General features: G+C 40.9%; 2 protein-coding genes, 1 long non-coding RNA gene and 2 pseudogenes across 3 annotated transcripts; 3 read left to right on the top strand and 2 right to left on the bottom strand.

Annotated features, from left to right (window-relative positions):
• Positions 1 to 5,931: 5,931 nt before the first annotated feature.
• On the bottom strand, positions 5,932 to 6,690 carry LOC131520072 (AN1-type zinc finger protein 6-like; annotated as a pseudogene).
• A 23,074-nt stretch (positions 6,691 to 29,764) lies between these two features.
• LOC131520066 (antigen WC1.1-like) lies at positions 29,765 to 48,159 on the top strand. The gene is made up of 12 exons (XM_058743802.1): positions 29,765 to 30,537; positions 30,631 to 30,948; positions 36,858 to 36,950; positions 37,028 to 37,342; positions 38,714 to 39,028; positions 43,882 to 43,923; positions 44,010 to 44,324; positions 44,554 to 44,586; positions 45,158 to 45,295; positions 45,685 to 45,777; positions 46,664 to 46,801; positions 47,882 to 48,159. Exons 1-12 carry the CDS (start codon positions 30,189 to 30,191, stop codon positions 47,998 to 48,000), a joined length of 2,268 nt encoding a protein of 755 aa, XP_058599785.1. The 5' UTR covers positions 29,765 to 30,188; the 3' UTR covers positions 48,001 to 48,159.
• Positions 48,160 to 49,611: 1,452 nt separating this feature from the next.
• On the bottom strand, positions 49,612 to 118,029 carry LOC131483895 (scavenger receptor cysteine-rich type 1 protein M160-like). Its single transcript, XM_058682257.1, is given in 9 exon segments — positions 49,612 to 49,983; positions 104,461 to 104,489; positions 112,042 to 112,211; positions 112,213 to 112,347; positions 113,107 to 113,185; positions 113,188 to 113,352; positions 113,355 to 113,428; positions 113,505 to 113,601; positions 118,011 to 118,029. Coding segments are annotated over 9 exon segments (1,062 nt in total). The 3' UTR covers positions 49,612 to 49,689.
• Positions 61,273 to 65,632, top strand: LOC131520073 (uncharacterized). The gene is made up of 2 exons (XR_009265921.1): positions 61,273 to 61,480; positions 65,365 to 65,632. It is a non-coding gene; the product is annotated as an uncharacterized LOC131520073 (long non-coding RNA).
• Positions 118,030 to 119,321: 1,292 nt separating the features above from the next.
• LOC131483894 (farnesyl pyrophosphate synthase-like) lies at positions 119,322 to 124,668 on the top strand (annotated as a pseudogene).
• Positions 124,669 to 144,179: the final 19,511 nt, after the last annotated feature.

Here is a 144,179-nt window from a genome sequence, read left to right as displayed (position 1 = left end):
CCATCTGGCCCTGGACTCTTGTTTTTTGGGAGATTTTTAGTTACTAATTCGATTTCTTTACTTGTTATGGGTCTGTTCAAATTTTCTATTTCTTCCTGTTTCAGTTTTGGTAGTTTATATGTTTCTAGGAATTTGTCCATTTCTTCCAGATTGCCCATTTTATTGGCATATAATTGCTCATAATATTCTCTTATTATTGTTTGTATTTCTGCTGTGTTGGTTGTTGTGATCTCTCCTCTGTCATTCTTGATTTTATTTATTTGGGTCCTTTCCTTTTTCTTTTTTATCACACTGGCTAGGGGTTTATAAATTTTGTTAATTCTTTCAAAGAACCAGTTTCTGGTATCATTGATCTATTCTACTGTTTTTGTTTTTGTTTTTGTTTTTGTTTTTGGTTTTGATAGCATTGATTTCTGCTTTAATCTTTATTATTCCCTGTCTTCTGCTGGTTTTGGGTTTTATTTGCTGTTCTTCTTCCACCTCTTTAAGGTGTAAGTTTAGGTTGTGTATCTGAGACCTTTCCTCCTTCTTTAGGAAGGGCTGGATTGCTATATATTTCCCTCTTATGACCATCTTTGCTGTGTCTCAGATGTTTTGGGTTGTGGCGTTATCATTTTCATTGGCTTCCATGTACTTTTTAACTTCCTCTCTAACTTCTTGGTTAGCCCATTCATTCTTTAGTAGGATGTTCTTTAGTCTCCAAGTATTTGTTATTGTTCCAAATTTTTCTTGTGGTTGATTTCGAGTTCATAGCATTGTGGTCTGAAAATATGCATGGGATGATCTTGATCTTTTTGTACTTGTTGAGGGCTGGTTTGTGTCCCAGTATGTGATCTATTCTGGAGAATGTTCCATGTGCACTGGAGAAGAATGTGTATTCTGGTGCTTTAGGAATGAAATGTTCTGAATATATGTTAAGTCTATCTGGTCCAGTGTGTTATTCAAAGCCATTGTTTCCTTGTTGATATTCTGTTTAGATGGTCTGTCCATTGTTGTAAGCGGGGTGTTGAAGTTCCCAACTATTATGGTATTATTATCAATGAGTTTCTTTATGTTTGTGATTAATTGATTTATATATTTGGGTGCTTTACATGTGAAGCATAAATGTTTACAATTGTTAGGTCTTCTTGGTGGATAGACCCCTTGATTATGATATAATTCCCTTCTTCATCTCTTGTTACAGTCTTTACATAAAGTCTAGATTGTCTGATATAAGTATGGCTACTCTGGCTTTCTTTTGTTGACCATTAGCATGATAGATGGCTCTCCATCCTCTTACTTTCAATCTGAAGGTGTCTTTAGGTCTAAAGTGGGTCTCTTGTAAACAGCATATAGATGGATCCTGTTTTCTTATCTGTTATGTTACCTTATGTCTTTTGATTGGAGCATTGAGTCCATTAACGTTTAGAGTGAGTACTGAAAGATATGAATTCATTGCCATTATGTAGCCTTAGAGTTGGAGTTTCTGGTAGTGTTCTCTGGTCTTTTCTAGTCTTTGCTGCTTTTTTTTTTTTTCACCTTTTCTCCCCTCAGAGAGTCCCCCTTAAAATTTCTTGCAGGGCTGTTTAGTGGTCACAAACTCCTTTAATTTTTATTTGTCTGGCAACATTTTTATCTCACCTTCTATTTTGAATGACAGCCTTGCTGGATAAAGAATTCTTGGTTGCATATTTTTCTGATTCAACACTTTGAATAGATCCTGCCACTCCTTTCTGGCCTGCCAAGTTTCTGTGGATAGGTCTGCTGCAAACCTGATCTGTCTTCCCTTGTAGGTTAAGGACTTTTTTCTCCCTTGATGCTTTCATAATTCTTTCCGTGCCTGAGTATTTTGTGAATTTGACTATGATGTGCCTTGTTTATGGTCAGTTTTTGTTCAATCTATTGGGAGTCCTCTGTGCTTCCTGGATTTGATGTCTGTGTCTCTTGCCAGGTTAGGAAAGTTTTCTGCTATGATTTGCTTACATAACCCTTCTACCCCTTTTTCTCTTTCTTCATCTTCTGGGACCCCTATGATTCTGATGTTGTTCCTTTTTAATGAGACACTGATTTCTCTGATTCTTAAATCATGCTCTTTTGCCTTAGTCTCCCTCTTTTTTCTGCTTCATTATTCTCCATAAGTTTGTCCTCTATATTGCTGATTTGCAGCTCTGCCTCATCCATTCTTGCCGCCATGGCATCCATTCGAGATTGCAGCTGAGTTATAGCGTTTTTTTTTTTTTTCCAATTTCATCCTGACTAGCTTTTACTTCTTTTATCTCCACAGAAAGGGATTCTAATCTATTTTCAATCCCAGCTTCCCAGCCAGTATTCTTATTATCATGATTCTAAATTCTGGTTCAGATATCTTGCTTGTATCTGTGTTAAGTTTCTGGCTGTCATTTCTTCTTGCTGTTTCTTTGGGGTGAATTCCTTTGTTTCATCATTTTGAAGGAAGGAATGGAATTAATAAGGTAAAAAAAATTAAAATTAAAAAATTAAAAACAACACAAAAAAATCAAATTTATTTGACAGATTAGAGAAAAAAAGGAAAGATAAGAAAAAAAGGGAAAATGTTTGAAAATTTGAAAAAATGAATAGAGTGAAATAGAATAAAATGAAATGATGGAAGTAAAATAGAATTTGAAAAATTTACAAAAAAGTAAAAAATATAGTAGAAAAAAGTTAAAGAAAAATATTTTTAATAAAAATTGAAAATAAAAATAAATTTTTCTTTCTGTATTCAAGAAGAAGAAAAGAAATGAAAACGAAATAAAATGGAATAGGTTCACAAGCAAAAAGACTGAAATACAATTGAAATTACATCATTTTCCCCTAGAAGTCAAACTATGAAGCACTTTATAGTCTGTAAACTAGCAAGCAGAGAGACTTGTGGTGTTTCTGAAGAGCGAGGTTGGCCCAGTTGGGCGGGGCTCAGTGTAATGGCTCTGTTCTCCACTAGATGGTGCTGCTTAGCTTACTGGGATGGATAGCTGTGGGACTTGTAGGTGTGTATGCGCATGCATGGGAGGGGTGAAATGGAGTCACCCAGCTACCCAGTCTCTAGTATCAGAACTCGGTTCTCCTTGATCAGCAATTGTACACCCATCTTTTGTCTCTGCCTTCTGTCCACTCCCTGCTTTTACACTGTCCGTGACCAAGCTGTCAGGTTGCCAGGCGGCACCTCCCTCCTGAGTTTTATCTCAGATGTGGCTGTGTTTCCCAATCCCTCACTTCTGAGGGACTGTGGCTTTCACTTGCTCAGACCTTCTGGGGGAAGGGTCTCACCAAGCAATGGCTGGGTGCCGGCCAGCCCTCAGGAACATTTGTGGGACCATGCTGCTTTTGAAGCCCAGAAACTGTGGCTGGGTGCTAGCCTGCCCCAGAAGCACTTCACACGATCATGTCGCAGAAGTGTTTCAGGGATTATGGAAAATCACAATACATATCGGCACCAGGCTTCCCCCCTTAACATCCTTGTTCCAGCATCAACGAATGTGGTTGTTCTCTGGGGTCTGCTGGGAACTTTGGCTGTCAGGTGACCATACAGCCTCTACCAAATGTCCTCCCAGTAGGGGAACAGCCTCTCCCCATGTGGCCCAAGGACACCTGGACCTCACTCTCTGCTCCTGGGGACTTGTCCTGCCCATCAGAGCACTGCTAGGTATTGAGCTGTGGAGTTGACTCTGTACTCCCCCTGCTTATAGAGTCTTAATGGAATTTAAACCCTTTTCTTTCTCCTTTCTCCCTTTTTTTGTTCAGTCCCTGCAGCTGTTTCTACTTTTCCACTTTCTCTCCAGCTGCTTTTGGGGAGGGGTGCTTTTCCCGTCCTCCCCCCATCTCTGTCCTCTCTTCGCAAGCAAAAAGAGCTCCCTGCCCTCCTCGGCTTCTCTCTTCCCCAGTTCACCTCTCCGCACTGCATACCTGCTGAGTTCTGTGGTTCAGGTTGTGCAGATTGTTGTGTTAATCCTCAAATCAGTTTTCTAGGTGTGTAGGATGGTTTAATGTTCATCTGGCTGTATTTTATGGACGCAAGACTCAAAAAAACTTTCCATGCTGTTCCACCATCTTGGCCCCTCTTTTTTTTCAGTGTTTCGGCCATTATGAAAAATGTTGTTCTGAACTTCCTTATATTTAAATGTAAATCACTTCATGATTGTGTTTCTCAATAACATTCTAGGAGTGGAATTACTGTTTTATAGTCTATAAATACCTTCAAAGCTTTTGATACACAAAAATCATTTGCCTGCCAGAAATGTTTGCACTAAATTTTATTCTCACTAACATTGTATACAAGTTTTAATTTCCATATCCCCTCACCAACATTGGCTATTTATCAAATTTTAAAAACGTGGCCAGTTTTGGAGTACCTGGGTGGCTCAGTTGGTTGAGCGTCAGGCTCTTGATTTTGGCTCAGGTCATGGTCTCACGTTCATGAGTTCGAGCCCTGCATCAGGTCTGAGCTGATGGCGCAGAGCCTGCCTGGGATTCTCTCTCTCTCCCTCTCTCTCCTTCTATCTCTGCCCCTCTTCTGCTCATGCTCTCTCTCTCTCTTTCTCAAAATAAAATCAGGGACTTAAAAAAAAACTGGCCAGTTTTGTAAGGAAAAACGGGTACATATTAGCTAATTTAATCCTTCATTTGTGAATTACTTGCTAATGATGTCTGCCCTTTTAAACTTGGGATGTTTGTGATTTTTGTCATGATTTATATTGGAACTCTTTATCTTGTTACTACCACTGTGACTGTGACAATGATAACTACTACCAGCACCAGATACTTACATTGCATTCACTTTTATTTTTTTAAATTTGTTTAATCTTTATATTCTTGAGAGAGAGAGAGAGAGAGAGAGAGAGAGAGAGAGATACAGAGTGCAAGTAGGGGAGGAATAGTGAAAGAGAGGGAGACACAGAATCTGAAGCAGGCTCCAGGCTCTGAGCTGTCAGCACAGAGCCCGACGCAAGGGTTGAAATCACAAACTGTGAGATCATGACCTGAGCCAAAGTTGGACACAACTGACTGAGCCACCCAGGTGCCCCTCTGCCAATTTTTATTGGATTATTTGTTTTTTGGGTATTGAGTTCTATCAGTTCTTTGTATGTTTTGGATACTAACCTTTTATTGGATATGTCATTTGCAAATTTCTTCTCCCATCCAGTAAGTTGCCTTTTAGTTTTGTTGATTGTTTCCTTTGCTGTGCAGACATTTTTTATTTTTGTGTAGTCCCAGTAGTTTGCTTGCTTGTTTGTTTATTTATTTATTTATTTATTTATTTATTTATGGTTTTCCTTTTTATTTAATCACAGATGGGTGGGGTAAACATAAGCACAGCACAATTACTCCGGATCATTCTTCATATTGTATACACACCCAGACCGGTGAGCGCAATCTGAAAGAAACCTGCAGTCAGGAATGAAATGCATACAGCTGTTCCTTCCCTTGCTCAAAATAATTCAAAAACACACAAACTTAGAATCTCGTCAGCACACACTCTCCTGTGACAGATGATTCAGACAGAAATAGCAGGTGCAAAGAAACCATATGCTGACACCTGTATAACCTTTGTTAATGAAATAACAGAAGCGGCCATAATGATTAAAATACGCTCAGTTACTGGTAGTGAGTTGTGCCCTAATGGGCATCATCAAAAGAGAAATATGCTGCAGAGAAAAGTTGTATATACACACACAGGAAGAAAAATAAACTGCAAGATCAATGCATGCATGCTTAATAATGGGAAAACCACAGCTCTCTGCAAGTTCTCCACCTTTGTTATAAAAGCCCTCTGCACTCAACTAAAATTAAAGTGCTCTTAAAAGGTAATACTTGTAAAGTTTACTTAAGTCTTTTCAGCCACAGGAACTGCAGTGGAAATAAATGTTCAGTCATTTCCAAAACAAAACCAAAAATCTATTCTTCTGATGACATGCATGATTAAAAGGTCTATGCAACGTACACCGCTCTACATTCCCAAGGACTAGGAAAAAAAGACGTCAAGTCAACTTTTAGTGTGCAGATGGTCAAAGGAGTTTGTATTCCGGCAGGGGTTCAAATCTCCTGGATCTTTTCGCCAACAGCTACCGGGTTTTCTTTTCTGAGTTTCTCCGTGGCATCAGCTTTGTAATTGTGTGAGCAATTGTGCACGTCTGAGTAACGGTGTACATCACAATAAACATGTCCACACTGGCATTCAAACCCAGTAAGCCCTACTTTCTTCCTGCACATGAAACAGCGTTCTTTTTCTGTTTTGGTTTTTCAAGAGACTTGCTTTGCTCTTCAGATGGCTGCTGTGCCATATCTGATACTGAAGCTTGCAGGTCTTCCCTTTCAGGCATTGCTTTGTCCACAGGTATACTGTTCACTTGGGAAGATGTTACAGATTCTGATATGAGTGGCTGATTTGATACAGGTCTTGGCTACACGGATGCAGATATGGAGTCCAGTGGTGACTGCACATCGGGGATGGAGCCGTCTGCGTCCTGGACTGAAGAAGACTCAGACATACTACTGACAGAAGCTGCAGGTGGGCTGGTTCTACCATTACTGCTATTCTGCCTTTGAAGATATTCTTTATATCATACTGAACACATGCCATTTGTAGAGAGTTTCCATAAAATCCGCAGCCAGTAGAACAAAGCATAGGCACTTGGCTGTGATTGGTTTCTTGAGCCATGTTTCTCTGGTGCACACCCACAAAACCTGCACAATTTTCTGTTTCCCCAACAGTTTATTTTTGCTTTTATTTCCCTTGCCCCAGGAGACATATCTAGAAAAATGTTGCCATGGCAATAGAGATTACTGCCTGTGCTCTTTTTTAGGTTTCATGTCTCACATTTAGGTCTCTAATCCATTTTGAGTTTTTTGGTGTGTATGATGAAAGAAAGCAGTCCAGTTTCATTCTTTTGCATGTGGCTGTCCAGTTTTCCAGAAACCATTTGTTGAAGAGACTGTCTTTTTCCCATTGGATATTCATTCCTCCTTTGTCAGAGATCAATGACCATATAATTGTGGGTTTATTTCTGGGTTTTCTGTTCTATTCTATTGATCTATGTGTCTATTTTTATCCCAGTACCATACTGTTTTAATTACTACTGCTCTGTAATATAACTTGACATCTGGAATTGTAATATCTACAGTTTTGTTTTTCTTTTTCAAGATTGCTTTGGCTATTTGGGATCTTTTGTGGTTTCATACAAATTTTAGGATTGTTTGTTCTTGTTCTGTGACAAATGCTGTTGGTATTTTGATAGGGATGGCATTAAATCTGTAGATTGCTTTGTGTAATGTACACATTTTTAACAGTAACTGTTTTTCCAACCCATGAGCATGGACCGTTTTTCCATTTCTTTGTGTCATCTTGAATTTCTTTCCTCAGTGTTTTAGACTTTTCAGAGTACAGGTCCTTTACCCCTTTGGTTAAGTTTATTCACAGATATTTTATTATTTTTGGTGCAGTTGTAAATGGGATTATTTTCTTAATTTCTCTTTCTGTTGCTTCATTATTAAAGTATAGGAATGCAACACATTTCTGTGCATTGATTTTGTATCCTGAGACTTTACTGAATTCATTGATGAGTTCTAGTAGTTTTTTGATGGAATCTTCAGGGTTTTCTATATATAGTGCCATGTTATCTGCAAATAGTGAGAGTTATACTTCTTCCTTACCAGTCTGGATAACTTTTATTTCTTTATGTTGTGTAATTGCTGTCTAGGACTTCCAGTACTATGTTGAATAGAAGTGGTGAGAATGGACATCCTTATCTTGTTCCTGACTTTAGGGGAAAAACTCTCAGTTTTTTACCATTGAGTATGATATTGGCAGTGAGTTTTTCATATAAGGCCTTTACTATCTTGAAGAATGTTCCCTCTAGACCCACCTTACAGAGGGTTTTTTATCATGAATGGATGTCATATTTTGTCAAAGGCTTTTCATGCATCTACTGAAATGATCACATGAGTTTTATCCTTTGTCTTATTGATGTGATGTATCATGTTAATGGTTTTACAAATATTGAACCATGCTTGAATCCTGGGAATAAATCCCACTTGATCGTGGTGTATGATTTTTTAAATGTATTGTTGGATTCGGTTTGCTAATATTTTGTTGAGGAATTTTGTACCTATATTCATGAGAGATATTGACCTGTAGTTCTTTTTTTGTGTGTGTGTGTGCTATCTTTATCTGATTTTGATATCGGGGTGATACGAGCCTCATAGAATGAATTTGGAAGTTTTCCTTCCTTTTGTATTTTTTGGAATAGTTTGAGAAGAATAAGTATTAACTGTTCTTTAAATGTTTGGCAAAATTCACCTGTGAAGCCCTCTGGTTCTAGACTTGTTTTTTGGGAGTTTTTGATTACTGATTCAATTTCATTGTTGGTGATTGGTCTGTTTAAACTTTCTACTTCTTCCTGCTTTAGTGTTGGTAGGTTATATGTTTCTAGGAAGTGACTTTAATTTTCTTTAGGTGTTTTTTGATGAACAAATCGCTTAATTTTAATTTAACCAAATTTATCTATCTTTTCTTTCTTTTTGTACTCAAACTAAGAAATCTTTCCCTACCCCCATGTTTAATAGCTATTCAGCAACTGTTTCTACTAAGCATTTTAAAGTTTAATTTTGAGAGGTGGTTTACTAAATCCATATGGAGATGGTAGCTGTTTATTATGTGAGGTAGGAATCTAATATAATTTTTTTCCATTTGGGTCATAAGTTTCCACCTCCATTTATGTAATTGATCTTGCTTCTTTGACATGTCTTCCTTTGACATGCTTCCTTGCTTTTTTTTTTTTTTTTTTTTTTAATTTTTTTTTCAACGTTTTTTATTTATTTTTGGGACAGAGAGAGACAGAGCGTGAACGGGGGAGGGGCAGAGAGAGAGGGAGACACAGAATCGGAAACAGGCTCCAGGCTCCGAGCCATCAGCCCAGAGCCTGACGCGGGGCTCGAACTCACGGACCGCGAGATCGTGACCTGGCTGAAGTCGGACGCTTAACCGACTGCGCCACCCAGGCGCCCCAACTTCCTTGCTTTTTTTGACATGCCTTCTTTGTCATACCCTAACTCCACTTATGCCTTTGTCTGCTTTATTTATTTGAAGTTTTTTTAATGTTTATTTTTGAAAGAGAGACAGAGTGTGAGTGGGGGAGGGGCAGAGAGAGAGAGAGAGAAAGAGAGAGAGACAGAGAGAGAGACAGAGAGAGGAGAGAATCTGAAGCAGGCTCCAGGCTCTGAGCTGTCAGCACAGAGCCTGAGGCGGGGCTCAAGCTCACAAACTGCAAGATCATGACCCGAGCCGAAGTCGGACACTCAACGACTGAGCCACCCAGGCACTCCTACCTTTGTCTGTTTTTAAATTTTTTATTTACTTTATTAAAATTTTTATTATTGTCTTTGTTCCAGCTGCTATAATAAAATACCATAGACTGGGTGGCTTAAACAACACACATTTATTTCTCACAGTTCTGGAGGCTGGAAGTCCAAGATCAAGGTTCTGGCAGATTTGGTGTCTGGTGGCATTTTCTTCCTGGTTTGCAGATGGCTACCTTATTGCTATATCTTTATGTGGCAGAGAGAGAGAGAGAGAGAGCGAGAGAGAGCGAGAGAGAGCAAGCTCTCTAGTTTCATTTTAATGTCACTAATCCCATCACAGGACTTTACCTTCATGACCTAATCTAAATGTGATTATTTTCCAAAGGCCCCACTTCCAAATACCATCATACTGGGCAATAGGACTTCAATGTATGAATTTGGAGTGGGGGACACAAACGTTCTATTGGTCAAACTATCCTATTGCTAGAACCATGCTGTTTTATTAATATTAAAGTTCACAATAAGGCTTGATATTTAATAGAGCAAGCTCCCCTGTCCCTGATCCTGTTTCTTTTCTTTTTTAAAAAATAATTTAAAAAAATCTTTATTTTTGAGAGAGAGAGAGAATGAGAGCAAGTATGAGCAAGGGAGAGAGGGGCAAAGAGAGAGGGGGACAGAGGATCCAAAGTGGGTTCTGTGCTGACAGCAGAGAGACCAACATGGGACTCAAACTCACATACCATGACATCATGACCTGAGCCAAAGTTGGATGCTCAACCAACTGAGCCACCCAGGCGCCCCTGTTTTATTGTTTTCTTGTTCCTTTCTTCCTCTTGCTGCCTTCCTTTGTAAATTGATTTTCCATAGTGGTGTGCTTTGACTCTTTTATCTTTATCTTTTGTGAATCTACTGTAGGTTTTTTCTTTGTGGTTACAATGAAGCTTACATAAAACACCTTATAAATAAAACAGTCTATTTTATACTAACAGTTTAACTTCTATCTCATACAAAAACTATTGTTTCACATTTCCCCCTTTATGTTTCTGATGCCACAACTTACATTATTTCATATTGAGTATCCATTAATAAATTATTTTAGCTATGGTTATTTTTAATACTTGTATCATTTAACCTTTACACTAGAGTTAAGTAATTAATACATCACCGTTTATGGTGTTAGAGTATTCTAAATCTGACTATATGCTTTACTAGTGTGTTCTATATTTTCATATGTTCTCATGTTACTAATTACAGTCTTTTCATTTCAGCTTTAAGAACTCATTTCAGAATTTTCTGTAATGCAGGTCTAGTGGTAATGAATTTTCTTAGCTTTTATTTGTTAGCAAAGTCTTTATCTTTCCATCGTTTCTGAAAGGCAACATGCTGGGTAAGGTTTTCTTAATTGGAAGTATTTTATTTTTAGCACTTTGAATCTCTCCTGGCTTGCAAGGTCTCTGCTGAGGAATCCAGTGATTGTCTTATGTGGGTTTCCTTGTATTGAAAAAATTTTTTTTCTCTTGCTGCTTTTAAAATTCTCTTCTTATGTTTGATTTTAGGCAGTTTTATAATAGTTTGTCTTGGATGAGCTAATTTTGGATTGAAATTTTGCAATGATCTAATAGATTTATGAACTTGGATATCTATATTTCTTTGCCACTTTGGGAAATTCTCAGGCATTATTTCTTTAAATAAGCTTTCTGCCCCGTTCTCTCTCCCTTCTCCTTCTGTGGCTCTGTTGATTAGTTCATAGTTTTTTTTTTTTAATTTTTTCAATTTATTTAAATCCAAGTTAATTAACATATTGTGTAATAATGATTTCAGGAATAGAATTTAGTGATTCATCACTTACACATAACATCCAATGCTCATCCCAACAAGTGCCCTCCTTAATGCCCATTGTCCATTTAGCCCTTCCCCCCACCAAACACCCCGCCAGCAACCCTCAGTTTGTTTTCCGTATTAAGAGTCTCTTATGGTTTGTCTCCCTCTCTGCTTTTATCTTATTTTGCTTCCCCTCCCTATGTTCATCTGTTTTGTTTCTTAAATTCCATATATGAGTGAAATCATATGATATTTGTCTTTCTCTGACTTATTTCGCTCAGCATTATTTCCATACACATTCTCTATTTCCATACACATTGTTGCAAATGGTAAGATTTCATTCTTTTTGATTGTTGACTAATATTCCATTATGTGTGTGGGATATTACTCAATGTATGTATATATATATGCACACACATATACACATAATGGAATATTACTCAATGTATGTATACACACACACACACACACACACACCACATCTTCTTTATCCATTCATCAGTTGAAGGACATTTGGGCTCTTTCCAATCTTTGGCTGTTGTCGCAGGTGCTGTTATAAACATTGGGGTGCATGTGCCCTTTGAATCAGCATTTTTGTACCCTTGGATAAATACCTAGTGGTGCAGTTCCTGGGTCATAGGGTAGTTCTATGTTTAATTTTTTGAGGAACCTCCATACTGTTTTCCAGAGTGGCTGCACCAGTTTGCATTCCCATCAGCAGTGTAAAAGGATTCCTCTTCCTCTGCATCCTCCCCAACATCTGTTGTTGCCTGAGTTGTTCATTTTAGTCATTCTGACCAGTGTAAGGTGGTATCTCATCGTGGTTTTGATTTGTATTTCCCTGATGATGAGTGATGTTGGGCATCTTTTCATGTGTCTTTTAGCCATCTGGATGTCTTTTTTTGGAAAAGAGTCTATTCATGTCTTTTGCCCATTTCTTCACTGGGTTATTTGTTTTTTGGGTGTTGAGTTTGATAAGTTCTTTATAGATTTTGGATACTAACCCTTTATCTGATATGTCATTTGCAAATATCTTCCATTCCATCAGTTGCCTTTTAGTTTTGCTGATTGTTTCCTTTGCTGTGCAGAAGCTTTTTATTTTGATGAGGTCCCAATAATTCGTGTTTGCTTTTGTTTCCCTTGTCTCTGGAGACCTGTCAAGTAAGAAGTTGCTGCAGCCGAGGTCAAAGAGGTTGTTTTCTGTTTTCTCCTCTGCATTTTGATGGCTTCCTGTCTTACATTTAGATCTTTCATCCATTTTGAGTTTATTTTTAAATTTTTCTTTTAATATTTATTTATTTTTTAGAGAGAGAAAGATTGTGAGTGCAGGAGAGGCAGTGTGAGAGAGAGACACAGAATCTGAAGCAGGTTCTAGGTTCTGAGCTGTCAGCACAGACCCCGACATGGGGCTTGAACCCATGAACTGTGAGATCATAACCTAAGCCAAAGTCAGACACTTAACCTACTGAGCCACCCAGGAGCCCTATTTTGAGTTTATTTTTTGTGTGTGGTGTAAGGAAGTGGTCCAGGTTCATTCTTCTGCATGTCACCATCCAGTTTTTCCAGCACCATTTGCTGAAGAGACTTTTTTCCATTAGATATTCTTTCCTGCTTTGTCAAAGTTTAGTTGGCCATATGTTTGTGGGCCCATTTCTGGGTTCTCTATTCCGTTCCATTGATCTGAGCGTATGTTTTTGTGTTAGTACCATACTGTCTTGATGATTACAGCTTTGTAATACAGCTTGAAGCCCAGAATTGTGATGTCTCCAGCTTTGGTTTTATTTTTCTGGATTGCTTTACCTATTCGGGGTCTTTTCTGGTTCCATACAAATTTCAGGATTGTTTGTTCTAGCTCTGTGAAGAATGCTGGTGTTATTTTAAATAGGGATTGCATTGAATATGTATATTGCTTTGGGTATTATTGACATTTTAACAATATTTGTTCTTCCAATCCGTGAGCATGGAATGTTTTCCCATTTTTTTGTGTCTTCTCGATTTCTTTCATAAGCTTTCTATAGTTTTCAGTGTATAGATTTTTCTCCTCTTTGGTTATGTTTATTCCTAGGTATTTTATGGTTTTTGATGCAATTGTAAATGGGATTGATTCCTTGATTTCTGTTTCTGCTGCTTCATTATTGGTGTATAGAAATGCAACCTATTTCTGTACATTGATGTTGTATCCTGCAACTTTACTGCATTCATGGACCAGTTCTATCAGTTTTGTGGTGGAAACTTTTGGGTTTTCCACATAGAGTAACATGTCATTTGCAAAGAGTGAAAGTTTGACTTCCTCCTTATTGATTTGGACGAATTTCATTTCATTTTGTTGTCTGATTGCTGAGGCTAGGACTTCCAACACTATGTTGAATAACAGTGGTGAGTGTGGACATCCTTGTCATGTTCCTGATCTTAGGGGGAAAGCTCTCAGTTTTTCCCCATTGAGGATGATATTAGCAGTTGGTCTTTCGTGTATGGCCTTTATGATCTTGAGGTATGTTCCTTCTGTCCCCACTTTCTTGAGTGTTTTTATCAAGAAATGATGCCATATTTTGCCAATTGCTTTTTCTGCCTCTATTGAGAGGATCATGTGGTTCTTATCCTCTCTTTTATTAATGTGATGCATCACATTGATTGATTCTGTGGATACTGAACCAGCCCTGCATCCCAGGAATAAATCCCACTTGGTTGTGGTGAATAATTCTTTTAATGTATTGTTGGATCCAGTTGGCTAGTATCTTGTTGAGGATTTTTGCATCCATGTTCATCAGCACAATTGGTCTGTAGTTCTCCTTTTTAGTGGGGTTTTTGGTTTTGGAATCAAGGTAATGCTGGCCTCGTAGAATGAGTTTGGGAGTTTTCCTTCCATTTCTATTTTTTGGAACAGCTTCAAAAGAATATGTGTTAACTCTTCATTAAATGTTTTGTAGAATTACCCTGGAAAGCCATCTGGCTCTGGACTCTTGGGAGGTTTTAGATTACTGATTCAATTTCTTTATTGGTTATGGGTCCATTCAAATGTTCTATTTCTTTGTGTTTTAATTTCAATGGTTTATTTTTCTAGGAAATTGTCCATTTTTTCCAGATTGCCCAATTTGTTGGCATGTTATTGCTCATAATATTATCTTACTATTGTTTGTATTTCTATGGTATTGGTTGTGATCTCTCCTCTTTTATTCGTGATTTTATTTATTTGGGCCATTTACTTTTTCTTTTTGATCACACTGGCTAGGGGTTTATCAATTTTGTCAATTCTTTCAAAGAACCAGCTTTTTGGTTTCATTGATCTGTTCTACTGTTTGTTTTTTGTTGTTGTTGTTTTTTTTGATAGCATTGATTTCTGCTCTAATCTTTATTATTTCCTGTCTTCTGCTGGTGTTGGGTTTTATTTGCTATTCTTTTTCTAGCTCTTTTAGGTGTTAGGTTAGGTTGTGTAATTGAGACCTTTCTTCCTTTGTTAGGAAGGCCTGGATTGCTATATACTGTTGTCTTATGACCACCTTTGTGGCATCCGAAAGGTTTTGGATGGTTTTGTTTTCATTTTCATTGGCTTCCATGTACTTTTAAATTTCCTCTTTAATTCCTTGGTTAACCCATTTACTCTTTAGTAGAATTTTCTTTAATCTCCAAGTATTTCTGTTCTTTCTAATTTTTTTCTTGTGGTTGATTTGGGGTTTCATAGCGTTGTGGTCTGAAAATATGCAAGGTATGATCTTGATTTTTTTGTACTAGTTGAGGGCTGATTTGTGATCCAGTTTGTGATCTATTCTGAAGAATGCTTCATGTACACTCGAGAAACATGTGTATTCTGCTTCTTTAAGATGAAATGTTCTGAATATATGTTCTGTTAAGTTCATCCAAGCCAGTGTATCATTCAAAGCCATTGTTTCCCTGTTGATTTTCTATTTACATGATCTGTCCATTTCTATAAGTGGGGTGTTGAAGTCCTCTACTATTACAGTATTATTATCAATGGGTTTCTTTATGTTTGTGGTTAATTGATTTATATATTTGGGTGCATGTTGGGGGCATAAATATTTACATTTGTTAGATCTTCTCAGTTGATAGGCCTCTTAATTATGATATAATGCCCTTCTTTATCTCTTGTTACAGTCTTTATTTTAGTATAAGAATGGCTACTCCAGTTTTCTTTTGATGGTCATTACCGTGAAAGATGGTTCTGTTTCCTTACTTTCAATCTGCAGGTGTCTTTAGGTCTAAAATGAGTCTCTTGTAAGCAGTATATAGATGGGTCTTGTTTTCTTATCCATTCTTATACCCAATGTCTTTTGATTGCAGCATTTAGTCCATTTACATTTAGGGTGAGTACTGAAGGTATGAATTTGTGCCATTGTATTGGTGTTTCTGGTGATGTTCTCTGGTCCTTTCTAGTCTTTGTTGCTTTTGCTCTTTTTTGGTTTATCTTTTCTCCACCCAAAGAGTCCCCCTTAAAATTTCTTGCAGGTCTGGTTTAGTGGTCATGAACTCCTTTAGTTTTTGTTTGTCTGGGAAACTCTTTATCTCTCCTTCTATTTTGAATGACAGCCTTGTTGGGTAAAGAATTCTTGGCTGTATAGTTTACCAATTCAGAACATTGAATACATCCTGCCACTCCTTTCTGGCCTGCCACGTTTCTGTGGATAAGTCTGCCATGAATCTGGTATGTCTTCCCTTATAGGTTAAGGACTTTTTTTCCCTTGCTGCTTTCATAATTCTTTCCTTGTCTTTCCTTTGTGAATTTGACTATGATATGCCTTGGTGATGGTCGTTTTTTATTATTTTTTTTAAATATAATGGGAGTTCTCTGTGCTTCTTGGATTTTGATGTCTGTGTCCTTCCCCAGATTAGGAAAGTTTTCTGCTATAATTTGCTTACATAAACCTTCTGCCCCTTTTTCATCTTCTGGGACTCTTATTATTTGGATGTTATTCCTTTTAATAAGTAACTGAAATTCTCTAAGTCTTGTATTGTGATATTTTGCCTTTGTTTTCCTCTTTTTTTTTGCTTCATTTTTTCTCCACAATTTTATCTTCTGTAGTGCTCATTTGCTGCTCTGCTTCATCCATCCTTGCCAACGTGGCATCCATTCGAGATTGCATCTTGGTTATAGCATTTTTAACTTCAGCCTGACTAGATTTTATTTATTTTATCTCTGAAGGAAGGGATTATCTTGTCTTCTATGCTTTTTTCAACCCTAGCTAGTATTCTTGTTGTTATGGTTTTAAATTCTTGTTCCAACATGTTACTTATATCTGTGTTGATTAAATCCCAGCTGTCATTTTTTCCTGTTCTTTCCTTTGGGGTGAATTCCTTCATTTTGTCATTTTGGAGGAAGAAAAAAATTAATATAAAAATGAAAAATAAAACAAAGAATCAAATAAAGGAAGCTATATCCTGAGTATGTTTTCCCCTGCTTGTTGAAAGACACTTGATAGGATAGAGAAAAAAGGGAAATGAAAGAAAAAAAAGGTAAGAGAAAATTTAAAAATAAAAAGAAATTATATAATAGAATAGAATAAAATAAAATAAAATACAAAATTTAAAAAAATATAAAAATAAAGTAAAAAAAAAAAATTTTTCTATATCCAAGAAAGAGAAAGAAAAGAAAGAAAAAAAAAAACCAAAACAATTTAAATAAAAAAGAGAAGCAAAGAAAATGACTAAATAAATGAGCCAGGAAACAGAATGAAACCTGAATGAAGTTATATCCAGTTTCCCCTAGAATTGAAACTGTGAAGCACTCTTTAGTCCATACACTAAGTAGGTGGAGTGACTTGTGCTGGTCTTCTGGGGGATGTGCTTGCAGGGCCTAGTTTGGTGGGGTTTGGTGTAACAGCTCCATTCTCCATTAGATAGCACTGATTAGCTTACTGTGGTGGATCAGTGTGCGCACATGCATGTGTGTGCATGGGAGTGGTGGAAATGGCTTCACCCAGCTCCCTAGTCTCTGGCGCTGGAACTTCGTGCTGTCACTGACCCATGATCAAGCACCTCTTCTTTGTTTCAGGCCTCTTATACTCCTTGCCTCTACCCTGTCCATGTCTAAGTTGTCCCCTTGCCAGACGGCACCTCCCTCCAGAGTTTTTTTCTCAGCTGGGGTTGTGTTTCAAAACCCTACAATTAAGAGACCCCTGCAGCTTGGATCTGCACCAACTCCCTGGGGGAGGGTCTCGCCGAGCAATGGCTGGGTGTTGGCTTGCCCCAGAAAATGTTCATGTTATTGTGCAGTGGCAGAGTTTCAGAGATTATGGCAAATCACAACACACATCCGGCGCCAGGTTTTGCCACACCGTGGCATGTTTGTACGGGGACAAATACCAGCAATCATGGCTGCTCTCCAGGATCCAATGTGACTATTGCTTGTGGGGAGGCCACATGGTCTCTTCCAAATGCACTCCAAGGGAACCAATTCTCCCTGTGTGGCACGTGGACCCCTCAGACTGCGTTGCCTGCTTCTGGGGATTCACTGTACTTCCTCACCAGAGCACCACCAGGCACTGAGCTCCAAAACTTCAGACTCTGTGATCCACCATTTATAGAATCCTGGTGGTATTGAAACCCTCTCTTTTCTCCCTGTCAATGGTTTTGGGTAACAGATTTCTTGTTCAGTCCCTTGTGAGTACTTTCACTCTTTCTCTCTCTCTCTAGCTACTTTCAGGGAGAGTGCTTTTCTTGCATGATCCCAATGTGCAACACTCTCCCCCTTTCTCTTTCTCTCTCTGACCTCTCTCTGCAAAAACAGCTCCCTACTCTCTGCGTCTTTTCTCTTCTCCAATTCACCTCTTTGCACCATGTACCTGCTGAGTTCTGTAGCTCAAGTTATGCAGATTGTTGCATTAATCCTCAGATCAATTTCCTAGGTGTTCAAAATGGTTTGGTGCTGATCTACCTGTGTTTCAGGGGTGAGACAGGCTCAGGGTCTCCATGCTGCTCCACCATGTTAACTCTTCTCTAGTTTCTTTTGATGGTGTCCTGTAAGTCTGATAGGCTTTTCTTCACTCCTTTTTATTCCTTTTTCTTTTACTCATCTCGATTAGATAATTTCAATTGATCTGTCTTTTAGCTCACTGAATCTTTCTTCTGTTTTGTTAAGACTGCTATTCAAGCTCTTTATTGATTTCTTCATTTCAGTCATTGTATTCTTCAGCTCCAAAGTTTCTGTTTGGTTCTTTTTAATGTTTTCTATCTCTTTGTTGAAATTCTCATTTTGTTTGTGTATTATTTTCCTGATATGGTTATGTTGTTTATATGTGTTTTCTTGTAGTTCTCTGAGCATCTTTAGAACATTTATTTTGAATTTTTTTTGTTGGATAATTCCTGTGTATCCATTTCTTTGGGACCATGTACTGGATGGACGTTTACTGTATTCCTTTGGTAAAATCATTTCCCCCTGTTTTTTCTTAATTCCTGTAGCCTTGCACATATGTCTGTGTGTTTTTAAGAGCAGTAACCTCTTCCAGATATTACAGACTGACTTTGGTAGGAGAAGACCTTTACCTGTGAGTGGCGGCATACTATAGCATGCTATAACCTAGGTCTAGTGATGCAGGGGTGTGTGGCAGCAGTAGGTCTGGGGAGCATGATGTCTCCAGCTCAGGCTCCTGAGGGCCATAGTTTTGACAACTGCATGGATCTTAGCAAGCACTGCAGAGGGTCTGCAGTGGCTGCAAGGGCTGCTGGAGCCTCAGCAGTGCTTCTAGGGCTAATGGCTAGGGACCAGGCTAGGTGGAGGTAGGGCTGGAGGGGAACCTTTTCTAGCTAGGAAGTTCCCTCTATGTGCTAAGCAATGCTGGCTTGAGGGATGGGATGATACTGCCAAAATATGCAGTCTTAATGTTTCTAAAATTTCTTAAGTGGACTTCTGAGCTTTGTGAGAGTGCCATTGTTCATGGAAAGCTATCCAATTGTTGATCAGTTTGTGGGGTGGTGGGAATAGAGTCTCCTACTTTGCCATTTTGGTGATGTCACTTCTGAGACCATTGTTTTTAAGTAGAGTGTTCTTGAGTACAGCAATTTAGATTGGCAATTTGTGTTTCTTTTGGATCATCTAAAGCTTCATTCTACTCTGTACTTGTATCTCTCTGTTTTTGAGGACTTAAATGTTAGTATAGATGTTGCTCAGTTGGAGGTAATGTGTACCAATTCTCTTAAACATTTTTTCTTTGTCAGGTTTCTACTATTTCTCATCATCTTAACAGTAATAATTAGGTTATGTTGTAGTAACATATAATCCAAATTTCAGAAGAATTAAATAAACAAAATTTATTTATTCTTACACTACACATTCTGTCCAGTTTGGCTGGGCCTCTGCTTATAATCGTTCAACTTCTCAAGTTGTTGAATGCCTCAATCTCTTATGCCACCACTTAAAAAAATTTTTTTAACGTTTATTTATTTGAGAGAGAGAGAGAGAGAGAGAGAGAGAGACAGAGTGTGAATGGGGGAGGGGCAGAGAGAGAGGGAGACACAGAATCCAAAGCAGGCTCCAGGCTCTGAGCTGTCAGCACAGAGCCTGATATGGGGCTCGAACTCATGAACTGCTAGATCATGACCTGAGCTAAAGTTGGACGGTTAACTGACAGAACCACCCAGGTGCCCCAAGCTTTTATATATTTCTTTCTGGAAGTGCCACACATCATTCTTTTCACACTTCATTCAAAAGGCAGATCACAAAGTCATGCTTAACTTCAAACAGGCAAGGAAGTATTGATATTTACATGTGTCCAGAGAAAACCAGAAATATTGCTGAACACTAGTCATGTCTACCACATCTATGATATGTCTACAGATAAACTCATTTTGATGTCTTATTTGAGTTTTGTTGGGTTTATTCACTTTAAGCATTAGTGTGTTTCATAAGTTCTGGAAACTTTATAGCAATATGTTTCAAATTTTGCTTCTGCTCATTTCTCTCTCTTTCTGTGTGTGTGTCTTTCTCTGTCTTCCTGTCTTCCTTCCCAATTTCACTTTAACTTAGTGTAAACCTTCTTGCTCCATTTATATCTCTGAACCTCTCTTCTGTATTTTTTGTTCTTTTGTTTCTCTGTGCAGTATTCTAGATAATTTCTTCTGACTTATTATTCACATCAATAATTCTCTGTACCTGAATTTAATCTGATGAAAAAATTTTAATTACAACAAACATATTTTTCACCTATAGAAGTTCTTTTGGGTTTAAAATTTTTTTCTATACTTTTTTTTTAGTTCCTTGAAGATTCTTTAAGAGTGTATTTTTATTTCTTTAAATATAGTATGTATGGTTTTTATATAGCCTATATCTGATATATATAATATTAAAAGTATTTATCCATTTCAGTAGTTTTTCTTGGTTATTGCTTAAAAAATGTTTTTTAAATGTTTATTTTTGAGAAAGAGTGTGGGTGGGGGAGGGGCAGAGAGAGAGGGAGACACAGAATCCGAAGCAGACTTCAGGCTCTGAGCTGTCAGCACAGAGCCTGACATGGGGCCCGAACCCACAAACTGCAAGATCATGACCTTAGCTGAAGTTGAATACTCAACCGACTGAGCTAACCAGGCACCCCTCTCTTGGTTATTGTTAATGGACTTTTGTTTCTTTGTGTGTCTGTTTATTCTTGACAATGTACTGGCCATTTTATTTATGATATTTATAGAAATGATTTGAGGCCTAGTATGAAGGGAATTTCTTCTGCGAGGATTTTATTTTTCCCATGATTTTATAGCATTATTAGTGGTGGGCCACCTTAATACAAGTACAAAACTGATATTATCTAGACAATCTAGAGATTCAAATACTAAATATACCTTTATACAAGGGCATGTCTATTTCAGTTGGTACCCCAGCTTATTGTGGAGACTGTTAGATGTCTCATCTGGGTATAGGTTTGGATTTGATTTATGCCTCCTCACCATCAAAGGCCATGAGAAAGCCACATTTTCTTGTATAGGGTAATTCTATCCAGGCAAAAACATTGCATACTCCTGTGTTGCAATGAATTCCCATTTTCCCTTCAGATTTGGCCTGATTTTTCCTTCCTATCTTATCAGGTCTTTAATCTTTTAAGATCACTTTTAGTATGCTTTATTCCACTTTTTTTTTTTTTTAATTTTCAGCAGAAGAGATAGCCTCAAATAACCAAGCTTACTATTACTGAGAAAGTCTTCTGGAATTTTTTACAGTCATGAAATCATCCGCTTGCTTGTGTCACCAACTAGATATAAGCTACCTGAAGGCAAAAACATTACCTTATTATTTTCTACATTTACAGCATTTAGCACAGGACCTGCCTCTCAATCAATGGTATCATCATCATCATCATCATCATCATTATTTTTATGATGTTACTATTAATAATAGTTTCTTGTATACTTTTAGAATCCTATTTCAATGTATTACCTCATGTCAGACTTTTTAAAAAACTGAGTAAGCTTCATAGGATGTCTCCCTTCTTCTACTCTTTTACCTTCTTCCCATTTACCTCCATTTCCTTCCTAGAATGGACCTCCACAGGTGCTGTGGATTGAATTGTGCCCCTCCAAAATTCAGATGTTGCAACCCTAGTTCCCAATGTGACTGTCTTTGGAGATATGGTCTGTAGGAGGTAATTAAGGTTAAATTCAGTCATAAGAGTGGGGCCCTAATCCACCCTCATAACAAGAGAAGAGAGAGAGAGAATTATCTAGCTCCATCTTTCCCTGTGTACACATACTGAGAAAAAGTCATGTGAACACACAGTGAGATGCAGTGGCTTACAAACTAAGAGAAGAGGTCTCAGAATGAAAACTACCTTGCTAACACCTTGATCTTGGACTTTCCAAACTATAGAACTGTGACAAAATAAATTTCTGCTTAAGGCACTTAGTCTATGGTGTTTTGTTATGGCAGCCTGCCTGAGAAGACTAATAGCACACTAGGAGTCTTTCCAAGTTCAGCATCTTCCCAGATGTTTCCCTTTTTGATACACCACTTCTAACTTCCAGAGTGGAAGCATATGGAGCCAGGTATAGACCTGAGCAGTGCGAATGGGTACCCCAGGGACAAGCCTTGATTATAAGAAAAATTCTCATTTTGATAACCCCAATTCAAAGCTAATGGAGATGATTCTAGGGCCTCAGGAAACCCACTTCTCTGTTCCTGACAGGAGAACAGGAACTTAGTCTACTAGATGACAAGCTGATATGACAAGAAAGAGGTGGTTTGGGTCCCAGTTCCAATTAGGACCAAGATCACAGATTTGGTCACTTAGGAAGAAGTCTTATTTGGATGAAATGATTAAGCCACTCATATAAATCTCCATCTTGTCCACCCTGCTATTTTCTGACCCTGGAGGGAAGCCCTAAATTAGTAATATATTGCTGTACAACAAATTACTGCCAAACTTGGAAGCTTAAAACAACAACTATCCAGGATCTCATAGTTTCTATGGGCCAGGAATCTGGGCATGGCTTTTCTGTTTCCTCTGATCTCCGATCTCTGATCTGGTTCCTCATGATCTCTCACAAGGTTGCAATTACTTTAAGGTTCAAATGAGACTGAATGCCACCCAAACTTATTTACTTGGTTATTGGCAGCATTCAGCCACTGGTGGAGTGTCTAACTTATAGCCTCAGTCCCTTGCTGACTCTTGACTAGACACCTCCCTCAGTTTCTTGTCATGTGGATCTCTCCACATGCAGCTCAAAATGTGGCAGTTGGCTTTATCAGAGCAAACAAATGAGAGAGCAAGATGGGTCAATGAGAGAAACCAGCGTCCTCTTGGAACATCTCATCACTTTTGCCAAATTCCATTGTTAGATGAATGTTACTGGGTTCAGGCCGCATTCAAGTGTGAGGGGGATTACATAAGAGTGTGAATATCAGGAAGCAGGAATAATCAGGACAGTTTAGAAGCTGCTTACCATGGTCCTCTCTTCTAAAGCTAGATGAGAGTCTTCTGCATGAGACAGAGAAGGAAAGGGAAGATTCTTCCACTGACCTCGGGGGCTGTGAACTGTAACTGAGATGGAGGAATTTGGGCCCCTACCAGCCTTATGCAAATCTACTGGGAGGGCAGTAGCACCTAGAGTCATCTGAAGGTCTGTCCTCATTGGTATGCATGGAGCTGAGTCTTACTGGCTTACGAGAAATAATTGTGTATCTCTTCCAACTCCATGTTAAGTGATGCCACATTGGTAGCTTCAAATTGATCACAGTGTTTATAATACAGAAATTGACAAATGTTATACATGAAAGGTCCCCCTCACCCCTCCACCCTACCCAGAGAGCTCATTTTTTCATACTTCCCAGAATACCACTGCATGGTCTCCTAAAATCTCCTGTGTCCTGTGTTCTGTGTATGTGTCTCTCTTGCAGCGGTGGAGCTGAGTCTGAAGAATGGGAGACACCACTGTGAGGGGAGAGTGGAAGTGAAATACCAAGGAAAATGGGGCACAGTGGATGATTACTGGTGGAGCTTGAAGGATGCAAATGTGGTGTGCAGACAGCTGAAATGTGGACATGCTCTTGATGCTCCCAGAGGGGCTCGTTTTGGATCAGGGGTTGGGCCTATTTTGTTTGTAGACATTGATTGTGAAGGGACGGAATCAACTCTCAATGAGTGTTTTTTTCATATTGAAGACTACAGAGAGGAAGACAATTTCCACAGTAACGGTGTTGGAGTAGTCTGCTCAGGTAAGGCCTGTGTGGTCTGGTGGGGGATCCCCAGTAGGAGTAGCCTTGGTTTCATTCCCAGAATAACTAACAATGCAGGATCACATATTTGGGTGAAGACTCCAGTCATGCAGTGACTTCTAGAGTATTAGGTGTCCAAGGAAGCATAAAGACTTGCTTGGCCTTGGACGGTGAAGGCTCCAGACCTGTCACAGGGCCATTCAGAGCTCTATGACCTGTCATAAAAAGTAGGAAGGTGGAGTCAAATGTTTCATACAGGTACAACCCAGCAATTGATGAAATAAGTTTCATCATGGTAGCTCTTTTGTTTTCTTTCATGAGATGGTCAGTCAGGTACAGACAAAAGAGGGGACATGGGAGAGGTGCAGGGAAACAAAGTTTATTATACTTAAAGGTCCTAGAGAGGTGGAGTCACTTAATGTTGCAACAGAGCCACGGGAGAAGTGCCAGGGGAACAGGCTCATCCAAGCAGATGGGGAGCCCAGGAACAGAATAAAGACCTGTGGACAAATGACCCTATTGGGGCTCCAGGTGGAGTACATGAGCAAAAGGCATAAGGGGATTTCATTGGTGCATTTGAATCTTACTAGGTCACACTCAGGGGAAGGATGGAAAGGGGAGTGGTGGCAGGTGTCAGCCTTATCTCACTGGTACACCTGGTCACCTGGGTGGTGGGCTCACAGCCTGTTTGTGAAGACATTGAAGCAGCAGGAAAATACAAATTAAAAAATTTATAATATAGTAGCTGGAGCAAAGGAAATACTAAGGGCAGTGAGGCCAAGAGAACCTGAGGTGGCACATAATAAGTGCTCAGTAACGTCTAAGCGTATTTGACGTGTGCCAAGGTGGAGGCAGTAAAGACAGCAATGAAACTAGCATGTGAATGGGTGGTGTCATTATTTGCCAGAGATGTTTTCAGTTATCACAGTGGTTGATGAGATATCCGTCACCAATGCCATCAGAACAGCTTGACTTGAAGAAGATATTATCAGATATCACAGTGAATTCCCTAAGGTAGATTGTTGGGTCTTGAAAAAGGGTCATCCCATCTGATGGAGTGATGGGACAGGTAGAGACATGAATATGTTCGACTAGACATATAGCAGCCCAATAGCCCATAGCCAGTCGGCAGTTTTGTGATCTGCATGAGGAAGATCACTGGAAAAGTGATCTTTTCAAATTGTAACTTTGGCAGATCTTTTTCAGGTCCCTAAAAAACACAGTTATTTTCTTTTTTGAGAACTACTTTATTGAAGTATGATTGACATTCAAAAAACTGTATATACTTAATGCATACAATTTGATGAGTTTGGAGGTGAGTATACATCTGTGAAAACATTATCACAGTCTGTGCCATAAAAGCTATCTATCATCTCAAAAGTTTCCTCCCACCCTCTTTATTATTATTAAAAAAATAATTATTTTCAAGGGGCATTTGAGTTTACTACCTTCAGTTAGGGTTTTTGAAGAAAGCTTGTTTTCTGGCATTTCAGGTAACGTTCCTTATTGTCGTGAGGTCCTAATCATGGTATCAACTGAAGATCAACTTGTGTAAACACTACAGGAGGACCTGACTTATTTTGTTTGATAAATAAGTATCTGAGGAAAAATGGAGTCTGTGATGTCAGAACTTCTATTACTACCTTAAGAAAATTGATGCTTTTGATATTAATTCCAGTTAAGATACGCTTAAAGACAAAAAGAGTTTGAGAGTGATATGGCATCTAAACATTGATTTTGTTTTTTACTCCCTGACCACCATTACCATCGCTTTAATTTTAACTTTTCATATTTTTATGAACTGTTTCGATTTTCTTCTAATCTCTTTGTCAGAAGTTTATTTCCTCTGGTCTGTTTCTATATTTTCCAGAACATGTTTTAGTGTGTAAAGGGAAGTCAAAGTGGTAATGATGCAGTCTAGATAAGAACAGGCAACCATGCCCTTTATAAATTTTCAAATTTAAATTGAATTCTTGAATTTCCTTTCTCTCAATTTTAGGAAAGGGGTATGAAAAAGACATTTCAGCCTCTAGTAGATTGTTAGAAATATTGTGTTTAAGAGAAATTCAGAGGTAGAAAGAATGATCTCTGAAGAATATAGAGCTTGTTTGAAATAAAGAGGGAATGTCAGAGGGTTCGGGGAGAAAGATTGGGGAGGGGCTTCACAGATTGGGAAGGGCTACAGCACTGAGGTACAGAATGGTAAGGGGACGAAGAGACAATTGAAGGAGGGGAGGTTGGGGACTGAAGATCCATGCTAATTCACATATTCACTACAGCTTCTGTTTTTAGCCTTCTTGTTCTCATTTCTTCCTTCCCTCTCTTCCTCTATGTTACAGATGTAGGAGTAGTTTTTGAGCTCTGTAGAAGTGCTGGTATTTGAAACTTGCAATTTTCTTTGTGTGAAGTTTTTATAATATGAATTCTATTTCTTTAACAAATATAGGACTAGTTATATTTTCCATTTCTTTTGGTATCCGTTTTGGATAAATTGTGTTTTCAAGTAATTAGTCTTCAAGGATTCATCCTATTATAAGTAAAATTTTCAAATTAAGACAAAGTTTGTTCATATCTCATTATCGTTTGCATATTGATAAGATCCATAATGATAACCCCCTTTCCATCCCTGATATTGCTAATCTGTGTATTTTATTTTTTCTTGATCAGATCTACTAGAAGATTATCAGTTTTATTTTTAAGGGATTCACCAATGAACTTTGTTGATTTTATTTATTGTGTATTTGTTTTCTATTTCATTAAGTTTTGATTCTTAGTTTACATTTTTTTGTTATGATTTGCTGTTATTTACAGATTCTTGAGCTGGAATTGTAGATAATTTATATTTAGTTTTTCTTTTCTATTCTAATGTATGCATCAAGGAAGTGTCAAGGCTCTAGATTTCCTTCTGAGCACTGCTTTAGCTGTATCCCACTAATTTTGATATTGCATGATTTCTTTTGTATTTTATCATCATGAAATGTTTCTTATTTCTGAATATATTTCTTGTCTTATAGTCTTACTTTGTTTGATATTAACATAGATACAATAGCTTTCTTTGATTAGTGCTTGCATGGTTTATCTTTTCTGATACTTTTCATATGTTTCTATGTTTATATTTAATGTACATATGTTTTGTGGATAGCATATAGTGTGTCTTACTTTTTTCCCCCTAGTTTTATTGAGATATAATTGAAGTTGTGCCTTACTTTATTCAGCATGATTATCTTGCTTTTATTTGGAGTATTTAAATTATTTCAACTTAATGTAATCATTGATATGCTGGAGTTTAAGTCTACTAGCTTGCTATTTGTCTTATGTATTCTTTGTTCCTGTGTCTTTGTGTATTTTTTAGTATTCTCTTTTATTTACCCTATTGGTTTATTAGATATATTGCTTTTCTTAGAGTTTACCATAATGCTGATATTATTACTCTTTAATTATGTTTTACCTTCAAAGGATATTATCTCACTTAATAGATAATGTAAGACCTGAACACAGTATACTTCCGTTTCCCTGTTCTTGTCATTTGTGCAATTGTTGTCATACATTTGACTTATAAATATATTATAAATCTTATAACACATTGCTGTGATTTTTGCCTTAGCCATTTTATTATTTTAAAAATGAGACAAAGTTTTTTTATATTTACCCACAGATCTATCATTTACAGTAGTGTTTATGGCTTTGGGTAGATTCCCATTTTCATCTGTTATTATTTTCCTTTAGCTTGAAGAACTTTCTGTAACATTTTTGTGTAGTGCAATTCTGGTGGCCTCAAATTCTATCATTTTTTATTTATCTGAAAACGTTTTTATTTTCATTCAATTTTGAACTGCATTTTCACAGGCAATTGAATTCTAGGTTGATGGTGTCCTCCCAGTACTTTAAAAATGTTTCTACATTGTTATATGGCTTGCATTGCTTCTAACAAGAAGTTTTGTTTTTATGCCCCCCTGTATAATGTACCAATTTCCTTTGGATGCTTTTAAAACTTTTTTAAAAGACTTTTTTGTAATGATTGGATTTCAAAAATTACATTATCAAGTGCCCTGAGGTAGTTTTCTTTATGTTTATCTTGTTTGGAATTTGTTTAGCTTCCTGGATCAGTGAGTTTGTAGTTTTCATTAAATTTGGAAAAATTACATCCATTATTTCTTCAAATATTTTTTTCTACTCATTCCTTATTCTGAATCTCCAAATACATATTTTAAAATATGGGTTAATATTAACCCATATGTGATTGCATTTCCATTACTATTTTTCTTTCTTTCTTTCTTTCTTTCTTTCTTTCTTTCTTTCTTTCTTTCTTTCTTTCTTTCTTCTTTCTTTTTTTATAGGACTCATACCCAGTGTAGGGCTTGAACTCACAATCCTGAGATCAAGAGTTGGCCACTTAACTGATTGAACCACCCAGACACCCACCACTTTTCCATCTTTTCTCTCTCTGTGCTTCAAAGAGAAAGCTTCTATTGTCCTGCATTTAACTTTACAGTTCTTTTATTCTGCAGCATCTAATCTCTTATTAAGTTATCTATATAATTTTTCATTCCAGATATTGGATTTTTCAGTTTTAGAAGTTCCATTTGGTTATTTTTTTCTAGTTTGTAAAAATCTGTTTTATGTTTCACTGAGTATATTTATATAAGTCATTTAAATATTTTGTCAGCTAATTCAATCATCTCTCTAATTTCTGTATCTGGTCTTAATGCTTACTCTTTTAAAAATTAAAACATTTTTTGGGGCGCCTGGGTGGCTCAGTTGGTTAAGCATCTGACTTTGGCTCAGGTCATGATCTCGCAGTTTGTGAGTTCGAGCCCCGCATCGGACTCTGTGCTGACAGCTCAGAGCCTGGAGCTTGCTTTGGATTCTGCGTCTGCCCCTCCTATGCTTATGCTCTCTCTCTCTCAATAATAAATAAACATTAAAAAAATTAAAACATTTTTAAAACGTTGATGAAGGAAATGAAAGGATATACAGATAAATGGAAAAGACATCTTGGGTTCATGGATTGCAAGGTGGCTATTCTTTAAAAAAATTTTTTTTAATGTTTATTTATTTTTGAGACAGAGAGAGACAGAGCATGAACGGGGGAGGGTCAGAGAGAAAGGGAGACACAGAATCTGAAGCAGGCTCCAGGCTCTGAGCTGTCAGCACGGAGCCCGACACAGGGCTCGAACTCATGGACCGTGAGATCATGACCTGAGCTGAAGTCGGACGCTTTTTTTTTTTTTTCCCCAATATATGAAGTTTATTGTCAAATTGGCTTCCATACAACACCCAGTGCTCATCCCAAAAGGTGCCCTCCTCAATACCCATCACCCACCCTCCCCTCCCTCCCACTCCCCATCAACCCTCAGTTCTCAGTTTTTAAGAGTCTCTTATGCTTTGGCTCTCTTCCACTCTAACTTCTTTTTTTTTTTCCTTCCCCTCCCCCATGGGTTTCTGTTAAGTTTCTCAGGATCCACATAAGAGTGAAACCATATGGTGTCTGTCTTTCTCTGTATGGCTTATTTCACTTAGCATAACACTCTCCAGTTCCATCCATGTTGCTACAAAGGGCTGTATTTCATTCTTTCTCATTGCCACGTAGTACTCCACTGTGTATATAAACCACAATTTTTTTATCCATTCATCAGTTGATGGACATTTAGGTTCTTTCCATAATTTGGCTATTGTCGAAGTCGAATGCTTAACCGACTGAGCCACCCAGGCGCCCCACAAGGTGGCTATTCTTATGTCCTAGGGTTTCAAGAGAGTTGGCTAGAACCACACCCTTCCTCTCCTGACTCTCTGAGCTCTCTTAACATCCATACTCATCTTCTTTCCCATGTAGGTCACCTAAGAAGTTCATGGAATATTTTGCATCCAAAATTATCAGAAAGATAAAATTTGAAATCATAACTGTGGACTGGTTATAATGTCTATATTTCTAATCTTGAGCCATCAGTCTGTCAACAGGTTGTCATGCATTCATGGATACAGCCCTCATGATTTTCCCTATCCTCAGCCACTTGAGGATTGACTCCCAGGAGAGAAAGCTGACCAGAATTTGAGCCCCGCAAGTCTCAAGGATGACTTTCTAACCTTGTCTGGCTGATACATCTCTACTGTCTCATAGCCCATGTCCCTCTGGGTTGGTTCTGTTCTTCATACCTTTGTACTTAAGTCTGAATGCCTATGTATTATGCAGTTTCCTTGGGCCAAGACTTGTAGATGAGGAATTCACTTCTCTAACCAACCCCAAAATGTATTCACCTACTCTAAATAGTCTGTCTTCAGAAACTCACTCATGGAGGTCCCATTCTGCCACCAACTGTTAAATCCTTTCTTCTGTGCCAATGCCTGGGAAAAGAAAAACATTTTCCTTTGACATGTCACTGTCATATACCATTGTCCATGACATGTCACTTCTAATTGCCAAGCCAGAATCATGAATATTTACCTGTGTTTGTTGTTGTTGTTTTTTCTCCTAGGATTTGTGCGTCTAGCTGGTGGGGATGGACCCTGCTCAGGGCAGGTAGAAGTGCATTCTGGAAAAGACTGGACTCTAGTATCTGATGGGAACTTTACATTCCTCACTGCCCAGATCATCTGTGCAGAGCTGGAGTGTGGCAAAGCTGTGTCTTTCCTGGGAGATGTGTCCTTCAGGGAGTCAGATAGACAAGTGTGGCCTGAAGAATTCCGGTGTAAGGGGGATGAACCTGAGCTCCGCTTCTGCCCTAGAGTGTGCTGTCCAGGAGGTGCTTGCCACCGTAGGGCTGTTCAAGTTTCCTGTTCAGGTGAGATGCAGAGCAGGACTTCAACCTCGCTGCATACTCTGCTGGGGTAAGAAAAATATGAGATCTGACCGAAACCCTGTCTTCTCTTACTAGCGTACACGGAAGTCCGGCTCATGAAAAATGGCACCTCTCAGTGTGAGGGACAAGTGGAGATGAATATTTCTGGACATTGGAAAGCCCTCTGTGCCTCACACTGGAATATGGCAAATGCCAATGTTGTTTGTCAACAGCTTGGCTGTGGAGTTGCTATCTCTGCTCCAAAAGGAGCATACTTTGTGGAAGGAGGTGATCAGATTTGGAAAGCTCGATTTCACTGCTCGGGGGCTGAGTCTTTCTTGTGGAATTGTCCTATGACTGCCCTGGGCATTCCTGATTGTGCTCATGGAAACACAGCCTCTGTGATCTGCTCAGGTAAGAGACAGGGAAAGGCTAACTGCTACTCAGGATGCTCTTTGAGTGAAATGTACCTATGAGCAAAGAGTGTGGAAAAATTATTTTAAAAGTGAGAAAACCCATGATAAAATATGGTTCTTTTCATTGCTATTTGCCTTTAGGTCAAGGCAAGGAATTTAAGAGGGATATCTGTTAAAATTAACACACTGTTGGGACGCCTGGGTGGCTCAGTCGATTGAGCGTTTGGCTTTCGCTCAGGTCATGATCTCGAAGTTCGCTGGTTCGAGCCTCATTGGTCTCTGTGCTAAAAGTGTGGATCCTGCTTCAGATTCTCTCTTCCCCTCTCTCTCTGCTTTCCCTGCTAGTGCGCTGTCTCTCTCTCTCTCAAAAAATAAACATTAAAAAAAATTAAATTAACACTATTATTTAAATACATCTGAGTATTTACAGAGAAAGTATGTAAGTAGTAAGTGTGTAGCTCGATGAGTCATAATAACATGAACGCCATGTAACCCCAACCCAGATCAACAAAGAGATCATTAGCACCCCAAAAGCCACATTCATACCCTACCAATCACTATCCCTGCCCTCCTACCTGAAGAAAACCAGTCCCCTAACTTCTATGCTATAGGATAGTTTTTTCTATTTTGAGCCTCATATAAAATCATATAGTATGTTTCATTTTGTGTCTAACTTCTTTGATTCCATACTATGTTTGTGATTCATGCATGAGTTATTTATAGCAGTGCTTCCTTCATTTTTTATTGTAAAGCGTTCCATTGATTGACCATGTGACCAGGTATTGATCCGTCAACTGATGGTGGAGTTTTGATTTATTTCCAGTTCTTAATTATTGCAAATAGTGATGTTACAGATAATTGTGACAGTGACTTGTGGTGCAAATATGTATGTATTTATTTTGGGTGTTTAACTCTTGCCTTTTTATTTTTGCTCTTTTAATGGTGTTTATTGATAAGCCAAGTTCTTAACTTTAACAAGGTTTAGTGTGTCAACTTTCTTTTTTTGGCACACGATGCTTCTTATATCCTTTTATTAAAAAAAATTTTAAATGTTCATTTATTTTGAGAGAGACAGAGTGCGAGTGGTAGAGAGGCAGAGAGAGAGGGAGACACAGGATCCGAAGCAGGCGCCAGGCTCTGAAGCTCTCAGCACAGCGCCTGATGTGGGGCTCGAATTCATGAACCATGAGATCATGACCTGAGCTGAAGTCGGATGCTTAACCCGCCTGAGCTACCCAGGTGCCCCTTCTTATGTCCTTTTAAAGAGAACTTTAAAGATCCTGAAGATATTCCTCTATGGTATTTATAGAACTTTAGTTACCTTTATTTCACATATAATTGTATGGTCCTAGAATTGATTTTCATGTGTGATAAGGGTCAAATTTCATATTTTTATCAGGATACCCAACAGACTCAGACTCTTTCCCTGAAAAGACACTTTTCCCCACTGCAGGGCCTCCTTTGTCATAATGAGTCTACGCATGTCTGAGTCTTTTTCTGGACTCCATTCTCTTCTATTGTATCCTTATTTATTCTGGCATTAATACCCCCATTCCATAATTATTGTAGCTTTGTAGTATGTCTTGATACGTGGTAAAGTTACTCCTTTAACTTCATTGTTTTTCTTCTCAAGTGTGTGGATCATTTGTGGTCTTTTCCATATATATTTTATTTTTAAAAATGTTTATTTTTGAGAGAGAGAGAGGGCATGCATAAGTAGGGGAGGGGCAGAGAGAGAGAGAGAGACAGAGAGAGTGAGCAGGGGGTGGGAGAGAGAATCCCAAGCAGGCTCCACGCTCAGCATGGAGCCCAATGGGTGGCTTGATCTCATGAACCGTGAGATCATGACCTGAGCCAAAATCAACAGTTAGACACTCAACCAACTGAGCCATCCAGGAGTCCCTTCCATATAAACTTTTAAAATTAGCTTGTCATTTTCCACCAAAAAATAGCTTGATGATCGAGTCCAACATGGTGACATGTGAAGTTGCTAAACTCACCACCTCCCACGTATACATTTTTCTAATTCTCATAAATGAGGTAGGAGTTATCCTCTCTCTCTTTTTAATTATTTGGAAGATTGAGTGTTAATTCTCTTTTTTTCTGATGTATTAAACTTTTTAGTTTTAACTGAACACAAACTTACAGAAAAGTTGCAAGAACCATAAATGTAAAAATCTGGGACATTGGAAGAAAGGTGAATTGCAGACCATTTCTCTATAGGGATGCAGAATTCATGAAGAAAATGTTAGCAAGTTGAATCCAGAGATGTACAAAAATGAATGCACCACAACCAAACAGAGTTTTCCCAGAAATGCAAAGTTAGTGTAAAATATACCAACTAACAAAACTAAACAAAAAAGGAACCATGTAATCTTTTCATCAGATGTGGAAAAGGCATTTGAAAAGATTTGAGAACAATGCATGAGAACATCTCCTAGCATATTGAAAATAGAAGGAACTTTCTTCAGTCTACAAAGGCCTCATAAAAAAAATCTGGTGCAAATGTCACACTTAATGGTGAAATATTGAAATATTTTTCCCTCAGATGAGAGAGATGATATTAATATCTATCACCATTGTTACCCAACAGTTTACTAGAGCACAAAAAATTTTTAAGTATAAGAATTAGAAAGGAAGAAACAAAACAATTATTTATAGACTGCATGATTGCAAGAAAACCCAAGAGAATCTACAGTTAGATTATTTGAAGTTATAGTCTAACTATAACATTGCTAAGTACAAGCCCATGCACAAAATATATGCAAAAAATAATTTTCTTAATAAATAGTATCAATAAGTAGAAAATAGATAAAAAGCTGTACTACTCACAAAAAGATCAAAACATAAAATACTGGGGAGAAAGGCTAATCAAAGACATAAAAGATCTTTAAGAGAAATTAAAGAAGATGTAAACAATGGACAGACACACCATATAAATGAGTTGAAAATATTAAATATTGTCAAAGTTGGTTACCTCAAAATTCATCTGTAGATTAAATCCCACCTCAATCAAAATGTAATCCTGTTTTTTTTTTTTAAGCAAAAATATTTTAAAATTTCGGCTTTCCTGAGGTGTCACTGACAAAATTGTAAGACATTTGAAAGGTACAATACGGTGACTGGATATGCATATACATTGTGAGACGATTCCCCCATTCTAGTTAATTAATACAGCTTCAGCCTCACACATTTATCTTTGTGTGTGTGTGTGAGAACATTTAAGTTCAACTCTTATAGCAAATTTCAATTATACAATATGGTGTTATCAGCTGTCGTCACCGTGTTATGCATTAGACTCTCAGAACTTATTCATCTTATAACTGGAAGTCTGTACGTTTTTATAAAACTCTCCCTATTTCCTTCACCCCACGCCCCCTGGCAACAGCTTTTCTATTCAATATTTCTATGATTTTGATTTTTTTTAGATTACACATAAAAATGATATCATGCACTACCCATCTTTCTCTTTCCGACTTATTCCATTTAGTATAACGCCCTCACTATCCATCCCCGGTGTCTCAAATGACAGAATTTCCTTCTTTCTCATGGTTCAATAATATTACATTATATATATGACGCATCTTCTTTATCCATTCATCTCTTGATCAATTAGCATTGTTATAATTCTATTATCTAGTTCACAAGCCTTATTCAGAACTTCACAACTGTCCCAAATACATACTTCGCGGCAAAAAAAGAGGTGAGGTAATATGCTACATTCAGTTGTCATACCCCTTAGTCTTCTCTAATAAAGGACACTTCCTGAATCTCACTTTGTATTTCATGACATTGACTTATTTTTTAGAGAGACAGAGCATGAGCAGGGTGGAGGGGCAGAAGGAAAGCGAGAGTCTTTTAAGCAGGTTCCATGCTCAGCATGGAGCGCAAAACGAGGCTCGATCCCATGTACTGTGAGATCGTGACCCGAGTCGAAATCAAGGGTCAGACGCTCAACCGACTGAGTCACCCAGGCGCCCCATGACATTGACATTTTTTTTTTTAAATTTTTTTTTTTCAACGTTTTTTAAAATTTATTTTTGGACAGAGAGAGACAGAGCATGAACGGGGGAGGGGCAGAGAGAGAGGGAGACACAGAATCGGAAACAGGCTCCAGGCTCCGAGCCATCAGCCCAGAGCCTGACGCGGGGCTCGAACTCACGGACCGCGAGATCGTGACCTGGCTGAAGTCGGACGCTTAACCGACTGCGCCACCCAGGCGCCCCAACATTGACATTTTTTTAAAGAATACAAGCCAGTTATTAGGTAGAATCTCCTTCCAATTTGAGTTGTGGCCATAGTCAGGAGAATGAAATCTTGTACAAGCATGGTAAATTGATATTAGATTCCATCCTGCATGAGTGCAAATTGGATTTGTCTTTTTTCAAAGTAGAGATTATTTTACCATGTTGACAGTGATTTAAAAATATTAAGATATTTGATGTTAGTGGTAGGTATGGGGTAGTAGAAAAATACAGTTTAGTAGAAGAGCAAAAGACTACAAAATTCCTGGCAGATAATCTGGCAATATATATCTTAGTATATCCTATACATCTTTTAGATGCATTTTTTTAAAATAAAATTTTTAAAAAGTTTATTTATTTTTGATGGGGGATGGCAGGGACAGAGAGAGGAAGAGAGAGAATCCCAAGCAGGATCCATGCTGTCAGTGCAGACCCCGATGCGGGTCTTGATCTCATGAAGTAAGATCATGACCTGAGCTGAAATCAAGAGTCAGACGCGTAACCAACTGAACCACCCAGGCGCCCCCACAAACATTTCATTCGTGGTAATTTAAACTCCTTGTCAGGTAACTCCAACAACTGGATACCCTGTACATTTCTTTCCAATGCCTCTTTTATCCTCCTGGATTTTTGTCAAATCTCTTCTCTTTTATTCCCCGTTATTATTATTTTTAGATTTTAATTTTTCTAATGTAATCTCTACCCCAGCGTGGGGCTCCAACTCATGACCCCAAGACCAAGAGTCTCATGCTCTACGGGCAGAACCAGCCAGGTGCCCCTCTGCCTGGGCATTTTTGATTGGCAGACATCGTAGATGAAACATTATAGAAATCCTTCAGAAAGGATTTTACTTTGCTTCCTCCTGGCACCTGTTTATGGCCAGATCATCTTATTTAAAGGAATTGCATAATTAGATGCTGTGCAGCTATCCCAGTGAGGAGTAGTCTACTTTTAGTTCAGTTTTCTTTCTATGGTTCAAGGGCTCTGGTTAATAGGGTGCCTCCTCCTTGGCTGACCCTCAATTATTCTTTTATTCCCAGAGCCCTGTGAGTCTGGCAAAACCTGTGCTGAACCTTTTGGCATCTTCGCTAGAGTCTTGGAATTGACAAAGGCCTCGAGGGGAAGTGGCTCACCTCTGGCCGTCTTTTCTCTTAGAGCTTGGCTCCCCAAATTCTCACTGCCTTGGTAGATCTTCAACGCTTTCAAGCAGTACTGATATATTGCCACTTATTTATTTTAAGTTTATTTATTTATTAGGAGAGAGAGAGAGAGAGACAGCGTGAGTGGGGGAGGGGCCGAGAGAGAGGAGAGAGAATCCCAAGGAGGCTCAGTGCCGCCAGCGCAGAGCCCAATGAGGGGCTTGAACCCATCAACAGTGAGATCATGACCTCAGCCAAAACCTAAGGGTAGGACATTTAACCGACTGAGCCACGCAGGTGCCCCGATACATTCCCACATTTTACAATTCATGCTTAGTGCCTCACTTGGCTTGAAAGACAAATCTTGGCCTTGTCAGAAGCAGGAAGTGAATTCTACAATTATGATAACATTACTCTCACGTAACAGCTTTCATCTCAGACCCCGGCCCCCGGTTCCATATTTAGTTTAAGTCAGCTTCCTGTTCTCCAACCCTAGTAACCCTCTGACCTTGCTGTTTCTGCAGGAAACCAGACCCAGGTACTGCCCCAGTGTGACAACTCTGTGTCTGAGCCGGCGGCCTCTGCGGGCTCACGGGAGAGTGCTCCCAACTGCTCAGGTAAGGGGGGTCCCACCGGACCAGAAAGCCCTTCCCGTTTCCTGTTCGATGCCCCAGTGGCCTGATTCTCCCCTCAGATCACAGACAGCTCCGCCTGGTGGACGGAGGCGGTCCCTGCGCTGGCAGAGTGGAGATCCGCTACCAGGACTCCTGGGGCACCGTCTGTGATGACAGCTGGGACCTGAACGACGCCCACGTGGTGTGCAGACAGCTGGGCTGCGGCGAGGCCCTCAATGCCACGGTCTCCGCTCACTTCGGGGCGGGATCAGACTCTATCTGGCTGGACGACGTGAACTGCACAGGAAAGGAGTCTCACATTTGGAAGTGCCCCGCCCGGGGGTGGGGGCAGCACGACTGCAGGCACAAGGAAGACGCCGGGGTCATCTGCTCAGGTCCGCCCGCACCCCGTCTGCAGGTTGGGCGAGGAGGTGGGGGGCTCTGCAGGAGGGGAGGCTGAGCCCTGAGGGGGTGTTGCTGAAAGGGCCAGAGGAGAAGAAAGCTTCCTGCCCCAGTGCCGGGCTTTCTAGCAGATGTGAAGATTAGATGCTTTCTTTTCCTCCTGTGGCAGCTGGGGTTGAGGTCCTTCCTTCTCAGCAAGACCTCCTGACAGCCATTTCCTACAGTTTCCATTCGAAAGCAGGGCCCGCTCTTCAGTTTTCCGTGGCGGCAAAGTCTTGAGGTCCCATTGCTGTTGAAATGCATGACCACACCGTTAGTGGTAGAAACCACACAAATTTATTAAATTAAAAAACAATTTTTTTTAACATTTATTCATTTTTGAGAGTGAGACAGAGCGCGAGTGGGGAGGGGCAAAGACACACACACACACACACACACACACACACACACACAGAATCCAAGCAGGCTCCAGGCTCCGACCTGTCAGCACAGAGCCCGACGCGGGGCTCGAACTCACGGACCGCGAGATCATGACCTGAGCCGAAGTCGGACGCTCAACCGAGTGAGCCACCCAGGCGCCCCACAAATTTATGAATTTAGAGTTTTGTTAGAAGTCTACCAAGGGTCTCGCTGGGCTCCAACCAACGTGTCAGCAGGGCAGCATTCTTTCTGGAGGCTCTAGGGGAGATTCCTTTTCTCCATCTTTGCTAGTTTCTTAAGGCCCTGTGCATTTCCTGGCTGGTAGTTAGCTCCCTCTCTTTTTCTTCAGGCTGACCACGTTGCTCCCTCTGAGCATTCTTCCCATTCTTCCATAGTCACGTTTCCCTCTGACTGAAGCTGGAAAAGTCTTCCCGGTTTTAAGGATGTGATTGGATTTGGGCTCACCTGCTTAACCCACACTATTCCACTATGGTTATATTCCACATATTCCATTATGGTTAATGTCAACATCCCAAGGTCCTTAACTTGATCACATCTGTGAAGTCTCTTTTGCCATGTAAGGTAACATATTTACACAACATCTTTGAGGGGGCATTATTCTGCCAGCATCCCACTTTCCACACTCTCTTTCCCAGACTCTGTTAGAAGTTTTGTCAGGAAGCAGGATTCAGCTTGCCCTCCGTGGAGAGTGCCCTCTCTGTTCATAGTCCATTGCGTCATTGTGGTGGAAATAGAAAGACACAAACAGACAAAAGCAGGTAGAAGGCAGACAGATTTCAGCCTTGTCATCCCGTGGGTGCTTCCTCAGCAGAGTCAGCCATGAATGTTCACCATCCCTGGCATGGAGAGAAAAAAAAAATCAAGAGCATTTGAGTGGAATGTTTACTGTGGACTGTTTCCCCCTCTCTCTCCTTTCAATGTAGACTTCCTGAACCTCAGGATGGTGAGCGAGGACCAGGAGTGTGCCGGGTGGCTGGAAGTTTTCTACAAGGGGACCTGGGGCAGTGTCTGCCACAGCCCCATGACACCCATGACCTTGTCCATCATCTGTAGACAGCTTGGCTGTGGAGACAATGGGACCCTCGACTCTTCTGTAGTTCCCAGGGAGGGTTCTAGACTTCGGTGGGTGGATCACATCCAGTGTCGGAAAACCGATTTCTCTCTCTGGCAATGTCCTTCTGGCCCGTGGAAACACAGATCATGCTCTGCAAAAGAGGAAGCTTATATCTCGTGTGCAGGTAACTTAATGTTTCTATGTGTCCATCCCAGTCCTGCAGGATGTTGTTAGTGAGATTTTATGTCTTGGAATCTAAGGGATGGGTTCAGTATGAGACTACAAAATGAAGTTTGGATGATTATTTGATTCACATGTTCCAATGTTGTTTTGAAGGAAAAAATAAGGAAACCTGTGCCAATAGGAGTTTACATGAAAGGTACCAGAAAGAATAAGTAATACCCTGATAAACTTTCTAAGCAATTGCTAATTAATTAGTAACAGTTAATTAGGAATAGCCCAACAGGTTAAAGTAAAATCAATCCTGATTGTTTTTCTTTTTTTTTAAGAGAGAGAGAGAGAGAGAGAGAGAGAGAGAATGGGTGTGTGTGCCTGTGTGAGTGGGAGAAGGGCAGAGGCAGAGGGAAGAGAATCTTAAGCAAGCTCCATGCTAAGCCCCGACTTGGGGCTCTATCCCACAACTGTGAGATCATGATCTGAGCCGAAATCAAGAATTGGATGCTTAAACTACTGAGCCATCCAGACACTTCCTGATTGATTGGTTTCTTGAGCTGATGGTATTTTACTCTGGAATGCATTGACACCAGTCAGACTAGTTTTTCAGTCAGTCTGTTGGTAGATAGTAATTGAGTGCCTTGTAGGCACAAATTTATACTGCGTACAGGAGGATGGAGAAGAGAAGAAAATGTAGTCTCCGCCATCACGGAGCTTACAATCCAGCGTTGAAAACTCTTGTTCGACAAAAATTTCATGAAGAGCTAGAAAGTGCCATGGAAGTGTGGAATTGGGGTAAGAGAAGAACTCATACTTAGATGGAATCCTGAAGGCTGAGTAAAAGTATGTCAAAGGAAGAAAGTGGAGAGATCACTTGGGTCAGTGTAGGTACTGAGGTGGGAGGAAACATGGTGTCTTTGAGGCACTGAGAAAAATCCCATCAGGACCAGAGCAGAAAAGAGGGAGGGAGAGCGGTACAGGGTGACCTTGGAGAGCGGAACAGAACCAGAGACCTCTCTGAGGCAGGGCCCAGGAAGACATTCCTGTTTGAGAGGAATTTGCTTATCTTCTTGGCTGCTGCATCCTGGGGAACTGAGAGGTCAGTGACCTCATGCCCCCATGTCTTTCTGCTTGAATTAACTCTTCTCAGAGGCCGTAGGATCCCAGTCTTCATGGCTGATCCTGTATCCTCTGGGCCTTTCATTGACTACCATGTACTTAATCTGTCCCCTTCACCCCGCTCTCCCAAAATGTTCTGCAGAGCCTGCTGGAATTTGGAGCCCGACATCTTCAAACTCCCTTATGCCCTCAATGTTCCCTTCACTTTCACGTTGTGATCAAAACCCGACTTTTCCCTGGGAACACTGATTTGCCTGTCACCTGGAGGCTCTTTGTTTCTCTCTCAAAAACACTCTTTTCTTTGGGCTGGGACTTGGAGGAGGTATGCTCCTGGCTCGCAGGTGTCACTTTCAACAACTCCTCTTCTGTCTGTCTTCTCAACACCCAACTGCTGGAAATTCACACCACGAGACAACACCGCCCACTGCTTGCGCTTGTTGCTGTCATCATCCTAACCTTCTGGCCACTTCCCCTTGTCCACCGAAGACTGCAGCATCACGCTTACCAAGTTGTTCATCTCTGTCTTACTCCTGGAACCAGTGGGGGGGTCCTTCAATGCCCTTAAACACAACCAAGACATCACCCTGGCCTCGCAGTTCGTTGACTTCCTCATTTCCAGGCACCTTTCCTTCCAGCCTATCTCTGCCTATGCAAACACTACTGACCACCAATAACTGTATACCTGGAAATCTTGATTTCTGTATTCCAGTCTCTGGCCAGTGCCTCTTAAACTTATGGCTCCTAACCTAGAATGCTCCATTTCAAATCATTTCTCGTCCTCCTGGAGATGCCCAGTCTTTCCCCCTATCCATTTTTCTTACTTTTCTAGTCTTCTCCATGTCTGCACATTTTTTTTTTCTTAGCCAAACGAGATAATATGATCCAGCATTGTAACCATTCGCCTTTAACTTATTCAACTCCCTCGCCTCCTCTTTGTCAACCTCACCTGGCAAACTCCAGATCTGGTTAGAGTACTCCTTGTCTGCACTTGACTAACGGAAAGGTGGGAAAATGGCCCACAGTCGTGGCGCCAGTCTACTTTGGAACTCACGGACAGTCTCTAGTGGGCATTCCCCAGTGTCCCCGGAGTCCTCCAATATGTGGGCTTGCCCTATCTTTAAAATTATATTTTACATGTTTTCTGCTCTCCACACGTTGTCAACACCTGGATCCCCACCATCTGTTCTCAAGTCATGATCTTGCCTCTTACCTCGCTAAGAAATTAGAACAGTCAGCTGTGAACCCCTCATCTCCCTTTTACCAAATCTACTCACTTGTGGTCTCTGTGCGCACTCTCTGCTTGTTTGGCTTCCTGGCTCAGTGGCCTCAGTCCTTACCTTAGGCCAGGTCTTCTGCTCAGGCTGTGGGGCCTAATGGCACTTGTCAAAGTCTTCACTTCCGTTATGCCCTCTTCCTTGTACCATCAACTTCCTCCCTGTCTCCTGGTTTATTCTCATCAATGTATATATGGGCTTGAGTATCTCACATCTTGAAAAATACCTGCGGAGTTTTCCTTGACTCCAGTTCCCTTACTAGCTGCTGCCCATCCCTCTTCTCGCCCCTCCTCAGCCAAGTTTCTAAAAGGACAGTCAGTGGGGCGCCTGGGTGGCTCAGTCGGTTGAGCGCCTGACTTCGGCTCAGGTCAGGATCTCACGGTCCGTGAGTTCGAGCCCCGCGTCGGGCTCTGGGCTGACAGCTCGGAGCCTGGAGCCTGCTTCGGATTCCGTGGCTCCCTCTGTCTGCCCCTCCACTGCTTGCAGTCTGTCTCTTGCATTGTCTCAAAAGTAAATAAACATTTAAAAAAACCACGTAAAACGATGGTCAGTAATCACTCATTGTCTTCACAATTTTCTGTCTTTTACTGGTCTAAACTCATCCCAGTTAAGTGGTAGGGTCCACCATTCCTCCGAATTGGTAAGGTAATGAAATGTAGCAAACTTTTCTGTCTTCATTACTCATGACCGTTTGGCAGCATTCAACAGGCTGACTTCTCTTTCCTTCTCATTTAAAAAAAGAATTTTTTTTCTTAACGTTTATTTATTACTGAGAGAGAGAGAGACAGAGCATGAGCAGGGGAGGGGCAGAGAGAGGAGGAGACACAGAATCTGAAGCAGGCTCCAGGCTCCAAGCTGTCAGCACAGAGCCCGACGCGGGGCTCGAACTCACAAACCGCGAGATCATGACCTGAGCCAAAGTCGGACGCTCCACTGACTGAGTCACCCAGGCACCCCTCTTTCCTTCTCGTTTTTAACCCCTCCTGACAGTCACTCTACCTCATTGATCGTTGTTCCAATTCTGCCTCATTGCTGTTCTTATGCTTACAGAGTTGTAACTCCTGTGCTCAGCCTCTAGATCTTGGAGACTCTCAGGGCTCAGTATCAGACTGTCTATCCTTCTTAGCTATACTCCCTCCCTAAGGCCCATGGCCCAAACAGCGTCTCTGCACTAACAATTTTCAAATATATACCATCACAGCTGATCTCTGTCTTTAATACAAACTCATATAGTCCTTTGCTACCTGACATCTCCACTTGAGTATCAGCGGGCTGCTCAAATTTAGTCTAAAGCAGAATATTTGAGTCCACCTTCTCAATTCCTGCTCCTGATTTTTCCTCCCCTCGGTATTCCCCATTTCAGTTAACATCGCTACGATTACTCAGTTACTTAAGCTCAGTATATAGGAGTCAGCCTTAATTTCTCTACTTCCCTCACCCTCTACTTCCCATATGATAGCAAGTTCTGCTGACTCTGCCTGTAAATATATCCTCAGTGCTTCTATACCTTCCATTGTCACTATCATCTTTGTGCCTTATCATCTGTCAGAGAGAAGTTTAAAAAATTAGCGTTTATCCTGTCTCTTGCTTATAAACCTCCAGGGGCTTCATGCTGAACTTAAGGTAAAACTCAGAGTTCCTATACTGATTGACAAAGCTATATATGATCTGTTCCCTACCCATCACTCAGTCTTTTTCTGGGAACACTCTTCCACTCAGTCGGTACACATATTGACTCTCTTTGTGTCCCTGAAATAGCCAGGCCTGCCGGAAGTCAGGGAAGGCAGGCTGGCCATCCTTTAATGCCTCGGTATTCTTTTACCAGGCAGATGGCACTGTTCATCCGAAGACCTCACACTAGCTGTTCTCTCTGCTTTGCTTACTTGTCAACTTCTCATCATTCAGTTTTCTAAAAATGTTTATTCATTTTTGAGAGACGGAGACAGAGTGTGAGCGGGGGGGCGGGGAGGGTCAGAGAGAGAGGGAGACACAGAATGCGAAGCAGGCTCCAGGCTGTCAGTGCAGAGCCCAATGCGGGGCTCAAGCCCGCGAACTGTGAGATCATGACCTGAGCCACCCAGGTGCCCCTCCTCATTCAGTTTTTACATTAGATGTCATTTCCTTGCTGAGACATCCCCTTCACAATTTAAATGCTTTTACCTCTCCCAAAATTCTTTATGACCTACTTCTGATAGTCTGTGTGTGTGTGTGTGCGTGCGCATGTGTGTATTTTATTTGTTGTGGAACGTGGAGAGTGATAAACAAGTAGACAGATAAAACAATTTCAGGCGGTGTTAAATGCTATGATTTGGTCAACGTCTCAGTAACTCAGCCCATTAGATTAATTCCGAAGACTGTTATTTTCCCTTGCCATGTGGACTGAACCCAGGACTTCAGATCATCTTGTTTGGGGGCAAGATCGCTCCCAGCTGTCCCTGACCTAGCACTTCCCCATTGTCTGCTTCTGCAGGAATGAGACCCAGGAGCTGTCCAGCAGCTGCCCCCTGCACAGGTACATCAGTCCCTCCTGCCTCCCCTGCTGGCTCCCGCCTTCCCACCAAGGGCGGTAACCAAAGGTGCTGCTTGCTGCCTTTTCAGACCAAGAGAAGCTCCGACTCAGGGGAGGAGACACCGAGTGCTCAGGGCGAGTGGAGGTTTGGCACGATGGCTCCTGGGGCACAGTGTGTGATGACTCCTGGAGCCTGGCAGAGGCCGAGGTGGTGTGTCAGCAGCTGGGCTGTGGCTCTGCCCTGGATGCCCTGCAGAGGGCGGCATTTGGCCCGGGAAATGGGAGCATCTGGCTGGATGAGGTGAAGTGCAGGGGCAGGGAGTCCTCCCTGTGGGATTGTGCTGCCAATCCCTGGGGACAGAGCGACTGCAAGCACGAGGAGGATGCTGGAGTGAGGTGCTCTGGTGAGCGGTTCTGGTTGAGCTGGGGCAGGGGTGGGCCAACGGGGTGGGCCAGGGTTGTCCTCGGAAGTTTGCATTCTGAAACCATCGAGGTGCTGTGAGTCCCGGATGGAGGGGTGGGGGAGGACTCCACATTGATGTTGTGGTAATCGAGGGGTGATTTCAGGGACTAAGGTGGGGAAAATGGACGGCCCTGCACTCTGGCCAATTCCTGTACTGTTTTTCCCTCTAGGTGAAAGAAAAGCATTGCTGTCTTCTATAGCAGGTACAGTGCCACAGTATTCAGATTCTGGGGACTTGTTCTGTGGAATCTGACAGAATTAGCCAACTCAGAAAAAGAAAGATACTGAGGAGCCATTGGCTGGTGGGGAAGTCTTAGGGCATTTTCCTTGGGGAAGCTTTCCCTTCGTTGGCCCATTGCGCCAGAAGTTTCTCTTGCCCTGGGGCCAAGGCAGGCTGGTTCCCGTGCTGCAGGATCTCAGGATTTCCCATTTGTCTGTTGAGTGTCACTGCTCAGAGGCAAGATGCCTATTTCAGGAGCTGTTTGATGCTCTGGTCTGGTGAAGCCCAAAGAAAGGGAGCTGCATTTGTGTGGCTTGGTGCTCAGAGGCTGTTGCAGCAGGGAAGCTCTCTGATAATCCTAGCGCTCCCTTGGACCTCACTGGAGTGGAGTTGAATTTATCTCAGGACAAGGCTTGGAGTGCCCACCAGGGTCGTGGTCAGTCCTGTTATGTCTGAGTCTGGGACTTCCTCATCCTGGGCACCTCTGGAAATGCTAAAGGAGTTTCCCGAGGCCCCTGCCCTTCTCCAAATTCTATTGGTTTTATTCTCTTTAGGGACCAGACCTGGCCCAAATCCTGTCCGTGGCATCTTCTCCCTGTCTGAGATGCTCTGCTTCATCCTGGGGGCCCTTCTCTTCCTGGTCCTCATCATCCTGGTAACTCAGCTGTACAGATGGAGAGCAGCGAGCAGAGGTGGGCTACAGGGAGTACTGGGTAACATGGAAAGTGTGTGGAAGCAGGAGATGGGGCCAGGCGTAAGGGGTGGGGAAGACCGTGTTTGAAAAACTCCAGCTGCTCTACGTTGAACTGTAAAGGCTGAATCTATAGAGGCGTTGAGGGTTGGAGTGTGAACCCTCGTAAGTCATGGCTTCTATGTGAGACAGGAAGGGATAGGAGCTGAGCTGTGGACACAGGGTAGGCAAGGGAGAAGGTGCAGATATGGTGCACGGGGTTGCAGACTATGAAGGCATCCTGGCAGCCCCGAGGGCTTCTCTACCTGTGAGCCTTGGGAAGAACGATTAGCCTGTTGGTTCAGGGATGAACTCAGGTGGCGATCTCTCACTTGCTGGTGGTTTGCTCAGCCTTATCCAGTTTCGAAGATGCTCTCAGTGAGGCTGTGTACGAGGAGGTCGATCATCTTGTGACAATGAAGGAAGATCTGCTGGGCGGCACTGGTGTGTATCCCTACTTTGCTTTCCTGGGACTTCTGGTCCCTGCTATCTGCGAGCCACGTCTTCTCAGAACATGCCAGACCCCATACGTGCCCCAGGCTCACAGAAGCAGCCCCTCCAAAGGCTGCAGGATGAGCCCCTCCTGAGCCCCTGTGAATGCTGAGCCTTCTCTTTATTCTACGGGAGGCTCGCCCACTCCAGCATTTCTTTTCAGCCTTACCACAGGTCCCACGGGCGTGAGAAGGCATGTTCTGCTTGTTTTGTGATGTTTGTCTCCACATTAGCGTCCCTGGCAGAGGACTCAGTGACTACCCTGTCATATTACACTGGGGATGGTGAGGAAGACAGTGACTTTAAATCTGCTCCAGGTAGTACGGGTGGATCTGCCTTGGCTGGATATTAGGGGCAGGGGGCTTTCCCTCCTAGGGATGAGATCCAAGAGGGACCGTCTGCCTTTGACTAGGATTAGAGAGGTCTCTTCTCTCCTCCTTCTCTGGTTGCTCTGAGCATGCCTCACGTTGAGGCCGGGCTCTCTGTGTTCAACACCATCCTCATTCAGTCACAACTCACACACACGGTTTTGAAAAAATATCGTCTGGAAAGTGTAACTGACAAAATATTTAGTAATCCATTGGTGTAAGAGTTTCTCTGAAGTATGTAGTTTTAATAAGGGAATATTGAGGTGTTTGGATCATTTTTCTGGCTTATGGACACATCAAAGTGAAATATATGACCTTGGATGAGACCTGTTAAAACAGGGAGTGGGTAGTTAGTGCCTCTGCTTTAGCAGCCTTCAGAATCTCTGCAGCAGAAGGATTTCAGGTATTTCCTAGGCCAACCCATTTACTGTGGTTTCATCTGACCCCCTTGTCTGCTCTTAAAACCCCAGCTCAGGGGACTGACACTCCTGCTGAGGATTATGATAATGCTGAAGAGGTACCAGTGCCTGAGGCTCTTCCTGCCTCTTGGATGAGCGAGGGGGGGGACGTGCCCCCCGAGGAGAATGGGATGATGGCCTCTCAGACAGGTGAGTGGGGTTAGCTGATCTCCTGTAATCTTTTGTCTCTGTCCTGGAAAGGGTGAATTTGAGATCCTCATTGCCCGCCCTTCCTGTAGATTCAAAATTTGGATGACCTCATATCCTTCAACCATCTTCCTTTCTTTAGTGCTGGCACATTCCTTGGGGAGGGAGGAATCACTCTGTGTTCTTGGTATCGGAGTCTCCATAACTTCGTCTTTCATGTGCTTGCATTAAGACTTATAGATTAACTTACCAAATCCAAAAATAGAGCAACTGTTCTAATAACATTGTTGCACTGTCTCATATGTGAAAGGCATTTAGAGATGTAAGAAATATTGGAATACTGGAATTTTTGAGGCATTTTGATCATTTGAGATGCTCTGTAATCATATGTTAGCCCTAATATGTACAAAGTCTATGATATAGGGTGGCCTTGAGTATTAAAGCCATGGTGATGGAGTATAGAGACTGGATTTGTGGGCAGTTGTCTGTGGATAACTGGAGCCAATCTGCTCCAGACATTTCAATGGTCAAATGAAGACATTCATTCTCCAGAGAAGAGTATTTTTCCATCTGAAGGCCCATGTGATTCCTGGAGAGGTGGCATTTATGGAAGGAAGGATCCTGTGATTGTTTCTATGGGCATCTGGGGACACAAGAGCAGAGTTGAACCTCCAGTGAGGACCTGAGATTTCTCCTAGGTCTCCTGTCCTTTTCCTTCTGAATTCAGACCTGTACATTGTGAGAGGAGAAATTTTCATGTCCCTTCTTATGATTTTCACCATTCTTGGGCCATCCATTTGCTGAGAAACATGTCTTCAGAGAGCCCCTGTGTTGGCCATAGATCTGTGATAACAGCATTTCCCAGATAAGCTGAGGCCCCAGAAACCCATATGGACTGGATTCTGATAGGATAACCTTGATATATTTTTGCTATAACTAATATTAAATTGTCTGAGCTTCCTTGAGCATTACTGGGTCTCCAGGGATGCTTTGTCATCACTACTTACTTAACTTGCTTCCACCGTGGGGCACTGTCCTATCACTTTGTCACAGTTCCAGTCAAACTTCTCTTTACTGTTTCAGGCTCTTCTCTGCAGTTCTCTGAAGAGGTAGCTGGTCCTGGGAAAGAAGATAGTCCCTGGCTGCTCCAGGGGGAAGAGGGTGACCTGGGGTATGATGACGTTGAATTAAATGCCCCTTGAACATCTACCATGGTTTTCACCTGATGTTGCGTTAAAAATGAGATAAGGCCTAAGATATTCTAATTGCCTGTATTTCAATAGAGTAGTGCTGCCCTATAATGGTATTATATGGAAATTACTTAAAATGAAATATTCTGAATAAAGTACTTTTTGCTTTGATGATAATTTAGCAAGTTTCATGTTGATTCAGTTTCTCCCAAAGGAAATACAAGGTGAATAAACTGACCTGTTTTCTCACTTCCTCTATAGGCTACTCAAGGCATTACTTTGCCCAGCCTCTCAAATGTTCCAGGTCTCTCTTTCTTAGACAGGGGACTCTAAACTTGGTCCATACTCATACCCTCGTTCTTACCAAGCCCAACCTATTATACTTAATTGATGGCTCTGGATGTTGTTGGGGGGCGGCGGTCCAACCTACACTCACTTTTGCAATCTTCATAATTTTTGGCAGGACATGGGGATTGGAAGATGCTCAAGGATTCTCCTGGTGCAATATACATGGCCATTTGCCATAGGAAAATGATGAATTCAATGATGGAATAAAGTATGCCCACCAAGATTATTATATTTTACTTCTGATGCATGATGTCAACAAAGGCCAAATAGAAAGCTGGCTACTATAAGTTTTCAGTTTCCCTTAGTTTTTCAGTTTCCACTAACATGTTCACATAAGAAGCCATAATTTTTGAGAGATTTGACATTCAACCCAGGACCAAGGATTGAATTCTTTCAAATCTTGAACTCCATTGTAGGGAAGGTGGAGTTCTGCTAGATAATGAGGATGGAGACCAATACTTGTGCACTTTTCTTGATAACCCACCTGGCTTCATAGTCTTCCCACTACTTTCCAGATCATTTAGCATCCTTAAGGCCTGCCTCAGTGCTCTGCTCACCATCTGCAGAGCTGAATCACTGGGATGATGAGGACTGGGGAAAGAAGGTCCCCTAGGTTGGTAAAGAGGATCCCAGGTAGGGAAAAAATGCCAGGGAAAGGAGCTGAGCCTGAATTGTTGTCTGAGGAGAAAAGAGGGCCATGAGATTTTAGAGAAGGCCATAAGCCCAAGAGAATCCCCCTTATCCCAGTCACCTCCTGAGTCCTCAAGACCATGAAATCACCGTTCAGATACAGTGGATTTGTCTGAATCCCAAGATGTGATCGACCTAGGTCCTGCCCTGAGCTGTGTCAACTCTCTTCTGAATCTGGTTCTAAGGGAATTTTATAAAATTGAAGCCAGTAAATCTTTGGAGCATTGTAGCTGTCATAACTTAATAGGACTATGAACACCTTATCATTAGGCCTTTCCTATACTGAAATGGTCAGTTTTCCCAGAAATATGTAGATTCCATAGTGCAGGTCCCTAAAAATATGGGTGTCTCGTCTTTGACATAGTTCAGGACAGAAGAACCACTTACTTCCATGAATGGGGGAGAATGGTTGTCCTCACACCTGGAGAGAAGAGAAGGAGAATGGGATCACTGTATTGACTTGGCCTGGAAAAGCCATAGGCTACACCTACATCAGAGTCCTATTGTTCTCTCCCAGATCCCAGGTCAAGCAAGAGCCTCTCCTGTATTTGTACTGAGCCAGGGCACAATACAAAGTTAGTACAGGAAGTACTTCTGGATACAAACTCACATGTCCTTGGATCCTCACCCAATACCCTGGTCCTTCTACTCAACCAGAGCGCCTCATTCCAGCATTGTTTCCTGCTTGCAGTCGCTCTGTCCCCAGGGATTGGCAGCACAATCCCACAGGGAGGACTCCCTGCCCCTGCACTTCACCTCATCCAGCCAGATGCTCCCATTTCCCGGGCCAAATGCCGCCCTCTGCAGGGCATCCAGGGCAGAGCCACAGCCCAGCTGCTGACACACCACCTCGGCCTCTGCCAGGCTCCAGGAGTCATCACACACTGTGCCCCAGGAGCCATCGTGCCAAACCTCCACTCGTCCTGAGCACTCGGTGTCTCCTCCCCTGAGTCGGAGCTTCTCTTGGTCTGAAAAGGCAGCAAGCAGCACCTTTGGTTACCGCCCCTGGTGGGAAGGCGGGAGCCAGCAGGGGAGGCAGGAGGGGCTGATGTACCTGTGCAGGGGGCAGCTGCTGGACAGCTCCTGGGTCTCATTCCTGCAGAAGCAGACAATGGGGAAGCCCTAGGTCAGGGACAGCTGGGAGCGATCTTGCCCCCTAACAAGATGATCTGAAGTCCTGGGTTCAGTCCAAGTGGCAAGGGAAAATAACAGTCTTCGGAATTAATCTAATGGGCTGAGTTACTGAGACGTTGACCAAATCATAGCCCCTTTAACACCACCTGAAATTGTTTTATCTGTCTACTTGTTTATCACTCTCCACATTCCACAACAAATAAAATACAGACTTGTGCATACACACATGCGCGCACACACACACACACACACACACACACACAAACTCTATGAGAAGAAAGACTCTGCATGCCTTATTCACCTCTGTGTTTCTGCTGTTAGGACAGTGCCTGGCACATTCTTCAACAAGCATGCATTGAGAACCTTTTCTAAATACTATCTATAGGGGCTTGATAAATATGTATTGAATGAATGGATGAATAAAGTCCAGTAAAATATGATTTTTTTAAATTCTTGTTAATCAGCAAAATAACAAAGGAAATTAATGGTAATGGTTTGTGGTCATAAATATTGCATCTTAAGAAGTAATTAGTTCAGGGGCGCCTGGGTGGCTCAGTCGTTTGAACATCTGACATCGGCTCAGGTCATGATCTCGCGGTCTGTGAGTTTGAGCCCCGCGTCCGGCTCTGTGCTGACAGCTTGGAGCCTGAAGCCTGCTTCAGATTCTGTGTCTTCCTCTCTCTGCCCCTCCCCCACTCATGCTCTGTCTCTCTCTGTGTCAAAATAAATAAATAAATAAATAAATAAAATAAACATTAATTTTTTTTAATTTGAAGAAGTAATTCATAAATTCATATATCACATATCTAAAATATTCTTATTTGGTGCAATTGATATAACACCATTACATACAGTAAAATAAATTGAGATGTAATAAGGTTTTGAATGTTCTCTAGTGAAACTATACAATTATTTATAGAAAAATAAAATTGATTAAAAGTAATTGTGGTATGAAGAATGGCATTTGAAGCATTGCATTAAAGACAGAAATCCTAAAGGTAGAGGATTATAAATTTGATCACACAACAGCCCCTTAACACATGCATAACCCCAAATACATTAATACGCAAAAATGGGGGAAATATTTAGAAAATATGTAAGACAAATAGTAAATGATGTCAGTTTATAAAGAATTCCTATAAGTCAGGGCGCCTGGGTGACTCAGTTGGTTACACATCTAACTTTAGTTCAGTTCCTGATCTCTCAGTTTGCAGGTTCAAGCCCCGCATAGGGCTCTGTGCTGACAGCTCGGAGCCTGGAGCCTGCTTTAGAGTCTGTGTCTCCTTCTCTCTCTGCCCCTCCCTTGCTGTGGTCTGTCTCTCTCTGTCTCTCAAAAATAAAAGTTAAAAAAAATTTAAAGAATTCCTATAAGTAAACACTAAAATGAAAAACATTCTAAAGAAAAAATAGAAATGTTATGACAGACATTTTAAGGTTACAGTATAAGTACAGTATATTTTGGTGTATAGGATCAATATGGATAAAAACATGATATAATGCACTTATGGCAAAGTTATGAAGAAAATAATGCTCTCAGTTAATGTTGAAAATCAAAGCTGATAGCTATTTTGATGGCTATTAGACAATATATATCAGAGGCTTCAGAATGGTTATCTTGAGGAAATAATAATGGCTTTTCTATTTGGTCAATGTAGATGTTCATAAAAATTCCATCACAGTATTGTAATTGAAAATATAAATATACAACAAATGGGATTAGAAAAATAAGTTATGATTCAGTAATACAGTGTAATACTGGCAACAATACAAATGACATAGAAGATATTTTAATTGACAGAAAGAAATTTAAAATATATCGTTAAGGGACTCCTTAACGCTTACTTAACGCTTTACTCAGTCGGTAAAGCGTCCAACTTTGGCTCAGGTCATGATCTTGCAGTTTGTGAGTTCGAGTGCTGCATTGGTCTCTGTGCTGAGAGCTCAGAGCATGGAACCTGCTTCAGATTCTGTGTGTGTGTGTGCGTGTGTGTGTGTCTCTCTCTTTCTGCCCCTCCCCCACTTGTGCTCTGTCTCTCAAAAATACATAAACCTTAAAAAATAAAAAAAATATTGTTAATTTTGAAAGTGTATATAAAATTGTGTACTTTATGATCCAATTATGAGTGTGACTGTGTGTGTGTATGCATGCACACACACGTGTGTAGAGACTGAGATGTGCCCTCTATTAAAGCAGAGATTTAGTGTTCAGAAAGAATCTAAAGGGAGCTGGCAGACCCTGACTTGTCCTGTACGTGGCGGGCTTGGGGAATATTTGATGACCTTTGACACCATGATACCAAAGTTGAAGTGTCACAAGTAGATGGGGTAAACTCATGTGAACCGAATGCTTTAACATGCGAACATCCTCGATTCTAAAAAAGTTCTCTCTGCAAAAAAATGCGCTTGACTGATGACATGGGATTTCTTCTTAGCCTAATGAGAAAGGCATTCGTTGTTCTCGGGGCTGGAGAGGCCAACCTGGAATCCGAGCACTAATTGTACATTTCATCGTGAGAGTCTACCTCAACCCATAAAAGCCTGCAAAGCCTACAGAAGGACAACCATCATTAGCATATGGCCCAAACCTGAGGAACTGGAAGTTCCAAGAAATACAACAAGGAAATGAGGAGCAGAACCTCTCGCTCCTGTTTGGAGGCATAGACTTTCCCAAAGAAGAGAGGCAGAGACTTGCGGTTGGAGGGGTTTGGAACAGGAGGAAAAAGGGTGAGGGAAAGGATAGAGAGTTGAGGGACATTGCTACAGCAGCCAGGGACCAAGGCGCACATCTGGAAGAGCTGGCTCTCCGGCCATGTGACTAGATTGTTCTTTCGGAAGCTCAAGCACTGATATCTTGTATTCTCCTCAGTCAGGGGCTCAGTGGAGACAAGATTTCATATGGGATCTGGGGGAACTATAAGGGACAAAATTTTCCAAAGCATGTTCTAAGCACAGCATTCTTCCTAAAGAGTGAATCCATTAGGATGTCCCCAAACAAGCTTGAATACCTCACTAGGGCAGGGAAAAATTAACCAAAGAGACACATCCTGAAGTCTCTAAGACTAGCCCTCTTCTGCCTTCAATGCTAATGTCAGTGCATCTAAGGGCACCTACATTTGACATCACTTTTCTCTGCTGCACAGTGAGGTTGCAGAATGATCAAGAGGTAAGAAGGGAAAACATCAGGGTCGCCCGGGTAGCTAGTTGGTTAATCATTTGACTCTCGATTTCAGCTCAGGTCATGATCTCATGGTTCGCGAGAAAGAGCCTATTTGGGATTCTCTCTCTTCCCTCTCTCTGCCCTTCCCCCATTTGCACGCTCATGCTCTCGCTCTCAAGATAAATAAATAAAATTAAAAAAAAAGCAAAAAACATAACAGGCAGGAAGACACAGTTCTGCCAAGAACCCAATGCTGGGGAAAGACCACAGTAAATAAGAAAAACAGCTGAGCTGTAGGTGTGTGGGGAAGAAAAAGAAAGTCAAAGTCAGGCTTACCTTGCAAGTGCGGGTTTATCTGGGGGTGTGATTATAGTTCATATTGGGAGGATTTTATTTTACTTGTTTTTAGTTTATTTATTTATTGATTTTGAGAGAGAATGAGAGAGAGGAGGGGAGAGACTCCCAAACAAGCTCTGTGCTGACAGCACAGAGCCCTCTGTGGGCTTGAACCCTGACCTGAGCTGAAACCAAGAATCAGATGCTCAACTGACTGAGCTGCCCAGGCACCCCGGGAGGACTTTATAGGCAGAAAGGTTTCTATATCTGCCCTATCATATACACATACATATGTATCTTCATCACCACTGCCACCTTCACCACCAAATCCAGCAATCTGGCTTAGACAATGTAAGTTCTATGGAGTATTATCTACAAGAATTGACTTTCAGCAGGCAGACATGTTTCTTTCTGCTTACGCATTTAGCCTTCTCCTCCTCTTCAGACTCCCCTTCACCTGATTCCTCCACCCCACTCTTCAACCCCTGTCTGACACAGATGCCCATAGTCTAAAGGGTAACAGAGTATAGGAAGGATAGATCAGAGATCCAGCCTGACGTAGCCTCTCAGCCACAATCCATTACGGGATACTTTGGAAGTGATTTGACATTCACTGAGCTTTTCGGTGTTGTGGGGGCTGATTCAGAAAACCAACTTCATATGTCTGGAACATCCCACTGCTGAACTTGAAAAACAGAGTCTCTCCCCCACAGGAGAAAAACCAACATTCATTGTTACTAAAGGTCACATTTGGTCAAAACCAAACGGTCAGTAAAAAGGCATTGTCTTTACAACACCAGAGATAGCTCTCCAGATTCTTTGAGCTAATCTAATATCTCTGCTGATTTTAAGAATTGAGGCTATGCTAACCTTGAGCACTCACTAGGATACTGAATAGGAGAAAAGCAATTCCCTGGAGAAAGCAGACTCAGTTCATGGTTTTTCAGATCCTCATGCCTTCAGGTAATAGCCTTAGCTTCTTCAAACCATGCAAGGGACTCTCCTGGTCCCTAATGGGGCTCCTACAGCAGGAAGGGAATTATATAGTCCCATCCCTGGCTTCACTATTTTCTGGGAACCAACAGAAATCCTGTTTAACATCTCCTCTGCCATCAGAGACTATATAAAAAGTAAACTTTCTGAAATACAAACACCGATTACATGCTGACTCTTAAATATCTTCTTATATGAGCTACAAGGTTTCCTGACATTAGGTCTCATTTTGTCTCCAAAGCTCCTATAAAAAAGTTCTATCAAAAAATATATGCTGTTCATGGGGCGCCTGGGTGGCTCAGTTGGCTGAGCGACCGACTTCTGCTCAGGTCATGATCTCACAGTTTGTGAGTTTGAGCCCCGCATCGGGCTCTGTGTTGACAGCTCAGAGCCTGGAGCCTCCTTCAGCTTCTATGTCTCCCCCTCTCACTCTACCCCTCCCCTGCTCACGCTCTGTGTCTCTCTGTCTCTCAATGTTAAATAAATGTTAAAAAAATATGCTGTTCTTTTCTCCATCGCCAGAGTCTGACTCAATGGCTGGTTCAGCTCAGCCGGTGTTATTGACAGTCAGATACACTGTTTTGGAGTCAGTTCTACCACATATAACCCAAGAAAAGATGCTTTTTTTGGTTTAATGAAGCCTAGGTCTCCAATGTCCAATGAACAACATATTGTGGCCCTAAAGAAATGAGAAGTATCCAACAGAACAAAGAATCAGAAGAGTAGAAAATTGGGATTAGAAGGATAAAAAAAATTCTCAAGAAGATGAAAAAAAAAAAGGTGAGATGGACTCAAGGGAACATGATCATTGGGTCTTTCCTCTCATTTCTGGTTGGTAAGTGAAAGCCTTATAAAGATCAAGGACTCCTGAGGGCAGCAAGTGTGAGGTATGTCTTTCCTTTCCATCACATCACAGAGAACCTTTTGTCCTCAAGACTACCATGGCCACTATGGACATGTCACCTGGGAATAAATTATAGTTCCCTGGACATGGTGGACCTATAGATTACAAATCAGTTACAAAATGAATCCCCATTTTACACTGTGGCAATCTGGTTAGAAAGTACATGCCCTTCTGGGGCGCCTGGGTGGCTCAGTCTGACTTCAGTGTCCGACTTCAGCTCAGGTCATGATCTCACGGTTCGTGAGTTCCAGCCCTGCATCGGGCTCTGCGCTGACAGCTTCAGAGCCTGGCACCTGCTTCGGATTCTGTGTCTCCTTCTCTCTCTGCCCCTCCCCTGTTCATGCTCTGTCTCTCTCTGTCTCAAAATTTAAAAAAAAGAAAAGAAAGTACATGCCCTTCTACTCTTAGGTCCTCTTCGTCAACATTTCTGTTTCTCTGCCTCCCCTTCTTCTGTTCATTTTCATATAAACCAGTCTACTACTTTCACATTCTTTCCAGGCCTTTGAGTAAATAATAAAAATGTCTTACAGTGCTTGGAAATGAAATCCGTTTTACACAAATTGCTTATCATACCCTTGCTATCAACAAAACAAGGACTGATCATGTTTTCACCATTTTAAAAAGTTATTTTTCTTTTTAAATTTTTTTTAATGTTTATTTATTTTTGAGAGAGACAGAGACAGAATGTGAGCAGGTAGGGGGAAGAGAGAGAGGGAGACACAGAATCCAAAGCAGGCTCCAAGCTCTAAGCTGTCAGCACAGAGCCCAACGCCAGCCCCAACTCACAAGCCGTGAGATCATGACCTGAGCCAAGGTCGGACGCTCAACCGACCGAGCGACCCGGGCGCCCCTAAAAAGTTATTTTTATTGAGATACAATTGACATATAATTTTGTGTAAATTTAAGGTGTACAATGTGTCAATTTGATACATTTATATATTGCAATATGATTACCACCATAACATTAGGTAACACCTCTATCACATCACATAATTTATTTTTTGTGGGGGAGCAATAAAGATCTAGTCTTTTAGCAACTTTGAAGTTTATAACACAGCATTATTGTCTATAGCCATTATGCTGTGCATGAATTCTCCAGGACTTATTTATCTACTGGTTGCAAGTTTGTACCCTTAAACTACATCTTCCCAATTCTAGCAACCCCCAGCCTCTGGTATGCAACATGTGCTCTCCATTTATAGGAATTTGATTTTTTTGACTCTACATATATGTGATATAATACAGTATTTGCCTTTCTCTCTGACTTATTTCATTTGGCATAACGCCCACTTACCATGTAGTTTCACTTGTTGATTTTTGTTTTTGTTGCTTGTGCTTTTAATGTATGTCATATCTAAAAAAAAAAAATCACTCATGGCCAAGACCAATGTCAAGGAACTTCTTTCCTATTTTTTCTTCTAGGAGTTTCACTCTATCAGTCTTATGTCAACATTTTTAATTCATTTTGAGTTAATTTCTGTGAATGATGGAAGGCAGAGATCCACATTCATGTTTCTGCATGTAGTTATCCAGTATTTCCAACACAGTTTGTGGAAGGGACAATCCTTTCCCCACTGAGTGTTCTTGGCTCTCTTGTCAAATATTAGTTGACAATATATGTAGAAATATATATCTGGGCCCTATACTCTATTCCATTGGCCTGTGTGTGTATTTTTTTTTATAACAGTACCATACTGCTTAATTTACTATTGCATTGTAATATAGTTTAAAATCAGTAAATGTGATGTGTGTGGCTTTGTTCTTTTTCATAATTGCTTTGTCTATTTCAGGTCTTTTGTGATTTTATATGAATCTTAGGATTGTTTTTTCTATTTCTGTGAAAAATGCCATTGGCATTTTGATAGAGATTGTGTTTAACATAAAGATGACTTTGAGTAGTACGAGCATTCTAACAATATTAATTCTTCCAATCCATGAACATAGGATATCTTTTCACTTGTTTATGCCTTCTTCAATTTCTTTCACCAAGTAGAGATCTTTTAATTTCTTGGTTAAATTTATTCCTAAGTATTTTATCATTTTTGATGTTATAAATAAGATCAATTTCTTTATTTGTTTTTCAGGAAATTCATTGTTAGTGTCTAGAAACTACTAATTTTTGCATGTTAATTTTGGATACATAACTTTACTGAACTCATTGATTAGATTGGTTGAGTCTTTAGGATTTACTATATAAAAATCATGTCATCTACAAATAGAGAGAAATTTATTTTTTCCTTTCAGATTTGGATATCTTTTATTTCTTTTTCTTGCTTTATTGCTTTAGCTAGGACTTTCAGCACTATGTTGAATAGGACTGGAGACAGTAGGCCCTGGTGTCTTGTTCCTGATCATAGAGAAAAGGCTTTTTAGCTGTGGGCTTGACAGATATGGCTTTTATTATGTTGAGATATGTTCCTTCCATGCCTGATTTGTTAAGCATTTTTATCATGAATGGGTGTTAAACTTTGTCAAATGCTTTTTCTGCATTTATTAAGATGATCACATGAATCTTTTCTTTCATTCTATTAATGTGATGCTTCATATTGACTGGTTTGGGGTGTTGACCACCCTTGCATCCCAGGGATAAATCCCACTTGTTTATGGTGAATGATCTTTTTAATGTGCTGCTGAATTTGGTTTGCTAGTATCTTATTGAGAATTTTGCATCTATAATAATCAGAGATATCGGCCTGTAGTTTTCTTTTCTAGTAATGTCTTTTTTTATTTTTGATATCCGGAAGTCCTGCAGGGTTTCAGGCAGCACTGCTATTTGGGGTCTTATAAAGTGTTTAGTTCATTAATGTGGGATCTTGCACCACATGGCTTCGGACCAAGGGTTCATTTTATGGCAAAGGATATTTGGCAGGCGTTATGTGACTGTCGGATCCAAGGGTCCTATCACCTCACCTATCCACTGACAGAGTGATGGAAATGCCTGTTGAAGGTGTAGCTGAAAAACAGCTTGGAGATGATACCCTACAAGGATGGGGCCTACCATCCACAGTACAATGTATGTTCTCAAAATAAGTTACCATTATGTGGTTACCCATGGTATGGCCAACAGGTAAGAATACATGGATCCAAGAATAAGGGGAAATAGGAGTGGCTATGCTTACCTTCATTCCCAATGGTCCACTTGAGGTATTTGGGATTTCTATCTTCTTCTTTTTTTTTTTAATTTTTTTTTAACGTTTATTTATTTTTGAGACAGAGAGACAAAGCATGAACAGGGGAGGGGCAGAGAGAGAGGGAGACACAGAATCTGAAACGGGCTCCAGGCTCCGAGCTGTCAGCACAGAGCCCAACGCAGGGCTCGAACTCACGGACCGTGAGATCATGACCTGAGCCGAAGTCGGACGCTCAACTGACTGAACCACCCAGGCGCCCCTTTAATTTTTTTTTTAACGTTTTTATTTTTTTATTTATTTTTGAGACAGAGAGAGACAGAGCGTGAACAGGGAAGGGGCAGAGAGAGAGGGAGACACAGAATCTGACACAGGCTCCAGTCTCTGAGCAGTCAGCACAGAGCCCGATGCGGGGCTCGAACTCACGGACCATGAGATCATGACCTGAGCCGAAGTTGGAGGCCCAACCGACCAAGCCACCCAGGCGCCCCTGGGATTTCTATCTTCTAAGTCTAGGCTTTGTGGATTTAGAAGCTCTGGTTCCCAGAAGGAAAAATGATTCCACCAGGGATCACATAAGTGCCACATTAAACTTTAAGGCATGGCTCCTTTCCAGTCACATCAGGATATCCATGACAAATTATCAATAAGCAAGAAAACAATAACCTCATTATTGGGGTAAATGACCCTAATCATCAGGAAGAGGAAAACTGTCGCACAACAGGTGCAGACAAGAATATACTTGGCACATATATTTGGATATCTCTTGGCACTTCCTTGCCCCATTTTGGTAATAAATATACCAGTGCATGAGTCACAGCCTGAGAAGTGTATGGTGGCCAGAGTTTTAGATCACTCAGGGTAAGGGTCTGGATCATCCCACCAGCTAAGCTACCTAGACCAGCAGCTAATAAAGGATGAAGGAAATCTAGAATGTGGTATAGGAGGGAGGTGATGATTTGTGGACTCAAGACCCAATTGCAGTGGTGGGGATCTGTAGCTTGTCTTAGCTAACCTTCCTCTTGCAAAATACCCCAGAAAAAGAAGCGTACAAGAATCCAGCAGGAATAGGCTCTCATAACTTAATGTAAAAATGCATACTTAACACATAAAGCAAATGAACTGGAGAGGTACAAAAAGTGGCTGCGGTGGAGGTTCTGGTATAACCCCCTTTCTGACCAAGGCATTCATTTTTGAGCTGCTGTAAGTGTTGGTGGCTGTCCCCTCCTTGGGGACAGTCCTCATCTATCCAGTGACTTCAGTGCATGGGTCTCTGTTTCTATTTGGAAAAAATATGAAGGGCCATTCCGTCTCCTTGCGGTATCAACTGAGGTTGTCTGTTGAGTGAAGAAGATTGGGTTGTGGATTGAAACTTCGTAAAGGAGAGAATTAGTCTTGACAGTTTTGGGGATTAGTTACCTACTGGTTTGAATATATCTCTCCAAAATCCATGTCCATTCAGAACTTCAGAATGCGACTTTATTTAGAAATAGCATCTTAGGGTTGGCCCTAATCCAATGACTGGTACCCTTATAAGAAAAGGGACATTTAGACACAAACACAGGGAAGAACACTGTGTGAAGACCAGACGCACAGAGACTGCCATGTGATGGAGGAGGCTGAGATTGGAGTGATGCATTTACAAACAGAAGAATGCCCAAAATTGCCAACAAGCACCAGAAACTAGGCAAGGAAGAATCCTTCCCTAATGCCTCCAGAGAGAGCGTAGCCCTACTGACACCTTGATTTTGAACTTCAAGTCTCCAGAACTGGGAGAGAATAAATTTCTGTTGTTACCCAGTGTGTGGCAATTTGTTATGGCAGACTTAGGAAACATAGTAGGAATGTAAAAATGTTCTTTCAAAAAGTGCTTCAACGGAACTGTAAGACTTCTTATACCAGGTGAGTTTACACGCCTAAATTAATGGATTTCTCCAGGTACTTTTGGAAGAGGGGCACCTAGGACATCCCAGAAACAGGGTGAAGGAGTGAGGGTGGGCTTCCTGGTGATAATTGGACAACCTTAAGCTCTTTCTTTCCTGTCCAGACAATAGGGAAAATCTGCCTCATATTCACACGAAGACAGACAGTGTTCCCCTCTTTTTGTCCCACAGGGCAGGAGAGCTATTCTAAGATGATCTCTGGTGCATACATTTTAGACAAGATTGGATGTGCCCTGAGGAAGACTGGACCTTTCAGGAAAGGATCAGGAGTCCCTTCCTGGGAAAGTTTTCCCTTCCTTGGGTTGACTTAGAACAGAAAACTTGGGAAAACAAACCAAGTTGCCATGCACGTGGGTCTTGTTTGCTCTGGGAATATTCTCATCCTAAACAAGAGCACTCCAAGCCTTCTCTCTCCCTGCTCTGATGTGGGTGGGCTCCATTCCTGGAAAGGGGGGTTGGATATAGTGCTTCTGAACCTATGCGTGTGGCAATTTGTGAAGCTTCCTGATATTCCTTAGCATTCTCTCCTACAACTTCTCAAGGTAGTATTGGATAGGGTTGGGCTCTCTGAAAGCCAAAGGCTGGGCCAGTACCTGCCAGGATCTCACAATCTCCCATTGTGCCTGTGCTGTGACTTCACCATCCTGAAAACCCACCAGGTGACAGTAGGGGCAGGATTTCCCCCATGTCCCTTCCCATCCTGAGGATATGTTTTTTTCAGAGTCCAATTTAGGCTCAAATCCTGGCCCTGGGATCTTCTTTGTGACAGGTATCCTCAGTTTCATCTTTGGACCCTGCATCTTCCTTTTTCTCATTTTCCTGGTGATTCGGCCGTGCAGAAAGAAAATAAAATGCGAAGGTAGGCTCTAAAAAGGGGATGAGGAAAAGGAGAGCTTGTGGGCTGTGGATGAGAAGGGGCCATTGTGATGTGGATACTGAAGCTGCCTTTGGTCCTTATTGCATTTTCTGGAAAATGTGATACGTGGACTGCTCTGGACTTTAAACCTCAATGACCTTGGACTAGGAGGACCAAAGAAATATGGTATCCCATGACAGCAGTGAGTTCAGCACCAGGAATAGGGACACAGGTTAGGACTCTTCCGGGGTATGTCCATAAAGCATGAACAAGGAAGGGGCTCGAGCTGAGAGCAGCCCCAAAGACTTCAAATGTGGCTCTATATGAAGGTGTTTTAGCATGTGAGTTTCTGACTTGGAAACTTTGTATCAATCTTGCCCACTTGTGAATAGTATCCACACGGGGGTGGGGGTGGGGTGGGGTGGGGGCTGCATGTGAAATTGTTGATAATGACCATGGAACTAGGGAGGAGAAATAGCTGGAATTGGGTGGATGTCCCTGCCCTCCCTAGCACGTTCTGGCCATAAACCGGTATCTAGGGTGATTCACAGCATCCGTGGTGCAGCATCTACACATATAACTCCTGCAACCCTCCTTAGAACCATACCTTTCTCCACACTCTCAGGCTCTCAGCAGCTCTCTCTGCTCCCCAGTGAACGCGGAGTCTTCTCTCTGGAAAGAAACAATTTCAAGCCCGAGGTTCTGTTATGAATCTTTATTTACTTTTCATATATGCAGATTTATCCTCTCACGTCGGTTCTGGGAAGGTTTCTCGCCTGGCAGATAATTCTGTGGCCAAGCTGCTACCGTGTGCCAAAGAGTATGAAGACAGAGTTAGATTTGGGAACGTTATAGGCAAGGCAGGCCAGTCTGCTTTGGGGACTGTGGTGGGGGTAGGAAGGCCTGTGTGGAAGACGGACTGAAGGGGGAATAGAGTTTTGGGAGATGGCAACCTCAGTCCTCTGAGAGGGGAAGTCTGGTTTCCTGGGGACCATTCTCTCAGGAACTGAATGACTATTTCTCAGGCTGGTTTAAACTGTTTTTCTCCGGACACCTCAGTAACTGCCTCATGACTTTAGAGAGTAAGAAAGAGACAGTTCTCCATGTGCATAGCTGCTCTGATGGTTTCAGCTATATGTTAACATATAGGTATTTCCCAAACCAAGATATCTGGTTTGACAAAGTAAAACTCCAGGGTGGGAGGCAACTGAGAGATCATTTTACTGAAATATATTGGGATTTGGCAAACCTTTTGGTATTTTAGGGGGCGAATGCTGCCGATTTTTTTTTTTATAATTTTTTTTTTAATTTTTTTTTTCAACGTTTTTTATTTATTTTTGGGACAGAGAGAGACAGAGCATGAACGGGGGAGGGTCAGAGAGAGAGGGAGACACAGAATCCGAAGTAGGCTCCAGGCTCCGAGCTGTCAGCACAGAGCCCGACACGGGGCTCGAACTCACAGACCATGAGATCATGACTTGAGCCGAAGTCGGACGCTCAACCGACTAAGCCACCCAGGTGCCCCATAAGCTGATATATCCACCAATTATCCAGAATGCCTTCAATTATAGCCTCAGGGATTATTGGTACTTAAAGGGATCAGAGGAATTGTATAATCAACCACTACTACATAGATAAAATAACTGAAAGTAGATAGGATGTGACTTTCTCAAGGTCACGCAAGAGGTCACTGTTAGATCCAGAATGATCCTATCCTGATTCCTGGGGGTAGGTCCGCTTTACTTATGTGCTCCACCAGAGGCCCTAGCCTGCTCTTAGAGGACAAGAGACAGGTGATCCGGAATACAATTACATAAACGAAGGATTTCCTGTCCCTGAAATTCTTGCCAAGACTTCTTTATGTGGGACGGATGAGATAGACGTACTCAGGGCCACCTTCATGGGAATGTGACCTGTGCAACTGCCCACGTCCTACACTAAGAAGGACCTCACACTTGGCTTGTTGCCCTCCTGTTGCCATCTTGAGCTTTTTGATGGTCTTTGAACAAGAGGCTCTGATTTTGTTTTGCACTAGGCCCCGCAAATTATGTAATCCTGAGAATAGTACCTCACAGACAAGTAGTAAAATAGTCCCTTACCGACAAGTAAAAGAATATCTCTCTTTTTTTTTTTTTTTTTTTTTAGCGTTTATTTATTTTTGAGACAGAGAGAGACAAAGCATGAACGGGGGGAGGGTCAGAGAGAGGGAGACACAGAATCTGAAACAGGCCCCAGGCTCTGAGCTGTCGGCACAGAGCCCAACGCGGGGCTTGAACTCATGGACCGTGAGATCGTGACATGGGCCGAAGTCAGCCGCTTAACCAACTGAGCCACCCAGGCGCCCCGTAAAAGAATATCTCTTAATCAGAGAGAGAGTTAGCTTCCCAAGTCATGTCAGTTATTTCTTAGCATCTTTAGGGAGGATGGGAATGGGTTGGATCTGGTGATAGGGACTTTCCTACAGTTGTGGCCATGCATGTACTTTTTGATGCTGTGGTCATGTTTTTCCAATCACAGCAATCACATAGATTATTAAAAGATTGGGGGGGGGGTAATTCAAAATGTGACAAAGTGAGAAATATAGTTAAAATGGCCAAACATTAATGTTAGACTACTTTTTGATATTCTATGGCTGTTAATAATATATTAAGATTACTCTGATAAGTATGGGTTTCCATGGGGTCAGGTTTTGGGTGAAGGGCAAGCATTACTCCATATTTCTTTAAGACCTATGGCAAGACTGGTTTCATAATTTTCAGAGCCCAATGAAAAATGAAGTGGGATTCCTTGTTCAACAATTATTAATGTGTTTATTTAAATGTTTTTTAATCTTTTTTTATTTTTGAAAGACAGAGAGACGGAGCACAAGCAGGGGGGACCAGAGAGAGGGGGAGACACAGAATCCGAAGCAGGCACTAGGCTCTGAGCTGTCAGCACAGACCCTGATGCGGGGCTCCAACTCACGAACAGTGAGATCATGACCTGAGCTGAAGTCAGACGCCCAAACGACTGAGCCACCCAAGCGCCCCTGTTCTTATTTATTTTTGAGAGGGAGTGAATGGAGGAGAGGAGCATAGAGAGTGGGGACAGAGGATCCGAAGCAGGCTCTACGCTGACAGCAGTGAACCTGCTGCGGGGCTCAAACTCACGATTGTTGAGATCATGACCTGAGCTGAAGTTGGGTGCTCAACCGACTGAGCCACCCAGGTGCCCCTCAAAAATACTAAGACTTTGAAGATGGTGACAACAGGATGTGAGACCAAGCACAGGGCCTTCTGGAGCATGGAGTCCTACACAACCTCATGAGCTACATGTCCATGGAGCTGGATCCACACTATTCAGAGTTGGAAGGCCCAACAGATCATCTGCTACCATAGCCTTCTTGAAGGTGGTGGGGTTCCTTGGGAGGAGAACAACAGGGGAAGTGGAAGCAGCTATACCCATTTAAGGACTTTCAGAGAAGATTGGGATTATCCTTGTGGACACTGGGGGAGTCAGGATCTGGTGTCTAGGTGACTTCATGGGATATATGGTAATAGAGTTATACCTTCCTGTTACCAAATTCCCTTGATGTCGCCCAGTCTAATTGAGAAAAGTAGGACGCTCACCATTCCTTCTCCAATTTCATGTCTCTGCTGTTTGCATTGACTGCGAAGCAGCTCTTCAGAGGTCTTTAGTCTCTATTACAGATCTTTCCTAGACAACGGTGTGAAATCAACAGTTTGTATGGAAGATTTCCCTGATGGGTTTTATATTATGCAGAAATTATCTTAATCTGGGTCCCCCAGGGTGCTGTTTTCTTCTTGTCCATGGTTCTGATGCCTCTTGAAGGCTCTGATTAGTCTCTGAGTTGTAATTATAACAGGGCCCTGAATTTGCTATTGCAGGTTGGTTTTCACGGTCTTCAGAGAAAGAAGGTCTGGAAGAGGAGAAACTCCTGAATGAAGAAGAGCTTGTATGTGAGAATGTTGAGATTGGAGTCAATGGGGTGTCATTTGAAGAACAAATATGCCTGTATTGAAACTCCTATTACATTTTGGTCCAGGCTAGACGTTCAGAAAATATCACTGCCTACATCAGGATAGGACAGTGCTAACTTGTGGTCTATCTTTATATAAAATGTCCAATAATAAATACTTGGGTCCTTCCAGACCAGTTCTATGTTATCAAGAAATCTTTGTGAACATCTAGAGACTCTAACACAAACCTCTTTTTATGGAATTCATACCCTAGCTGCTTTAATCCAAGTATACATTTTCTTTTCCTGAGTGAAATCCTAGGTGATTGATCTGTGGTCACACTGAAAGAGACGTGGAATCCAGCTCCGGAGCTGAGGTTTCTTTCCTCAAGATGACATCACAGTAAGAACATTTGAAGATTCCAGAAATGTTCTATCCTAATTACATCATCTTTTCTTACATAATTTCAGCCCCTCCCCTCCACCCTATAGACTCTGGAATTTCAATTCACTTGGGGTAGATGTGGGTATGTCCAAAATTTCTTAGTAAACATAAATAAATCTAAAAATTTCGCGGCGGCATAATTGGAATAGGAAAGTGCAGGTCACTTGGAAGGAGAATGATTTTAGGTTAACTTTGTGACTTTGTCTGTGAAGATACTCATACCTCAACTTGCTTCCAAACCTAATTGTCTTCTCATAGTTGAGTTTTTGGGTGTAGCACATGTGTGTTACACATTTAATTAAAATAAATATTATTTCTTGTATCCTCAAGCACAGCGATCTTTGAAAATGTAAATTGGTTCAAATTACCCCATGGGTAGAGCATCTTCTAGGATATGAATTGAGAAGACACTCCACATTCACCAAGGCTGTAACATGCTGAGGGAACAGGAATGTCCTAACTCCTAAACCTGACCCTAATCTGGCTTCTGGCATTCCCAATATTCACCCAGTGATATGTAGTTTGTGCTCTTTCCCGATAGCTTGGAGAAGTGAGAACAGGTGCACGACATCTGGGAAAATAGCTGCTAAAAAGAGTCACACTGTCTCTGTAAAATTACTCTCTACACCACTATCTCCGAATTACTTGTTTTGAAGATACGCAGTAACCCCTTAGCTTCAAGCTACGTGTACCGGAAAGTCAAATGATAAACCCTTACAAGGAAAAAGTGCCTGCTTTCATCCACAAATTGCATCCGAATGTGTGCCTATCCATCAAAGGGGAAAAAAGAATGAGGTCCTTTATGTCTGACCTGCTGTGTTAAAGTCAACGGGATCGCAGGTAATAGAGTAGGCTCATCGCCTGGGGATCCTGAGAAAAATCGTTAGAGCTCACACATCTGCTGGGGACAGATACACAATCTACATATAACATGTCCAAGTTCTCAGGTCCTTTGGAAAATAAGAAATGAAGTGACTTGAATCATTAGCCCTACCTCCTGTCCCTAGAATTTCTAATGGTTCTCGAGTGTGTTTGGGCTGTGATACTTCGAACCACTACTTCCTCACAGTGTCTTTTTGTTGAATTCTCCATCTCTTGTTTTTTGTTTTTTTTTTTTTTTTTCCTTTTCTCCTGAGGCCTCTTATCTTCCCTCTGCCCCATGTCACCGAATGTGTGGACAGCTTGCTCCTTCTTCCTCCTCTAAAACATTATCAAAAGCTCTTGCAATCAGCATTCACTGAAATTTAGTGTTGGGGGGGGGTGGGAAGAAGGGAAGATAGCCTGGCAAAAGATACACATAATTACCAAATTTCACCTAATCTTACAAAGTTTTTTTTTTTTTTAATGTTTATTCAAGTAATCTCCACGCCCAGTGTGGGGTTTGAGCTCGTGAAGCCGAGATCGAGAGTTGCATGCTCTTCCGACTGAGCCAGTCAGTCACCCCAAATTTGACCTAAACTTAATGTCCTGCTGCTGTTTTCTCCTATCCCCCCCTGCCTGAGGGGGTTTCTCTTTGTTCCTCTTTCCCTATCCACCCTGTCACCATTACTTAGCACACACCTACCCCGTCTCTAATTTCTTTCCTTTCCTAATTTCTTTCTCGGATGGGGTTTGAAATGCTCTCATAAGTCCTCTCGAAATTGGCCCTCCTGCCTCTGCCTCAGGTATCGAGAGGTGGCGGGAGAGTAGATCAATAAAAAATCCTTCTTCCAATAAAGACAAAGTAGAGGAATATCATCCACTTTAGATCCTGTGCTTGATTCTTGGGCAAGAAATCCAAGAAAAGGTTTATCCTTCTATCAGCTGCTGCCTGGACAGCTTTTGGTTCCTGGATTCTTATAATTACCTTTGTGCATAAGCTGCCCCCACTCCACAGAATTTGCATGTTCTGCTTCTTTGGGGCTCAGGTCAGCCTTGTGCTTTGGTCTAGCAGGAGCTGCCTAGATTTTCACATTGGAATATGATAGAGCTTTAGCATCTAAACAGATTAGTCTAGTTTATAAGTATGCACAGGAATCTTACCCACATAGCAGACTTATGTGAGGAATATGACTCCAATCATAATATTTGGGCACTGGTTAACCTCCTGTAATACACATGGAGAGTTAACTTTTACTACTGTTACCCATAACCCACCCCCTTTTCCTGAATGCAAAAGCTACTGCTGTTATTTCTTTTGATATAGCAAGGTTTTCTTTCCTGTTTCATACCACTGTGGTTATAATGGCAAATGGACCTAACGATGAACAGAAAACCATCCTGCACATCCCCTAGTAATATCTGATTAACAGTGATGTAAGAGGCTTCACTGATCTCTATTTGGCAGAAAATTGTGGTGTACTTTCTTTATGTTAGATTGCTATGAAAGATCTAGAGTATCTACAGAATTCCCTATGCTAGCAGCCTCACCATTGATCAATCATAGAGATAAAGGGGTGATTAACTTTGGAAATTGGAATTTTGATTTATTAATGAATACTATTGGGTGTAGCTGGGCTCCAAAACGACACATATTTGTATTATCTTCTCAAAGTGTTTCTCCTTCCGTGGGAAATCTGTTTTATATACCATGAATCCGGTTACTGCCAACATGGTAAAACCAACAGGGGCTACCAGTTCCCAAAATCACCTCTGGAGAAGTGATTGAGGTAAAACGGAAATAAGCATCTAAAGCATTAATCACATTAGAACGAGACCAACTTAAGTTGAAATGGTGACCTGAGAGCAGTCGACGGGGCAGAAGGTGGTCAATGCCTGCAGTCCAGGAGGAGAGCTGCAGGAGAGGAGGGACGAAAGTGTAGACAGTGGGCAAGTTCTGATCTTGTATCTCCCCCAATTCATTTTATCACTTATTTTAATTTTACAGACACAGAAATCTGTGGCAGTGATCCAAGCTGCTCACCGTGTCTGTCCATGACTAATATCAGGCAAGTACAAAAGTGCTAGCTAAGAAGTTAAGGAAAACAATTAAGAAATAAATAGAAGGATAAATATAGGCAGAGAACAAATTGCTGAGTTGAAATATCAGTTTCAGTAATTTTCATTTTTTAATGTTTATTCTATTTTGGAGAGAGAGAGTGCTCATGGAGGAGGGGCAGAGAGAGAGGGAGACAGAGAATCCGAAGCAGGTCCCACGCTATCAGCACAAAGCCCACCGTAGGGCTTAAATTCACGAATCATCGTGAGATCATGCCCTGAGCCAAAGTCGAACACTCAACTGACTGAGCCACCCAGGCGCCCCAATCAGTTTCAGTAATTTTCCAAGAAGGCGTGAAAAAAGAACAAAAACATGGAAAGTATAAAATGGTAAGGAATACAGGGGGCAGAAGAAACGCCTCAGCATATACTTAACAAGGGTCCTACAAGTAAGAAACAGAAAACTAGAAGGGAGGAAAGAGCTGAAGAATTCTATCAATAGACGGAAATTTCACAGAATAAAAAGGATTTGTGAGTGCTTCATTTTGGAAGCACTTCTGGATTGCCACTAAAGGAAGATGAGAAAAAACTTTCACACCCAGACAAACTATAGAGAAGTTTTTTTTGTTTTGTTTTTTAAAGTACCAGAGTAAAATTTACGGAAGAAAGAGCACATCACCTGTTAAGGAACAAGAATCAGATTGACTCTAAACTTCTCAGTGGCAACATTACTTATAAGACAAAGTAATATCTTAAAAGAAGCAAGAACACTGAATTTGGAATTGTATCTGGAGCCAACTATCATTCCTAAGCGAGAAAGAAATATTCTATATAAGCCACAATTTTTATGAAATATATTTAAAGCGGCTATTAACACAAGAAGAAGCAACGAAATTGAATTTAACGCTGAAGGCCTAGATAGTTTTATTGGTAAGTTCCATCAAACTCTCAAGTAACAATTACTATTTTATACCAAAAAGTAGAAGAAGCAGAAAACGGAAAAAGTCAGAGCTCCTTTAAAAAGCCTAGTGTAATATTAATTGTACTTTTTTATAGAGTGATAAACTTACATAGAGAAAATGTCACAAATATTAAGTATACAATTTGAGAATCGTTGCATATCTATATAGCCATATGTGTATGCTAAATAAAGAATATTTTCCATGCCACAAAAGGTTCTGTCATGCCTGCCTCTCCTGCCTATTACTATATTGACCTCTTATCATCATTTTGACCTGTTTTAACAGTAAGAATTTTTTTTATGTTTATTCATTTATTTTGAGAGAGAGAGGGGGAGAGATAGAGAGAGAGAATCCCAAGCACGCTCCACACTGTCAGCACAGAGCCTGATGTGGGGTTTGATCTCAGGAACTGAGAGATATGACCTAAGCCAAAATCAGGAGTCAGATGCTCAATGGACTGAGCCACCCAGGTGTCCCTGAAGAGTGAGAATTCTTTTTTGCCTGCCTTCTTTTACAAAATAGTGTACCTGTGAGAGTCAAGTCTGGTGCTACGTGTCTCAGTATTTCTTTTAAATTGCTATCTAATATCCTAATGCAAGACTACATCACAATTTATTTATTCTACTGTGTTTTGAAAATTAAATTATTTTTAGTGTTTGACTATTATAAATAGAGATGATGTGAGAGATAATGGGGAATCAAAAAAATGAGTTCCTCTACCTACCAAAACACTTATGTAAAGATATTCATATCAGCAAGTATGACCCAAAGTTGATGAAAGCTATTTTTTTAGGAATTCTCAGAAGAGGAACTCCGGGGTTATAGGGTATAAATAAAGCTCCAATGACCGAAACTAATCATATGGAGATCTATAAACTGTCTTACAAAAAATTCAGAGAAATCCTCTTAAAGAAAGTCATGCACCACAAGAAAGGCCAAAAAAACACAAATAAACAAACAAAATTAGAAAAGCGATTTATGAACAAAAAAAGTTCAACAAAGAAACAGAAACCATTAATAGTAAGGTTGCCTGGTGGCTCAGTCGGCTAAGCGTCCAACTCTCGATTTTGGCTCAGGTCATGATCTCACCGTTTGTGAGATCGAGCCCCACATCGGGCTCTGCGCTGCCAGTGGAGAACCTGCTTGGGATTCTCTCTTTCCCTCTCTCTGTCCCTGCCCCCCTTCTCCCATGTGCGTGGGTCTCTCTCTCTCTCTCAAAATAAATAAACTTAAAAAAAACCATTAAAAACAAACAAAAATTCTACACAATGACTACATGAAGAATTCAATATAAAGCTTCAATAGCAGACTCAGCCAAGCAGAGTCTGGATGGGTAAAACAAGCAAGCAAACAAACAAACAAAAAACAAGACCCAACTATATACTGCCTATAAGTTACTCCAGCTTTAAGATTATACACAGGCTGAAAGTGAAGGAATGGAAAAAGCTATTCCATGCAAATGGAAACCAAAAGAGAGCAGGATAGCTATGCTTATATCAGACAAAATAGATTATTAGCAAAAACTGTAATAAGAAACAGGTCATTATAAATAATAAGGGGTCAATTCATTAAGAGGATATAGCAATTATAAACATATATGCACCTAACATCAGGGCACCTAAATATTTAAGCACATACAGATATGAAGGGAGACACAGATAACAAAACAATAATAGTAGGGAACTACAACCTCTCATTTTTAACAACAGATAGATTATCCAGATGGAAAATTGATAAGGATATAATGGACTTGAACTGTACTTTAGACAAAATGGACCTAAAAATCTATTCAGAACATTCCATCCAACAGCAGCATATACACACTCTTCTCAATAATACATAGAACATTTTCCAGAATAGATCATATGTTATGTCACAAACAAGTCTTAGTACATTTAAGATGAGTGAAATCACACCAAGCATCTTTTTCAATTAAAATTTTATAAAAGGAGGAGTTAATAATAGGAAGAAGACAGAAAAATCCCCCAATATGTAGAGATTAAACAACATATTCCAGAACAGCCAATGGGTCAAAGAAGAGAGCAAATGAGAAGATTTAAAAAAATCTGGAAATAAATGTAAGTGGAAAAGAACAGACCAAAATTTATGGGAGGCAGCAAAACCAGTGCTAAGGGGGAAATTTATACTGATAAATGATTGCTTTAGGAAAAAATATCTCAAATAAATAACCTAACTTTACACTTAAGGAACCAGAAAAAGAACAAACTAAGCCCCAGGTTAGCAGATGGAAATTAATAACAAAGATCAGAACAGATATACATGATATAGGAACCGGAAAAACAATAGAAAAGGTCAGTGAAACTAAGCTTTAATTTTTTGAAAATATGAACAAGGTTGACAAAATTTTAGCTAGGCTAACTACAAAAAGAGAGAGAAGACTTAAAAACAAAAAAGGAATGAAAGAAAAGACATTACAAATAGCACAGAAATACAAAGGATCATGAGACTGTTATGAATGATCACACGCTAACAAATTGAACATAGAAGAAATGGATAAATGCCCAGAAACATACAACTTACCAATATTGAATCATGAACAAAAGAACGTATGAACAGACCAATAGTGAATAAAGAAACTGGCTCAGTCATCAAAAACCTCCCAACAAAGAAACACTCAAGGCCTGGCAGTTTCATGGGTGACTTCTACCACATTTAAAGACTCAGTGTCAATCTTTCTCAAAATCTTCTGAAAAACTGAAGAGGGAACACATACTTATTTGATGAGGCCAGTATTACTCTGATACCAAAGCCAGATAAGGACACTACAAGAAGAGAAAACTATAGGCCAACATCCTTGATGAATATAGACACAGTTTTTTTTCAACAAAATACTGGATCAGAATGCCTGGGTGGCTCAGTCCATTAAACATCTGACTCTTGATTTCAACTCAAGTTCATGATCTCACGGTTTGTGGGTTCGAGCCCTACATCAGGCTCTGTGCTGACAGTGCCTGAGACTGCTTGGGATCCTCTCACTCTTCCTCTCTCTCTCAAAAATAAATAAATAAACTCGCACTCTTTCTCTCTCTCTCTCTCAAAATAAATAAACTTAAAAAAAAAACCCCAAATACTGGCAAGCAGTTTTTCAACAACACATTAAAAGAATCATACACAGTGATCGAGCTGTAGCTATCTCTGGATTGCAAACGTGGGTCAACACGTGTAAGTCAACAAATGTGAAACAACACATTAATAGAACAAAAGATAAAAGTCATATGATCATCAAAGCAGATGCACAAAAAGCATTTGACAAAATTCAACCTTCTTTCCTGATAAAAATTCTCAACACATTGGGTAGAGGAGGAATGGTCATCAACATAATGAAGGCTGTATATGAAAAGCCACCAGGTATCATCTCACTCAGTGGTGGAAAAATGAGAGCTTTTTCCTAATGTCAGGAAGAAAAGTATGCCCATCTCAACACTCCTATTTAACATAGCTCTGGAAGTCCCTGCCAGAGCAATTAGACAAGAAAAAGAAAGAAAACATCCAAATCAGACAGAAACAAGTAAAATTGTCTCTGTTCGCAGGTGACATGATCTTACCTACATAAAATCCTAAAGATGGTACAAAAACTGTTAGAATGTGTAAATAAATCCAGTAAAGTTGTAGGAGGTAAAGTCATCATACACAAAATCAGTTGTGTTTCTACATCCTAACAAGAAACTATGTGAAAAAGAAATGAAGAAAACAATCCCATTTACAAGAGCATCAAAAACTAAATACTGGGGCACCTGGGTGGCTCAGTCATTTAAGCATCCGACTTCAGCTCAGGTCATGATCTCATGGTTTGTGAGTTTGAACCTCACGTTAGGCTCTGAGCTGGAACCTGCTTCGGATTCTGGGTCTCCCTCTCTCTTTGCTCCTCCTCCACCTGCGCTTTGTCTCTCTCTGTCTCTCAAAAATGAATAAACATTAAAAAAATTTAGGGGCGCCTGGGTGGCTCAGTCGGTTGAGCATCCGACTTCAGCTCAGGTCATGATCTCACAGCTCGTGAGTTCGAGCCCTGCGTCGGGCCCTGTGCTGACAGCCTGGAGCCTGCTTCAGATTCTGTGTCTCCCTCTCTCTCTGCCCCTAACCCACTTGCATTCTGTCTCTGTCTCTCTCAAAAATAAAAATAAACATTAAAAAAAAATTTTTTTTAAATAAAATAAAAATAAATAAATAAACTTTAAAAAAGCAAAATACTTTGGAATAAATTTGACCAAGGAAGTGAAAGTACACTGAAAATGATGAGACATTGGTGAGAGAAATTTAAGAAACAAAAGAATAAATAGAAAAGTATCCTGTATCCTGCTGATTCAATACAATTTCTACTAAAATTACATTGACTGTTTTCACAGAAATAGAACAAACAATCTTAAAATTCATATGAAACCACAGAAGATCCCTAAATAGCCAAAGCAATCTTGAGGAAGAACGAAGTGGTAGGCATCCTGCTTCTCAATTTCAAACTATTACAAAGTTGTAGTAATCAAAAAACAACATAGTAATGGCATAAAAACAGACACATGGACCAATGGAGTAGAGTACAGAGCCCAGAAATAAACCCATGTACAGTTGACTAATTTTTGACAAGGATGCCGTGAACACTCAATGGGGAAATGATAGTTTCTTCCATAAATGGTGTTAAGAAAACTGGATATTCGGGGCGCCTGGGTGGCTCAGTCGGTTAGGCGGCCAACTTCGGCTCAGGTCATGATCTCGTGGTCCGTGAGTTCTAGCCCCGCGTCGGGTTCTGTGCTGACAGCTCAGAGCCTGGAGCCTGCTTCATATTCTGTGTCTCCCTCTCTCTGACCCTCCCCCGTTCATGCTCTGTCTCTCCCTGTCTCAAAAATAAATAAACGTTAAAAAAAAATTAAAAAAAAAAAGAAAACTGGATATTCATAAGTAAATATGAATAAAACAGGACCCTTATATCATACCACTCACAAAAATTAACTAGTAGGAATTAAAGGTTAAAAGAAAGACCTGAAACCATAAAAATTACTGAGGAAAACATAGTGAAAATGCTCCTAGACATTGGTCTTGACACCAATTTTTGGATAAGACCCTAAAAGCACAGGCAACAAAAGCAAAAACAAACAAGTGGGCTATATAACATGAAAATGTTTCTGCACAGCAAAGGAAGCAATTAACAAAACTAGAAGTCAACTTAGGGAGTGGAAGAAAATATTTGGAAACCACCTATCTGATGAAGGGTTACTATCCAAATTACATAGAAAACTCACACAATTTAACAGCAAAAAAAAAAAAAAACCCAAAACAAACAAAAAAAAAATTAAAAAATGGACAAAGGATGTGAACAGCCATTTTTCCAAAGGAGACATAGAAATGGCCAAGAAGTCGGTAAAGAGACATTCATCATCACTATCAGGGAGATGCAAATCAAAACCACAATGAGATGTCACCTTATACCTGTTAGAATGGCTATCATCAAAAGGACAAGAGACAATATTTATTTATTTATTTATTTGGGAGAAAGACAGAGAGAGAGAGAGAGAGAGAGAGAGAGAAAATCTTAACTAGTCTCCATGCTCAGGGCAGAGCCTGATGCGGGGCTTGGTCCCACGAGCCTGGCATCATGACCTGAGCTGAAATCAAGAGTCAGATGCTCAACCGACTGAGTCACCCAAATGCTCCGAGGCACAACTTTTAGTGAGGTGTGGAGAAAAGGGAGAATTGACTTGGGTGAACTCACTTGGGTGGGAATGCGAACTGGTGCATGCAGCCACTATGGAAAACAGTATGGAAGTTTCTCAAAAAATTAAAAATCAAACTGCCATATGATCCTGCAGTCCAATTCTGGGTATATATCCCAAGAAAATGAAATCAGTATCTCAAAGTGATATTGTTTGGGAACGTCATCAAAGAGATGTGACCACCGGCTGACCCGTGACCTGGACCCAGGCACTTGGAGGTTCCTCATGCCTTCCCCTGTTCTTGGAATGGGGGTTCTCACTCCCAGAGGACACAGCCTTGAGATAGTGATGTGGTGATGAGAACACCTGCATGGTGTACGTGACCGAGCCCAGTTAGGTGGCAAGCAGGTGGGGGGCACCCACTGGTCTTGCTGCCTCCTAAGACAAGCCTCTCATGTAAATTCCTTTTGTAAATTCCTTTATTAAAACTGCCACCTACCAACCCGGAGTGGCCTGCCTCTATTTGCCTTCTTCATATGGGGCTGGTTTCAGATTTCACCTGGGAATCTCCCGACAGGATTATGAACCAACAATTGGTGAGCCAGTCAGCAGATTGAAGAAATGGGCCTTGGTCAAGAGGCATCTGCAGGGGGACTCCTAAGTTGGCCATCGACTTCTGTGTGTGTGCTGCGGGGGTGGGGTGGGGTGGGGGGGGTGACTTGTATGTCAGATGGACCACTGCATGACTACAGGGACACCTCAAAAGCACAGCTGATATAATGCACTTGGTGAAGCCGCTCAGGGCACACTGTCAGGGAGGAGGGAAGCATGTCGTTGCTGCAGTGGGCTGGCCTCTACTGTGGGCAGCTTGCTGGCCACCAGGCCCGACTAGAGGGTGAAGCTCGGGTTAGAAAGTTAGAAGCGCTGAGGTTAGAGAAGGATGTGGGGGTGTCCACTAGTCTGTTACTTTCAGGGCTGGAAGACAGGGGTGGGAGAGCAGGAGAGTCAGTTGGAGACCTTAGGGTGCTGTTTTGCAAAGCCAGGAGGGTGCAAGCTGCCACTGATTAAGATCCGGGCATTTGTGGCAAAGCCTACTTAGTGCACAAAGAGGTGAAATCTCTGAGAAAGTGATGAAATGAAGGAAAAGAGGAGAATGTTATGGTAACTGATGAAAACACAGACAAAACACCCCATGCTTTCTGACCCTTACCAAAAAAAAAAAAAAAAAATGTTTTAAATAGCAGTTACTCAAAAACTTCTAGAAAACTTGCATTCTTTCTCTGTCCCTTCAAGTTGTAAATGTTATCATGTCTTTGAAATGTAAACTCCCTAGGAGGTAATCAAAACCTGGCCCACAGAGACTGAAGGAAAGAAAGGGGGCATACTTTGTACCATATATCTGTAACATACATTTGTAATATACATCTGTAGAAGTTCCTTTGTTCACCACATTATAATGACCTCTCATCGGATTTTAACCCTGGCCACTTTTAAGTCTTGTGTTTCTTGCAGACAGCACTGGTTTTTCTCTGACCCTTTGGCAAAAAGTGTTCCTGCAAAAGTGCTTCATTTTCAAGAGATTCATGGAAAAGACTGACAAATATGTTTCTCCTAAGATCAATTTGCCTTCACATGGGAGGGACAAATGATGAACCTTTCAAGTGCTCCCCCGGGGCTGCCTGCACAGCCCCACCATATGTCCCGGAATGGTTGCTGGGACCTGTCCCTGTTCTCCTTCCCCACATCAGTACCATGGGCCAATTACATTGATGATACAATGGTAACATAGGAAGACTTGTCTCTGCTGCAGGACAAAGCCTTACTGGAGCATCTGCAAGGGAGAGGATGGGCAGGGAACCCTCAGAAAGTTCAAGATCCAGACGCTGCTGTAAGGTTTTGGGTGTTGTCTGGTTGGGTAAAAGCTGTGATTAATACGGTGCAAGCCCTTGTAGGAATTTTGAGGTTCTGAGGGCTGTTAAAAAAATTTTTTTTAATGTTTATTTATTTTTGAGAGGGGGAGGGGCAGCGAGAGAGGGAGACACAGAATCCAAAGCAGGATCCAGGCTGGAGCTGTCAACACAGAGCTGGACGCGGGGCTCCAACTCACGGACCGCAAGATCATGACCTGAGCCAAAGTCGGACGCTTAACCGACTGAGCCACCCAGGGGCCCCGAGCCTTGGGATTTAAAATGCCTTCCTTGTTAAAAGGATGAGGCAAGTGCAATTGGTTTAAAAAGCCTCCTCACTCGTGATTATTTAAATTGTATCTTTCCACCCTGTGTTTATGTAAGTGCTGAATCATGAAATTGTACACCTGAAACTAATATTACGCTGTATGTTAACTAACTGGAATTAATTAACACATTAATTAAATTTATTTTATTTGTATTTCTTTATTTTTTTAAATTAAAAAACTTTAAAAAATTGTATCCTCCTTGATTTTTCCCCCCATATACATGGAGATTCAAACAGATTATATGAAAAGGAGAAAAGAATTTTAACAGAGTCCTCCATAAGGAGGAAAGAGCTTTTTGGGAGAAGAAAGATGTGCTGGGGTCAAGGAATACTGGTTTGGCCTAAAACATGAGGCTTTCTGTCTAGGATATCAACACAAAATAACAGAATCATGTAGATTTTATTCTAGTGCGGTTGTTAGTAACGATAACAGTAATGACCAACTTTTTTGTTTGTTTTGTTTCAGCTTCTAGACATTAATTCTTATCCTGATAAGTTTTTAAAAGGCTCGGGTCAAAGAACTTTCGTTTCTGAGACTCAACTAGAAACAAAGCCAATAAAGGCAGGCAGGTGTCGTGGTTCCCTATTTACATTCCTTGAAACCAGGAAGTCCTTTTGACTCTCAGGAGATCATTTCCTTTTAGTTCCATTTATTTACTAGATTTTTCTCCTCTCATGTTCCATAAAGAACTCCCCAGTTTTCCCACAATGACCCCCCCTGCCCTTTCCACCTGGGGTGTTCTTTCCTCAGCTGGACGAGAAGCCCCTAGAGGGCAGGATTTAGGCCTGGGGGTTCCTGTCATAAGACAGCACTGGGCACTGTTTTTGTTCTTAGGCAGTGGGATGGTGTCAGTGACTTTTCCTTGATGTTCTGGGTGAGCAAGAGGGCGTTTGTGGACTTTGGGAGGAAGCCCGTATTCGTGGCAGAGAGAGATTAGGCACGAAGGCTCCCGGAGACGGTCCGTAACAAGTGTTGGCAGCTGGCAAAGACCGTGGAGGCACATTGGCACTTGGTCAGCGGCTGTGGCCGGGTGACATTAGAGAAGGTCGAGTTCAGACCGGGGACTGGGATGCCTGTGGGCAGGGGGAGTGGCGCCAGGACAGGGTGCTGCCTGTGGCGGTGGGCGGGGAATCTCTGGGGAAAGTGGCTTGAAGCATAAGACAAGTGTCAAGTGCTCTTTTGAACCAGGGAGAATCGATTGATCGAAGTTCTTCTTCGAAACGTGTTAGATGGGTTTGTGTAGTAGGTTAGGAATTAAAAGATAGGAAAAGAACGGCGATATTCGGAGCAACACTCCTGCCTAATGTTCTGTTTCATTTAAAAGAACATAACCCCCATCTTAGAAAATAAACTCTTCTGGGACGCCTGGGTGGCTCAGTTGGTTAAGCGTCCAATTCGGTGAGTTCGAGTCCCGCGTCGGACTCTGTGCTGACAGCTCAGAGCCTGGAGCCCATTTCAGATTCTGTGTCTCCCTCTCTCTCTGACCCTCCCCCGTTCATGCTCTGTCTCTCTCTGTCTCAAAAATAAATAAAGAAAAAACATTAATAAAAAAAGAAAATAAACTCTTCCTGGGGCACCTGGGTGGCTTAGTTGGTTGTGCTCCCGACTTCGGCTGAGGTCATGATCTCACGGTTGGAGAGAGTTCGAGCCCTGCATCGGGCTCTGTGCTGTTAGCACAGATCCTGTTTTGGATCCACTGTTCCTCCCCCGCTCTCTCTGTCCCTCCCCTGCTCATGCTCTCTCTTAAAAAATAAACAGTAAAAAAAAAGAAGAAAATAAACTCTTCCCTCCCCATTGACATGACTGGGGAGAAGTTCCCATGATCCATGTGACACACAGTCCTGACATGATGAGCACACAAAGACAAGCTATTTCCGAGCTTCTAGGGAAGGATCTGAACTCTCTCCTCAGGAAAATTTGGTCTTTCAACTTAGACATCATTCTGCTGACAAAGACTAGCTCTGGGACTGTGAAGTCTAGGAAAACAGTTCCTTCATTTCGTGAATGGATACGGTTCTGGTGCAGTGAACTGAACACTCTGAATATCTATGGAACAATCTACCTTCTTGCCGCTTTGGCCTGATAGTCTAGTATTTTTGGTTCAATAGAGCTGTGGCTTCTAAGCTCCCTGAGATTCCTTGTTTCTATACAGCATGTATAGAATGAGGCTTGGCCAATCCCCATCCAGATCTTCACCCCTCCCATTGTGCCTGAGGCTGTGACTTCATCACCTGGATCACCTAGGAGGTGAGCCTGGGGCAGAGAACTCCGTGTCTTCTCTCAGATCTCAATGGCGGAAGTTGAACCCGGGGCCAATTTACTCCCAAATGGTGTTCCTTGGCTCTACGCCCTGTTTGCTATGCTTTTTGTATTTTTTCTCTTTGTCATGTTCTCTCCCTTTTTACTTGAGATTGACCAATATATAAAGAAATGTGAGTATATTTCCCCTCGGCCTTAGGACACAGGGGAGCTGAATGAGAGAATGTGTGTGTGGAGTGAGAAGGTACACACTGTAAGGCGGGGGACATGGAAACAATGTTTGCTGTTCTCTGAACTTCAAGGTCTTAATGACCCAGGGCTAAACGTCTTAGAAATCCTAATCTTACAGGTGCTAGAAGTATCTGGGGGACACAGGCCAGGACTGGACTAGGAAGCCCATCTGTGGTACACGTATAAAGCATGAGGAGGTATCTAGGGCCCTGCCTGAGTTGATGTAAGGCCCAGGTATAAATTCACAGGAAACTCTGTGTAATCTGGTGACAGATGAAGGAATTTTCAGATGATGGTCTCTGACCCACCATGCTTTGTGTTAGTCTTGCTTAGATGCAGGTATTCTCTGCATAATGCTGTGCGTAAGGATAAAGAAAATGAGATAAAGATGGACCATCTGAGAAGGCCAGGTGAGTATTCTTTGCCTTTCACTTCTCTATGGGCTCATTGTGCCCGTAAGCTGTCAGCTCTAGTAACTTTCATGGTCAATGTGCTAGATGGCCGAGAACTCCACATCCAAATCTAGTCTTTGCGAGACAGCTCCCTCACACTCTGTTTAGCCTAGGAATTCTGAGTCTTCTCTCTAGGGAGAACACTTTTCAAGCAGAAGTTTGGTTCTGAGCCCTCACTGACTTCAGAATCTAGGGTCTCCTGTAGGTGGAAAAGTTTCTCTTTACTCATCTATACTTGTGATGTTTCTCCTGATAGTTTCATTGACGAAGCTACCATTAAAAAAAAAAAAAAAAAATTAGGCGGGGCGCCTGGGTGGCTCAGTCGGTTGAGCGGCTGCCTTCGGCTCAGGTCATGATCTCACGGTCAGTGAGTTCGAGCCCCACGTCAGACTTTGTGCTGAGAGCTTGGAGCCTGGAGTCTGCTTCCGATTCTGTGTCTCCCTTTCTCTCTGACCCTCCCTCGTTCATGCTCTGTCTCTCTGTGTCTCAAAAATAAATAAACATTAAAAAACAATTAGGTGACTCTTGTCCAGGCACCTGTTATAAAGTTGCCTTTGTGATAGGGATAAGTGCAGAAGGACCTTGTAGGGATAGATCATCGTACAAATAGCCCGAGGAGACTGAAAGTCCACTGTTCAGGGGGACATTCTGACCACCAGGTGACCATAATTCCTGAAAATTGTGTGCGTGCCTCTCTAGGTAAGGTCAGCTCTAGCTTTCTTTGTGCTTTTCTGTGACTCCCTTGTGGCATCACAGGGAGATAACACACCAGATTCTTGCGTTTTTGGTCCTTGAACTTAGACATCCCTGAGTTCTTTGTGTCCCTCATATCACCCCCTCAATAGGAATGTTACATGTTAAACTTTTGTCTTCTCTCTGCTATGGAAGGTGAAAGTTGTGGGCTATTTGGTGAGGATTGACTTTTACGGCTCATTCGACAACTCCCATTATATAATTATTATAACAATATAACGATTCTATAACAGTAACATTATATAGCTTTATTATTATAAAGGGTGGGGTTATCTTCATAGGTAGAATCAGGACAAAGTCACAAGAAAGCCATTGAGGAACAAATGCTTTAGAGATTAAAACATTTCTTATACATTCATCTTGAGAAACAATAGTCTCTTGTGACAACTATTTCCCAGACTATAGGTCGAGAGTCGTATAATCCTGTCCCGACAGGATTTTGCTGAGTGTTTAATGATGTACAGAAAATTTTATGATCTGCCTCTGTTTCATTGTGTCTGCTGTCCCAAATGGGTACCACCATTCTGCTGGGTCACAGTTACAATCAAACAATTTTCTTCCTGTTTCAGGCTGTCCTCTGGAGTCTCCAAGGAGAGACGTTCTGGGAAGGAAGGAAGACAGGATGAGAAAAGATCCCCCTCTACTTGTGAGGGTAGCAAGGGATTCTGAGGCTGACATCGGTACCCCTGGGCCATCAGTTTGAGAGTGGCTGAGCCTGTAAGGAATCACCTGTGACATCGTATTCCAGACATGAGAGGGCTTCTGAGTCCCTCATTATGTATGTTTATACTGGAAAAAAAAAAAAAAGAGAGAGAGAGAGAGAGATAATAAATATTTTGAGACTCTCAGAAAAGTTCTATGTTGCCAGGAATTTTTTTGTCGAACTTACCCTCCGTTGCTTATAGTCAATCCAAATCTCACATTTCCCATTTTCAGGCAAAATCCTAGGTGAATGACTTACATTCTCTTATTCTCCTAAACAACATGTAGAGTCATTCTTTCAGGGGAAGAAAAGCAAACACTTAATCCAGGACCACAGCTGAGTCCTCCTCCTCCCCACCCAAGATGATCACACAGCTAATTCATCGGAACGTTCTAAAATGTTCTGTCTAGATTGTTGTTTTATATAAGTGCCAGGCTCCTTTCACATCTTAGCGTAGAATATAGTTTCATGAAGTCAGACGCATAGGGAAGGGATTGGTATAGATTGGTATAGATTTCCTCTTTCTACCCAAAGCATCATGGCCCCCCAAATGCTGCTGCTTCATTACCAATGGAACCATTTTCACGGAAGTTCCTCCACATGATTCTCACTCATTCTTACCTACCACATATGTCTACTTACCAGCTCTTCCTCTCTGTTCGCCTCTTTTAACCAAGTGCAATATTTTTGTCATGATGGGTCATTAAAGCATCTGTGTGGAAACCTCTGGTTGGAGAGGTATATAAGCGATTGTGGAGAGAGAGAAGGAGGAAGGGGGAGAGAAGGAAAGGAAAAGGGGAGGGAGGGAAAAAGAGGGCAGTGATATCTAGCTTGGAGATTCGGAATAAGTTGTTGTGAGATGAAAGAGACTACCATAAGAGACTCTTAAAAACTGAGAACAAACTGAGGGTTGATGGGGGCTGTGAGGGAGGGGAGGGTGGGTGAGGGGCATTGAGGAGGGCACCTGTTGGGAGGAGCACTGGGTGTTGTATGGAAACCAACTTGACAATAAATTTCATACTTAAAAAAAAAAAGAAATTCTAAAGAAAAGTCTGGCACTACCTGTCAGAACAGTTATGTGACAGATTTCCGCATTGCATTCAATGTTAAAATTGTCTGGAAAAGTCCCTTCATTGTATAATAATTACAATAAGTTAAAAACATTTGTTTTAATGTTTATTTATTTTTGAGACAGAGAGAGACAGAGCATGAACAGAGGAGGGGTAGAGAGAGAGGGAGACCCAGAATCCAAAGCAGGCTCCAGGCTCTGAACTGTCAGCACAGAGCCCGACACGGGGTTCGAACTCATGAGCTGTGAGATCATGACCTGATCCGAAGTCAGACGCTCAACCAATCGGGCCACCCAGGCGCCCCTAAAATAACTTTTGAGAAAGAACTGTTAAATTTCAATTCACTTTGATGCTCACAAAACTGTATGGCTGCCTATTAAGATGCTATTCAAAATGGCCATGGGATATTGTTTTTGTGTGTGTGTGTGTCTGCATCTGTTTCTTTGCATGGAGCGTTGTCTCTTGGTATGTCTGTGTATCTTTTTTTCTTCAAAAGTGCTCCTGCAGTTTCTGGGGGCACATTTCTCTTTTTCCATTTTCCATTTTCTTGTTCTCTTTTTATTGATTCTTTTTTTAATATTGATTATTTTAAAAAGTTTTTTTTTTAATGTTAATTTTATTTTTGAGAGAGAGAGAGTGAGAGCAGGGGAGGGGCAGAGAGAGAGAGAGAGAGAGACAGAGGAACCAAAGCAGGTTCTGTGCTAACAGCAGAGAGCCCGACACGGGGCTCGAACTCACAAATGGTGAGATCATGACCTGAGCTGAAGTCGGATGGTTAACCAACTGAGCCCCCCAGGTGCCCCTAGAAAGTTTTAAATAATTTTTCTCATCTTCATCTCTGGGTTGGTGCATGTCTTTCCTATTTCGGTTTTCTAAATTTCTTCAAAAAACCAACTCTTGGTTTCACTGATCTGCTCTACAGTTTTTTTACATTCTATATTGTCTATTTCTGCTCTGATCTTTATTATTTCTCTTCTTCTTCTGGGTTTGGGGTGTCTTTGCTGTTCTTCTAGTTCCTTTAGGTGTGCTGTTAGATTTTGTATTTGGGATTTTTCTTGTCTCTTGAGATGGGCTTGGACTGCAATGTATTTTCCTCTCAGGACTGCCTTCGCTGCATCCCAAGCATTTGGATTGTTGTATTTTCATCTTCATTTGTTTCCATATATATTTTTTTTTAAATTTTTTTTTTCAACGTTTTTTTATTTATTTTTGGGACAGAGAGAGACAGAGCATGAACGGGGGAGGGGCAGAGAGAGAGGGAGACACAGAATCGGAAACAGGCTCCAGGCTCCGAGCCATCAGCCCAGAGCCTGACGCGGGGCTCGAACTCATGGACCGCGAGATCGTGACCTGGCTGAAGTCGGACGCTTAACCGACTGCGCCACCCAGGCGCCCCTGTTTCCATATATTTTTTAATTTCTTCTCTAATTGCCTGGTTGACCCATTCATTTTTTAGTAGGGTGTTCTTTAACCTCCATGCTTTTGGAGGTTTTCCAGACTTTTTCCTGTGGTTGATTTCAAGTTTCATAGCATTGTGGTCTGAAAGTGTGCATGGTATGATCTCAATTCTTTTATACTTATGAAGGGTTGTTTTGTGACCCAGTATGTGATCTATCTTGGAGAATGTTCCATGTGCATTTGAGAAGGAAGTATATTCTGTTGCTTTGGGATGCAGAGTTCTAAGTATACCTGTTAAGTCCATCTGATCCAATGTATCACTCAGGGACCTTGTTTCTTTATTGATCCTGTGTGTAGATGATCTATCCATTGTTGTAAGTGGAGTATTAAAGTACCCTGCAATTACCACATTCTTATCAATAAGGTTGCTTATGTTTGTGAGTAATTGTTTTATATATTTGGGGGCTCCCATATTCGGTGCATAGACATTTATAATTGTTAGTTCTTCTTGATGGATAGACCCTGTAATTATCATATAATGCCCTTCTTCATCTCTTGTTACAGCCTTTAATTTAAAGTCTAGTTTGTCTGATAGAAGTATGGCTACTCCAGCTTTCTTTTGACTTCCAGTAGCATGATAGATAGTTCTCCATCCCCTCACTTTCAATCTGAAGGTGTCCTCAGGTCTAAAATGAGTCTCTTGTAGACAGCAAACAGATGGGTCTTGTTTTTTTATCCATTCTGATACCCTATGCCTTTTGGTTGGAGCATTTAGTCCATTTACATTCAGTGTTATTATAGGAAGTTATGGGTTTAGAGTCATTGGGATGTCTGTAGGTTTCATGCTTGTAGCGATGTCTCTGATACTTTGTCTCACAGGATCCCCCTTAGGATCTCTTGTAGGGCTGGTTTAGTGGTGATGAATTTCTTCAGTTTTTGTTTGGAAAGACCTTTATCTCTCCTTCTCTTCTGAATGACAGACTTGTTGAATAAAGAATTCTCAGCTGAATATTTTTTCTGTTCATCACATTGAATATTTCCTGCCATTCCTTTCTGGCCTGCCAAGTTTCAGTAAATAGGTCTGCCACTAGTCTTATGGGTCTCCCGTTATAAGTTAGAGCATGTTTATCCCTAGCTGCTTTTGGAATTTTCTCTTTATCCTTGTATGTTGTGCAGTTTCACTATGATATGTCGTGCAGAAGATCGATTCAAGTTACGTCTGAAGGGAGTTCTCTGTGCCTCTTGGATTTCAATGTCTTCTTCCCTCCCCAGAGCAGGGAAGTTCTCAACTACTATTTGTTCAAGTACACCTTCAGCCCCTTTCTCTCTCTCCTCCTCTTCTGGAATTCCTATTATATGGATATTGTTCTGTTTGATTGCATCACTTAGTTCTCTAATTCTCCCCTCATACTCCTGGATTTTTTTTATCTTTCTTTTTCTCAGCTTCCTCTTTTTCCATAATTTTATCTTCTAATTCACCTATTCTCTCCTCTGCCTCTTCAATCTGAGCTGTGGTTGTCTCCATTTTATTTTGCATCTCATGTATAGCATTTTTTTAGCTCCTCGTGACTATTTCTTAGTCCCTTGATCTCTGTAGCAATAGATTCTCTGCTGTCCTCTATACTTTTTTCAAGCCCAGCGATTAATTTTATGACTATTATTCTAAATTCTTGTTCCATTATATTGCTTACATCGTTTTTGATCAATTAGTTAGCTGTCGCTACTTCCTGGAGTTTTTTTGAGGAGAGTTCTTCCGTTTCATTATTTTGGGGAGTCCCTGGGGTGGCGTGGAACTGCAGGGCACTTCCCCTGTGCTGTCTGGAGTAACTTGTGTTGGTGGGTGGGGCTGCAGTCATGCGATGTCTGTCCCCAGCCCACTGCTGGGGCCACAGTCAGACTGGTGTGTAGGGGCTGCAGTCATGCGATGTCTGTCCCCAGCCCACTGCTGGGGCCACAGTCAGACTGGTGTGTACCTTATCTTCCCCTCTCCCAGGGGCAGGACTCACTGTTGAGTGGTGTGGCCCCTGTCCAGGCTACTTGCACACTGCCAGGCTTGTGGTGCTGTCTTGATGGGATCTGGCATATTAGCTGAGGTGGGTCCTCTTCTGTGGGCTTCTTGTCTATGCTTGGCTCTGGAGAGTCCGTTCTGCTAGCCTTCTGGCAGTTTTCTGGGTTATTTAGGCAGGTGTGGGTGGAATCTAAGTGGTCAGCAGGGCGAGGTGAGCCCAGCGCCCTCCTATGCCGCCATCTTCCCCACCCCCCTCGGTTTTCTAAATTTCTGATTATTTCCTACTCAGTGTAATTTCTTTTACTTTCTCTTTTTTTCTGTCTAGCAACCCAACAAATTTCTTGCAAATGTTTCATTCTTCATGTTTCACTACTTTGGAATGAGAGAATACAACTCTGAGGCCCTATTGCCCTGCTCCCCCAAACATAATCCTTCTCCAGGTTGAATGAATTTAAGGAGACCCAGGGCTCTAAAATTAGACATCAAACAGCCCTCTAGGTATTTAAAGCAGGAAGTGGTTTACTATGGGAAATTATATGCTTACAAATTCCTCATCATGAAGTTTCAAAAACCTCAGGAAACCACTGCACCGTGTTGCAAAACCAAGTCTAGCAAATTTCAGGGCAAGTGCAAAGGCCCCTACAAAACAAAATCTCCCACAGACAGGAGAACCCAGCACAGTGCAACCTGGCCCAGATTCCACCCGTACAGGTTTGCAGGAAATGTAGTTCTCAGTCTTCCAGCCCCTGCTGTTGAGGGAGAGCATACAAGATAGCAGGGATAGTGAGGAATTTGTAAGAGGTAATACAGCTCAGTTGCCCAGTCAGTGCACAGGGGAGCTCTCTGCTTATCTTCCGGAGAATCCTAGTGATTCTAGTACACTGTAATGTACGTGGCAATACTTCTCTCATTACTTCATTTTCTGTTCTTCACAGGGATTCTTCAGGGTGCTGGGTCAGGAGGGCTTAACCTGGCTCAAGCTGAGATCCCACCCTTTTGAAATCAGTGCCAAGTTGGAAACTATCTTCTTCCTTACCTTTCTAAAAGCACACTACAATCCCAATAGCTTTCCATTTATTTTCCCCAAATCTTGGTTACTTAAACCTATATATTTCATGTGTGACATGAAGGTTCTAGTCCTAATGTCCTTCCCAGAAAACTGTTGCTCTTCCAAAACGTTCCCTGAGGGGTGAGAAGCCTGATGTATTTATTAACAAATATACCTTGTAACCCAACCTCTGGGACTTAAACTGAGATTTAAGATGGCCTGATAGTTTTCTTCCTGGGGCCCCTGAGTGGCTCAGTCGCTTAAGTGTCCAACTTCGGGTCTGGTTATGATCTCATGGTTCGTGGGTTTGAACCCCACGTCGGGCTTTGTGCTGACAGCTCAGAGCCTGGAGCCTGCTTCTGATTCTGTGTCTCCCTCTCTCTCTGCTTACCCCTAAATGTGGCCTTTTGGTTATACATCCTATTTACCATCACCGTTCTTTTTATTGTCTTTTTCTCATTTTTTTCCCTTCTTCGGTGAGGTTGATGAACACATAAGGAAATGTGAGTCTTAATGTGGGGCCTGGAAGAGGAGGGGAGGGATCCATTAAAATATGAGGTATTTGAAAATATGTCCCTTAACACATGATCTGGGAAAACAGTTCCTCATCCCTGTGCCTTAAATCCTTCAATGTCCCTGGGCTAAGAGTTCTTAAAAAATCATACTTTCTTGTATGATAGAAATACCTAGGGACAGAGGTCAGGATCAGGCTAGGAAGTCTGTTCTCGGTATGCCTGTGGAGTCTGAGGAAGTATTTGGGGCCCTGACTGAGCTGAGGTTAATGACCAGGTATAAGAATATGAAAAACCCTATAGGATCTGGGGACCCATGAGGGAGTTTCCAAGTATTTGTCTCTGATCCGGGGAACTTTGTCTTAGTCCTGCTCAGGTACAAATGGTCCCTGTGTAATGCTGTGTGTAATGATAAAGATGATGAAATTATAAAGATGGACCATCTGGAAAGGCCAGGTGAGTATTCTTTGCCCTCACCTCTAGGTTCTTCTGTACAAAAACCTGGCAGCTCTGGTGAGTTCCAAAGCCCATATGCTAGGCAGTTTAGATGTGCAGAAATCTGGTCTTAGTGAGACAGTCCCCATAGGCTCTGTAAATGACCTCCCCTTTGTCTCAGGTAAACCTAAGTCCTCTGAGCCTTCTTTCTGGGGAGAAAATGTATTAAACCGACTTTTTCTTCTGAGCTCTCATTAATTCCTGTGAGTGGAAACATTTCTCCTTTTTGTCTATTTCTGTGATGTTTCTCTTTCTATTGTTAAAGGTCCCTTTCAACTGACTCAGTGATGAAATTTCCATATTAACATGCTAGAGGGTGAAAGGAAAGGAACGATTTGTAACCAGGCAGTGGTTATAAATTTGGTTTTGAAATAAGAATAAAGATAGAAGGATCCCAGGATCCTCTCATCTATAGAGACGAGACTTTCAGAGAAAGATTGAAAATCATTCTCATCATCTGTTAACTAGTAACTTCCATAGACTGTGTATATGAGGTGACTTGCCTCTCAACGTAGGGTCAGTTCTTCCCTCCTTTGTGCTGTTCTATGGCCCTTCATGGCATCACGGGGAGAGAAAGCACCAGATTCTTGGGTTCTCTGTGCCCACCATCTCCCACCCTCAATATGAATGTTACATGTCCTACCAATACCTTGACCAAGGTTTCCTCTCATAAAATTGAAATGTCTGGTATATAAAAGGTTATTGTGTTGCTGTGAGGTAAGTAAAACAGGTGGGAAATTCATTTTGGGCTGAAGGAAGTATTTGGATTTGAGAATGTTTTTGTTAACTCAAGGGAAGAGTGGGAGACCATGTATTTGTATCTGCCACACCCCCAACATAACCAAATTATATGGTAATTTTAATTGTAAGCAACCACACAACATTGCCATCTATCACAACATTGCCTTTATATACATGAGACTATATAATGTAGTATGGTAGTTGAAGAAGTTGAGTTGCCCCAAATTTCACAATAAGTCACTGTAGTTCTCAGTCATTTGTATAAATGTCTCCACTTCCCCAATTCATGCTCCACTCTACCACTCTGCTACTGTTCTTGAGAACCATTTGCCCATAAGAGCCCAAAGTCAGAACAACAATAGCTCAAGTGATAATTTCAAAAGAGTCAAATGGGTGCCTCTGTCTAGAACTTTTCCTATTGCAGCCATGGGTGGGAGGGGTATCGCCTTCATGGAGGGGTGAAGAGACACAGCTTGATCATCCGGGGCCTCTTGTGAGTGGCCAAGGAAAGTTGAAGTTAGAATAACTATCCTTTCTGAGAGTTCAGAAGCCAAGTGGGTTCCTCTCTCTCCTACACATCAGCTGTGTCCTTTTCAAGGCATTTCTGTCATTCCCCTTTATCCTCACAGAGGCTGAGTCTCTCTTGCCTACATTCTCAGTCATTGATGTACACATCCCTAAATTCAAATGTTAGTTCCTCAGAATGTCATGATTCATTTGTACTAACTCCAGGTGTGATGAATTGTGGGTAATCTGTTCAAATTTTAAAATATTGGCACATTTGTGACATGTTTGACTTTTGGTGATTGTTGACCCTAGTAATTCCGATTAAGACTTTCCTGATAGATATGGAGTTTCAGTGAGTTAGATATCAGATTTTAGAAGAACAGTAGACATACACATAGGCAGTTAGATCTAGAAGGAACCACAGAAAATATAAGCTCTAATCTTTCCAATTACAGAATGGGTAAGATGAGAGTTGCATGGTTTTTGGTAAACTTATTCATGAAGCTCAAGTAATCACTCCTATTTATTTGGGGATAAACAAGGCTGGGGTTATCCACATGGAGATTTTGGAAAATTAGGACAGGCATGATGGTTGGAGCTGCATTTTCCTACCTTTCATTCCTTGTGAATTTATTCATATTTTGCAAAATGAAATGTTTGCCTCTTTGCCCTCATGTCCTTACTGATTATGTAGACAGGGAGACAGTTCTGCACACAGTGGTTGTCTGGCTATAATCTCTTGTAAGTATTTACCAGACTATGGCCCGTGAGCCACATAACTCTACCCTGATATAAAGGCTGAGAGATATTTATTGATGTTCTGAAATATTTGCAGTCTGCGTCTCTTGAAGTTGGATCTGCTTAAAGAGGGTTCTGTCATTTTGCTGCATTAAGCTTTAGCCAAAGAGCATTCTTTCTGTTTCAGGCCATCCTCTTCAGCTACCTGGGAGAGAAGCTCTGAGAGGGGCGGAAGCCAGGATGAGACAAGATCACTCACTCATTGTGAAGGTGGTAGGAGACAGAACCCAGGAAGTCGGCCTCGTAACATCAGTTTGAGAGTTGCTTTACCTGTAAGGGATCCTCTGTGATGTGCTGTCTCCAACAGGAAACGGCTTCTGAGACCCTCATTATCTGTGTGTGCGGAAATGAAAATTGATAATAAACATTTTGATATTCTCAGAAAAGCGCTATGCTTTAAGGAATTCTTTACTGAACATCTATCCTCTTTCATTTCGTTTCTTTTTTTTTTTTTTTTTTTTAATTTTTTTTTCAACGTTTTTTATTTATTTTTGGACAGAGAGAGACAGAGCATGAATGGGGGAGGGGCAGAGAGAGAGGGAGACACAGAATCGGAAACAGGCTCCAGGCTCCGAGCCATCAGCCCAGAGCCTGACGCGGGGCTCGAACTCACGGACCGCGAGATCGTGACCTGGCTGAAGTCGGACGCTTAACCGACTGCGCCACCCAGGCGCCCCTCTTTTTTTTTTTTTAATTAAAAAAACTTTTTTTAGAGAGAGAGAGAGAGAGAGCATGTGAGTTGGGGAGAGGGACAGAGGGATTGAGAGCATCCCAAGCAGGCTCCACTTTCATTGAAGAGCCCAATGTGGGGCTCGATCCAGTGACCTGTGCCAAAATCACGAGTCAGACGCTCAACTGAGCCACCCAGGCACCTCCCCCCATTTCTTTTAATACATCAAAATCCCAAGCACACTTCTGTTGTCCTATGTGAGTGAGCTGTGCTATTTCCTTTCTCAGCGCAACATGCGGTTTCACTGTCGTAGGTAAAGAGATGCTCATGATTCTTACCAGAATAAGCAGACACTGATTCCAGGACCAGAGCTGAGCCTTTCCTCCCTCCACCCAAAATGATTTCACAAATCACGTAAATATTCTGAAGTGTTTTGTCCAGATTACAACATTTTCTTGCACAAGCGCCATGCTCCTCCCCCATCCTACAATGGAATATTGTTTCACAGATGTGTGGGGGAGGAACTTCTGTGGCTTTTCTTATTCGTCCTTAAGCTTTATGGCCCCCCCGGAGCATCATATTTTTCTTCTGTGCAATTATAACTGCGTCACAATTCAGACTATGGAGCTAATCCGTCCCCTTTTCATGCTATGTTCCACATTTCATCCCATTTAGCCTAAAAATCATGTTTTAACATGTTCTTTCTCTGCATAAAGGTCTCTGTTGGCTCTTCCTCAACTATCTTAGTGCTCTTTACTGTGGCATTCATTGGATCAACTTCCATACTAAAAAAGAATGAAGATTCCCCGGTGTAATCTCTCTCATTTTGAAGAGGTGCATGTTAAGAAGCACATGGAACAAAGTTCTTTGCTCGATCCCCGAATCTGTGTTTTTCTTCTTCCTGGGCACATGGCTTTTCAGCAAGAGGCTATGTGTCTTAACTTCCCTGGAAGCAAGTAGTAGCTATAGCAGGTGGTAGTAGCTGTTGCTGTAGTGACTGAACCAGTAGAATGCTAACAAATGATCCATGCTGAATCCATGTCATTGGCTAAAAGGGAAATGTTTTCTCTGTCCTTGACTTGGAAATGGAACCAACTGAGGTCACCTTAGAAGCCCTGTATAATTAATTAATTAATTAATTAATATCCAAGTTACTTAGCATACAGTGCAATAACGATTTCAGGAGTAGATTCCGGGGATTCATCCCCTGTGTATAACACCCAGTGCTCATCCCAACAAGTGTCTTCCTTAATGCCCCTTGCCCATTTAGCTCAACCCTCCTCCTAAAACCCTTCCAGCAATCCTCAGCTTGTTCTCTGTATTTAAGAGTCTCTTTTTGTTTGTCCTCCTCCTTGTTTTTATATTATTTTTGCTTCCCTTCCCTTATGTTCGTCTGTTTTGTATCTTAAATTCTCATATGAGTGAAGTCATATGATCTTTGTCTTTCTCTGACTAATTTTGCTTAGCATAATACTTTCTAGTTCCATCCATGTAGTTGCAAATGGCAAGATTTTATCATTTTGATTGCCGAGTAATACTGCATTGTGTATATATATGTAACTATATTGTATATACATATATATATATACTACATACATATACATACATATATACTATATACTATATATATATACATATATATAGTATACATATATACTATATACTATATATATATACTATCTATATATATATACTACATACATATACTATACATATATACATACTATACTATATATATACATATATATATACATATACATATATATACTATACATATACTATACATATACTACATACATATACATATATATATATACTATCTATATATATATACTACATACACATACTATACATATACATATATACTATACATATATACATACATATACTATACAATATATATATATTACATCTTCCTTATCCATTCATCCATTGATGCACACTTGGGCTCTTTCCATACTTTGGCTATTGTCGATAGCGCTGCAATAAACTTTGGGGTGCATGTGGCCCTTTGAAACAGCACACCTGTACCTTATTTATCCCTGGATAAATACCTAATAGTGCAATTGCTGGGTCGTAGGGTAGTTCTATTTTTAATCTTTTGAGGAAACTCCATACTGTTTTCCAGAGTGGCTGCACCAGTTTGCATTCTCACCAGCAGTGCAAAAGAGACCCTCTTTCTCCACACCCTTGCCAGCATCTTTTGTTGCCCAAGTTGTTAATGTTAGCCATTGTGACAGGGGTGAGGTGGCATCTCATTGTGGTTTTGATTTGTATTTCCCTGATGATGAGTGATGTTGAGCATTTTTTCACGTGTCGGTTGGCCATCTGGATGTTTTATTTGGAGAAGTGTCTATTCATGTCTTTTGCCCATTTCTTCACTGGATTATTTGTTTATTTGGGTATTGAGTTTGATAAGTTATTTATAGATTTTGGATACTAACCCTTTATCCAATATGTCATTTGTAAATATCTTTTCCCATTCTGTCAGTTGCCTTTAAGTTTTGCTGATTGTTTCCTTCACTGTGCAAAAGCTTTTTATCTTGATGAGGTCCCAATAGTTCATTTTTGCTTTTGTTTCCCTTGCCTCTGAAGATGTGTTGAGTAAGAAGTTGCTGCAGCTGAGGTCAAAGAGGTTTTTGCCTGCTTTCTCCTCGAGGATTTTGATGGCTTCCTGTCTTAGGTTTAGGTCTTTCATCCATTTTGAGTTTATTTTTGTGTGTGGTGTAAGAAAGTGGTCCTGGTTCATTCTTCTGCATGTCGCTGTCCAGTTTTCCCAGCACCATTTGCTGAAGAGACAAATTTGTCTTTATTCCATTGGATATTCTTTCCTGTTTTGTCAAAGATTAATTGGCCATACCTTTTGTGGGTTAATTTCTGGATTCTGTATTCTGTTCCATTGATCTGAGTGTCTGTTCTTGTGCCAGTACCATACTGTCTTGATGATTAGAGTTTTGTTATACATCTTGAAGTCCGAGACTGTGATGCCCCCAGCTTTGGTTTTCATTTTCAAGATTGCTTTGGCTATTCGGGGTATTTTTTGGTTCCATACAAATTTTAGGATTGTTTGTTCTAGCTCTGTGAAGAATGCTGGTGTTATTTTGTTAGGGATTGCATTGAATATGTAGATTGCTTTGGGTAGTAAGGACATTTTAACAATATTTGTTATTCCAATCCATGAGCATGGAATATTTTTCCATTTTTTTGGGTATCTTCTTCAATTCAAAGCCCTGTTTAGAGCAAAGAGAACAGCTTTTCCAGCCATGATTCTAAATACAGCAGAGGCCACCTCTTGCCCCTGCACATTTCCCTTAGATAGAATAAACTTCTTTGTTCACTAGTCACCATATTTTTTGGCTTCTTTGTTAGAGTTTCCTGGCCTTTACTGTAACTTTATATTCTTCTGCTCATGTTGTTTAGTATATCACAACAACAGCTGGCCCAGAGTTTAAACTATTCTTAACACAATAGACAAATATCACCACAATCTGACTCATTTTACCTCACATGTGGCTTAGGCACCAGCAGTGCCAATAGATAGATAGATGATAGATAGATATTAAGTTTCTTTATTTATTTTGAGAGAGAGTGTATGTAGCATGAGTAAGGGAGGGACAGAGAGAGAGAGAGAGAAAGAGAAAGGGAGAGAGAAAATCCCAAGCAGGCTCTGCACCATCAACACAGAGCCCGATGCGGGGCTTGATCTCATGAACTACAAGATCATGACCTGAGCTGAAACTGAGTCTGATGCTTAACCAACTGAGCCACTCAGGTGCCCCTATAGTTTTTACTATTAAAGCACTGTAGTCCTTTACTCAATTTCATGCCACGTGTTCACTATTCCTTTTCCTGTTTGGTCTTTCCCTATAAATGACTTGTATCCTTCCTCTTTCTCAGACACTCCTTTTTCACTCATTGGTTAGTTTACCTGAAAACTATTGGATCATAGAGAGCCAAAAAATGTAAAATGCTTAAAAACAAAATCGATTTGTTTTGCACTTGCATAACAGACTTATTTGATTCTGCTGGTTAATGGGACTTCATCCCATCTTGTGACTCCTCCACCCGTTTGGTGGTCAGTCATCTGTATTCACTCACGGAAGGGGAAAGAGCGGGTACGATGCACAGAGGTGGCTCACATTCCTTGGCTGAGCCCCAGTCACATCATCACATAAAAAAGGCTGAGAATTATAGCTGACACATCTACTAAAAATCATATTATTTATAAGAAGGTATGGAATATGGTGGACCACTAATGATCTGATCCTATTAAGAGACAAGATTAAGAGGAATGTATGAAGAAATCCTCACTTTGACCTATCAAAGCCAAACTATTGAAAAACAACGAGAAAATCAAAAACGGCAAGGGAAAAATGACTTCTGTACAGCATGATTTATGCTAGACTTAATGGAAGTTCAAAAAAAACTAATGTAATAAGAACAAAGCATCTTTATTTTACACAGATGAACAATATACATTCACTTATATTCCATACAAAGATAAATAAAAGACTGACAGAAACATTCTAAAACATCAACAGTAATTATCTCAGAATGGTAGAATTATTAGTGTTTATTATTGTCTTTTTAATATTTTCCATATTTTTATGAAACATGCATTCATTTTCTAACAAAAGAACTGAAGTTTCCATAAATAGAGAAAGGGATATCTCTGCACTTTTATACAGGAAACTTTTTAATGAAGGACAAAATATTAATTAAACATATCTTAATAGGTAAAGGTTAAATTTTAATATTTAAACACTCTACTACATTTCCTCATAATATTTACTGCAAACATAATGCATGGATAGGTCCTGGAATTTATATCAAATCTAAGGAACCTAAGCCTTGTTCTCCTCTGAAAAGAAGCTCACAAAACAAGTTTCTCTTGGAACAGGGCTAATTATTCTTTCTGATTGCATTCATAGACCAAATGTTCTGATTTACAAAATCCCCAACTCCTTGATAACAGAGACCCTAAATGAACAAAAGTTTCTTGGGAGCTTAAAGATTTAAAAATTTCCCTTATCAAGGCAACCGACAGAATGGGAAAAGATATTTGCAAACGACATATCAGATAAAGCATGAGTATCCAAAATCTACAAAGAACTTACCAAACTCAACACCCAAAACACAAATCATCCAGTGAAGAAATGGGCAGAAGACATGAATAGACACTTCTCCAAAGAAGACATCCAGATGGCCAACCGACACATGAAAAGATGCTCAACATCACTCATCATCAGGGAAATACAAATCAAAACCACACTGAGATACCACCTCACACCTGTCATAATGGCTATAATTAATAACTCAGGCAGTAGCAGATGTTGGTGAGGATACAGAGAAAGAGAATCTCTTTTGCACTGCTGATGGGAATGCAAACTAGTGCAGCCACTCTGGAAAACAGTGTGGAGGTTCCTCAAAAAATTAAACATTACCCTATGACTCAGCGCTACTAGGAATTTACCCAAAGGATACAGGAGTGCTGATGCATAGGGGCACATGTACCCCAATGTTTATAGTAGCGCTTTCAACAATAGCCAAATTATGGAAAAAGCCCAAGTGTCCATCAACTAATGAATGGATAAAGAAGATGTGGTTTATATATACAATGGAATATTACTTGGCAATGAGAAAGAATGAAATATAGCCATTTACAGCAATGTGGGTGGAACTGGAGGGTATTATTAAGTGAAATAAGTTAGAGAAAGACAAATATCATATGTCCTCACTCATATGTGGAACTTGAGAAAGTTAACAGAATACCATGGGGGAAGGGAAGGGAAAAAAATAGATCAAACAGAGAGGGAGGGAGGCAAACCATAAGAGACTCTTAAATAGCGAGAACAAACTTAGGGTTGATGGGAAGGGGAGGGAAAAGGGAAAATGGGTGATGGGCATTGAGGAGGGCCCTTGTTGGGATGAGCACTGGGTGTTGTATGTAAGTGATGAATTACAGGATTCTACCCCGAAGCCAAGAGCACACTATACAATGTATGTTAGCCAACTTGGCAATAAATTATATTTAAAAAATAAATAAATAAAAATTTCCTGTATCATAACCTGGTCTTCCTTTTCTCTCTATTACATCTCTTATAAGAGCTCCATGAAGCCTATTGATTTTTCCAAAATTCTTTTTCTTTTGAGACAGGTATTTATTGCTATAATTTGTTACAATTCCTATGGAAAGGCAGATACGTTCAAAATCCAAGGAAGCTAAACTAGAAGCAAGCCAATTGACCAAAGGCATCATGAATAAATCAAACAGGGATAAAAATAAAGATGACGATTCTGATATTCAGTTTTTAAAATGGTGTTTTCATGGGGCACCTGGGTGGCTCAGTTTGTTGGGCATCCGACTTTGGCTCAGGTCATGATCTCGTGTTTGTGAGTTCAAGCCCCACATAGGGCCCTGTGTTGACAGCTCAAAAGCCTGGAACTTGCTTCAGATTCTGTGTCTCCTTCTCAGTCCCTCCCCTGCTCACACACACACACACACACACACTCTCAAAAATAAACATTTAAAAAGAAAAAAGAAAATGGTGTTTTCCACATTCTCAGGTAATGTTTCTAATTGTTTAGTTTATTACAGAAGTCTTAGTGGTGTCTTAGTTCAAACTCCTATATCAGAATACCATAGACTGGGTGGCTTGTAAAAAGAGAAATTTACTTTTCAAGTCCTGGAGGCTGGAAGTCTGAGATCAGAGTGCCAGAATATGATGGGGTTCTGGTGAAGGCCTTCTTTCAGGGTGTGGATGGCCAACTTCTCACTGTAGGCTCACACGGTGAAAAGAGAGTGAGAGAGCTCTCTGCGATCCCGTTTATAAGGTCAGTGATTCCTTCCCAAAGGCCCTAATGCCACCATGTTGGGTGTTAAGATTTCAATATATGAATATGGTGGGGTGGGAAGAGAGGGTGAGAAACATTAAGTCCGTAACAGCGATACATGAAAATTAACTTTTATTATCACCAGTCTTTATCAATTTAGCTGTTCTTTTATTGCTCAGTAACTATTGTTTGGACCAGCTTTTCATAGGGTAAGTTGATTTCCTCTTCACTCAACATTTACTGTCTCTTTCCGAGACATTTGGAAGCTGATCTGAAATTATAAAAGAGGCAATAAGTTCCTATTCGAAATAAAGCTGCTTGAATATATGGATACACACACACACACGCACACACACGAACACACACAGAATTGATCAGATTTCCTAAATTCTTAGGACAGATTTCTCTGGTGTTATATCCTAATATTATGTTCTATGCCCAGATCTTAAGTGTTTTCTTCTTGTCTCCTTAGTGAGTCCCAGAACATAAAAACAACTTATTTGACAAGAAACAGTTAAATAACCTCAGAGTGAAAGAGGAAGGTAAAACTGTATGTGGTTTTGCTTTTGACATGCTTCTGGAAATTAATCTTTAAAAAGTCTTTAGCTTGGACTCTAATAACGCTAAGTTTATGATTAATAAGGTTTAGACAGGGCAAAGGTGGCCCTTTTTTTTCATATGATAACTGATGTGCTAAGTGTTATGGGCTGAATCATGTCCCTGCAAATTCGTATATCAAAGTCCTAACCCCCAGTACCTCAGAATGTGCCTATATTTGGAGATAGGGATTTAAAGAGTTACTTAGGTAAAATTAGGTCATTTAGTGGCCCCTAATCCAATATGACTGATATCCTTATAAAGTAGGAAGATTAGGGTACAGACACACACAGACCAAGAGGTGAACATGTGAGGACACAGAAAGATGATGGCATCTATGGGCCAAGGAGAGGCTTTAGAAGAAGTTAACACACTGACACCTTTATCTCAGACTTCTAGCCTACAAAACTGTGTGAAAATACATTTCTGTTGTCTAAACCCGTTGGTCCGTGGTATTTTGTTATGGTGGCCCTAGCACACTGATAGATTAGGCACAATAGTAAACTAAACAAAGGGACGCCTGGATTACTCAGTTGGTTAAGCGTCCTACTTCAGCTCAGGTCATGATCTTATAGTTTGTGAGTTCGAGTCCCTCATTGGGCTCTCTGCTATCAGCACAGAACCCACTTTGGATCCTCTGTCCCCCTTCCTCTCTGCCCTTCCCCAGCTGTTCTCTCTCTCTTTCTCTCTCTCTCTCTCTCTCTCAAAATAAATAAACTTAAAAAAATAAACAGAATTGCTGAGGGAAATGTTTTCTAACATAGAAACGTAATTTTAAGTGTGTTAAAAATAACATTTATTTTTTTGCAAAGAATAATTTGTGCTAATACAAATTGCTAATTATAAAAAATTGTTTAGAATAATCTAGACAATCTTTTGTTCTTTACATCATATAGATGGAAATATTATAAGGTACATGTTTATTTTATTTTATTTTATTTTTTAAGTTTATTTATTTACTTTCAAAGAGAGAGAGAGAGAGAAAAAGAACAGGAGAGGGGCTGAGAGAGAGGGAGACAGAGGATCCGAAGCAGGCTCTGCACTGTCAGCATGGAGTCTGATGTGGGGCTTGAACTCACGAACCATGAGACCATGATCTGAACTGAAATCAAGAGTCAGATGCTTAAGTGAGTGAGTTTCCCCAGCACTCCTGTGTTTAAAGAATATTTTAGTTTAAGCTTTTCACTGAACTTTTCCAGATAGAGAAATTAATATCATCATCAATAACTAAGGAATGACATATGAGTAGGAAGGGGGTTGCAACCATAAATACAAATAAGTTCCAGTATTACTCACAAGAGTAACTACTGTGTTATATTTGGGCTAGTTACCACTGAAATGTTTTTCATGTACTTTGCCTCTGACTTTTCTAACATTTTTCTCTTATTTTGGTAATTAAATATATTTTTGAGAGGAAAAAAAAGAAATGCAAGCTCATTCACTTGGATGCTTGGGTCAAATTTGGAATAGTTTTGTGCCAGTGATACCTGAATATTCTATAATAAAAATCAAGAGAGATGACCTATATCCACATCCTAGTATTTATTTCCATAAAAACATGCAGGGGTGCCTGGGTGGCCCAGTCAGTTGAGTGCCCGACTCTTGATTTCAGCTCAGGTCATGATCTCGTGGTTCTTGAGATTGAGCCTCACATCGGGCTCTGTCCAGGTAGCATAGAGCCTACTTGGGATTCTCTCCACCCCTACCCCACCCCTCTCAAAATAAGTAAAATAAACTTTAAAAAAAGCATTCAGAATTGACTCTGGATTACACAGGAACAATCTTTTCAGAATTGCTAGTTTACCCATGCTGGGAATTAGAATGTTTTCTCAATGCTATTTGTAAAGCATTGTGCTTTCTAGTGCTGTGACTTCTACAAGTTCAATTCCCTTCTCCATTGTGCCTGGCCCATTCACTCTACTCTCTGGGTGCAGTGAGTGATCAGATCTCATGAAACCTTCCGATTCCTTGACATTTTAGCAAAAATTGTCAGCGAGTTCTATTTCTAATAAGCGAGGATCTTAGGACTTAGAAAACATTGCTCTTTTCATGACAGAACTCCCAGTTGGCTTTTTTTTCTCCTTGTTCTGGCACTGGTAGGTGTCTTAGAATTGACTTTTAAATGTATATGTGTATATATTTATATTTTTTATATTTATATTTATGTGTATATATATGTGCACGTGTATATATATATACATGTATATGTATATATACATGTATATATATATACACGTATATACACGTATACACACACACACACACACACACATATATATATATATATATATATACACACGTGCACATATATATGACATCTTCATGTAATGAGTGCATGTTTCTCTAAATCTCCGGAGCTTGTTTATTACGCTGATGTTTTCTCATCAGGCAAAGCCACCTACACTTAACAAATATTGAGTGCGTATCATGTGCTAGGCCCTGGAGATTAAAACAACAAAAGGCAATATTAATGCACCGAATCTGGGTTGCACTTAAGAGAACAAAATGTGAATATCCTACTCTGTGTAATAAAAATAAGCGGAAATCCTAGGAACGGAAGATATTAATGAGCCGTATCGGAAGCTGAGATCTAATTACCCTTCTCCTCAATGATAGACTATCCACAGCTTCAGCCAATGCTCAGAAAGAGTCCTGATACATTCTGTAAGCTTTCTTTCTGTTAGAATAACTGTCTCATCACCCGTAACCTTTTCCAGGAGGAAACTTGGAGTGCTGAACAGACTGCGGATGTGAGCCATAAAGATAGAAAAGAGGTACGCTGAATTCTGTGAGGGTAGATCTGTGTGTGTTGCGTTTCAGTGGCTGAGTAAAGCTTCTCAACTTGCCGCGTGGGCTTTGGAAGCTCACAGTCGTTTTGTGGTTTCCAAGGCAGAAGGAACATCCAGCAGTGTGATGTGGCCAGCACCTTCACGATCATGGGTGCGGGTGCCGCTAACAGAAGGCCAGCTCCTCTGTATTATCCAGTGGGAGACCACCTCCCTGCGGAGGGAAGAGCTGTCAGGTGGAGTCTTTGAGCAGCTGGGAAAATACAATAAAGCAAGGAATGTTATCACATTCCTTGAAAAGCAAGCTCAGTTACTGTTTTGAGTGAAAACATTTAATTATGAAATTTAGACGGGTAAGCCATTGAGGTATCATCACTAAAAATGCATTTATAATTAGATGATCAGATTTGCTCCCAATATCTTAAAGGCCTAGAACTGTAACACACACACACACACACACACACACACACCACAACCCCATTCATAGCAGAATTGAGAGCAATGGAACATTGTCCACGGATGGAGAAATCTGGTGACTCAATAAGGCTGCCTGTGACTGGATCTATTAGGAGTGACCGTCTGAACTTCGGTTTCCCGTCTTGCGTGTAAGAAGCCTGGAAACCATCATTCCTAGCCACACAGCAAGAACAAAAGCTGAACAAACTGAAAACCAGCAACTTTTCTTAGATTTGCTGGAGAATTGAAGTCACCGGGCAAACTGCTGCTCCCCAAATTAGAGAGCGGCAGGCAGAGACAGAGCACAACTTACTGGAACGGAAGCCCAAGAGCAGAAAGCTCTGTGGGACCAGTAACGGTTAAGAAACGTCTCAGCCTCAGCCGCTACGGGCAAATTGCTGGAGGCTCAGTGTGGACCAACTGGAATGTAAAAACCTCAGGGGTCCCACACTTTTGTGAGTGTTGCCGTTGGGACCTGTACCAGGTTCTCACAGTGAAGACTGGAGAAAAATCCCCTTGCGATTCCAGCAGGAAAAAAAGAGAAAAGCGGCCATTTGGAAAGACACCCAGAGCATTCTGGTTGGTTGCTTGGCTGACTGAATGTTTGATTGATTTACTCACTTACTTACACAAGGTCTGCCCTCGAGGGAAACCATTTAATCCGAGCCTGAAGGGCTGGGATTTTACCACAGCCTAAAAGACCTGAGGGAAGGGGAATATTCAACCTCAGCCCCTTCTGGCCTTCCTGTCTCCTTCCCCTAAGAAGGGAAGACAGAGGTGAAGGTCACAGCCAGGGAGCACGGGCTTACTAAAACATTGAGATCAAACGACAGGTCTGCAGAACGCTTCGCCTCCCCCAACACCTCACCACCACATCAATGGGCTGCTATATACTAACGGGATTACCACAGAAAGAACGACACATCTGAGACATTATTAATGAAGAAGTCACTAGGGAACCCCAAAGACAACATGGGAGACAAAAACACCACTGGAAATTTTAGCTTCTGGCACCTATCGCTTATAGCAAACAGTGTAACTCCCAGCCAGATAAACATCAAACCTTACCCTAAAGGCTTATTTACCTCAATTCCTTTTACCCAGCGCATCGCGTCTGGCTCTCAAGAAAAGATTACAAGGTACCCTGAAAAATAAAACTACTGTTTGAAGAGACTGAGCAAGGGGCGCCTGGGTGGCTCAGTTGGTTATGCATCAGATTCTTGATTTTGGCTCAGGTCATGATCGCAAGGGTCATGGGATTGAGCCCTGTTTCGGGCTCCTTGCCGAGCATGGAACCTGCTTGAGTCAGTCTCTCTCTCTCTCTCTCTCTCTCTCTCTCTTCTCTCTCTCTCTCTCTCTCCTCTCACTCTCTCCTTCTCTGTCTTCCCCTCTCCCCTGCTCATGTTCTCTCCCTCTCTCAAAATAAAAAAAAAACAAATCTTAAAAAAAAAGAAGAGACAGAGCCAGCATCAGAATGAGACTCAAATTGTGGCAGAGAGATTAGAATGATTAGGCCAGGAATTTAAAATAACTATGGGGCGTCTGGGTGGCTCAGTTGGTTGAGCATCTGACTTTGGCTCAGGGTTCTTGGGTTTGAGCCCCGTGTCGGGCTCTGTGCTGACAGCTCAGATGGAGGCTGCTTCAGATTCTGTGTCTCCCTCTCTCTCTGCCCCGCCCGCCCCCATGCTCAGTCTCTCAAAACAGTAAATAAATATTAAAAAAATTAAAAAAAAAACAAACTATGATTAACATGCTAATGACTCAAGTGAGGAACATGGACAACCTGTAAGAGCATATGGATAATGTAAGCAGAGAGGGAATGACAAGAAAAATTAAAAAAGAAATACTAGAAATCAATAACACTGTCATAGATATGCCCTAAAACTGCCTTAAGGGCAGGGGCAGGAGAGCAAAAAAGAAAAACCCCAAAGGATTCCTCCATGCTTCCTGGTTCTCCCTTCCTTGGTCCTCCGGCCAGAAAGGTGGGCTAGAAGTTAGGGGCACCTGCTTGGGATTCTCCCTCTCCCCGACCCCCTCTCTCTCTGCCCTTCCCTCACTTACATATGTTCTCTCTCTCTCTTTCTCTCCCCCTCTCTCAAAATGAGTAAATAAAAACTTAATAAAGAAAATCCTCCTCAATCTATTATTTACTTTATGGAGTCATAGAGTCCTAAGGTTTGTTTGTGGTTTTTTTTTTTTTTTAATTTTTCTTTTTGACATTTTTACCATTTTTGAATGTACAGTTCAATGGTATTAAGTGCATCCAGACAGTTGTGCAACTATTACCACCATCTATCTCCAGAAGTCTTTTCATCTTGGGAAACTGAAACTCTGTAGCCACTAAACAATTACTTCCCGTTCCTGGTCTCCCACACCCCTGGTAACCGCCATTCTGTCTTCTGTTGCCATGATTTGGACTCCTCTAGGTACCTCATGGAAACAGAATCAAATAGGATGTCTTTTCATGGTTGACTTCACTTAGTACAGGGTCCTCAAGTGTCACCCATGTTGTAGCTCGTCAGAGTTTACTTCCTTTTTAGGGCTGAACTACATTCTGTTGTATTTACGTACCGCGATTTGGTGATCCATTCATCCGCTGATGAACGCGTGGGTGACTTCCATGTTTTCGTTGCTGTGAAAAATGCTGCTATGAACATGAGAGTACAAGTACCCCTCGGAGACCTGCTTTTGGTTCTTTTGGGCGTATCCCCAGCAGGGGGATTGCTGGAGCATCCGGTAGGTCTGTTTCAAATTTTTTGAGGAGCTAGCATAGTATATTCCATAGTGGCTCTATCATGTTACATTCCCATAAGCAATGCATTGGTTTCCATTTTCTCCATGTCTGCCAACACTTGTTATTTTCTATTTGCTTGTTTATTTATTTAGTAGTAGCCATTCCAATGTGTCTGAGGTGAGTGGTTGGTTTTTTATGTTTGCTCAGAGGTATTAGTTGTCATCAGCAGGAGACACAGGCTGTATCTCGCTTGAAACTGCTGTCACCGATTACATTAATTAGAGACTTTTTATCATACTTTATTTTTCTCTTGTGTTTTGCTGTATTGTCATCTTTTTTTTTTTTTTTTGCTTTCTGTAAGTCTAATTATTATCTATTGGTTTATCATAGAGCTCATTCTTTCTCTTTTGAGCTCTATTCAGTTTGCTCTTAAACTTACCTATTGAATTCTTTCTTATTTTTTTGTCAATTTTTTTTTTTTTTACATTTATTTAGTTTTGAGAGACAGAGAGAGACAGAGTGTGAGCAGGGGAGGGGCAGAGAGAGAGGGAGACACAGAATCAGAAGCAGGCTCCAGGCTCCGAGCTGTCAGCACAGTGCCTGACACAGGGCTTGAACCCACGAACTGTGAGATCATGACCTGAGCTGTAGTCAGATGCTTAACCGACTGAGCCACCTAGGTGCCCCCTTTCTTATTTTTTAAAGTTTATTTATTTATTTTGAGAGAGAGAGAGAGAGAGAGAGCGTACCAGTAGGGGAGGGGCAGAGAGAAGGAGAGACAGAATCCCAAGCAGGTTCTGCACCAACAACTGATGCCGGCCTTGAACTCATGAACTGTGAGATTATGACCTGACCCGAGATCAAGGGTAGGATGCTTAACCGACTGAGCGCCCCACCTATTGCATTCTTAATTTCAGTTTTATATTTATCATAGAATTTCTATTTCATTTTTATTCATAGCTTCCCATTTTGTGGTGAAATTCTCTACCTGGACAGCTTTTTTCTTGAATTCATTAATCATAATTACTTTAAAATACCTAACTGATAACCCCAGTATCTGGGTCCACTTTGGTTTTCATTCTTTGGCATTTTTTTACGTATGGTCTTATTCCTTGGTATGCCTGGTGGTGTTTTTTTTGTTTGTTTGTTTTTAAATACCGAATATTGTGTTTAAAAAATTTTTTTAATGTTTATTTTTGACAGAGAGAGAGAGAGAGACAGAGCATGAGCGGGGGAGGGGCAGAGAGAGGGAGACAGAATCTGAAGCAGGCTCCAGGCTCTGAGCTGTTAGCACAGAGCCCGATGTGGGGCTCGAACCCACAAACTGTGAGATCATGACCCCAGCCGAAGTCGGACGCTCAACCAACTGAGCCACCCAGGAGCCCCGTTTTTAAAATTTTTGGATGCTCTGGATGATATTATTTCTCTCAAAAGAAGATTCAGTTTGCCCTCTGGCAGACTGCAGAGATGCAGATCAGGTCAGTCTAATCAGATACTAATTAATAAAACCGTGGAGTAATAGGTGGGAGCATTCCTGTACTGTCGAAAGTGGAAATGAAAACAATCACTTCAAAAAACAACTGGATAGATCTGGGAAGCTTCAAGGTAGCATATTCTACATTGGTGCAATTCCTTTACTAGGTGCATGTGATGGACTGAGTCATGTCCCTACAAAATTCACATGTTGCAATCCTCCTAATGCCTCGTACCTCAGAATGGGAGTATATTTGGAGATATGGTCTACAAAAGACAATTAAGTTAAGATGAGATCATTAAGGTGGGCCCTAATCCAATATGACTGGTGTCCTTACAAGAAGAAGAAACCAGAGCAGAGAAAGGTTCAGAAGGAAGATGTGAAGAGACAGAGAAAAGCCAAGGGAAGAGACCTCAGAAGAAATCACCTCTGCTGACACTTTGATCTTAGACCTCCAAACTCTGCAACTGTGAGGAAACATATCTGCTGTTTAAGTAATCCAGAGTGGCTTTCTAACGGCAGCTGTAGCGAACTAACACAGTATAATAACCCCACCACCATTAGAGAGATAAGTGGGGTCCACATTTTCAATCAGATAAAATATAGAGTGCTATTGAAAGATTAAGATCACTGTCTGTTTTACTTTTTGTACCCAAGCCTTAAATTTCTTCAGTGCAATACAAATCTGTCTAAAGTATTTAAAGTCAAATGACAAACTGGGAGATTGAATGCAACAAATAACATAGAGGAAAGATCAGTAGTCCTGATATTAAAAATAGCAGTTGCAGGGGCGCCTGGGTGGCTCAGTCGGTTGAGCGTCCGACTTCAGCTCGGGTCACAATCTCGTGGTTCACAAGTTCGAGCCCTGCGTCAGGCTCTGGGCTGACAGCTCAGAGCCTGGAGCCTGCTTCAGATTCTGTGTCTCCCTCTCTCTCTGCCCCTCCCCCACTCATGCTCTGTCTCTCTCTCTCTCTCTTTCTCTCTCTGCTTGGTTAACTTAACTACTTAACTGCTTTAAGTAATCCAGAGTGGCTTTCTAACGGCAGCTGTAGCGAACTAACACAGTATAATAACCCCACCACCATTAGAGAGATAAGTGGGGTCCACATTTTCAATCAGATAAAATATAGAGTGCTATTGAAAGATTAAGATCACTGTCTGTTTTATTTTTTGTACCCAAGCCTTAAATTTCTTCAGTGCAATACAAATCTGTCTAAAGTATTTAAAGTCAAATGACAAACTGGGAGATTGAATGCAACAAATAACATAGAGGAAAGATCAGTAGTCCTGATATTAAAAATAGCAGTTGCAGGGGCGCCTGGGTGGCTCAGTTGGTTAAGCATCTGACTTCAGCTCAGGTCATGATCTCGTGGTTCACTAGTTCGAACCCTGTGTCAGGCTCTGTGCTGACAGCTCAGAGCCTGGAGCCTGCTTCAGATTCTGTGTCTCCCTCTCTCTTTGCCCCTCGCCTGCTCATGCTCTCTTTCTCTCTCTCTTTCAAAAATAAATAAAAATATTAAAAAAATAGCAGTTGCAAATTAAACTATCAATGTCAAAGGAAAAACTGGCAATTCATAAGACTTTTAAGACTTAACTTGGCTAATATGTAAAGATGCAAAAAAATAATATATTTCCTTAATAATGAAAACATTGTTAATTAAAATAACAGTGAGATACTATTTATCAAAACTGAATTAGCAAAATTATAAAAGGGATGAAAATATTCAGTGCCAGAGAAGAGGCAGTAAAATACATTCTCATTCATAACTTCTAGGAGTGAAATTTGTTACAACTACTGGAAAATCACTTGCCCGACTATGTCTATTGTGTTGGTACAGCAATTCCACTATAGCGTTTTCTCCAATGAAACAATGAATAGTTTTTTGCATGTTACATATACATTTGTATGCATATTATACGTCATTTTAAACATTTTAAAATAATCATAAATGTGCAAATAAAGGCAATATCCAAAGAAGTTAGTGATCAAAATTTTTAAAAATACTTATTTATTTGTTTTGAGAGAGACACAGAGAGTGTGAGCCAGGGAGGGGCATAGAGAGAGGGAGAGAACCCCAAGCAGGCTCCATGCTCAGCCTGGGGCCTGATGCGGGGCTTGATTCCACAACCTTGAAATCATGACCCAAGCCAAAATCAAGAGTCGGAGGCTCAACCAACTGGGCCACCCAGGTGCCCCAGTTATCATGTTTTAAAAAGTAAAAACGTAGCAAAATTGGAAAACAACCGTTCGTTGTTGATCAGCCTGCTAATGAAACTGAAGACAGGCTGGAGAGATTGAATTACATCTGAAGAGACTGCATGACTTTCATTTTAAACCCGTTTGGTGCCTCTGCCATGGACTACACCTGATCCTGAGGATGAAGTGGGTGAAGAGGTAATTGTCTTAAGTCGATTTTCCTAATTCTCTTAATTTTGAATCACCTTTTATTTCAACCGCTGCTGCTTTTGCTTCCCTTTCACACGCAGTCGTTTGTATAGGAGGCAGAGGACCGTCTCTGTCAGGCGGGAATTCGCAGCCATCCGTCCTGTTTCTTCACCCTCCCACCCTCCCCATGGAGTGAGGGCCCCGGAGTCACAGACTTGAGGTGCCCACCCGTTGGGGTCCTCTCTGGAGAGGCAGGTTTCCATCTCATGGAATAGGTCCTCCTCTAGAGAATCCCTTCTTCTGGGTGAAACTGAGAAGGATGCACAGTGGGAGGAATTCAAATTCAAACGGCCCGGCCCCTACCGTCTCTGCTAGTGAATTCTTCAGGTTCCTAAGATTCATTTTCTCTCTGCTGAGCCCTTGCAATTCCTCCACTTTTATTAAGTCCTTTATTTAGCATTTACTACGTGCTGGCCACCCTTCCTATAGATGGTTAATTACCTCTCATAACCTAATTCCTTCAAACAAAGGTTAAAGGAATTTATCACCACTAAACCCGCCCTATAAGAAATGTTAAAGGGTTAAAATGAATAAGAAATGTTAAAGGGGACTCTTTGAGTGGAACTCTTTGAATGGAAAGGGGAGACCATAGTAGGAGTAAAGAAAGTAGGAAGCCAGGGTGATCTCATAGTTTCATCAGTTCGAACCCCCCCCATCGGGCTCTGTGCTGACAGTTCAGAGCCTGCCAAAAAATGTCTCCCTCTCTCTCTGCCTCTCCCCCCACTGGCACTCTCTCTGTCTCTCTCAAAATAAATAAATAAACTTAAAAAAAATTAAAAATAGAATTACCATATGATTCAGTAATTCCACTACTGGGTATTTACCCAAAGAATAGGGAAACACAAATTCAAAAAGATATGGGCACCCTAGTTTACTGCAGGGTTATTTACGATAGCCAAATTCTGGAAGCATCCGAAGTGTCCACTGATAGGTGAATGGATAAAGAAGATGTAGTAGATAGATGATAGATAGATGATAGATAGATAGATAGATAGATAGATAGATAATAGATAGATAGATGATAGTTAGATAGATAATAGAATGGAATATTACTCAGCCATAAAAAAGAATGAAATTTTGCCATTTGCAACAACATGGATGGATCTAGTGGGTATAATACTAAGTGAAATAAGTCAGTCAGAGAAAGACATTTGATTTCAAAGACAGACCATTTGATTTCACTCATGTGGAATTTGAGAAGCAAAACAAAGGAACAAAGGAAAAAAAAGAGACAAACCAGGGCACAGACTCTTAACTATAGAGAACAAATTAATGGTTACCAGCGGGGAGGTGCGTGGGCTATGGGTGAAATAGTTGAAGGGGATTAAAGAGTACACTCATGTGGATGAGTACTGAGTGAGCATAGAATTGTTGAATCACTATATTGTACACCAGAAACTAACACAATGCTGCACGTGAACTACACTAGAACTAAAAAAGAACGTACAATTAGGTAATACATCATCAAAAATATCATCAACTAATAATGAGCTTATAGCTGATATTTGTATTTTTCCTGCTTTCTGTATATTCTCGTTGCTTTGAAAAACATTTTCTATTATGATAAACGTCAAATAGTGGAAAGAAGCAAGGAACGTAAAAATACGAACCACAATTGGAAAATATTCATGAGAAATGTTCACAATCACTCCTCATCAAGCCCATTCAAACTTCGTGGAGAGAGGTGAAATTTTAATTTGGCAAAGTGTGTATATGCATGTGTGTGTTTTTCTGTGTGTGGCGCTGGTAGGCAGGGTGAGATGAAATCGGTTCCTTATACGCTGATCATAAGAATGAAAATTAATACGCAGGTTTTCTGTGAGGGCAGTTAAGTAGTATATGTAAGGAATCTTGAAAGCGTGCATTCACTTTCCCCCTTCATTACAGGATTAGACATATAATTTTTGGATATAACCAGAGATTCACCACAATGGGTAGGAATGTTTATAATGGCATTATTTATACTAGTTTGACATAGGGAGTTAGCCTTAGTATCAATAAACACATGGTTATTTAAGATACATCCACAGGATGAAATATTGTGTGCTGTTCAAAGACTAGTAAAATTAGAATATATTCACAACATAGTTTCATAGAAAAAGGAACCCCCCAGTCAAAACATATATGTTATATATATGAGATATAGTGATACGACACATTATATGCATAGATGTCATATTCTCTATATGTATATATAAGTACGTATAGTATCATCCACGTTTCATAAACACAATCATAATTACAATTATATTTTTGTACAAAAAGACCACTAGTTAATGCTCCTGAACACTAGCAATAGTTATTTATTTTTGAAGCTTTTATTTTTATTTCTATTTATTTATTTTTTTAGAGCGAGAGAACATGTGAGGAGGGGAAAGGGGCAGAAGGAGAGAGAGAGAGAGACAGAGAGAGAGAGAGAGAGAATCCTAAGCAGGGTCCATGCTCACTGCTGATCTGGATGTGGGGCTTGATCCCATAACCCTGGGATCATCACCTGAGCCTAAGTCAAGAGTCAGCTGGTCAACCAACTGAGCCACCGGGCACCCCAGCAATAGTTATTTTTGATTGTAGGATTAAATATGAATTTTATTACTTATAGTGTAGAATTTTTCCAAATTTCTATACTACACATGTTAAATTTTAATGCAGTTTAATGTACTTTAAAAATACATTATTTATACATTACTGTGTAACCTTTTCACCCTGGAAAATTCTGCAGGAAACAAATGGAGCACTTAGTCCTCCCAATTGATTCGCATGCTCGCCCAGTGTTCTGAGCTTTCTAGAATTTCTAAGACAAATAATACATATAATATTTTTCAAATTTTAACATGTCACAATTTTTATGAGAGTTCATATCCTTTTTTATGTTTGTTTGTTTGTTTGTTTGTTTGTTTTTTTATAAATTTTTTTTTCAACGTTTTTTATTTATTTTTGGGACAGAGAGAGACAGAGCATGAACGGGGGAGGGGCAGAGAGAGAGGGAGACACAGAATCGGAAACAGGCTCCAGGCTCCGAGCCATCAGCCCAGAGCCTGACGCGGGGCTCGAACTCACGGACCGCGAGATCGTGACCTGGCTGAAGTCGGCCGCTTAACCGACTGCGCCACCCAGGCGCCCCTTGTTTGTTTGTTTTTAACGCAGGAGCTCACAGGGGACTTAGAGGAAGCAAACAGTGCACGCTAAAACACAAAACAAAACAAAGCAACGCTGTAAAATACTAAACCAGAGTAATGAGGTTGTGTGGGAGGAAGGACCTTAACTCGGTATTTACTGCCATGCACTTTGCAGTGTTTTTGCCCTGAGCTCCCGACCTGGAAGACTAGGTATTTCTTAGCGGCACATTCTAGTTCACAGGGCTTCTGAGAGCAGCCAGTGTTGAAGAAGATTCCCACCTTCATACGTGATCCACCCTCTCCTGCCGGGCGGGATAGTCTCTGCTCCCCCGGGGGCGGGGGGGGGGGGGGAGCAGATGGACACTGCCATATGAAGATAAGCATTGTAGGGCCCCGAACACCATCTTCCCATGTGAAAGCAGAGCCCATTTTATACGAAGGGGTGTGGCTGATAACTGCGTCCTTGGCACACGATCCCCATGGTGACCGTGGACACATTCCTCCGGCCCACACTGCCCCAGGTCCCGGAGTGGAATACCTCCAGTCTCCCAGCACCAGTGTCCCTTTCGGTTTTGTTGTAGAGCCTCAAAGCTGTGAATCTACTGTTAAATATTTCCTTTTGGAGTGTTAGAAAAATTCCTCCCTGAAGATAGTATATTAGGGCTCAAAAAAAAAAATTTCATAAACCACTTTAACATATTATTAACACAATGTATCTGATGGAAACTAAGGCTCTTGTGTGATTTCAGGGTTCATATGGGTTCCCCAACGATATTTATGCTTAAAATTAAGTTAAAATGTAACTTTCTTAGTTTTACTTTCTAACATAAATCAGATTCAGGAAATGGGGTTAATCCCATTTCTACTACTTATTAGATTGTGTTATTCGGCAAGTTACTCAATGTCTTTTGGCCTCCTAACACCGGAGTAGATGGAATGAAAGGTCCCTTTCTTTGGATCTAACCTTCTCTTATTCTAAGACCAACACTCCTCTCCTAAATGACACCAAAAAAGGAAGGAAGGAAGGAAGGAAGGAAGGAAGGAAGGAAGGAAGGAAGGGAAGAAGGTAGGAAGGGAGAAGGAAGGAGAGAGAGAGGAAGGAAGGAAGAAAGAAGGGAGGGAGGGAAGAAGGGAGGAAAGAAGGGAGGAAGGGAGAAGGAGGGAGAGAAAGGAAGGAAGGAAGGGAGGAAGGAAATAGCCAAGGGTATTAGGAAAGTTTAAGAACAGGGTTAAAATCAAGTTCTCTATACTCTCAGATCAGTAAATTTTTCACTCCACTTTGCCACTGTGCCCTGTGTGTGTGTGTGTGTGTGTGTGTGTGTGTGTGTGTGTGTTTGCAGCAGGATGCAAGGCTTGTGGGCAGACCTGAGTAGATGACCCCCGCGTCTTCCTTGTGCCTGCAGTCGTGCTGTCCCCAGCCCCGGGAAGGGTGCTTCCAATGTGGGGCTCCTTTCCTGTGTAGTTCAGGTCATTCAGCCAGATGGGGTCTGACCCCACCCCTCCCCCTCCCATGTGAGCAGAGTTGGTGGCATTAATGGCCACTCTATATCCCAGTTGTCTGCATACCACGTGTGCATCACTTAGGTCCCAGCTGTCATCACAGACACGCTCCAGGAGCCCTGGTGAAGGATCTCCACTCTGCCAGCACAGGATGGCCCCCACCCACGAGGCAGAGCTGTTTGTCTGCAAAGAGGAGAAAGTCTAGCCAATAGGTCACAATTTTTAGTGTTGCAAAGCATTTCCTGGTACTGTGCTTTACTTAGCTGAGCAGATGAAATCACCACTGTCTGGGACTGCAGACAGAGATGAGTCAGATAAACCTGAGGAGCATGGAAACAATGGCTGGGTCTGGTTTCCTGGTAGGGGGGTAGGAAATGGGGCGAAAATAAGCATGGAAAGGATCAAAGAGTTCTATGACAAAGTTGAATGAGCAATCATGGTAAGGACTCTCAAACTCGTGACCAATTAAAATGGTCTTTATTTATTTTATTTTTTATTTTTTAATGTTTATTTTTATTTTTGAGAGAGAGAGAGAGACAGAGTGCAAAGAGGAGAGAAGAGAGAGAGGGAGACGCAAAATCGGAAGCAGGCTCCAAGCTCCGAGCTGTCAGCACGGAGCCCAACGCGGGCTCGAACCCATGAACCGTGAGATCAAGACCTGAGCTGAAGTCGGACGCTCAACCGACTGAGCCACCCAGGCGCCCCTAAAATTGTCTTTATTAATGTCTAGTTGCAAATCCCCAAAGGAGGGGTGAGTGTTTACCTTCACCTTACCAGTGTGCCCAGTTATCACTATTTATTACATGTTACTCTTTGACTGTCATGCCTATCCCACCTACATCCCTTGTTTTCTTACCTGTCTTTCCTTCAATCCCTCATCTTATCTGCCATGTATGAGGTATATTGCCAGTAGATGCCCATAAGCACTGTTCCCTCACCGTGCAGGTCACAATGATGGTTTTTCATGGGCACAGAGAGGAGCTCCAAAGACTGTCATTTGACAGTTATCCAGAAGGGACTCACTCATTCCCTAAGCAACAAAACCTATGTCCCTAAACACAAACACTTCCTCCTCCAATATATTTTTTTTTCTTGTGGTTGAGCAAGCAATCCCACAGCTGCACTGATTGTGTAGGACACTGGCATCTTCCAGGTCCCAGTGGTTGTCACAGGGGGAACCCCAGGTTCCAAGCACCTTGATCTCCACTTACCCCTCCCATTGGGGTTTGCCATTCACAAGTCAGGCATCTGTATATCCTAAGAGGAGATAAAGCCTTAGAAAAGAGACTTTTCAACTCCTGCCCAACCTTCTCCCTCTCCAGCCCCAGCACATTAAGATCATTCACTCTCACAAGAACAGACTCCAGCCTCTCCTACCTTTCAGAGACGGTTACTAGTCCCGTCGGGATGGGGTGCCGTGGGGCACAAGGCAAGATGATTTTAACTCCCTTCACATTCAAGCTTTTCAGCCCCAATTGGATCATTCCCTTTCTCAAAGTGAGGACCCACAAAAAGAGATCCGGCCTCTCCACAACTTAATTCTCTGCACAGCACGCTGGCAGCACGGAGAGAGAAGTCAGAATCACACAAAGAACCCCACCTGTCTCCACGTCTCACTTCAACACGTCCAGAACAGGAGACAGCCGTTCCAACCAGCCGGGGCTGCCTGTGGGCTACAAATCATATTTCAGAGCCTCCAATATCTAGCCCCATCCTCCAATCTCCCTAATTCCAGGGTACTTTTTCTCCATTCAGCATTAGAACACTCCATTTGCAGGGGATCCGAGAACGATATCTTTGTAGTACAGACTTGGTTCCTAAGACCTAGATTACATGTTTACTCACTGGATCTTGGTAACATGCCAATCCCAGATTTGGAACTCTGAAGGAAATGAACGGCGCAAATCAGTTCCATGAAAAGAAATAATGATTGGGTAACCTCAGCATTAAATAACAGATACGAAGATTTGTAATCATTTTGAGGTGATGGATGTAATTTAAAGATAGAAGGTTATTTTATTTTTTTTAAAGCTTATTTGTTTTTGAGAGAGACAGAAACAGCATGAGCAGAGGAGGGGCAGAGAGAGAGGGGCAGAGAGAATTCCAAGCTGGCTCCAGGCTGTCAGCACAGAGCCCGATGTGAGACTTGAACTCATGAAACCATGAGATCGTGAGCTGAACCGAAACTGAGTCGGACGCTTAACCACTGAGCCACCCAAGTGCCCCCGTAGAAGGTTATTTTTATCTACAGGTTAATTCCAAGCAATACATCTAAGCAATCTAAAAATAAACAAACAAAAAAATAATTGCTTTTTCCCACTGATCCCATCCTTTGCAGCACACCTGTGTTAATAATCTATGCCATTAATATCTATTCCTGACTATTCCAACTCCTGACTCATTTATCCAAACGCCATGTAGCGTTTCCACTTGAATTTCTCATAGACGTCTGAAACGGAATTCTTTTCAGTTCTTCCAAATATCCTCTAAGACTGTAATCTGCCGTGTTTTGGTTGATGGAAATCCATTATTTTATATATGGAAATATATTGGCACAATTATTGGCTCCTGTAATACCATATATCCTACCTTTCAGGAAATCTTGTTTTCTGCATCTTCAAAAGATGTTAAAAAATCCCAACACTTGTCACCCCTTTTATTGTTAACAACTACACTGAGCCACCAACATTTCTTGCCTGAATTACTGCAATGACCTCCCATGAGTCTAAATTCTCTATTACCATCATTGATCCTCTACAGTTTATTCTTTATTAACAAGCTAAAATTAGAAATCAGACAGCAGTTTTTTGTTCAAGATCATCCAATGGCTCCATGTTTCACTAGAATAAAAACCTAAATTCTTACAAAGACCTACTTATCCCTGAATTATCTGCCCTACCCCTTACCTCCTTTGACCCCTGTCTGACTGTTCTAATTCTTACTCTTCAGTTACAGTGGGTTCCTTTCCTTACTATTCCTCAAACATATCAGGCATAATCTTGCCCTAAGGCTTTTGAACTGGCTATTTATCTGTATTTTTCTAATTTTCTTTAATGTTTATTTACTTTGGAGATAGAGGGACAGAGAGAGACAGAGTGTGAGCAGGGGAGGGGCAGAGAGAAGGAGACAAAGAATCCGAAGCAGGTTCCAGGATCTGAGCTGTCAGCACAGAGCCCAATGTGGGGCTCGAAACCAGGAATGGTGAGATCATGACCTGAGCCGAAGTCGGGCCCTTAACTGACTGAGCCACCCAGGTGTCCCTACCTGTGTTTTCCTTCCCTGTACATGCACCTAATCAACTCTCTCACCTCCTTCAACTTTGCTCAAGTTTCACTTTTTCTAGAAGACCTACCCCAAACATCCTATTTGGGATTGTATTCTGTCCCGTATACACTCTGGATCCCATTTTCCTTGTCTTTTTTTTTTTTTTTTCTATAACCCTCAACATCTGCTACTGTATATATACCTTATTCCATCACAGAAAGTTCTATTGCACAACACTACTCTAGAGTCTTCTGTCAAAGAAAATAAGTAATTTTGCTGGACCTATATTCCTTTTTTTTTTTTTTTTTTTGTCACTGCCTTATCTATCTCTTCCCCTTACAATTCAGCTTTTTTGGAAAATAATCTATACCTACTTTCCCAACGTTCTAACTCCCATTAACTCCTGAACTTGAAACTATCTTCTTCTTTATTTCTTTATTTCTTTATTTTTTTTAACATTTATTTACTTTTTGAGAGACAGAGAAAGAGCAGGAGCAGGGGAGGGGCAGAGACAGAGGGAGACACAGAATCCAAAACAGGCTCCAGTCTCTGAGCCGTCAGCACAGAGCCCGATGTGGGTTTTGAACTCATGAACCATGAGATTGTGACCTGAGTTGAAGTTGGACGCTTAACCGACTAAGCCACCCAGGTGCCCCGAAACTATCTTCTTTTTTTAATGCAACAAGACTGCTTTCATTAAGTTTACTAATGACTCACATGTTGCTAAACTTCATGAAAAATGCTCCGGTTCACGTGTAACGGTGTCTCCACAACTGGTTGACAAGGTTGCTAATGCCCTCCTTTTTGGAAACGTCCTTTTCCCTCGGCTTCGGTGACCTGCCATCCTCGAACTACTAGTCTTCAGTCCCCTTTTGTAGTTACTTTTAAGTCAATGAGCCATTCAATATTGTTATTCCTCAGGGCTAACAGCCGTCTTTTCTCGGGTCAGCAATTTTTATTCTTAATTTACAGTTTACCCTTGGGTTTTAGTTGCCATCTACAAATCTAAGATCCTCTGTTTGTACCTCCATCCAAGACCAGTTTTCTGATCACCCAACACTTACATCAAGTTCCTTACCACCCTCTCTACTTGGCTGCTTTAAAAACACCTCAGACTCAACATATACAAAATGAAATTCACCAGGCTACCTCCTCCAACCTGCCAGGATTCTCTTTTCCGATGACAGAACCGAAGTATACCTGTTCGCTTAGTCCAGAACTGGTGGCACGATCTTTGAGTCTCCTTCATTCAAACTCCTACATTTGATGAATTATCGAGTTCTGTTGGTTCTACCAACTAAATATTTCATGAATATGTCAACTTTGCATTAGCTCCACAATGAATGTTCTACTCAGAACCTCATACCTTCACTAGAATCATCTAGTAACTTGACTCCCTGTGTCCAATAGCCCCCCCAGCCACCTCTCTCTCTCTCTCTCTCTCCCTCTCTCTCTCTCTTTCTCTCCAGCCAGAGTTTTCTCTTTAAAATTCAAGTCTTACCATGCTTACACTCCTCCATGGTTTCCCTTTCACTTTAGGATAAAGTACAAAAATCTCTGTTCCGGGAATAATCTCACCCTTGGCTACATGTCAAGGCTTTACTGGAAGATTTCCACCTTATTCACTTAGGTCTAATATTATTCCCCTCGACCGTCTCTCAGTTCCTGGAATCAGACAAGCTCATTCTCACCTTTGTTACTTTAATAAAATACTACCTATGCATTTTTAACGGTCTCTCTAACACCTCTGTATATGATTAAGTCACACCCATACCCTTCACAGAAATATTCTCTGACGCTGCAAACAGGTAAGGCCTTCTGCTTACGCCTTTTCATTTCATCTTGTACTTCTACTTCATAACTTTAAATAAATAATTATTTCCTCGTGCACATTCATTACACACTTGGATTCTTTTCTGGATAAGGGACTAGAGCTACTTTTATTTAGCTCATCTGCCTTTGGCCTAACATTGTCAAGGAGCTACTCCATAAATACATATTAAATACATGAAATCGTCAATAATTGAGTAAGTATATTTATCTTTGTCCAGAAATTACCTGAGCAGATCAAACTAGCTTCCTTATTAAAGTGACACGAGTTTGTGTCCCTTGGACACAATCCCAGGGAGAAGCTTCATTTACAGTGCAGCCAGATCTAGAGAGTAAGACGTGTGATGTTTTTCCCGTGAAATGAGGCCTTTTGCAGATGCTGAGTAAGGCACATCCAAGTTGCCTGCAAATAACTGCACCAATGTTCGTTTTTCAGCGGTTAGCAGAAGGGTGGCAATGACGTAGATTTCCTGCTTGACCCTCCCCACGCATCTGCTGCCTCTGCCCACGAGCCTCAGTTCTTTTTATGTTTCATTCTGTAACCAGAACACCAGAATGATTTTCGAGGTATCATTTTGCCTCAAAATCTGATCAAAGACTCCAGCTAAAAATAATGTTACTTAATGGTCCTGATTCTTGTCTGCATTTCAAATAATTACATACTACTTACTAGATATTGTGAAGGATATTAGGGAGAGGTGATATCATGTATGTGGGGTCAGGAAAGAAAGGCACATATCTGTAATATGACAATATCCAGGAAGTTAGAATAAACTTACATCTTAGAGTTGCTAGATGAAAATAATTCTAACAAGAGTTTGGACCCTGGGGTGGGAGGAATATGAAATTCACTATATGTAAAGAGTACGTCATTTTTTTGGAGAATTAAGAAATTGGAAGTTGATTCTGAGCCAAATTGACACAGTCAGCTTTTGAAGGCAATTCTTGCAAGTATTTGTTTGTTTGTTTGTTTTGCAGAATTCTTGCAAGTGTTCGTATGAAAGGGAATGAGTTACAGTTCTATCAAGGCTAATTTATCTATGTTAGGGCACTTGGGTAGTTTTTGGCATGCTGTAGCATAGTCAGTGAGATATTTAAGTCCTATTGCCTACTGATGTGAGAATGAATATATTTAATTAAGATGCTGATAGTCTCTGCTGGCCCTGACTATGAGCTGCTGTGTGGAACTGCTCCAAGCTTTCTTCCTGGTGTCAAATGATATCATGGATTCATCCCTCACCGAACAGGGGCAGATCGGCTGCTAACAGAAGCCAGGCATAGGTTTGGATGCCGTCAACGATGCTTTGCTTCCGGAAGCATGTATCTACTGCCTGCTGAACCTGTACTGCCGGGAGCAGCCCTATTACCCGAACTTAATTGAGCTTTTCCTGCAGAGTTCCTATCAGACTGAGATCGGACAGATCCTGGACCTCATCACAGCAGCCCCCCCCCCGCCCCCCCAGCCCCTGGGGAATGTGGGTCTTGGCAGATTCACTGGAAAGAAGTACAAATCTATTGTCAGGTGCAAGATAGCTTTCTACTCCTTCTATCTTCCTGTAGCTGCTGCCGTGTATATGGTGGGCATTGATGGGGAGATGCTACTGGAGAAGGGGGAGTTCTCTCAGATTCAGGACGATTATCTTGTCTCTTTGGAGACCCCAAGTTGACAGGCCAGGTTGGCACTGATATCCAGGACAACAAATGCAGCTGACTGGTGGTTCAGTATCTGCAGAGGGCCTCTCCAGAACAGCACCAGAACCTTCAGGAGAATTATGGCCAAAAGGAGGCCAAGAAGGTGGCCCAGGTGGAGGTGCTACACATGTGTCAGCTGCTTCGGATTCTGTGTCTCCCTCTCTCTCTGCCCCTCCCCTGCTTATGATCTGTCTTTCTCTCTCAAAAATAAATAAACATTAAAAAAAACATGTGGATATTCATGACCATGAGGAGGAAAAGTTCTCCTTGAAAGAGAATAGTTCAGTGCAGAACGAGCATCCAGAAGACTTGGGGAAAATTCAATTTGATAGAAAATCATCACTGAAGGATTGTGATTGTTTGTAAATCATAACTGTAAATCTATCTAAATTGAAAAGCTGGATAGGATAGTCAAGGTTTAAGAGGCAAATTTCAGATTTATATTGGAATTTAAATAAATTCCTTAAGACCGAATTCAATGTCTTACCTGCTCATCTCAGAAAGGAATGTCTAAAGTAAGAGATAAAGGTGTTGGGACTGATTGAAAATAAGGAAACTCCAAGACTAATAAAAGAGTATATCAGAATCAGGGAATTCAACTCTCCCACAATTATACCTGGGCAGGTGTACATGAGAATTTTCTTTCTATGACTTGAAAGTTGCGTAATAAAAACTTTGGCTCGGAGGAAGAATCCGCAAAACAATTCTTAACCTTTTTGAAATTATATAAACCATAAGCCCAGACTTTAGCTGAAGAACATTTATTCCAGCGCTGTTGGTATGAATCATACACAAGTAAGTCCTTCAAGTAAGAATGAGTATTTGGGTAACTCTGAAAAAAGAATTTTTAAATATGCGGATATTTCTTTTCCTTTAAAAAAAATTTTTTTTTAACGTTTATTTATTTTTGAGACAGAGAGACAGAGCATGAACGGGGGAGGGTCAGAGAGAGGGAGACACAGAATCTGAAACAGGCTCCAGGCTCTGAGCGGTCAGCACAGAGCCCGACGCGGTACTCGAACTCACGGACCGTGAGATCATGACCTGAGCCGAAGTCGGCCGCTTAACCGACTGAGCCACCCAGGCGCCCGTCTTTTCTTTTTTTTTTTTTTAAAAAAAATGTTTACTGATTTGAGAGACAGATACACACACACATACACACACACTCACACGAGTGAGTGGGGGAAGGGTAGAGAGAGGGAGAGAGAGAATCCTGAGCAGGCTCCATGCTGTCAGCACAGGGCTTGATGCCATGAGCAGTGAGATCATGACTTGAGCTGAAATCAAGAGTCAGTTGCTTAACCAACTGAGCCACCCAGGTGCCCTAAGTATGTGGATATTTGAAGGCAAGTGTTTGAGTGTTTCAATGACTAAACCCTTATTAATTTTTCCTAAATTAATTTGACTATGGATAACTTCTTTTTGTGGAATACTTTGTTACCACTAGGGTCCGGTGAACTTAACTTTGGGAAAATATGGGTAGATATTAGAAAATGAGATTTGACTTCCCGAGAGAAAAGAAGTTTGGTACGATAGAAAGAGGCCTTAAAAATCAGAATGAGGTGGGGCGCCTGGGTGGCTCAGTCAGTTGAGCGTCCGACTTCAGCTCAGGTCATGATCTCATGGTTCATGAGTTTGAGCCCCGCATCGGGCTCTGTGCTGACAGCCCAGAGCCTGGAGCCTGCTTCCAATTCTGTGTCTCCCTTTCTCTCTGTCCCTTTCCCCGTCATGCTCTGTCTCTTACTCTCAAAAATAAATAGACGTTAAAAAAATCAGAATGAGGATATGAGGTATGATTCATTTCAAAAAGTGAGAAGTGAGTATTCTGTCATATAGGTACCCATTAGGGGAAAAAAGTACATTGGAGAGTCCATGTGCTTTTATTGAAAATCCCGGTTTGGATGTCTTATCCGAACAGGTTGCTCCAACATCTTCACTGTGTCTGCAGTCATGATCTCCCCACTCTTTGTGCCTGCGTTCCCAGAGATGACTCATCCCCACCACAGGAAACATCATCCAGGCAAATTTTTCCAGATCCTGCAGAATCATTTCCAAGACCCATGTCAGTGATACAAGGTGGACAACCCAGCTGACCACACACTACAGCAGCAGCATCACTGTTCCATGTGTCATCACCCACATCACATGTGTCCCACTGCCCTTGGAAATGTATCTCCTCTTCCTGAGCAGCCCCAGGTTCCACCGAGGGAAAGATGGCCTTCATTAAATACAGCTGAAATGCCAGAACTGCCTCTGTATGTGGTAGAGGAAGGACCCAGAGGCTTAGGGAAGGAAGTTGGAGTGTTAGAGTGAATGTGTCACATAATGTCTGCTCACCCACCGCAGGAGCATTCAGAGAGCACACCCTTCACCACGGTTGTGAGAAATAAATCTGTGAGGGGAGCCCCACCACTCTTGAAGAACTCTGTGGCCGCTCTTCATATAGTCAGAAGCTACAAGGTGGGGGCACCTGGGTGGCTCAGTCAGTTAAGTGTCTGACTTTGGCTCAGGACATGATCTCGTGGTTCATGAGCTTGACCCCCACATCAGAGTCTGTGCTGACAGCTCAGAGCCTGGAGCCTGCTTCCGATTCTGGGTCTCTCTCTCTCTCTCTCTGACCCTTTCCTGCTCATTCTCTGTCTCTGTTTCTCTCTCAAAGATAAACATTAAAAAGAAAAAAAAGAAACTACAAGGGGAACTTTTGCCATTTGGTTAGGATTCTTAAGTACAATGGGGGTAACTGGGCCACCGGGTGGTAAGGACAGTGATGGACACTTAATTGTCAAAGGCAAGGTGGGTGTGATTACCATAATGGACTGCACATCCAAAGCAGTAGTTAGAATAGCCTGACTTGGAGAGATTTATGACATCGCCTAGTTGATTGTGATGTTCCTAGAGGTGAAACAGGAAGGCAATCAACTGAATTTTTACTTGATCTGTATGAATGCAAAGAATTCTAAGTCAAATGAGCATAAGTAAGCTTGAGTCATAAAAGTGGAGGGTCGTGGTGCCACAACTGACTCCCAGCTTTGGACTATACATACTCGGTAACTGGCAGAAACCCCACATCAGTTCCCTGATCTGTGCAATGAAGATAATTATGGTGGGAAAGGCCAACTGGAAGCTACCAGAATTGCTTATAGCTAGAAAATTAGAGAACCAAAACCAATCGCACTTTCTGGTAATGACTGCAGAGTTTAGTGCCACCATCAAGGACTTGAAGGGTGATTCCTAACATATCCCCGTTCAACTTGCCCATTTGGTCTGTGCAGCCAACAGGTGGATCTTGGAGAAAGACAGTGGATTTCAGAAGCTTAGCCAGATGGTGGCTCCCGTTGTAGCTTCTATTCCAACAACTTAATATAGCTCCCGGTAACTAGGGTACAGCTAGAGATCTGGCAAATACGTTTCCTTCACGCTTTTAATGAAAACCACCAGAAGCAGTTTGCTTTCAGCTGGCTAGGCAAAAAATACACCTCTACTGTCTCACATCAGGAATATGAAGTCTCCTGCCTTAGTCATAATTTAGTTCACAAGGACCTTGATCATCTTTCTTTCCAACAAGAATTCACACCAACCCATTATATTGATGCCCATCGGACCTAGGTAGCAAGAAGCAGCAACTGTGATATACTTATTGGCAAGACATTTGTGTGACAGAGAAGGAGAAGTGCATTTAGGATCCTTCTACCTCAGTGAAAACTTCAGGAGTCAAGTGGTGTGGGTCATATCAAGATAGCCCTACTTTTAAAATGTATTTATTATTATTATTATTATTATTATTTTGAGGGTGGGGGCGGAGACAGAGGATCTGAAGTGCGCTCAGCACTGACAGCAGCGAGCCCGATGCGGGGCTCGAACTCACGAACCACGAGATCATGATCTGAGCCCAAGTGGAACGCTCAACCGACTGAGCCATCCAGGTGCCCTGTTAAGATATCCCTTTGAAGCTGAAGGATAAATTATGTATCTCGCCCTTCCTACAACAAAAAAGAACGACAATACCTAGTGGTTCTCTTTGGATTTTGGAGGCAATGCATTTCTCATTTGGATGTACTACTTTGGCCCATCCCCCAAATGGATGGAAAAGCCGCTAGTGTTAAGTAGGGCCTAGAATGAGAGAAACCTTTGCAATAGGTCTAGGCTGCTCCTCTTCCACTTGAGCCATATGATCCAAAGACCCATTGGTGTGCAAAGTTCAGTAGGCAAGCTGCTCAGAGCTTTTGGTAGGCTTCTAGTGGTGAATCGCAGTGTAGACTCAGGACTTTGGAGCAAAGGTCTGCTGTCCTTTGCAGAGAACTACTCTCCTTTTGAAAAACAGCTTTTGACTTGCTGCTGGGCTTTAGTAGAGACCGAACACTTAACCATGGGCCACCAAATTATCAGGTGACCATGTGACCTGCGCTTCTTATCACGAATTGGATGTCGTCTGACTCACGGGGCCAGGAAGCTGAATGCGCCCAGCAGCATTCCATCATCAAACAGAAGTGATATGCAGAAGATCAGGCTTGAGCAGGCCCTGAAGGCACAAGTCAGTTACATGAGCAAATGGCCCACCTTCCCGGTTTCATTTCTTCTATGTTACTTTCTCTCTTTCAGCCTGCACCTATGACCTCAAGGCCATTACCTATGATTAACCCACGGAGGAGGAGAGAACTGAGTCTGACCTACAGATGGTTCTGTGTGATATGCGCACAGCATCTGAAAGCAAACAGTCACTGTCCTACAGCCTCGCGTTGGGACATCCCTGGACAATGGTGAAGGAAGATCGTCCCCAGGGGCAGACTTCTGAGCAGTGTATTTCATTGTTCATTTTACCTGGAAAGAGAAATAACCAGAGGCGGGATTATATACCAACTCATGGGCTGTGGCCAACTTTTGGCTGAATGGTCAGGGACTGGGAAGGAACATGATTGGAAAATTGATGCAAGTAATTCAATTTATTGTGGGTATTACTTACCCACTCACGGGACGAGACTCCGGGTTTGATTTTTCAGAAATCTCAGCTTTGTAGTTACAGTATATGGGAGTTTCTTTCAGGGAAGACCTAGAAACTCTCAGGTTATTTACATAGAGCTTGACCTGAGAATTTGAACCCTGAGTTCATCTTTTTTCTGTTCTCACTGTTCAGCATCATCAGGAGCAACCAGCCAATTTCATTGTGCTCTTTAGTTTGACAAAAATGTGCCAATGTATCAAATACACAGTCACCCAGAATCTTGTCATTTATAAGTATTCAAAAGAGTATCCAGGGGTTACTCTTTGTGTATACTTTGTATATCTCTATTGTCACATTACACTGAGGACTTTCAGTTCCCCCTTTACCACTGTAAATAGAATCATTAGTGTCTTTGAATCTAGAGAGATTAGGGAACCAACTCCAGAACTCTGAGCCTGAATTCAGAAAACTCATCCTTAAGATTCTGTTTTTCTTTTTAAATGTTTATTTATTAAATGTTTATTTTCTTGTTAAATGTTTTTATTTATTTTTGAGAGAGAGAGAGAGAGACAGAGCGAGTGGGGGCGGGGGGGGGGGCAGAGAGAAAAAGGGAGACACAGAATCCGAAGCAGGCTCCAGGCTCCGAGCTGTCAACACAGAGCCCGATGTGGGGCTCGGGCTTACGAGCTGCGAGATCATGACCTGAGCCGAAGTTGAACGCTTAACTGACTGAGCCACCCAGGCGCCCCAAGAATCTGTTCCTTTCGAGCCACTCTTACTATCAACATTTTATCAGTTTCCTAGGATTGCCATAACAAATTACTACAAACTGGGTGTCCTAAGACAACAGAAATTTACTGTTGTGGTTCTAGAGCCTGGAAGTCTGAAAGAAACTTGCCAGCCATGCTCTTCCTGAAGGTTCCGGCAGAGAATCTGCTGCATTGCTTTCTCGTAGCTTCCTGTCATTTCTGGCAATCCTGGCATTCCTTGGCTTGTAGACACATCATTTCAACTTCTGCCTCTGTCATCACATGGCATTTTCACTGGGTCCCTGTCTCTGTGGTCTCTTCTCTTGTTAAAAGACAATTATTTTGGATTAGAACCTACCCTAATCTAGTAGGTGTTAGTTTCCTAAACCTGCCATAAGCAAGTACCAAAACCTATGTGGCTTACTACGACAGAAGCTTATTGTCTCACAGCTCTGAAGGCTAGAAGTTCAAAATCAAATTGTCAGCAGGACCATACTCTCTTGGAAACCTGTAGTGTAGAATCCTCCTTAGCCTCTTCTTTTTCAACTTTTTTTTTTTTTTAATTTTATTTATTTTTGGGACAGAGAGAGACAGAGCATGAACGGGGGAGGGGCAGAGAGAGAGGGAGACACAGAATCGGAAACAGGCTCCAGGCTCGGAGCCATCAGCCCAGAGCCTGACGCGGGGCTCGAACTCACGGACCGCGAGATCGTGACCTGGCTGAAGTCGGACGCTTAACCGACTGCGCCACCCAGGCGCCCCTCCTTAGCCTCTTCTTAGCTTCTGGTGCTTGCCAGCCATCCTTGGCGTTCCTTGGTTTATAGATGCAGCACCATATCCAATCTCTCTGACTTGTTGGCACATGGCTATCTTCTCCCCCTGTGTCTATGTCTCTGTGTCTCTTCTCCTGTTCTTATAAGAACACCGGTCATACTGGCTTAAAGACCCACTCTACTCCTGTATAACCTTAACTAATTATGTCTGCAACAACCATATTCCCAAATATGTTTATATTACGAGGTACTGGGGGATAGGACTTCAAAATATTTTGAGGGGGACACAATTAAAACAACAGTTTGTCCTCTGGTCCCCCCAAATTCATATATTTCCCACCTGCAAAGTGTATATCCCTTGTCTCAACATCCCCCCGAAAGCCTAGTTCCATTGCAACATCATCCCAAATCCAAAATCTCATCTTCTAAATAATCTAAATCAGGTATGGATGAGACGCTGGATATGATCCATCCAGGGCCAAAATTCTTTACTATCTGTGGAGATGTAAAACTGGAAAGCAAGTTATCTGCTTTCAAAATACAATAGTGGAAACAGGCATAGACAAGATATTCCCATTACAAGAGGAAGAAAATGGAAGGGAAAAGGGGTCACAGGTCCCCAGCAAGAATGAAACACAGAAGGGCAAATACCATTAGGCTCCAAAGCCTACAAATAATTCTCCATGGGCCAATTCAGCCTCTGGGTCCATGGAGGCCCATTGGCCTCTAAGGCAGCCTCAGCCCAAGTGGCCCAAACCCCCTGGGCTTTGTTTGCTACCCTAATCCCTCAACAGAGCCACCTTCTGGGCAGCTTGCTTCCTGCTTGTAGAATCTCAGAAATGTGACAGCCTTCCTTCGATTATTTCTGTCTCTGTCCTCTTCGGTCCAAGCTGGCAGTATTTCTTTCTGCTGAGATGGTTGATTGGATCCACGAATCATACACCTAGTGTCTTCAGTGGAAAGTTTCTCCAGCCACACCTTTGGCAAGGTTTCCATCGTATGCTCTTTGAATAGGCCGGAAAATTTCCAAATTTCCAAATTATCAATTTGCTTAACAATTTTTTTCCTCAATTGATCTCTTCTTTTCACATTTTATTAAAAACAGCAAGGAGAAAACAGACGGCACCTTCCATATTTTGCTTTGGGAGTCTCTGTTCATCGTTTTTACGCTCTACTTTCCACCAGTGATAGAATAGAGTTCAGCATAGTTTCTGCCACTTTATAACAAGAATGGCTTTTTCTCCAGTGGCCAATAACAAGCTCATCATTTCCTTTTAGGCCTTCCTTCACCAGAAGCACCATCAATGTTCACATTTCTACCAAAACCTCTTCAAGACAGTCTAGATCTTTTTTTTTTTTCAACATTTTTTATTTATTTTTGGGACAGAGAGAGACAGAGCATGAACGGGAGAGGGGCAGAGAGAGAGGGAGACACAGAATCGGAAACAGGCTCCAGGCTCCGAGCCGTCGGCCCAGAGCCTGACGCGGGGCTCGAACTCACAGACCGCGAGATCGTGACCTGGCTGAAGTCGGACGCTCAACCGACTGCGCCACCCAGGCGCCCCAGTCTAGATCTTTTTTGATCATGCTTCTCAAAATTCTTCCAGCTTCTAGCCCTTACTCAATCCCAAAGCCACTTTCACAGTTTTAAGTATTTATGATAGCAACATTTCACTTCCTGGTATCCAATCTGTACCAGTGTTTTCCAGAAAAACAGAGCCAATAGAAAAAAAAAAAATATATATATATGATATTTGACATATATGCATATATGTGTATTATATTTTTATATACATATGACTATTTTAAGGAATTGGCTTATGCAATTATGGGGGCTGACAAGTCCAAAATCAGTAGGGCAGACAGGCTGGCAGACTGGAAAGTCGGCAGAAGTTGATTTTGACTTTGCAGTCTTAAATAAGAATTTTTTCTCTGGGAAACCCTAGTTTTGTTCTTAAGGTCTTCCAACTGATTGGATGAGGTCCACTCACATTACCAAGAGCAGTCTCCTTTATTAAAGCGAACTGATTGTAGATATTAGCTACATCTACAAAATACCTTCATAGGTATTCATATGAAGGTATTCATATTCATATTCATAGAACCGCCTGGGTTAGATTTGATTACATCACCTAGCTGAGTCAAATTGACACATAAAACTCATCAACGCCTGTACTAACCTTCTTCCAGTATTTGAGCACCTCCATGCTATCACACATTATCTTTTTAATGCTTGAAACACTCCCCTGCCCCAGAAACACACACACACTTCACACACACACTTTACACTTTGCCTGGACAACCTCTGCTTTTCTTCAAATGTCATTCTAGATGTGACTTTTCTTAGGAAGACTTGCCCAGTGCCCCAACTCCTCATTCCCTGGCATTTCCCCATGCAATGGTAGCATCTTTAAATTCCCAATCTATGTCTCTAACCATATAATATTTTCCAAATATTATATTAGATTCCTTTATTTTCTCCTATTGTGTTTCATATCAAACTGCTTGCATGTGTGTGTATCTTCTTCTCCTAATAGACTCTAAACTCCAAAAGGATGTTGCCCATAAATGTTAACCATCTTGCTTTTAACCTGGCCCTGGTTATTAAATTCTGGAATATAATAGGTCCTCACTACACGTTTTTGGATGAATAATCATCTTGATTAGTCTATAAACCCATGGCAATTTTTCTGTGAGCTAAGAGAATTAAGTGTTTATCAGAAAAATGTATCTTCTTTAATAATAATGATGTGGTAAAGGAAAATTATAGAAAAAAATCATAAAATTCTCTTTTCATTGCTATCATGATTCACCTGAATGTTACTTCCATTCATAACATGAGGAACAGAGTACAGTATCAGCCATCCTATGGCATGTGGGACTGTAAGGGAGTAATTAGTGGGCGTGAGTTATTTAGACTGCTAAAATATCCAGAAATTTCCAGAGTTCTAATGCCAGCAGAGAAGCACTAGACTACAATCTGAAATTTCTTGTATTTACAATTTAAACATGAGCAGTGTCTGACGTTTCTGAATCGATGCTGAATTTAGAGCCATCATGTTGAAACTAACAGATGGCTAGAAATGTGCTAGTCTGGTGTGTATTCCTTTCTTGAGCTCTTTCACCAGAACATAAGGGTGAGGCATGACAGTTTTCAAATCTGATTTTTCACACACTTGCAAGAGAATCTAGAGAGTAGGTCTGATTTATAAATTATATGCAATTGTTAAAAATATGTTACCTAATAAGAAAAAAGTTCTGTTTTGTTAGTTCATATTAAATGTATCATTTAAAATGTTTTAGTCTTACAAAAACTCAGTATTTAAAAATGCATCTTTGAGTCGGTAATAGTGCTTAAGTAATGAGTCTGATTTAACTTGTATAAGGAAATATCCCCATGAAAGTAAATACAGTGTTTAAAAAGGTAAATATTTAGATTTCATTTTAGAAAATGTTATCAAACCATGAGTATTTATGAGTTACTGCTTATGTTAGTTACAGATATATAAATTAAAAGGCTTAATCAAATAAGATGATTGTTTTCTAAGTGGATAAATGATTAAATAATTAAGGTATTTTCATAGAAACACATTTATGTACACTTCCAATAGTATCAAACACGTAGTGATTTTCTTTCAACCTTTGTAAACACTGGTTGCCATATTCCTCTCAGACTCAGCCAGGGCCTTTGAACAGAATGGACAACTCCCTGCACTTACTGGACAGTGAGAAGAGAATTCTTTGAACTCATTTAGGTGCCTCGATCACGATCATGACCTGAGCCAAAGTCGGTTGCCTAGCCAACTGAGCCACCCAGGCGCCCCAACAATTCAATTTTTAAGTATTTAACAAAGAAAATAATCAAAGTGTGAAAAATGTACTTTTAGTTATTTTGAATAGTGAAAACTTGAAAACCTGATTTTAACAGTTCACAGTTAGGAGAGTCAATAAATTATAGTACATTTAGGCAATATACTAAGTAGCCTGTAACGGCATGGTTAATAATGGCCATGAGGAATATGTCTATGATATATTATTCAGCAAAAAAAGGGGCGCACACACACACACACACACACACACACACGAATACAGGCACACACACATGCTCATATGTCCATGATTCTGTAACATAGAATTGTAAAAAAGAAAAAAAACAATTTTAATGAATGGTAGTATTATAAGTGGATTTAAAAAATCTTTTAATTTTTTTTGCATTTGACTTTTAGTGGGTATATAACTTGATAAAAATAGTTTTCAAAAAACAAAAAGGAAAGTGCTAAGAGGGGAGATCTTAAAAATTCCAATCTCAAGAAAAAACTTGTTACTATGTGTGGTGATAGGCATTTACCAGACTTATGATGATCATTTTGCAATATATACAAATATCAAATCATTATGTTGTACTCTAAAACTGATGTAATATGTCAGTTATATTTCAATTAGAAAAAGAAAAAAAGGCATTTTGTAATATTTAATATCAATCTATAAAATAAAATTACTGTGTACAAAAAGACTGACAGTTAACTTTGCCTACCAAGTTGATAATATTAAACATAATATTAAACATATTATTAAATATTAAACATAATATTAAACATCTCTCTCTCTTATGAGAGAGAGAGATGTTTAATCTCTCATAAGAGATTAAAGAGAGATAGGTTGAGATTGATAAAACAAACTTCTGAAATTTGTATATATTTTATACTCAACGATGTCAATTATAATTTATAATAGTAAAAAATGTGTGTATTTCATTTACAAAATGTGGTTCTTTATTTATTCTACTATTTGTCACCTATCAGCCTCCTTTGGCAGGTGCTAAGCGATCAGATTTGAATAAAAGACTATCCATACATACCCTCACGTAAGAAACACATTTGGAAGTTGTCATTTAGGACCACAATGCTCTCCTGCTACCCGACTCCAGACCGTTTAAAACGCTGTAGATACTGCTTTTTTTTTTTTTGCATTCCCCAGAGAGCGGACTCAATTCCAAAGCACAGTATATGATAAATCCAGATTTTTCTTGTGTGAAACACTAATACTAAAATGAAAACTTGTGTTGATTATAGAGACACAGGACAGCAGCATTCGTTTTTATTAAAAAACATTTTTTAAATTTATTTTTGAGACAGAGAGAAAGCAGGGGAGGGTCAGAGAGAGGGAGGCACAGAATCTGAAACAGGCTCCAGACTCAGCTGTCAGCACAGAGCCCGACGCAGGGCTCAAACCCACAAGCTGGGAGATCATGACCTGAGCTGAAGTCGGACGCTTAACCGACTGAGCCACCCAGGCGCCCCATGACAGTTGCATTTTTTTTTAAATTTTTAATGTTTATTTATTTTTGAGAGAGACAGACAGAGTGTAAGTGGGGGAGGGGCAGAGAGAGAGGGAGACACAGAATCTGAAGGAGGCTCCAGGCTCTGAGCTAGCTGCAGCACAGAGTCCAACATGGGGCTTGAACTCAAGAACCCTGAGATCATGACCTGAGCTGAAATCGGACGCTTAACCGACCGAGCCACCCAGGTGCCCCAATGACAGTAGCATTCTTAACAGCCCAGCTCTGCTGACACAGCATTTCTGGGTTTTGACATTTGCCACCCCTTTACATTGATTACTTCTACTCATCATCTTTAAGTACAGATCCTTTTCACCTGTAAAAGAGACCTAGGTCTAGGTCATAAGTGATATTGAGAAGAACCAGGCTTCCTGAGTCTCAAAACATGTTTTGTTTATTTATTTCCATAGGGTATTTCTTTTCTTTTTTCTTTTCTTTCTTTTCTTTTCTTTTCTTTTCTTTTCTTTTCTTTTCTTTTCTTTTCTTTTCTTTTCTTTTCTTTTCTTTTTTTCTTTTCTCTTTTCTTTTCTTTTCTTTTTTTTTTTTTTTGGCTTAGGATATTTCTTTTTGGCTCAAAGGACTCATGGCTGTAATGCTAAAATGTCCTCTCAATTCAGTTTGCTAGAAATGGATTTTTTTTTTTTTTCAGCTCTAGGGCAAAGAGAATTCACAGAAATGATATAAGTATTCATTCAAGGCCACATAAATCTTTTCGTTGAAACTTTCAAGGTTTATTGTATATAAGAGGAAAATGGATTTGAGGGCATATCTGTAAGTTGCTCTCATAAGCTATATTTTGCTAACAAAATTACATAAGTAATTTAAAAAACTTCCATGATATGATCCTCAGCCAATGGTTGAAGTAAGCTTTCCATAAAGAGCCATTTGAAATGGAAAATAATAAAATTTGTGTGGAAGGAAAGATTGATCATTTACGTATGCATAGTTAAATTATTTTAGAAGTATACAAACCCTAATCACAGTGATATGGTTGTAATCTCAAAAAGGAAAGGCTAAATTACGGTGTAAAGTAAAAATAATATGGCACATTATATGGAGAATTTAAAGAGAATGCTTGTTTTTTTTTTTTACTAAAAATATGGAAATCACAGAAAAAAAGTATATTATCAATATGGTGTCAAGATAAAGGCAGCCCAGGTAGGAAGAATTGGACAGTGTCAGACTTGGCAAGTGTGAGTTTGCTCAGCAAACATGATAGTCCATTCCTCCCAGGCAGGCATATTTCCAAGTTATAGATGTTTCAGATTGTCTGTATTCAGTGATAATAGTCAATCATTAATTACAACTTACTTCCCTTGCTTCTCTTACTCTTAGACCAAACATATTATGTACTTATATTTATGTTAGATTTCTATATCAGTTTTCCTATGGTGTGTATTCCAACCAGCCATCAAAACCATTCTGGGACGGGTGCCTGGGTGGCTCAGTCGGTTGAGTCTTGATTTTGGCTCAAGTCATGGTCTCACAGTTTGTGAGACGGAGCCCTGAGCATCAGGCTCAGAGCTGACAGTGTGGAGCCTGCTTGGCATTCTATCTCTCCCTCCCTCTCCCACTCCCCCTCCTCAGCTCTCTCTCTTTCTCTCGCTCAAAATAAATAAGTAAACTTTAAATAAAATTAGCATACCAAATTTAGCAAAAATATTTAAAAAGTCAATAAACCTTAGGTTTAACCACAGGTAAGTTTGGTTTGATATAGAAAAATCTATAATTATCATGAACGACATAATAGATTCAGGGCAAAGAAATCCATATAATTGTTTCAATGACAGAGTAAAATAATTTGATAAAAACTTTTTATAAACTAGGAATAGAAATGAACTACCTCCTTCTAAGTGATATCTGACAAAAATATACAACAATAATAGCCCTAAAAAGGGAATATTGGATGCATTCCTTGTAAATCACAAACAGGAAAAAAATGTCCATTTTGTTTCTATTTAACATTATACTAGAAATTCTGGCCAGTGCAATAAACCAAGAAAAATAAAGTAAAGGCATAAGAATTGTAGAGAAAGAAATTGAATTATCTTTATTTCGGATATAATTTTTTAATTAAAAATATATATCCAACACATTTTTCGATAAAATAAGAAAGGCTATGGTGAGGTTAGCTAGAATCAATATACCAAAATATTAATAATAACAACAATTACATTTCTCTGTTTTAGTATCAGTCAGTGAATATAATTTAAAATAGATACTATTTATAATAGCAAATAAAAATTTTGATACCAAAGAATTAATCTAACAAAAGTAAGAAAGATCTGTATCTGAAGAATTACATAACATTATTGAGAGACAAAAACATTTCAGTGGGTCATATGTGGCATATTCAGTAACAAAACAATATCCATATTGTAAAAACCATAATTCTTCCCCAAATAGGCTATAAATTCAGTAATAATGAAAATACCAACATGTGATCTTAGGGGCTTGTTAGGCAGATTCCAACATTTATATGGAAAAGTAAAAGAGTAAGAATAGGCAAGACATTTCTGAATGAAAAGAATTAATTTGATATACCTAGACTAGTATATATGAAAACTTACTAGAAAGCTAGAGTAATTAAGACAGCAGGATTTTGGTGTAGGGATGGACTATTGGCTAATTGGGAGAAAATAGACTGCCTCCGAAGAGTCTCACACTATATAATATAGATAGCATTTCAGATTAACATGAAAAGAGGAGGAGGGGAAGATGGCGGCATAGGAGGATGCTGGGCTCACCGCATCCTGCCGATCACTTAGATTCCACCTACACTCGCCTAAATAACCCAGAAAACCGCCAGAAGACTAGCAGAATGGAGTCTCCGGAGCCAAGCGCAGACGAGAGGCCCACGGAAGAGGGTAGGAAGGGCGGAGAGGTGATGCGCCTCCACAGACTGGCGGGAGGGAGCTGGGGCGGAGGGGCGGCCCGCTGGCCAAGAAGAGCCCCCAAGTCTGGCTGGCAAAGCGGAGGGGCCAGATGGAGTGTGTTCTGACAGCAAGCAGGACTTGACATTTGGAAGGTTATAAGCTAACAGCTCTGCCCCAAGAGCGGGAGGGCTGGAGGACAATGGGAGGGAGAGTTGTTGAGCTCCGGCGATAGAGCGCAGCTTGGCGGGGAACAAGCGCACTCGCCAGTGCCATCTCCCTCGCCCTTGCCCATCCCCCAGCCAAAATCCCAAAGGAACCAATTCCTACCAGGGAACTTGCTTGCACCTCACAAACACCCAGCGTTGTGCTTCTGTGGATCCATCCCTCTGGTGGTGGGTCTGACTCCCTCCCCATGCCGCGGGGACCCTCCTAAAGCAGATCACCGAAGGATAAGCGAGCTGAGCCTGCCCCTCCCACCCCCCCATGCACCTTGCCGATCCACCCCAGCTAATACACCATATCCCCAGCACCACAAGCCTGACAGTGTGCAAGTAGCCCAGACAGGCCATGCCACCCCACAGTGAATCCCGCCCCTAGGACAGGGGAAGAGAAGGCACACACCAGTCTGACTATGGCCCCAGCGGTGGGCTGGGGGCAGAATTCAGGTCTGACTACGCCCCGCCCACCAACGCAAGTTATTCAAGACAGCACAGGGGACTTGCCCGGCAGTTCCACACCACTCCAGGGACTATCCAAAATGACCAAACGGAAGAATTCCCCTCAGAAAAACGTCCAGGAAATAACAACAGCTAACGAACTGATCAAAAAGGATTTAAACAATATAACAGAAAGTGAATTTAGAATAATACTCATAAAATTAATCACTGGGCTTGAAAACAGTATACAGGACAGCAGAGAATCTATTGCTACAGATCAAGGGACTAAGGGACAGTCAGGAGAAGCTAAAAATGCTATAAATGAACTGCAAAATAAAATGGAGACAACCACGGCCCGGAATGAAGAGGCAGAGGAGAGAATAGGTGAACTAGAAGATAAAATTATGGAAAAAGAGGAAGCTGAGAAAAAGAGAAATAAAAAAATCCAGGAGTATGAGGGGAAAATTAGAGAACTAAGTGATTCACTAAAGAGAAATAATCTACGTATAATTGGTATTCCAGAGGAGGAAGAGAGAGGGAAAGGTGCTGAAGGTGTACTTGAAGAAATCATAGCTGAGAACTTCCCTGATCTGGGGAAGAAAAAAGGCATTGAAATCCAAGAGGCACAGAGAACTCCCTTCAGATGTAACCTGAATCAATCTTCTGCACAACATATCATAGTGAAACTGGCAAAATACAAGGATAAAGAGAAAATTCTGAAAGCAGCTAGGGATAAACATGCTCTAACATATAAATGGAGACCTATAAGACTCGTGACCGATCTCTCTACTGAAACTTGGCAGGCCAGAAAGGAATGGCAGGAGATCTTTAATGTGATGAACAGAAAAAATATGCAGCCGAGAATCCTTTATCCAGCAAGTCTGTCATTTAGAATAGGAGAGATAAAGGTCTTCCCAAACAAACAAAAACTGAAGGAATTCGTCACCACTAAACCAGCCCTACAAGAGATCCTAAGGGGGATCCTGTGAGACAAAGTACCAGAGACATTGCTACAAGCATGAAACCTACAGACATCCCAATGACTCTAAACCCATATCTTTCTATAATAACACTGAATGTAAATGGACTAAATGCGCCAACCAAAAGACATAGGGTATCAGAATGGATAAAAAAACAAGACCCATCTGTTTGCTGTCTACAAGAGACTCATTTTAGACCTGAGGACACCTTCAGATTGAAAGTGAGGGGATGGAGAACTATCTATCATGCTACTGGAAGTCAAAAGAAAGCTGGAGTAGCCATACTTATATCAGACAAACTAGACTTTAAAGGCTGTAACAAGAGATGAAGAAGGGCATTATATAATAATTACAGGGTCTATCCATCAAGAAGAACTAACAATTATAAATGTCTATGCGCCGAATACAGAAGCCCCCAAATATATAAAACAATTACTCACAAACATAAGCAACCTTATTGATAAGAATGTGGTAATTGCAGGGGACTTTAACACTCCACTTACAGAAATGGATAGATCATCTAGACACATGGTCAATAAAGAAATAAGGGCCCTGAATGATACATTGGATCAGATGGACTTGACAGATATACTTAGAACTCTGCATCCCAAAGCAACAGAATATACTTTCTTCTCAAGTGCACATGGAACATTCTCCAAGATAGATCACATACTGGGTCACAAAACAGCCCTTCATAAGTATACAAGAACTGAGATCATACCATGCATACTTTTGGACCACAATGCTATGAAGCTTGAAATCAACCACAGGAAAAAGTCTGGAAAACCTCCAAAAGCATGGAGGTTAAAGAACACCCTACTAACGAAGGAGTGGGTCAACCAGGCAATTAGAGAAGAAATTAAAAAATATATGGAAACAAACGAAAATGAAACTACAACAATCCAAACGCTTTGGGATGCAGCGAAGGCAGTCCTGAGAGGAAAATACATTGCAATCCAGGCCTATCTCAAGAAACAAGAAAAATCCCAAATACAAAATCTAACAGCACACCTAAAGGAAATAGAAGCAGAGCAGCAAAGGCAGCCTAAACCCAGCAGAAGAAGAGAAATAATAAAGATCAGAGCAGAAATAAACAATACAGAATCTAAAAAAACAAAAAATAAAAAACAAAAAAACAGTAGACCAGATCAATGAAACCAACAGTTGTTTTCTTGAAAAAATAAACAAAATTGATAAACCTCTAGCCAGGCTTCTCAAAAAGAAAAGGGAGATGACCCAAATAGATAAAATCATGAATGAAAATGGAATTATTACAACCAATCCCTCAGAAATACAAGCAATTATCAGGGAATACTATGAAAAATTATATGCCAACAAACTGGACAACCTGGAAGAAATGGACAAATTCCTAAACACCCACACTCTTCCAAAACTCAATCGGGAGGAAATGGAAAGCTTGAACAGACCCATAACCAGCGAAGAAATTGAATCAGTTATCAAAAATCTCCAAACAAATAAGAGTCCAGGACCAGATGGCTTCCCAGGAGAGTTCTACCAGACGTTTAAAGCAGAGATAATACCTATCCTTCTCAAGCTATTCCAAACAATAGAAAGGGAAGGAAAACTTCCAGACTCATTCTATGAAGCCAGTATTACTTTGATTCCTAAACCAGACAGAGACCCAGTAAAAAAAGAGAACTACAGGCCAATATCCCTGATGAATATGGATGCAAAAATTCTTAATAAGATACTAGCAAATCGAATTTAACAGCTTATAAAAAGAATTATTCACCATGATCAAGTGGGATTCATTCCTGGGATGCAGGGCTGGTTCAACATTCACAAATCAGTCAACGTGATACATCATATTAATAAAAGAAAAGATAAGAACCATATGATCCTGTCAATCGATACATAAAAAGCATTTGATAAAATTCAGCATCCTTTCTTAATAAAAACCCTTAAGAAAGTTGGGATAGAAGGAACATACTTAAACATCATAAAAGCCATTTATGAAAAGCCCACAGCTAATATCATCCTCAATGGGGAAAAACTGAGAGCTTTTTTTCCTGAGATCAGGAACATGACAGGGATGTCCACTCTCACCGCTGTTGTTTAACATAGTGTTGGAAGTTCTAGCATCAGCAATCAGACAACAAAAGGAAATCAAAGGCAACCAAATTGGCAAAGATGAAGCTAAGCTTTCACTTTTTGCAGATGACATGATATTATACATGGAAAATACGACAGACTCCACCAAAAGTCTGCTAGAACTGATACATGAATTCAGCAAAGTTGCAGGATACAAAATCAATGTACAGAAATCAGTTGCATTCTTATACAGTAACAAAGAAGCAACAGAAAGACAAATAAAGAAACTGATCCCATTCACAATCGCACCAAGAAGCATAAAATACCTAGGAATAAATCTAACCAAAGATGTCAAAGATCTGTATGCTGAAAACTATAGAAAGCTTATGCAGGTAATTGAAGAAGATTTAAAGAAATGGAAAGGCATTCCCTGCTCATGGATTGGAAGAATAAATATTGTCAAAATGTCAATACTACCCAAAGCCATCTACACATTCAATGCAATCCCAATCAAAATTGCACCAGCATTCTTCTCGAAAATAGAACAAGCAATCCTAAAATTCATATGGAACCACAAAAGGCCCCGAATAGCCAAAGTAATTTTGAAGAAGAAGACCAAAGCAGGAGGCATCACAATCCCAGACTTTAGCCTCTACTACAAAGCTGTCATCATCAAGACAGCATGGTATTGGCACAAAAACAGGCACATAGACCAATGGAATAGAATAGAAACCCCAGAACTAGACCCACAAACATACGGCCAACTCATCTTTGACAAAGCAGGAAAGAACATCGAATGGAAAAAAGACAGTCTCTTTAACAAATGGTGCTGGGAGAACTGGACAGCAACATGCAGAAGGTTGAAACTAGACCACTTTCTCACACCATTCACAGAAATAAACTCAAAATGGATAAAGGACCTGAATGTGAGACAGGAAACCATCAAAACCCTAGAGGAGAAAGCAGGAAAAGACCTCTCTGACCTCAGCTGTAGCAATTTCTTACTTGACACATCCCCAAAGGCAAGGGAATTAAAAGCAAAAATGAACTACTGGGACCTTATGAAGATAAAAAGCTTCTGCACAGCAAAGGAAACAACCAACAAAACTAAAAGGCAACCAACAGAATGGGAAAATATATTTGCAAATGACATATCGGACAAAGGGCTACTATCCAAAATCTATAAAGAGCTCACCAAACTCCACGCCCGAAAAACAAATAATCCAGTGAAGAAATGGGCAGAAAACATGAATAGACACTTCTCTAAAGAAGACATCCAGATGGCCAGCAGGCACATGAAAAGATGCTCAACGTTGCTCCTCATCAGGGAAATACAAATCAAAACCACACTCAGATATCACCTCACGCCAGTCGGAGTGGCCAAAATGAACAAATCAGGAGACTATAGACGCTGGAGAGGATGTGGAGAAACGGGAACCCTCTTGCACTGTTGGTAGGAATGCAAACTGGTGTAGCCGCTCTGGAAAACAGTGTGGAGGTTCCTCAAAAAATTAAAAATAGACCTACCCTATGACCCAGCAGTAGCACTGCTAGGAATTTACCCAAGGGATACAGGAGTACTGATGCATAGGGGCACTTGTACCCCAGTGTTTATAGCAGCACTCTCAACAATAGCCAAATTGTGGAAAAAGCCTAAATGTCCATCAACTGATGAATGGATAAAGAAATTGTGGTTTATATACACAATGGAGTACTACATGGCAATGAGAAAGAATGAAATATGGCCCTTTGTAGCAACGTGGATGGAACTGGAGAGTGTGATGCTAAGTGAAATAAGCCATACACAGAAAGACAGATACCATATGTGTTCACTCTTAAGTGGATCCTGAGAAACTTAACAGAAACCCATGGGGGAGGGGAAGGAAAAAAAAAAAAAGAGGTTAGAGTGGGAGAGAGCCAAAACATAAGAGACTCTTAAAAACTGAGAACAAACTGAGGGTTGATTGGGGGGCGGAGAGGGTGGGGAGGGTGGGTGACAGGTATTGAGGAGGGCACCTTTTGGGATGAGCACTGGGTGTTGTATGGAAACCAATTTGACAATAAATTAAAAAAAAAAAGAAAATGGATATTTGAAAATAAAAAAAAATGAAAAGAAATCTGTACAATAAATTAGGTGAAGAAAATTGATACTTACTTGAAAAAAATGAAATTAAATCAGTATCATTTTTCACACATTAAAAAATCTAACTTGGGGAGCGTCTGAGTGACTCAGTTGGTTGAGCATCTGACTCTTGATTTGGGCTCAGGTCATGATCCCAGGGTTGTGGGATCCAGCCCCACGATGGGCTCCGTGTTCAGAGTGGATTCTGCTTAAAAGACTGCTTAAGGGGTGCCTGGATGGGTCAGTCAGCTAAGCGTCGGACTTCAGCTCGGGTCTTGAGCTCACGGTTTGTGAATTTGAGCCCCACGTTAGGCCCTGTGCTGACAGCTCAGAGCCTGGAGCCTGCTTCAGATGCTGTGTCTCCCTCTGCCCCTTCCCCACTCACACTCTGTCTCTGTCTCTCAAAAATGAATAGGCATTAAAAAAATTAAAAAAAAAAAGAGACTGCTTAAGTTTCTCCCTCTCTCTCTGCCCCCCCCCAAAAAATAAATGAACTTTTAAAAAAAGTGCTTAAAAATATGTATATTTTATATGAATGAAGGCTAAACTATAGCTTTTGCATTGACAGAGATGGAGTTTAAAAACATAACACTGAAAAAGAAAAGTAATCTCAGAACACTAAATGCAGTTTGATATTTTATAAAGCTTAAAAACAGGCAAAACTAAACAATTTGTTATATATATTACACTGTATCTATATATATTGTATTACTAAGCAAGGTAATAAGAAACACACAACTCAGAATAGAAGTCACCTTTGGAGGTGGTGGCAGATATATGGAAAAGAGGAAGAAAACAGAAAAAAAGAGATTGCTAAAGATTCAATCTCCTGATTGAATGATGGGTTTGTGTACGTTTGGATTAATAAATTGTGTATAAGTGATGAACATTTTTGTCTAATAAAATATTATATTAAACAGAAAGAAATTTAAAGCATTTTTAACAGCAAATAAATTAGTGAAAACACTTGACAAGAAGCAATACTATTTTGAAATAAATATAAAGATCTCATACTATTCTAAGATAGAAATATTAAAAATGCATGAAGAAACTAAGCAATTAATAAAAATAAATAAGCATTTGAATACTATAATTCAGTTTCAATAAGATTTAAGAGGTTAATTTAAAATGATAAAATAACATTCAGGGGTGCCTGGGTGGCTCAGTCGGTTAAGTGTCGAACTCTTGATTTCGGCTCAGTTCATGACCTCACGGCTCATGGGTTTGAGCCCCGTGTCAGGGCAGAGCCTGCTTGGGATTCTCTCTCCTTCTCTCTCTGCCACTCCCCTGCTCTCTCTGTCGCAATAAATAAATAAACTTAAAAAAATAAAAAGATAAAACAAAATACAAGTCTACAACTTTGGCATTAATTAAAATTATCAAAAATATGAAAAATACTGAAAAGAAATATATCAGATTTATAAAACACAACTTACAAAATTCTTAAAGTAATTACAATATAAAACTTAATTACACCACTTCAATAATCACTCATAAGGTCTTATCTAAATCTATTTGAATTATTTCCAAGTGATGGAAACATACACAGCCAATACAATTTTGTATCATAAGTGAATATATGTTGTAATAGATATGTTAAAGAAATCTACAGGTAATAACCCGTAGCATAGTATAATACTAATTTTCTTTATAATATTATATATTAATATAAAGATATATTAAAAATTGGTTTTCAAAGTCGTAGGTGTGTTTTTCCCTTGGTGTTAAAATTAGGTATGTTTTCTTTACCATGTTTATTCTCTTTGATTTCTATATTTGCTTTATTAACTTTTTCTAATTTTAAAAATACATTATGCTTAAATATGCATATTTTTTCAATGAGACTTCTGAAATTATTTTCACATGTTCTATTGACCTCAAAATAATTGTTTTGGGTGGTGATTAGGGGAAAAGCGGGGTGAGGAAGTGTAGGCCCAGGAAGTAGTTATCCCATAGAACTCAGAAGCGAAAACAGGAATTCAATAGCAGGATGTAAATTACCACACGGACAAGAGATTCTGTTGAGCACAGCATCTGCCAAAATCTGAAGAAACAAAATATAGCAAGATGGAAATCCATTCCTCTCTGGTATACGTTAGATGACTTCAGTGATTTAAACCCAAAACAGTAAAGAACTATTCTTCCAAAGGAAAGGGCACAAAACTTCTTTTATCCTACGAAAATGTCACAGGCTTAGATCTTGTTTGTGATGGAAAGCCACCACATGGTTTGCATCAGGATATTTTAGCATGTGACATTAAAAGTTTGCATATGTGTCCGAATCTATATTGAGGCTTCTGGAGGTGGTTTAATCAGTATTTCAGGGCTACTTATTTTTACCTCTCGACTCTTTGGTCTACCTTCTCCCCAGGTTTTTTCTTTCTTTCTTTTACCATGCTTTTCTATCTGATTTTATCACCCCACTTTGTTAATTCATTGCTCATTTGTTGAGAATGAGGTATGCACCAGATTTGGTGCTTTGTTATGGGAAAAGAGCGATGAAAAAAGGTTCTTCCCTGCATCGTACTGGGTGGCTTCTGACTGAAATGTACAAGCCACCTGACCTTTGTGGTCCACTGTACTGATAACTGCTGGTTGAGGTCATGATTATTTACCAAAGCCACCCACTTTGCCAGTATCTCACTATTTATTTTTAATTTAATTACTGTTGTCTCTCTCTCTCTTTTTTTTTATTTTCGAGGGAGACAGCTGTCAGCACAGAGCCTGATGCAGGCTTCCACCCTACAGATCGTGAGATCATGACCTGAGACAAGATAAAAGAGTCTGACACTCAACCTACTGCACCCCCCAGGTGCCCCATAATAGCTGCTGTTTTTTCTTCCATTTTCCCTTTTTTTCCCTCCCCCCTTTCTTTTTCTTTCTCTTTCTCTCTTTCTCTCCCTTCCCCCTCCCTCCTTTCCCTCCTTCTGTCCTTCTTTCTTCTCTTTCTTTCTGATTTTTTTCAGATGAATAAATTTAGGGGGTCTAACTTACAGCATGGTAATTACAGTTAATAGTGTGCTAAGTATTTGAAAGCTGGGAAGAGAGTAGATCTTTAGCCATGAATAATTTAGCCGTAAATAATTGTATCAACTCTGCAGTTGTACACCTTAAACTTACATGATACATCAATTGTATCTCAAAGAAGCATCTCACTATTTCACCTACAGACTCTGTCACCTTCCTCACTCCTCTCTCCCTTTGCAGCTTATTCTCAGTTCTGCAACTGGTAACGTTTACATCCATGTGTGGGAAAAGAATGAATTGAAATAGGGAAGAGCAAGAACTTATTTCGAGAGTCATTTGGAGACTTCAAATATTTTATTTTATTTTATTTTATTTTATTTTATTTTATTTTATTTTATTTTATTTTATTTTATTTTTTAATTTAAAGTCAACTGAGTTAACCTACATTGCAGTCTTGGCTTTAGGAGTAGACTCTAGTGATTCATCTCTTATATAGGACAGCCAGTCCTCATCCCAACAAGTGCCCTCCTTAATGCCCATCGCTCATTTAGCCCAGCCCCCCACCCACCTACCTCCCCTCCAGTAGCCTTCAGTTTGTTCTCTGTGTTTAAGAGTCTCTTATGGTTTGCCTCCCTTTCTCAAATTCCACAGATGAGTGAAAACATGACTATCTGTCTCTCTCTGATTTATTTTGCT

This window comes from Neofelis nebulosa, chromosome 8 (genome assembly GCF_028018385.1).
Source record: "Neofelis nebulosa isolate mNeoNeb1 chromosome 8, mNeoNeb1.pri, whole genome shotgun sequence".
Taxonomy (NCBI): Eukaryota; Metazoa; Chordata; class Mammalia; order Carnivora; family Felidae; genus Neofelis; species Neofelis nebulosa.
This window is presented reverse-complemented; position numbering and strand designations above follow the sequence as displayed.

Bases quoted from the DNA above. Each gene is read 5' to 3' on its own strand.
- LOC131520066 (XM_058743802.1), top strand. From the start codon at position 30,189: ATGAATATTTACCTGTGTTTGTTGTTGTTGTTTTTTCTCCTAGGATTT. The intron at 43,924-44,009 runs GTACATCAGTCC...CTGCCTTTTCAG, and splicing joins AGCAGCTGCCCCCTGCACAG to ACCAAGAGAAGCTCCGACTC. The intron at 45,778-46,663 runs GTGTGTATCCCT...TTAAAACCCCAG, and splicing joins AGATCTGCTGGGCGGCACTG to CTCAGGGGACTGACACTCCT.